The sequence below is a fragment of the Columba livia genome, chromosome 21, assembly GCF_036013475.1.
Source record: "Columba livia isolate bColLiv1 breed racing homer chromosome 21, bColLiv1.pat.W.v2, whole genome shotgun sequence".
In the NCBI taxonomy this organism is placed as follows: Eukaryota; Metazoa; Chordata; class Aves; order Columbiformes; family Columbidae; genus Columba; species Columba livia.
In genome coordinates this window covers 6833191-6975109 of record NC_088622.1, presented here as the reverse complement: position 1 = coordinate 6975109, position 141919 = coordinate 6833191, and the positions used below count along the sequence as shown (strand labels likewise).

The 141919-nt window shown below is 53.0% G+C and overlaps 2 protein-coding genes across 2 annotated transcripts in view; both read right to left on the bottom strand.

The window, feature by feature from the left end:
- Positions 1–1587, bottom strand: part of C1QA (complement C1q A chain) — a 2209-nt gene extending 622 nt beyond the window's left edge. The window contains exons 1-3 of the mRNA XM_005512398.4: positions 1464–1587; positions 535–705; positions 1–398 (exon numbers count right to left, since the gene is read on the bottom strand). The exon at positions 1–398 is cut by the window's left edge and continues 622 nt beyond it. Of these exons, the coding sequence (XP_005512455.1) occupies positions 1–398; positions 535–697 (561 nt within the window). The 5' untranslated portion in view covers positions 698–705; positions 1464–1587. The remainder of the gene's footprint in view (positions 399–534; positions 706–1463) is intronic.
- Positions 1588–46889: 45302 nt separating this feature from the next.
- On the bottom strand, positions 46890–101258 carry EPHA8 (EPH receptor A8). The gene is made up of 17 exons (XM_021301078.2): positions 101021–101258; positions 88228–88292; positions 78259–78922; positions 64004–64159; positions 62669–63004; positions 59645–59769; positions 59309–59471; positions 58736–58832; positions 58038–58105; positions 57368–57493; positions 56279–56464; positions 55596–55657; positions 54998–55207; positions 52562–52711; positions 51205–51395; positions 50648–50803; positions 46890–49212 (listed from the first exon to the last, which is right to left on the bottom strand). The coding sequence occupies exons 1-17, from the start codon at positions 101148–101150 to the stop codon at positions 49098–49100; spliced, it is 3000 nt and encodes a 999-aa protein (XP_021156753.2). The 5' UTR covers positions 101151–101258; the 3' UTR covers positions 46890–49097.
- Positions 101259–141919: the final 40661 nt, after the last annotated feature.

Genomic DNA, 141919 nt, shown 5'->3' with positions numbered 1-141919 from the left:
GTCGCAGAATTTGACCACGTTCTCCCTGTTTTTGGTGATGCTCAGGCAGAGGTCCCCAGTGGAGACCACCTGAAAGGCAAAGTAGTAGAGCCCGGGGACGTGGCAAGTGAACAGCCCGGTCTGGGGACTGTAGGAGCTCTCCTGGTTGGTGATGATGTTGTCAAACACCACTGTCCTGCCCACAGATGGTGGGGACCTCCGTGAAGCAGAGAAGGCAGGACGTGGCTGCTCCAGGACGTTGGCAGCCTTGCCCTGGACCCCTTTCGGCCCTGGCTGGCCTGGGATCCCCGGGGGGCCGTGCGGGCCCTGGTAGCCCTGTTTCCCTGGTAGACCAGGAATCCCTGGTTCACCTTGATCCCCTTTGAATCCTCGGATGCCTGTCCTCGGTGTTGATTTCCCTGGGGAGAGAGGGTGAGGAGGAGAAGTTCATGTACGTCTGGCATCAACCAAGCTGCTACCACAGCTTGTGATGCTCCTACCAAGAGCTGGAGGCTCCCAGGCCACCCGCACTGCACATCCTTGGCTCCCACTTACCTGGTTCTCCCACGTCACCCTTCTGCCCCGGCCTCCCATCAAGGCCAGGGACTCCCGGGAAGCCTTCCCGGCCGTTGGGTGCCAAACACACGCTCTCCTCCAGCTGCGCTGTGCCCAGCACCGCTGCCAGGGCGCTGGTCACCAGCCAAAGCACGGGCTGCATCCTGCTCCCTGCAAGCACAGGGATGAGGGAACTGAGAGGAGGCAAACACACAGCTACACCTTGGGCACAGACACGCCAGTGCTCTCACCAGATGCACACACTGATCTACCACAGCACCCATGTTTTGTCCAATGCAGACAGACATACACCACATGCAATGGTGAAAACAACTTCACAGAAGGATTTTGAGGTTGTTTCATTGCATGAGCTGAAATCATTGCTGTTGCTGAAAACCTCTGATGTGCATCCGTGGCAGGACTGTGGGGTGGGAGAGCCCAGGATGTGGAGCGTGAGATAAATCACTCGGTGCGTGTTCTGGATATGGGTGGTCACACATCAGATGCACACAGAGGATGCTTGGGGGAGCAAGCACTGATGAACAGGCAGTGGCCCCACGGAATGGAGAGCACAAGTGAGGAAGGGGTGCGAAAGAGACACAACAGAGGAGGGATAGAGAGGAAAGGAATAAACAGGCAAAAGGGATGCAGATCTCCAGTACACAGAGCTGGGAAAGAGAAGGGGAGGTCCTGAGCACACAGACTTACCCCAAAACCTGGGGCACTGAGCCCACGACAAGCCTGCAGAGCCCAGTGGTGTTCACAGCCAGCAAGGACAGATTCCTGAAGCCCCCTCCTCCCGCCCATCATCTTCTTCCCCTTTCCCTGCTTTAAGCCCATGAGGGGTGAGAAAGGAGAGGGACGGGGAGGGAGGGCTGGGGAGCAGTGGCAGAGGACACACGTGTCCCCAGATATTTGGGGTGACTTACCTTCTTGCTGGAGGTGAAGACAGATGGGTCTGAGCAGTAGTTCTGTTTGCTGGAAACACTTTCCTGGGAGCAGGGAGGAAGAGGAGCAGGGTAGGGGGCATGTACTTGCTTGCACAGTGGTTTGCCTGGTTGGAAAAGAGAAGTTCTAAGTTTTACTTTCTCTCTCTGAGGGAGAAACTTGTTCCCCTTTCCATGCTGGACCCAGCCTGGCCATAGCTGCTGTGGGGCACTGACCCCTCCAGATGCCCACCTTGGTGCTGCACCCTGATGGAGCAGAGCTCCAGCAAAGGGACCATTAGTGTCTGTGTGGCTCAACAGGGTCTCAAGCATCCTTGATGAGACATCTTCCCACTGGCCTCTCTTCAGTGGTCTGAGGACCTCGTTTCTGGGGTAGAGCAGGAGAAGATGGGGGTCTCTGACACCTAGGTTGTTCCTGATCCTTTTTGGGTGGCTTTGCCTTGTACCAGGCAGTTCTCGGCAAACCCAGGAGCTGTGTGTGGCCTGACCCAGACCTGCAGAAAGAAAAAGCCAATGCCTCACAGCACAGAGACCAGAGCATGTGCCAAGGGATGCACATTCAGCTCTGCCACAAAGAGCCCAAAACCGCCACCATTATCCAAGCCCCACTACAGCAGGGAGCAGAGGGACGAGATGTGTCACAATGATACCAGCAGGTGAACATCCTTGGGACCCTGGGCACCAGCTGGGCCACCCAATGGAGGAGCGCAGTGGGTGGACTGGAGGGGCTTTCTGGTCCACAACCACCTGGAATCTCCTTTCAGGAGTCCTGTGGCGGCTGCGCTGACCTGCATGGGAGAGCAGTGCTGGGGTGCCCGGAGCAAAGGCAGCAGCAGCTGGAGCTCGGGGGAGGATGTTCAGGGAAAGAGGACAATGTGCAGGCCTGGGCTCAGGCTGGTCCCCAGGCTGGGGGGCTGGCAAAGCCTCTGTTCCCCCCACCCGCTGCCTCCAGTGCTCCCATGGAAGCTGTTGCATTGCTTCCAAAACAGCTGAAGAAGGGAACAACTAGTGTGAAGCCAAAAATCAGCCCCAGAGATCCTTGCCAGACAAAACTTCATTCATCAGTGCATCTCCATTAATAATTACCTTCGGAGATCTGTCACGGACCTGATCTTTAATTCATCGAATATGTGCCCTCTTAATGCAATATAACACACATTTTTAATCAAAATGTCACCCCATAATAAATCAGATGGCCAAAAGGAATGCAATTTCATTCTATCGGCAGAGTTCCTCTGTCAACCAGACCTGTAATAATGTCAAGAAAAGATGACAAGTAAGTTTGAAAAGACCTACCTTCCACAAAACAGTGTTTCTGGACATGAATTGTATTTCTGCCCTTTCTTAATATACAGTCAAAATGAGACCACTCCATCATTCCGTTCAGGATTGATTGATGGCTGTGTCCTGGTGCTCCTGTGTCCTTTGTCCCTGACCGTCCCCTTAACCCCATTTAAATGCTGAATTACAGGGGGCTGTTGATAGTTTTCCAGCATCTCCTGGAAGCTGGTGTTGGTCCAGCAGCACTTCCTCCAGGTCCTGGAGACTCCTAAGTGGTATTTAGCCCCAGTCACTTGACTTTCAGTGTTGCTGCATTCAAGCCAAGCCTTCCTCTCCCATCCTCTGAGCATCTCCTCCTCCTGCCCTGCAGCCGGGTCATGGTGGCTTTGGAGCACGGCTGGCTGTGGGGAGCCGTGGGTGAGCATCACACAGCCTCACAAAAGCACCCCCAGCCTGGCACTGTCCTCCCTCCCCTTCCCCTCGGAGTGTCTCTGGAGCAGGTGGCACCGGTAGCGAGGTGACATGTGACGAGGTGACACGCCACGAGGTGGCGGTGCTGCCTCAGCCATGCCTGGTGGCACCTGCCCGTCAGGGCTCCTCCAAAACCTGAGTAGGGGGGGAGCCCCGGGGCACCCCTGTGTCCCCAGAGGCCACACCGCAGGATGTCCAGCTGCAGAGCAAGCACAGGAGCATCGCTGCCTCAGCACCCAGCAGCCACGCACTGGGGACCAGAACAACCCAGCTCCCTCCCGCAAACAGCCCGGCTGGGGCCACAGCCACCAAAGCCCCACGCTGGGAGTCACTCGGCACCCCCTGCAACAAGGGGAGAAGTGATTTTCCCTCGGTGAGGGCCAAACCGTGGTGGAAGAACAGAGGTTTGCGATGCCCTGGCAGGTTATCCCTGCTGATGTAAGTCCAGCACCATCACCTGCAGGGTCCAGAATGAAGAAGGAGCAAGGACAATGGAGGGGACCCACAGACGACATGAAATGGGGCCGAGCCCAAGGCAGAGGAGAAGGGGGGTGTATGCTGGAGTCACCAGAGAATGTAGATGTTTTGCAGAGCTCCAGACAGCCCCAAATCCAGCCCCAAACAGGACAGCCCTGGGTCTGGGGTAACCCTACCACTCTGGTGAGAATCCACATCATTTAGGGCACTCATCATGACCTCCTGGCTCTGCTGCAGACCCAGGACCAGCCTTGCTCCAGATGGATTTACACTGAGCAACCCTCCTCCTCCTCCTTTCAGGATGGGCCATGGGGCAGCTCCTTCACCTCCTTGCTGCCCTCCCAGCTAGTGGTGCTGGGCGAGATAGGTCGGTGCCAGCCCAGCCTTGCAGCCCTTCATGGAAGAAAAGTGGCTCCTGCAAAACCTCCTCCTTGCGTCCCCAGTGCCTGCAGGCACAGCCGAGCTGCCTGACAGCAGACAACAGGGAGTGATGCTTCCCCGCTGGGATCCCCCAGGGTGCGGAGCACTGACAGGCAGGAGCTGCCAGAGGAGGATAACTCAGGTAGCTGGCACTCACTTGTCACTGTCCAGGTGACAGCAACAAAGGCAGGTGGTGGGAGATCGGCAGTACTGGCGGGTACTGCACGCACCTCTGCATCCCAGACTGCCGCCCGCACCCACCGGGAGGTCAGGACAGCTCAGAGAGTCCCCGCTCTGCAGTCACTGGTGGCTTAATGGTGCACAAATAACTGAGCCTGTTTCACTGGCAAGTTTTGCTGCTGTTGAGCTGTCCTGTTCAAAAATGTGCAACACTTGATAAACTTCCTGCACGATGAGGCAGTGTTTGCATGAACTCTGAAGTCTCCCGTGTTTCAATCAATGAAACAAGGAGCTTGGATGGTCCAGGTGCCCTGGGAGTATTTCCTGATATGTCAGCTGAAAATCAGGCTGCAAGGCCATTTGCCACTTATGTCTAAAGTGTTTTAATTGCTGTCCCAGAGGATGTGTTATTCCTATGACAGATGCTTACACAGAACAGGTGGGAGCTGCACAGACAGGTATGATGTTTAAAAGCCAGGATTTCACACTCCAGCCCTTGCTTAGTGTCTCCTGGCATTGATGAACATCACTGCTGGCTCATGGGGTGAGAGGAGATATACGAGTGCTTAGCAGCCCTGGGCAATGCTGGAAAAGCTTGTCCCATCCCTCCGCTTTTTGTTCTCTGTTAGGGATGTCAGGGCTTGTCATTATTCAACATCTATTGGTTAATTTGGCTGATTGTTTTCCATTCTTTAATGTATCCGTTATTTATTTATTCACTTGTGTAACGAGCAGTTCCGGACTGATCACTCTGGCATGTAAATGAGCTGCTTTAGCGCTTGTCACTGAAATCTGTAGATTGGGAGAGTTTGCAATCAAACACAGCCGGAATCTAAATTACAACATTTCAGGCAATAATAGCAGGGAAAAGACAGGAAGGATGTGCCATAAATAAGATGGGATCAGAGCAGGGTGCCCAGAGCTATGCTGACAACACGCCAGGAGCCCCGAGGCATCAGGAGTCCCTGCTCTGCGGCACCGGGGTGCACCAGGCAGGGCTGGCACCACTCTGCAGATGGTTTCACCGTGGAGAGAATCATAGAATCACAGAATGATTGGGGAGCGAAGGTATCTCTGGATATCATCCAGTCCAGCCCATCTGCTAAAGGAGGATCACCCAGAGCAGATCACACAGGTGGGTCCAGGGGGTTTGAATGTCTCAGAGCAGGAGACTCCACACCTGCTCTGGGCAGCCTGGGCCAGGCTCTGGCACCTCCCAGCAAACAAGTTTCTGCTCATGTCCAGATGGAGCCTCCTGTGTTTCAGTCTGTGCCCGTTGCCCCTCACCCTGGCGTTGGGCACCACTGAACAGAGTCTGGTCCATCCCACCCTGAGATATTGATCCATCGATCAGATCCCTCTCAGCTTCTCTTCTCAGCTGAACAGCCCCAGCTCTCTCAATGTGTCCTCATCACAAAGATGCTCCAGACCCCTCATTATCCTCATAGCCCTAGAGAAGGGCAAACAGAGAAAGCAAAAGACTTTTGAAGAGTAGCAGGATCTGGCCCATGGCTGAGGACCACTTGCACCAGTCTCTGAAGATGGCTGGTTAAGCTAGCATGGTGAAAAGTGTGCAGACACAGGACTATGGGCTGCAAGGAGCATCTGGCCCATTGTGCAGGATACTGATTTGCTTCTCACCGTGGCTCATGTTTGGCCTCTTTCCACCACTCCGAGCTGCATCAGAAGTCAGTGGATGCATCCAGGACACAATTCTCTCCATCTCAAGGTCAGTAAGAGGGGTCACTCAAGATAAATAAAAGAGATCAAAGTGCCATAAGCCCTCCTGCATGCAACAGACACTGCAGCTGGGCTGAGGAGAAGGGAATAACCAGCATCTCTGCAAAGCTAGGGAGAAGTGCCTGTATCATCCCGTGACAGGGCATCCCTGGGCTGAAGTCCAGCCAGGAAAAAGTGACATTCAGCAGGCACAGCACCGTGAATCCCAGCAGGGCTGGTGGAAGGACCTCTGGGATCTCCTGTCCAGATTCTTGCTCACGCAGGGCTCTTCCCAACACTACATCAGGCTGGCTGTGGCTTTACCCACCTTATGTCTTGAAACCCCCCAGGGACAGAGATCTCTTACTGTTCTGAGGACCTGCCTCAGGACTGCACCACACTCGGGTGAAGAAGCATTTCATCCTGAAAGTGTCCATCCTGAATCTCTGGAGGTCTAATGTGTGGCTGCTGCTCCTTGTCAACATCATTTGCCACTAGCGAGATGTGTTTGGCTCTATCTTCCTTGCAATTGCTCCAAGCAGCTGCACTCTTCATCTGGCTAATCACAACCCAGCAGGATGGCCTCCCCACTGCTGATTGTAAGGATGAATAATTTCCCTTGACCTTGGCCGCAATGCCCCTAACGTAGCCCAAGGTGCAGTTTACCTTATCTATGGTTTGCTCACATTCAGCCTGGTGTCCACCACTCCCCACCCCAAACATTTCCCTACTCCAGGCAGTGAGTCCACAGCCTCTTCACCCATGTGTCAAAGTTGGTGCTTCTGGTAGGCTGAGAGGAGAGATTGCACAATATCTCCAAAACATCCTCAAGGGTTTAAAAGATGGCTTGAAATCTGCAAGTGAAGTGAAAAATAGACAAATCCTGGTCCTTCTTTCACCTGTTGACTTTATGCTATGGTCTCAGGAGATGGGGCTCTGAGAGGAACCCTGAGCAGCATGAGATTCCCTTCCAGATCCAAAGTGATGGTCATATTGGGGGGCAGGCACAAAGTCTTTGCCTTTGGGCTTTGTGTTTTGACTTCTCAGTCCTGGGTATGCAAAGTTTGAACTCCTTAGGGCCGTGAGGCTGTGGCAAGACCATCACGAATCACTCTACCAGACAGGGATGTGCTCATCCCAGCGGGGTGGGGACCACTGTGCACTCATCTGTAGTAATGCTGTGTTTTCCGCTGGGCTGAGACGACCAGCACAGACCTTTCCTGTGCCCTGTGCACTGCCAGGTCCTGACAGCTGCCAGAGCATTGTGTGCCCTTCCCAGGCTGCTCTCCATGCCATGGTCTGGTTTCCCTGACATAACATCTTGAAAATGGAGTAGAGGTTTCCTGCAGGCGAGAGTTAGTGTTAACTGGGTCAGCGACAGCTGGAGGTCCATGCTGGCTGGAGACTATTACAACCTATTTCTATTACAACTCGCTTTCCGCAGGGGCTTCTCCGGGAACTTGGCTTCCCTCTAACTGACCTTGGCTGCCAGATCGATCCCAAGTTGCAAACTCATTTCTCACGTCTGCTCAATTTGGAGGGCGCCTGATTGCTGCTTCAGAGGCTCTGATTGCCTTTGCTTCTGGCCGATGGGACCCTGGCGAATGCCTTGCAGGCACCATCAGCCAAGCCTGGCTGAGTGGATCTACCCAGGAATGACCCCACCAAGCTGCAGCGGTGCTGTGCAGGACCAGCCCTGACTTTTTCAAGGTGGGGATGTATTCAGCCTGCAGTAGGCTGGAGGTCATGATGCCTCCTTGTCCCTTCTGGCCTGTACTTGAGCTCTTCAGCAGCACAAAGCTTTGATTTCAGTGGCTCTCGGGGCTCTGGTTCCCTGAGCAGGCAGAGGGCAGCAGCACCCATATCCTCTGCAGTCCGTGGTCCACACACATGCAACATCCTTTCAGGTGCTTTCATTAGCTCAACAGCTTGTTACCCTTCATGGGCAGATCCCAATCTCTCTGCTTCTGCTATGCTTCCCCTGAGTTCACCCTCCTCAGCCACCTCCATCGTTTTCCACCAGGAGTCAGCCCTTCATCCGCTCCAGCAGACACTTTTCCACTTGCAACAGCATTAACTGCTCGGGATCCTCTCCCACAGGCGCCACCTGAGCTGCTTCCTCTCCCTCCTCTCCCTCTTCTCCCTCCTCTCCACAGGCAGAGGTCAAACCCATGTCCTTGTTGCCAACTCAAAAGCAAATCGATCAACATCTAAGAGGCAACTGCTGTCCTCAGCGAGTTTCTGTGTGGGGGGCAATCGTGTGGCAGCCCCAGCACCAACTCCCTGCCCTGGAAGTTATTCTTCATTTGGACTCTTAATTTCAGAGCTGCACTGAGGGACGGGAAGATTCCCAGCTTCTAATTAATTCCTGAGTTCCATGTAATTGATGCAATTTACTGCCAATGTATCTGTTTTATTGCACTGTGGAGAAGGTAATTCTGTAACACCATTTTCTCAAACACTCTAGTGAGTGGCCATAAGTCATGCCCTGAAATTTATCTCCAAACTCCAAATCCAGGGGCAAGTTTACTCTGGGGCGCAGAAGAGGACTGTGGTCCTGTGCCCTGTGCCTGTCACCAGAGACGTTCACCCAGGAGGTCCCTGGAGGACCACACGTGGCATGGGAGGAACACAACATGGTGAGCGACTGCCTCTGGACAGCGAGCCCTGGTCCTCTGAGTCTGGTGAACACAGATGTCCTACATGAGGATGAGCACAAGATGGCACATGAAGGGTTTTACAGCAGAGCGTCATGTGGCATTTCATGTTACACAGGCTGCAGGTTTTGATTTCCAGTTCCAAGTCATACTGTAATGGGACAGATGTGTCCACATTAGTCTTCAAGAGGAGGTTTCAGGAGCCTCGGAATGGGCAGAGCAGGCAGTGGGATTTCTAGGGAGCTCTAATCCTTCCACCAATGGCTGAGCTTTTCAAACTAATTTATCTGGGGAAGCTAAATGGGGCCGCTCATTTGTCACAGCTGTACGAGAAGATTAGCAGGTACTGTCTCTGACTCTCAGTCCTGAGCTGGACAGACCCTCCAAAAGCCCTAAAAGCCCACATTGATGGGACTGTGCATCTGTGTCTCTTCTCAAGTATCATCTATCCTGTTCAGGTGTAGCATCTGCTGAGTAGGGCTGTATCCTTCCACTTGGAGATGTGCTGATGTGCCTCACTGGAGCTTAAGAGGGGATTTCACTGAGCCCTCCAAATTGTCTTACTCACTAATTAATGACCAGGTTTCAGTTTCAGAACATGCACTTAGATAAACTGCAAAAGCACATTTCATTAATCCTAATTAATGATTTAAATACTCAGAAGCCTCTGCTGAGGCCCTGTGATTGATGGCAGCTGTCTGTCTGTGTCACCGTGCTTTGGTCCCTTGGCATCCCTGACTGCGCAGCGGGGACATGGGCACTGACCCTCCCTGCTTCCCCTCTGCCTGCTGCCTTCAGATCCAGGGTGGTCACCTTTCTGGAAGGTTTAACTAGGTGCTTGATCAGAGAGCGAGTGACAATTCATACCTTGTGCTAGACAGGACATCCTCCCTGAATTTAAACTCTGTGTGTACCCGTGTGCGCAGCCAGAGCAGCAGTGACTGCCAATACCTGGGACTGGTGGGAAACAGGCTTTGCAGACCACAGAATCACAGAGTCACAGAATCGACTGGGTTGGAAAAGACGTCAGAGATCATCCAGTCCAACCCTTGGTCCAACTCCAGTCCATTGACTAGATCATGGCACTAAGTGCCATGTCCAATCTCAGTTTAAACACCTCCAGGGCCGGTGAGTCCCCCACCTCCCTGGGCAGCCATTCCAATGCCTGACCACTCTCTCTGCAGAGAATTGCTTTCTAATCTCCAGCCTCAGTTTCCCCTGGCAGAGTTGAAGCCCATGGCCCCTTGTCCTATTGCTGATGCCTGGGAGAAGAGCCCAATCCCCACCTGGCTAGAACTGCCCTTCAGGTAGTTCTAGAGAGTGCTGAGCTCACCTCTAAGCCTCCTCTTCTCCAGACTAAACAAGCCCAGCTCCCTCAGCCTCTCCCCATAGGGCTTGTGTTCAAGTCCCTTCACCAGTCTTGTTGCTTCCCCTCAGTTCACCCTCCTCAGCCACCTCCATCGTTTTCCACCCAGGAGTCAGCTCAGGGAAGAGCTGGGCAAGTAATTGGCCTTCAGGCCCCTGCAAAGCACCATCCACACCCACACAGGGCTTAGACAGCCCATGGGGCACAAAGCATGTTGCCTTCCATCCTGCTGGATGTGGCACCAAGAGCATTTCCCAGTGCTGAGACACTGAGGAAAGACCTCCCAGTAGATGTACACACACAGCTGTGCAACTGCTCATGGAAACATGAATTAAAGAGAGGAAAGGACCCTCCTGCACTGCCAAAACCCTGCTGCTGAGCCTGGACTTGGAGATGTCACCTGTGTGCACCCCGGACCTGGGTCCCGCCTGCACCCTGCCTGCTGGAAGGGCTCTGCCCAAGGTGGTCCCTCCTACACTCCTGGCTACCAGCCGGGTTAAGATAGAGGTATCTGTCACACTCCAAGATAAGAGTACATGATAAAAGCTCATCTGCACACCCACAAAGGAGTACAAAGAGACAATGGCAGGAGAGGGAGCCCAAACAACACCCTGGGGCTACTCCCAGACTCATAACAGAAGAACCATCAACCCATCAAAGGCCAATCTCCACAAGCCCAGAGGATCAGAGACACATGGGGGCAGGTGGGAACTCAGATTACAGATCCCTGAAGAACAACCACTTTGTCCAGGCCCCCCAGGGCTGTCCCAGCAGAGCTATGAGCCCCAGTGGGAGGTGTGGGGCTCACTACGAGGAGTCACTGGGAGCAGCTCCCCAGGTCACCTTTTGGACCAAGGGGGTTGCTACCTAGGGGAGTGAGACCCATCATGCAGGGAAAGAGCTTTTTTGTAGTTACTGTGGGCAAACTGGGTGTCTGAGCCTAGTTACTGGAGGGATCCACATTGTATGTATGTGTATATACATATATGGAGAACACATACATATGTTCTCCCTAGTGGACCTCCACCCTGCTCAGCCAGAGAGGGGAGCAGGATGAGGCTTTTGGTGCTGTCAGTGTTCATGTGGGTGCTCTGACTGTTTCACAGAATCCCACAATCCCAGAATGTCAGGGGTTGGAAGAGACCTGGAAAGCTCATCCAGTGCAATCCCCCCATGGAGCAGGAACACCCAGATGAGGTTACACAGGAAGGTGTCCAGGCGGGTTGGAATGTCTGCAGAGAAGGAGACTCCACAACCCCCTGGGCAGCCTGGGCCAGGCTCTGCCACCCTCACCCCAAACAAGTTTCTTCTCATTTTTCAGTGGAACCTCCTGTGTTCCAGTTTGCACCCATTGCCCCTTGTCCTGTCACTGGTTGTCACCAGAAGAGCCTGGCTCCATCCTCCTGACACTCCCCCTTTCCATCTTGATCCCCAGGAATGAGTCCCCCCTCAGTCTCCTCTTGTCCAGCTCCAGAGCCCCAGCTCCCTCAGCCTTTCCTCACACGGGAGATGCTCCACTCCCTCCAGCATCTTGGTGGCTGCGCTGGACTCTCTCCAGCAGTTCCCTGTCCTGCTGGAACTGAGGGGCCACAACTGGACACATTATTCCAGGTGTGGTCTCCCCAGGGCAGAGCAGAGGGGCAGGAGAACCTCTCTGACCTACTGACCAGCCCCTTCTAACCCACCCCAGGTACCATTGGCTTCCTGGCCACAAGGGCCCAGTGCTGGCTCATGGTCACCCTGCTGTCCCCAGGACCCCCAGGTCCCTTTCCCCTACGCTGCTCTCTAACATGTCATTCAATAGGTTTGTCTGTGACCTGTGTGGCTGGCCAGGTATATAGGTATATAAATATATAGACATATAATGTGAAGTACATGTGTGCTTTGCGTGTGTGTGCCTGCTGGGAACACACATCTTCAGCCTTATCGCTGGTTGGACCTGAAGACATGGAGCTACAGAAGCCTCACCGCTCCCAACTGTTGCATAGAGCATAACATACTTCCCACTAACAATAAATACCGAAACCAGCAATTTTATGATGAAGATTTTGGGAATGAGCATAGGAACCACCTGCATTTGTGTCTGCTGTGGTTACAGATTCTGCTGCAGACCTTGAGTGTCGCATCTGCTGGATATACAGACAGGGAGAGAAAAATCCCCTTTTTCGAGAGAAAACCAGGAGAGGCAGCCTATGATGTTGTTCTTCCAGGAGCTGAGCATCCTCCTGCTCCTCTGGGATCTCGCTAGCGCAGTGCGTGACACGCAAAGCCTCTCCTGCAGCATCCCAGTTACTTTGTGGTTTGGATCTAGAGGTGAGAGACGGCTGTCTGCAGCCTTGTGATGATATCTGCTTGACTTTCCACTGACACCTGGCTACTCAACAGCAAAATCATAGTTCCCTGTCTGGTCATGCCCTTCTCTTGGAGGGGGATCGGGAAGCAATATTCTCTTTATTTCAGGTCCTCTGATAAAGCTGTATACTTTAAAGCCCCACTTCCTCAAGTCATGAGATTAAGTGTAAAACTCAGTTTCCACCTAAAAAAGTATATTTTTCCCCATCTGTTGATGGAAGAGCCCAAAAATATCAAAAGGTTGCTGTTAGTTTGGACATCAAAAGGAGAGGATGTGAATAAAAAATCCGTAGTGTATTTTAAGCCACGCCTGATTTGGAGGTCTGGAATCGGTTTGGGGCAGAACAGGGACCCCACCAGCACCCCCAGGGTGACACTGAGGAGCATTTCTAAATTTCCGGAAAACTCGGGGACATGGAACATAGATGTCACTCATTTCCCCTGTGTCTCTGAGGTTCAGACATAGGCTGAGAGGCAGCTACGACCTTCTGTATGTCCTGTGTGCCCAGGGCTGTGCTCAGGGACGGGGACCCCTCCTCGTGCCACCCCTCAGGTCTCAGGGCTGCAGAGCTGTCAGCCTGGCCCTTGGATGCGCTGCATGTCCTCACCCTTTATTAAACACACTTTGCTTTGGATGCTGCTCAATTCCTAATCAAACCTGCTTGGCAATGTTTATCTCCAAGCCCCTAGAGCTGTACTGTCAAGGTCTCCTGTGTTTCTGGTATCTCGGGGGCAGCATTTCTCCTGTGTCCCTCTGCCTCAGAGGACTCACAGCAAAGCTGATCCTGCTCCTTTCTTATCCAACTCCACAGAGTCCTTGCAGGGGAGGAACAGAGGGGAACCACCGCCAGGACACCCATCCTGAGGGAAAGCTGGCAGGACTGCAGGCTGGAGAGAAGCACTCCAGGGCATCCATCTTAACGTGGCATCTCCCTCTTCTCAAGCGCTGCTGATATATTTGCATCAGAGCACTTCGCTGTGCCCTGTGATGGCTCAGCCCTGCTGTCTGGACAACCCCAGAGCCCAGCAGCGAGGCTGAGGTTTCCTACATGCATAAGCAGATTTGCAGCTGTCTGCAACCGATCCTAAAAGGTTCTTCATGGGATGACCTCTGTGAGTGCAAACTGTTGCTCCACTGTCCTAAAAACAGACTCTGGAAGGAGGAGCTGTTGCTGTCTGATTGTGCTTAGGGGGATGTCACTTGGATCAGAGTGAGGACAGATAAATAATCTGCATGCAAAGCGCTTTCCTCTTGCACAGCTGGCTCACATGACAGATACAGGAATCAGGGAGCTGGGGAAGGTTTATTATACCTGGGATTATAGAAGTGTCTGACAACTGCTTACGGTAAGTCGGCCAGAAGTAAAGGATGCTCTGCATTTTGATGAGACCCCTGCGTGAGTGAGCAGTAGAAGTAGCTGGGGAACGGCACTGCTGGGACTTGTTTTCTTTGTGGACCCCAGAGCCTGACAGCATCAAAGGTCCAGCCTGGGCTGTGCAGCCAGCGCAGAGTGCAGGAGGGCACTGGAGGATGGGGATGGTGCCCGCACACACCTTCCAGCCTGGCTGGGCTGGGTGCGGGATGCCCTTTGGAGACATGGTTGACATGGTTGTGTCTTCTCTCCTCGCCTGGTGGGTGGACACTGAGGCATCTGGCTGCAGCCCCTTTTCCCACAGTCCTCCCTGCCTCCTTTCGCTGTGCAGCAACCCTCCTGCTACAGACGCAGATGCATCCTCTGCAATGACAACAGGCGGGGAGGAGAGCCAGCTCCAGCTGAGTGGAGGAGCTGAAAATAGCCTTTTGTGAACCTTTTTTAGCAGTTCATTTGGAGTTGTGTTTTGCCAGCAAAACTTCCTCACGCTGTCTATCTCTCTTAGTAGAAGGCTGTTATTATTGCAAAATGAAGCCACATGCGCGTGGTTCCTCAGCAGCACAGAGCCGGTCGTGCAGCAGGAGGGATGCAGGCAAGCACAGAGAGAGGCATCAAAGTGCCATTATTAATTCACGCTCACATTCATTCTAATAACACCTTGAATCGTGGCAAATTCAGCTGGTGTTAACTGCTCGTTGCAAGCAAGGGGCTTTCCAGGGGAAGAGGCTTGTGTGAAGGAGCACACTGGCTTTGCAAGTGCAGCTCCGGGCTTGCTCAGTAAAACAAGAGAGAAGCAGTACTGGTCTGACTGGGTCCCTGGCAGTGATGGTGGCTTTGCATGTCACCAGCAGCCTTCACATCCCACAAAGAGCTTCCAGTTAGGGAGCACAGACACAGAGTCACTACGATCCTGTAGACAAGGATGACACGTGGACATGGATCTTTACTGAACATCTCAGATCATCCCTTGCAGCCTCTGACCCTGCCCCAGCACTCAGTTCAGGGGTTGCATGAGAGGCACAGTTTTCTTTTTGGGCAAGGAAGGGGTTATTTAACACACCAGTGTTCTTCATCCCTGCTCCTTGTCCTGCTGTGCAGAGATTTGCACTCCCTTGGTAGGGTGATCTCAGTTATGTGGTTTGCAGGGCAGTGTGGGGAAAGATGGATCGGTCCTGGTCCTGGTCCTGGTCCAGCGCAGACCCCAAGCCCCTTGTGTCTTGACTAAGGGATTATAAGGCACTGGCAATTTGAAAAGCGGGGGAAGCGGGAAAGCAGTGTTGGTTTACAACCTTTTAACAGACTTTTAAGTTTAACTCCCTGCTCTGGGTCAGGTGGGAGGGCTGGTGCAGGAGCGTGGGCTGCGGTGGGAAGAGCTGCCTGCAGGGCACACGCGTGTGCATTGCACACACAGGCGCAGGGTGCAGCCTGCACTGTCACGCATGGCGCACGTACAGGCACTGGCAAACACAGAGGGATAAAACGTCCCACCCTAGCAGAAAGGTTTATATACGCTGTAAAACAGGTGCTGTCACCCACACTTGTGCACGGGCGCTGTTCACACACCCGTGGTGCAGGGCACAGCAGGAAGGGCTGCACACGTGTGCACCGTGTGCGGGATGGAAACACGAAGCGTGGCAGGAGTTGTGGCACACAGACACACAGGGATGTGCAAACAAGGACAGTCACACTCCCACACATACATCCACACACTTTTCTCTGATCTATTTCACCGAGGCTTATAACTCAAAATAGGGTTGTGGGTGTTTTACGTTTTGTTTTGTTTGAGGTTTTTTCCTTTCGTTTTTGGTGTTTTTTTAATGTGGTTTGGTCCGTTGTTTGGTTCTTGTTTGTTAGTTTGTTTTTTGGTTGGTTGGTTGGTTGTTTTTTTTGGGGGGGGGCGGTTTGTTTGTTTGTGTCCTTTTGCTTTGGTTTGATTTTTAAGTGTTATATGGGGGAAAATGCACCAGTGACGGTGAGTGTGTTCAGCACAGGTATTTCTGCAGCCAACCCACAGCTCGCGCTCCTGCCTGATTTCTGGCTGCTCTGCCAACAGGACAGGCTGAGGAGAGCAAGTCTCGATGGCTGCTGACAAGTCTTGGAGAGAAAATTTGATGGCAGCCTGGGAGCCAGGGTCGCTGGCATTGGGAGCATTTTTTGCCTGCTGCTGGGACAGGATTGTGAGTAGCACAGGACTGTGGATGGTAGCAGCATCTCCCACGCATGCTTTGCTCCTTTTGCCTGGAGCATCACCCCGACAGCACGAGGGATGGCCTGGACTTTTCTCATTTTATCAGCACTGCAAATAGAAAGGGGGAAGTTTCTGGAAGGAGGTTTTTCCAAACTGGTGGTGCCCAACAGGACCAGGATTAGCAATCTGACCAGAGCTGTCACAGGGGAGGGACAGGAGGTCCCAGCCAGGAGAAGACAGATGCAGCTTAGGAAGGGTGGTGCAGGAGAAGGAGGGAGCGGGAAGCATCATGCAGTCCCTGAGGGGTTAAACCTGCAGCACAAAGGACAAGCAGATTGGGACCATCCATGAGCGGATTAGGGGAGTTTCAAAGGCAGGTGGAGCTGGAAAGTCCCCCTGAAAGGCCCAGACATGAGGCTGCAGCGGAGCAGGGTGCAGGGCGGTGATCTAGAGCTGGCACAGCCAGGCAGGGACAGTAAATCTTTCCAAAAGCACCGGCTGATCAGAATATTTGCATTGTTTTTCTGGCCTTTTCTGATGTACTAATGAAGTGCTTTGAGGCATAGCAGGAGCAAATGCGCTTCCTCAGCATGGCAATGTCTGTTGAAGGAAGCCCGCTCTGCATGCTTTATTATTAAAATACATTATTTACAGGGAGACAGAGAGAAAGCAAGACGTGTGATCAGTAATGACGGTGTAACGCTGCTAAGCTGGGCTCATTTCAGAAACATGCATTTTAACAAGGCCAGAGGCAAGGTCGCACATCCAAGGCTGAGGTGGGCAGGTCACACGTCGGATGGGGACGCATCCTGGAGAGCTGTGCCCTTGAAAGGGGATCGCGGGTTGCAGCAGGCAAAGGCCCTGTTTGCTGTGCCTAATGGGGCAAATGCAGAGCCTGTGTGAGCAAGGGGTGCCATGGAGGGAGGTGACCTCCCTGTCCACATGTCCATGCCCTTGCATAGATTGGATGTGGCCACCGCCACACCCAGGCAGTTGCCTTGCATCGCCTGAAGTGTCACTTAGACACCAAGTCGGCAGCAGTATGATCTGAGACCCACTGCTCCAGCACAGTCCCATCACCACTGTCACTTCGTCCCAGAGCACATTCTGTGTCAGGCAAAACAGATGCTCGTGGATCAAATCTTGTAGCAAAAGGCAGACAGAAAGAGTCGGGAGGACCAGGAACTAAAACGTACCCAGGGAAACAAAACATACAGTGCAAATGTGGATATACCTATCTGTAGATACCTTTGCTCATGCAAACCACTGTCTGCTAGTCACCCACTGTCACAGGTGCTCTCCTTCTGCTCATCCCACCACTCCTGCTCCATGCGCTGCCACCATAACAGCTCAGCTTCCTGCTCCAGGGTGGACAGGACAGTTGAGGGAGGGCAAAGAGGCAGGAGCAAGGACAGGGAATGAGGGCAGGGGACAGCATCACTTGATCCCCATGGCCAGATGCATGCAGGGATGCAGAACATGCAGAGAAACCCTTCCTAATCCTTCATCTTCACTGTAAACACAGAGGCCACGTGCTGTGTGAGGTGAAAGGGAAACCATCTATACGGCCATTTGAGCACAGAGCCATCACTGAGCATCAGGACAGGTGACACTGATCAGTGTCCATGAAGCTCTGGCTTGGATTGAACGCTGGTTTGAGGCACTTGGAGCTGAAAGCACCTCTTCCTACAGAGGTTCTTTGCTGTGGCACAGTCCTTCCTTTGACACCAATGAGGTTCTGCTCCCTACTCTCGTGTGGCACCCGTGTGCAGGTCACTCCTCTCTCAGACCTCAGTTTCTTGCTACATGAACTCTGCAGAGGGCCAGGTCTCACTGTACGGTGACAGGGCAGAGCTCCGCTGCTGCACAAGTGCTGGCTTTCATGGTGAGCTAATTCCGGAGTCACTAATTTAATGATGATTAATGACAGGTACACCACCCTTTCCTTCCTCCTTTTATCGACTGGGAAAAAAAGCTGGAGCAGCGCCGGAGATTAATTAATTCCCCCAAGTGGAGGGGAAAGTAATCAGACTGAAATCAGATTGAATTTAGGACTAGCAGGAGAGCGGGAGGATGTACCAAGCGACAGGTAAATGGGAGATGCCCCGGCCCGTGTTGGGTTGGGAGGGACACAGCCGCTGAGCAGATTCCCCAGGAAGGGCTGGGAAGGGTTTGGGGATGTAGCAGGCAGGGCTGCAAGGACCTGGCATCCCAGCCAGACCTTCTTGCCTGGGGCACACGGCCAGGACACCACAGCAGACCAGAGATGGCAGCAATTCTGTGCAAAGCCTGGCCACATGTGCCAGGATGTTCCAGGATGTTCCAAGTTTACCCTCTCCTCTGTCTCTACCCGACTCCACAGTTGGCGTTTCTCTTTGCTACAGACTCTTGCAGCATCACCAGACCGGTTAAGAGCTGCCACGGAATGTTGCGTTTCTGCAAATTACTCTACATAGTTTTATTTGTGATTTTCATGTTTACTTCACCTGGGAAATCCCAATGTAAGGCTGATCAAGGATATGTGGGTTAATCTGCCAGGTATCTAACTGTGTTAAAATAGCATATCCTTCAAGAACATCTATTTCACCTTGAGAAAATATCTCCTCCCCTCTTTTCCTGCAAGTCAGTTCACAAGCAGGGCAGAATTGAGTCTTATAGCTCTGGGGCTCGGGGCTCCAGCAATACCCCAAGTATTTAAACATGACTAACTGGCTTGTGCCGACCATACCGGGGATTTAAAACCTGTATCCTGTTCAAGTACTGGTCAGGCCCACAACGGCTTCATTTCTAACAGCATGCACACCCAGCCATCAGCAAGTGAGATGTTCCAGGGTGCCCTTCCCTTCTCAGCGTCACCTCATATTAAGAAAGGGACAATGAATCCTAAACCTGTGACCTCAGTGAAGCAGTCAGTGACACCGTGTCAAAATCTTTTGACATGACGCTTCAAAAAAGAATCATAAAGAAACTGAACTGTCTTAAACAAATGCAAATAAACAGTCATCTTTCATCACAAAGCGAGGTTACCAACTGGGTCTATTCTGGTATGTGAGCAATCGATGTGTTCAGAAAGGACTGTTTTATGGAGAAGACCTTTAAGGAGCAAGTTTTCTGGTGACACAGAAATCTCCGGTCTGGTCAAGGATGTGTGGGTCAGGTCAGGTCAGCCTGAGCCAGCAATGGGCCCTTCGTGATGGGGCTGTCCTCTGACAGGCTGCGTTAGAAAAAACATGCCCAACACACCCAGGAAAATCATCCTTCCCTCTCCTCAGTACTCAAGGAGCCACAACAGAGCCCTGTGCCCAGTTTTGGCCACTGTACTGCGTGAGAGATGCCAAGTCCAATGGAGGCCACAAACATGGCCAGGGATTAGAGCACAGGACATGTAAAAAGAGACCAGAGGAACTACATCTACCTGGCCTCAAGAAGGGAGACTTGGGTGAGATCCAACTGCATCTTTCACTGCCTTAACTGGACACTTTAAAGGAAACAGAACCAGAGGTGCAGGGTGAAAGAGGAGGAGGACACAAGGGCAGCATCCAGCTCAATGGGACACAATACAAAATTTCTTCCCTATGAGAGTGCTGCAGCCCTAGGAGAGGTGCTCAGGGAGCTTCTGGGATCTCTATTCTTTGAGGTTTTCAACATTTGGCTGGACAGGACCCTCGGCAATGTGATCATTGACAATGGAGGCATAAACATCAACCACACAGCCCCAGTGACTCTTGCAGTTGACTGTTAGTGGGACATAGGTGAGGTCTTAAGGACAACAACTGGACAACTCCAGCTCTGTAGGGAAGCGCAGGGGCAAACATTGTCTTTGGAAGGGTTGGAGAGAGAGGCAAGAGCAAAGCAGCAACCTAATTACTGCTCCTGCACAATCAGCAGAGACTCATTACACACTCACTGCCTTAAATGCCCTGGAGACAAAGGTATGGGAGTTCACTGGGAAGTCTGTGGGGAGACACTGAGGGCAGAACAGGGAGGAGACAGCAGACAGGTAGGAACACTTTCACCAGGCAAGAGAGGGCATGAAGATGGGGAGCGAGGCACCGCATTTTGTAGGCTGGTACAGCTGAAAACAGGCCCAAGCCAGATCCCTTCTGTCACATCATTTGGTCTACCACCCTCAGAGAAGTGTGCAATATTTCACAAATCATTTTGTCCCATGTTTCATGGAAAGAGCAGAGAGAGCTCAGCCTGAGTCAGATGCTGCTCTCCAGTGCCCAGCCTGGCTCGGGGGGATGTTCAGCCCTGGGTGCCACAGGGACAGTGAATGACAGAGGTTGTCATAGGTCTCTGAGCCACCGCTAGCACATCGGCTGCCAACACGGCAGCAGGAGCCAACTTTGAATTACTGTGCTCTCTGAGAAGCCTCACCAAGGTTGTGCTGTCTGCTGGGTGACTCCAGCTGCAGCAGTGCAGTGGGTATCTCAAGGGGATGTGGACTGGCAATTACCAAGCAGAGGGAAGGGTGGCATGAAGCTGTGCAGGTGGAGAGGATGGAGGATCATCCTTGGTCCTTGTCTGACACCCAAGCCCCCCGTCAAGGAAAGGAGGTGAGCGGAGCTGTGGTGCTGAGGAGCAGGAGTACCAGCCCTCCTGACTGCCTCCTGCAGCCCTGCCCTGACCACAGGCAACACACATCTGGGCAAGACAGGCAGGGGGATGTGTCCCTGGGGCTACTTGAAATAACCTCTGAGAGCTAGTCAAAGCCCAGCCATGTCCTGTGAGGTTCTCTGAGCTGGACCAGCTCCTCCTGAACCAGCCTGAGCTGCATCCTCTGCCCGCAGCATCCATTCTGGAGTGCCACTCCATGCCTGTGCCGTGGGCAGGCAGGGCTGCCTTCCACCCAGGGTTCAGGACAGGAATGGTGATGAGTTGTCCCCACACTCGCACAGCAGCAGGGCTGAGCAGCCGCCCCCAGGCTCCCACCAGGCAGCCCAGATGCTCTGCTCCAGGGGCTCGGTTCTGGGGGGGTCGGCATGGGAGCCTTGGCCCTGTGCAGAAGGAGGGTGAGTTTATCATTTATTATTGATTGTCAAGAGTGGGGAGTGCCCTGCATGGCACGGAGGGCTCGGGGAGGCACACCGTCTCTCCCAGTGCTTCTGCAGCAGGGCTGCTTTGTGATAAAAGTTTAATAAATTGAAAGACACAGTTTCCATTCCATTGGTAATTAACTTCTGCTGCTGTGTTCCCTCCTAATTGTCTCTATTACTCCAGATAAAACTGAGATCAATAGAAAACAAAGTCTGGAGGCTGGGAAAGTCACAATTAATTAATTATCCCTCTCTTGCGTGCATCCTCCGTCTGCTGGTAATCAAACAAGACTGGCTGGTCCTCATGCAGGCCCGGGCCCTCCGTGGCTGCTGACCTCTGTGGGGGTTTTGCAGAAGGCTGAGCAGTGTGTCTCAGAGCGGAGGAGGCAAAGGGACAGCCCTTCCTGTGCCACCACATTCCTCCCAGGCACTTTGCCTCTCCAGGATGATCCAGGATGGATTCCGTAATGGACCACTTCTCCCAGGGTGGTGGCTGCACATCCATCTCTCAGACTGCAGTTTGTGCTGGGACAAAAGCACGAGGAAACACCTGGGAGGCAACAGAGCTGACACATCTCCTGTCAAGGTGCATCACTGTCTCTGGGCTATGACAGTGAACAAGGCTGGGAAGGGGATACAGAGCCAGAAGGTCTCTCTGCACATAGTATCTGAGATCCTCCATCAGTGTTTAGCATGCTCCATGTCACATGTAGTAAAACCACCTTGCTGCCAGTCCCTGGAGTGAGCTCATCTCTGGATCCTCTAAAATCTGGAGTATTTCTCCCACTCCTCTACTGCATGCAGAAGGTGCTTCTCCTGGATGCAGACAGCCCCACACATTTCACGTCTGATCAACTCTCCCAGCCAAAGCTGTGTCTGCTCAGCAATCCCCTGCTGTCAGCGGGGCCAGCAGCAAGGCAGATGTGCAGCCTGCGCAGCCCTCACCCAGTGACCACACTGCCGTGTCCTGTGTCCTCTGTCTCTTGAGGCTCTTGCAGGAAGCAGCCTTGGAGACAGCCTGGCATTGAGAGCGGACACTTGGTGAGGATTTATGATAATTTATACCAACATTCAGAGAAACTAATAGCTTCCCCTTGAAGAGGTGAACACAACAAACCTATAGAAGAGCCAAGCCATGGACATGATCCACCAGCGTGTGGCTAGTCACAAACAGCTTGTGTGTCTCCATGGCTGTCCCCAGGTCCCAGGTCCTGGGTTCTGCTAAATCCTTGAAGGCTGGAGTGTTTCTTCCCCTTGTGCACTAGCAGATACTGGTATATTTACAGTTATGCAAGTGAACCTGATCATCTTTCTCCATGCTTTGAATTGCTTGTGGTTCAGCATCTAAGGACAAGCTCTGTGGGAGGAGTGGCGCATGGTTCCTTACCCCCACATCCCATCTATATTCTCCTTGTATAACTGCTCTCTGTGGTTTTGATATCATTTTCTAGGATGTGGGTGCTGCTAAATTGAGAATTTAAAATGGAACACTCAGGTGTGCTGTGCTGAATTTCAACATATCCTTCCCCTATGTGCCAAGGACCTGCTTCAGCTCCCTCTCAGGACTTCTCCATCAGAAGCCTTTGCAGGATATGGCTGGCACAAAGCTGCTTCAGGTCAGCTCCACATGTCCTATGGGACCCTTCCCAGCACAGTGGCTCCATGCCTGGACCATACCCATGGGTGAGGATAAAGTTCAGGACTTCCCTGGCTTCTAGCAATCTCCATGGGTACAATTCATGGTCTTGTCCTGTGGTGCAGACCCTTTTAGACAAAGCGAGTCTTAGAGTCACCCTGACTACGTCTTTTTCCCTTGGCAAGGCTTCCCCAGCAGTATCAAGGTGACCCTTTCCAGTCTTGTGTGCTTATTTTGGTGTCTAATGAAGGCAGGGGATGCAGACAGGAGCTGGCTGGAGTTTCAGTGTGCCCAGCCAAGTTCTGCACTTTTCAGGCTTCCATGGCAACTTTCCTCTTCTTTATCCCTTGAACACCTTCAGCATCTTGGCCTGCAGAAACCACCCCCAAGGACCTGTCCCATCTTGTTGGCCCCCTATTCACCCCTGATTGCTCCATCCAGGTCCCTTAAAATCATCCTGTGCCCTCAGAGGTTCCTACATCAAAAACTACCCTGTCAGAAGAAAACAACATAATTTTGCAACGCTAGACAGGTATCAAAGAAGAGAAGTGACAGTAGACAACCTCTCTGGGGAAAATTCCAGCTAATCATAGGAGAAAGTGGACAAAATCTATAGTATAGAGGGAAAACAGCAGCACGTCTGCCTCGCCGGCTGGGGGACATTATTTTCTGACCTTGGTTATCATGACAGATGTGTCAGGCCTGGCTGGTCTTATCCTGTACATTATTCCAGATGTTTCAGTGCTCCTGCAGGGAAGAGAACCAAGAGACGGAGTTATGGGCAGAAAATAAAAAATTACTAAAGAGAAAAATGTTTTCTGGCCCTGCAGGTGGTCAGCGGGTCTGACAAAGAGATGCGGGCAGGCAGTGATGGACCATCCTTTTCAGCCTCTCTGGGGGACGCTGTTATTCTGGCAGACCTGCATTTCCAACACCAGGCTCGCTCCTGCCCAGACCCTTTGCTACGGTATAAATCCCAAACCTCTTTGTCTCCTTCTCCCTGCTTGGGAAACCGTTCCCCTTTGTGTGTTTATGAATCTCTTAATTTTCCGTGTCAACGTGGTCACAGGCAGTTTATGCAGATTTTATGTGCTAACAGAATTGTCACTGAAATCGGATAATCCCTTTCAATATTTAAAAGATGGCAATCTCCTTTCTCGACCCTGGTTGCGTCAGGCCATGGTCTCTGTGCTCCTCCACTCCCCAAATCCTCCCAGCACCGCTGGCAACTGCCGTGGTTGTAGATAATAATGTAAGTAAGATCTTAACACCGCCTTGTACGTCCCTGTCTCTCCTGCAAATGCTCTGTCTGGTGCATTGTGTGCCCGCATTAGCCACAGACTATTGGGAATCAAATTAGATTAGAGGAAAAAAGAGATATCAACTACCCTTGATCTCTGAGGTTTGAGACCAATTGTTTGTGACTAAGATCTTCACTAAGCCTGATTTGAGAGGCACATATAATTTGCCTGGAGTGAAACAAATTAATGGAAAAGCCTCTCAAATGAGGTAAATCCATTTTGGGGTCTTGGTCACGCTTGTTAGTCCATAACTGCCTATGCTATCTTCCAATAAGATAAACCACACTTTTAGGACAGTATTAGACTACTTTGCAAAAACCTAAAAATGTAAGTAGTGTTTAAAAATCTATAAAACTTCTGCAATGCCATCAGCTGTATGTTAAGTGGGAGACATGCTCTTTTAAACACTGTTCATCAACAGTGTGATGTTAAACTGCAAAATGAATCAGTTTCTTAGAAACAAAAAAAGAGTAGTGTCCAAATGCATAAAACAGAAATGTGTCCAGACCCTGGCAAATGAAGTGCCAAACCATAATTAAGATTAAATATCATTAAGAGCAACTTGCTAGCAGCTTAAAATCTAAGAATGCGTCTTTTCCCACACTTTAGGAGGACAGATCATCAGGAGCTGTCATCTCCCATAGATGACAATGTATTAAATAGAACAGGAGGAGCACATAGCTCCATCGAAAAATAAAAGTAAACCTTTTCAGCAGTGTTTTGCGCATCTGTGATTAAGGAGGCTCCCATACCACAAGGGTTTTTCCATGGGAAAACCTGAGAAATTGTCTCAAAGGGAGGTGTCAGAGGAGGTGTTAGAGCAAAGCAAGTGCCCGAGGAGTCTCAAATATCCAGGACTATACAGGACTCAGACAAAGCTTCCAGAACAATCAGATCAGCTACAAACTCCATGTAACCTTCAATCGGTATGGAAGGTGACATTTGTGACACCAATTCACACAAAAATCCCTGTGGCCATCCAGACAACAAATGGCCAGCGGGTCTGAATGCCACACCAAGCAATTGGTGCAGATTACAGTGAGGAACAGACTTAAAAGACACCTGGATAAACATAATTTATTAACAAAGGGCCCTGACATTTTCTGTAAAGCAGAGTCCAAGCTGTACATGACAATAGGCTCCAAATTACCACACAGAAAGGATTGTGCAGCCACATGGAGCTCCCTGATAGCACCTTGAAACTATGCCTAGCAGCAAAGAGAAAGGCAAAGTTACTGAGAAAAGTACTGAGAACAACACAGAAACTTTGGTACAGCTCCTGTGAGTTGAACAGCATGGGCAGCTCTGGTCTTTGAACCCAAAAAATGGCATCTTACAAGCAGAAGCAGGGCCAAAGGAGAGAGGTTGGATGACGGAAGAGACAGAACAGCTATACAAAGACAGACTGTATGGGTTAGGGCTGTTCAAAGCGGGTAGATGAGGGTGAGGGGGATGTGGTGGAGATCTGTGCAGTCCTGCCAGGTGTGGGGCGGCTAAGGGCTGGGAGCTGGAAATGGGAAAGGCCGCGTTTCTGGAGGACAGCTCTGCCAAAGGTGGCGGGCTGGCTCCAGCTGTCCTTGTCCTGTGGATTGCCATGCTGTACCCACAGTGCCATTGCCAGTCCCCACGCCGTGCAGAGCCCAGCTGGGCTCCATCTGCACCACTCTTCCCTGTGAGACCGGTTGAGCAGGCAGATACAGCCCCTCGGATGCCCATCACGAGTCAGAAAAGACTGGGAACACACATGCCATGAGAAGGCAGCAGTCCAGGACAAATCCATCCACACGGTTTGCTTGAAAATTGTTTCCCTGAACTGCTTATTTGCTGTCGATAATGAAAATTAGAGGGAGTTGTAAATTGCTAACAAGACAGGAGAGAAGGTCTGATTTCTTCTGCATTTGATTTGATGGAGCTTTCCAAACCCAGACTGCCAGCCCCCACTCCCCTCTGGGTGACTTTGGGGGTGCATGACACCACTCTGGACTGGCGAATGTGTTTGCAGGACCCCACATGAGAGCAGTTTGATCCAAGCTGAGCCACTGCTGTCACAAGATAACTTCTGGCAGGCTGGAAATAGGTCCCTCCAGGGTGTCCTTCAGCACGTGGATCATGATCTCCACCGAGATGGAAGCACAGATCCCCCAGGCCAGGAGCAGAAGACATGTCCTGTCACTGTTGTGCCCCCAGACTCTGGATTTCTCAGGGCAAGGTGCAAGTGTGGCACAGGATGTGCTCCCAACTTGGGAAGCTCCAATGGGTTCAGCATGGTCTGTACAGACGTGCCCTCATCCTGCCCCCACCTCTGGCTCACGCAGCCACATGGGCAGCAGCACAGCTATCAAAATGGAAACTGCACATTCAAGGCACAATTGCCAGCATTATTTTTGTTCCTAATTTGAATACTCCTATCTTTTGTGCTCCTCAAATCCATCAGTTCTGCCAGCTGTAGCCCATCACCACCCAGCCCCTCCACTCTCCTAAACAGGACGCAGGTGACAGGGATGCTGCTGTGACTGGCTGTGCCTCTGAACCCTGGTTTGCATCATCTAACACCCCATCTCATCCCCACTGGCTTTGCCAGGTACTGTCAGCGCATGGTCCTCACCTCTGCTGAGACTGCGTCTGCTCCAAGGAAGACAATGCAGAAATCTACCATCGCAGCCAGTTGCAAGCCTGGCGTTCCATAGCTGTGTCCTCCTTTGCTGCTCCTCTAGCTCTTCTCTCCCTGCATTTGCACTAATTCCCTTGTTCCTGTCTGCTGCCAGACTCTGAATTCCTCCTTGTTCTCTGTTCCCTCTCCCCTCATGGTTGCTCCTCTCCTTTTGTCTCACACCTGAATCACAAGCCCTTAATTACTCCCACTGTGTCCCTGTCTCTGATTGCTCTGTCAAATGCCCTACCCATGTCTTCTTCTCTTTCTTCCTAACACTTTCTCCTTCTCTTCTTATACTCTTCCTCCACATTACTCCTGACAAATAGTCCCTGCAGACCCTGGAGGTGCTGAAGGCTGCTTGGCCTTGACTCTCCCATCTTCTCCAGCTCCTGGCTGTGTACCTCGCTTTGGGGTTGCCCCATCAGTAATGGGACTTATGTAAGAAACAGAACCACAGCTCTGTCAGTAAATACTGTGTAAAGTATGGGCCAAGCTCTCAGCAGCTGATCTGCTGGCAAACACACAGTGGATTTCGGAAACAGCAAAGCCCTTTGTTTTGTTCCAATGCCATAAGTCGATTCCAGCCAGGGGCCTCATGCTCTGTTCTCCCTTCTCCACCACCCATCCAGCGTCTCCCACCATGCTCGTGGCACTGATGCCTGAAGTCCTGAAGAGTAACGTGGCCACCGACTTGCATGGAGATGCCACAGCATCCCATGAGGACACTAGGCCATGGGACTTAGCACTAGCTTAAAATGAAGTGATGAATTTTCACAGCTGAAAACCTTGCACATTTCATCTCATTTTGCAAAAAAACGCTGATAAAGCCACAAATTCCACAAGGAAAAAGGTGACACTCAGCCTTATTCACTCTCATCCCAAGCAAACCTCCTGGTCTCTGACAGAGCAGAGCTGCACCTCCCCTGGCACAAACATCTCCAGCAGAGCAGTTGCTGTGAACACGTCTGTGGGAAGCAGGGACTGTTCCAACTGTGCCACTGACACCGCGATGACATTTTCCCTCAGTGCTGGGCAAAGCTGGAGAACTGCGGCTGCACCCAGCCCAACCCTCCTGTGCTGACAGGGAACGTGAAACCTCTGCAGCAAAACCGGGGTTGTTTGTTCACAAATATCCTAACAGCCTCCTATTTTGCAAAGGAGCTGAGCAAGGGGTGGGGATGGGAGTACTTGAAAAGCAAATGAACTTATGTTTTATGCTTTTTAAGATGTCTAACAGAGTACAAAAGTTCATCTTTAATAGGAGGGCAACACAGAGTGCTTAGAGCTGCGGTTTGACACAGATACAGAGCTCAAATGCCTTTGAAGTATCTTCTGATTCCTCATTCTGCCTGAAGTAACTTTAGATTTATGCAGCAGATGGGAAATAGTCCCTCGTTACGTGGCTCTCTACTCCAGCGCTGACTCCGAGATAAGGCAGCCTCATTGCATCTGCACGCCTTAGAAGAGCTCTTAGACAGTGCTTTAGTCTTCAGGGGCCTGAGTCTGTAGTTTGCATATTTTTTTTCTGTTTTTCTCTAAAATTAGTCTTGATAAGTCCAACATGTTGTGAGCATCTTCAAAGGAGAACGAGGGGGAGAAAAGTTTGTCTGCGGAGTAGAGGTGATCCATTTAAATTCGTTTGAAAACAGCTTTGTGTGTTTTGCTGGAAGAGCTCACAGAGAAGCGACAGGGAACGGCCTCGCCGTGACCCCAGCCTCAAACACTCTGGCTTTGAAGAAGTTGCTAAAAAAGCTTTCCTGCAACTCTCACAACCGCAAACCACACCCTGAGCCGTGCTGAGGTCCCTCCGAGGGGTGCGAGGTGGGGGACGCTCCCCGAGGGGGCTGCAGGGAGAGGCCAGTGTGTGCCGCACGTGCCGGCGCCGGGGATGCTCGAGCAGCCGGGGGAGATGGTGCTTCCAGCTCCGATCGGCCACGTGCCCGGCGCCAGCGGGCAGAGCTGCCCTGCCTGCACACAGGGGCTGCCTGCACGGTAACGCGCACTCAGCAGTGCCAAATCCATCTTTATCCTCTCCAAGGGTGGGTGGGGAGAAACCGACATAAATCAAACTGTGGGCTTGATTTCTCCACCTGGACCTGACTCCAGCCTTTCCTTCAGGGGCTTCAACCCCCCCAGCCCTGCGTCTCTTCACTGAGAGATGAGATGAAGCCCCTCGCTCCCCACTGAACGTGCTTGTCTCACCTGTTCGAACTGAGCCCCTGCAATGTTTTCATGCACTGAAGCACTCCTTGTTTCATCCAAGGCAAGTCCCAGGGGCTGGTCCATCCCCTGGCAACTGGTCCCAGCAAAGCACAAACCAGCCTGACTCTGTGTGCCTCCATAGGGTGCCGGCTGCTCCCAGGGGTCATCTGGGCCACTCCTGTGTTTCCCCAGAGGTCAGATCAGATGATGGTTGGTGGGTGTTGGATGGGGCAGAGCGATGCTGCCGTGCCACTTGTCACCAGGAACATTGTATATTATATCACAAATTAACTGAAGTAATTGAGGTTGTGCAAACACAATTTATCCTAGCAGGATTCGCAGCTGTGACTGAATTGGCTTTGTTTTCAGCTTTGAAGTTTTCCCCACTGACCAGATGCCGAGGGTTGTGTTGTTTACCCTCCTGCAGAACGGCATCACTTTACAGACAGCTTGGTATTTCTTTTTCTCGCTGTTTCCCTGGAATACACCATGCTAGAGCATCACTCTCTTCAGATCCTGCCCAACAACTTCAGAAGGCTCTGAGCCCCTTGCCCCTGCGGGCACCCATCCAGGTACGTGAGTCTTGCTCCCTGGATGGCGCTGCAGGAGCTGCTCAGCCTGGCCAGCTGAAGCTGCCTCACACCCTCCTGAGTTCAGGGCTGTTACCTCTGCAGAAGGCAACTGGTGATGTTTGGGAGGATGTGCTGCACCCGCTGGCAGCCCCCTCTCCTGGGCTGCCCTGCAAAGCTCCAGTACTTACGACATGACATCGTGCTCAGCTGCATCCCCAGGGCTGCAGGGTGGTCACTCTGCCTATTGGTTGCCACCCTGTTCCTGCCAGACTGCCCCTGCCTTCTGCTCTTGAGCCTCACGCTGGAGAGCTGCTCAGAACAGATACCCCACAGGAATACCCAAAATTGCTTGTGTGAGTGGGGAGAAGATGGGGGGGTTCATATAATTGAAACAGTTCTTCTCTCAATCCATCTTCTGTGAGTTTATGCCTCATGCTTTGTCTCTGATGCTTGGAGCAAGCTGATAGTCACAGTATTAATAACTTGTTTGCAGAATAATTGCTGCTTAAGATAAATGATTCATAAAGTCCTACCAAAGTCTTGGAAATGGCGTAAACAAGGAAAGCAGCTGGAGGACAGCAGTGGGAAGCTAATGAGAGACCATCATGGGGAAATAAATGTATAAGGTCTGGGGAGGAGAGGGATTAATCAGCCCCCAGCCCTGACGAGCATCTCACTCCCTGTGCTCACCTGCAGCACAGGGACAGAGCCCAAGCTGCCCAGGCAAGCAGGGTATCAGCTCTGAAATAAGAGATCTGCAGGAGAGTCACTAGAAACCACGAAGGGCAGGAAGGATATGAGAGCTAGAGCCAGGAGACAACATGAGCAGCTCTGAGATCTAAGAAATGAGGAAGGAGACAGAGGGGCTGGGGCTGGACAGTCACCCCCAAGTAGTGGGAGGCAAGCTGGCAGGTGGGACTTGCAACATGTGGCATGGGGGATCACCAACCTTCACTTGAGACCTGGAGCAGGTAAGGAGGTGTCCTGCTGCTGATGGGAGCACACAGACCGTGTGCTCCATCAGCTCTGTGTGGCTGTCTCCAGCTCCATAGTTCCAGGTTTAACCCTCCGCATTGACAGAATACAACAGATCACGGTGGAGGGGCAAAAAGTAGTAACAGCCCTGGCTTCGAGGTGACCAGAAAGAATCTTTGGGAGTGGGAAACTGCTATTCCACACACCAGTACACATACTCCCAGTATGTCTACTAACAGCATGAGGTGTGGTGGATGCTGGATGAGAAGTGCTCTGCTCCAGACATGGCACCAGTCTGAGGACAGGCTGCAGCCTTCTGGTGTTGTGTTCATTGTGCGGGAGGCAAGACCAGCATGAGGATGAGCTTCTGACCTGCTTCTGCTTCACCGCTCTCCCTGAGTGCCCAGGCAGCACAGACACTCCTGGATGGTCTCCAAGCACTTTCTTCTGAGCACAATTTCGACGAGACCAGCTGCAGGGCAGCACCTGAAAGCAGACACTGGAAATGGCTTTGCAGGACATTGCATGTGCTGAACATCTCCTGTGCTCCCCATCAGCTCCAATACAGCACCAAGGAGAGGCCCAGGGCTTTCTCTGCCCACTGTTCCCCAGGGACCTGTTTACTAATAAAGCTGCAGGGAAGAGCGAACCCAGGTGTGGTATTATTCAGCCTCTCATTGAAATTAAAAGAGCTGAAACTGTTCACCCTTGGTCTCCCATAAGAACATCACCAGAAATACATTCCTTTCTGCGTGACAACTGAACAAGGGCTGAAGCAGCTAAGCACAGTGCTCTGCCAGCATCCATCACTCAGCTGCTGGATGTTGATGGAATGACAATGCAATGTTAGTATTACAGTGTCTTTTTAAGGCAAAATGTTGTTAAATAGCAGAAGTTATTGCTTGAGATCACCTGGGAAGAGCAGCGAGGAAGTGAGACAGAAGGATGAAAATGTCAATTTGGGGGAGTCTCTGTCTTGGGCTCTGTGGGGTCCCTCTGGAAGGGTCCCTGTAGAGTGTGAGTAGGGTGCTGTACCCAAACACAACCAAAAATCCCCTCAGCGCTCACCCCCCTTCAGGCTAGCCCCCAGGCTGGGTCACCAAAGGTGCAAATCCAAGACATGTAAAGAGCAAACTGACTATAAATAATAAGCTCCTTGGGACACAGAGATCAGCAACACAGGGTAGCAAGCCTGTCCTTCTACAGCAAAGGACTTTCCCACCTTGTGCTTCTGACGTGGTGCTCCAAGAACGTGATTTTAGGCAGTATCCCAATAGGAGACCACATGCACATCCCTGCAGCACTGCCCTCTGATTGCATCGCATCCAGGAAGCTTTCAGCACCCAAAACCTCAGTGCTATGGCCCTTTGTAGAGCAGCTGACACCACCATTCCCATTTTTAAGAGCTCATGTTGTTGGGCAAACATGTGCACGGGAGCTCCAAGGCAGAGGAGAGGGGTGAAGCATGGGGCTGTGCCCCTGAACTGCGCTGTGACCAGGGCTGGTAGAGGCTGAGGCAAAGGCTTTTGGTTTGGGGGTGCTCTGCCCCATGCCAAGGCCCCCAAAAGCACTACTGCTCACTGCAGGCTTCTTCCTCCCACCAACACCAGCCCTCCACTCCACCAGATGTAGCATTAGGAGAGGACAAGAGGTGCCAGCAGCCCTCACCACTGCCAGCGTTCCTGTGGAAACACCAGGCAGCAGGTCCCAGTGTCTCCCAGCCCCGGGTAAAGGTGGACACAGCGCTGGGAGAGCCTGATGCAGGCACCGAGTCAGCTTCACGTCCCTTTGCCTGGTACAGGGTCTCCTTTTGAAGGATGCTGAGCTGGAGGAGCACCCATCACCCTGAGGCAGCTCTGGCCTGCAAGTCCAGAACCTGGGTGATTCGTCAGGGATCCAGAGAGCCAGGTGCCCAAACAGCCACTGGGATTTGGCCCAAGAAGAAGGGACTAAACATCATGCATAGCGCTGGCTCTGCTGAACACCAGGGGCCTTGGGACAAATGAAGAAAATGACAGACTAGAGGGAAATTAATAGAGCAGAAAATTTGAAATGATGTGGAAATAATTCCCCCAGCTTAAGGAGAGCTCCTTCTATGCTTAATTTCAGAACGCAACTGTTTTCGTGTTGCTAAATTACAGTATCAAAGCAAGGGGCCCCGACTGGAGCTTATGGGACATGGGGACATTTCCATGCATGCAGCGAGCTCTCCTACCTGCAGGAAGGTAAGGGCTGGGGTCACCTTGGCTTGCCACGGGGTTGGGGGCACAAGGTGGTGGTGGCTGTCTAGGAAATTCCAGTGTGCTGCTGGTCGCCTTCACGAGGAGTTGTCCTGTCAACCTTTCACCGTTAATTTGGGCCTGCCATAACCATCTTAACAGTTGAACTCAATGATCTTGAGGGTCTCTTCCAACCAAAATGATTCTATGGTTATGTCTGGGGGGAGAACAAGGAGATGGGGCATCTGTGAGGTGTCTGCTGTTCCCTCGCCTCACATCCCACCAAACTCTGCTCCCCCTGTCTTCACAGGGTTTTCTGTCCCCTCTGAGGTGCCTGGGAGCTGGGTGAGCTGGACGGGATGGAGGGAGCAGCCACCATGGGAAGGGAGGAGAGGGACACTCCTGCTTCATGGAAACCTCCTGAACCCTCTGGCTTGTGGGGCCTGGTCCCGGCTGCAGAGATGCTGCTGCTGTCCTGACCTGGCCCCCTGCCTTGGTGTTACTTGTCTGACACTTGGAGCAGGCGAGAGTTGAGCTGGCCCTGCAGACACGTCCCACCACTTGCAGCCATCTAGACGTAAACGATTGACGTTGTGCGGCTGAGCCAAACAGGGTGTGAGCCCCAGAGACCCAATTCTGCCCCTGTGCCAGGACTGGCAGGACTGGGATGAAACTCCCTCACCAGCACATTCTCTACCCAGGCACATGAGGCCTCTTGGGCAGCAGCCACAGAGAGCAGAGATTGCATCAATCCTGGGGAAAAACATCCAAATGGTGCCCCCTGAGCCCCATCCCTGCCCAGGGACCCCTCCCCAGGACTTGGTGTCAGCTCTGCTGGCAAGTGCCAGGGGAAGGGGCGGAGGAGAGCGAGGTGGGCATAGGGAAGATACTTTTTCAGACACTGGAAATGTGTTGGGAAGTCCCCAAGGAGCTCCAAGGAGGGAGAAATCAGCTTCTTTCCTGACAAAAGAAGTTTTCAAGGTGTCCTTTAGGCTTCACAGCGCACAGTGAGATTGATCTATGCTCAGCCCCCCAGAGAAAATCACCAGTCTGTATTTTCTCTTTCCTCGCACATAAATGGGCAGGAGCTGCCCACACGTCCCTGCCAGCAGAGCCGGAGCAGGCAGCCCCGGGCAGCCAGGAAAGGGGAGGCAGGGACCGCGTGGGTATCCGCACCGTGTCCAGCCCTGCCTCACCACCAGCGCTGCTTTCCACGTCTCTCTGCAGCAAACAGGGTTGGCTGCAGAGCCCTGGTGTGCGGAACATGAGGTGCATGGATGGGGAGAGACACAGCCCTGACACATGTGCAGGGGATCGGGGGCATCCCATGCAGAGACATGGCCCTAAACTCCCCTGGGGAGAGTGCCGGGAAGAGGAAAAGCAGCTTTTTGCTGCTAAAACACTGCAGACCTGTCCTGTGCATGCTCCAGTGTAGCCTCCACCGTGCATGAGTGACCACACAGACATGCATCCCTGATGGGACATTCCCATTAGGAAATCAGGGCAGCGGCTCCTCTGTTCCACAGTGCTGGGCATCCACACACAAAACTTTCACTTGTCACAGGGATCCTGCCAAAATCCCTTGCTCACTTGAATGGTGCTAGAAGGACCAGCTGGAGTGGCCTCTGTCCTCTTCCTGCTGAACTAGACCACTTCTGGCATCCTTGCTAATCAGAGTGGAGTTTCAGATTTCCTGGGAAACAACCGGGCTTCCCCAGGCTGCATCCACAGCCTAGTTCGTCCCTGCCTGCCCTAGTTTCCTCCTGCTCACTGCTGAGCACCAGCAGTGCTGCAGATTCCCTCAATACAGGCAGGTCTGCACAAACTGGGGAAATTTCACTTTTATTACAGCAGATGGAGTCCAAAGCCTGATGTCCAGGGGAAGAGGAGCGCGCCCATCGTCCTAGCAGCCACAGCTTCGGAGGGCTGGCCAGTCACCCCACCGGTCCAGGGCACAGAGCATTGCTGGGCAGGGGACCATCCTCTGCATCCTGCCAGGGTCAACATCTCTGCTCTGATAACTGTGATGTGGCCAGCCAGAGGTCATCCCCAGCCGTCCTCTTGCACACATCAGCTATTCACCCTTTGGTACACAAATCTCAGCAGTATGGGATAGTGCTGCCCCTTTGGTTAGGACATTTCCAGTTCCAAAACCCCTGAATTTCCCACATGAACTGGACCCTCTGGGGCAGCTCCTGTGCCTGAGTGGTCACAGCTGACATTGCCTCATTGCACCACTAATCTTGACCCGTGGGAGCGTCAACCACTATCAGCTGGATCTGGGAGAACAATGAGACAGCCTACAAAGCCTGACAGCAAGAGCTAAGAATGATAAATTCATTTTGAAAAAAAAAATATATATTAACCATACCGGGCTGGTGGGCTGGGTAATTGCTGGCTGTGGCTGGGACGGTCACCTTGCCCTGCACCTCCCACCAGTGACTCCAGTCCAGTGGATGCTGTAGGGGGAAAGCCATCCCCATCCCTGGCGGGGCTACAGCAGTGGGCTGGGGCAGCCAGGCAGGGAGGAGTGGGGTGGCCAAGGAAGGCAGAGCCAAGGGAGCGAAGGCAGCATGATGATCCTGCTCTGCTGCTGCTCCCCAGGCTCCCACAAGCACAGACCACTCACGCTGGCTTTGTTGTGATGGCTGGGAGAAGGATGAGCCCAGGGAGCTGCAAGAGAGAGTGTATGTGTCAGAGAAACCCCTGGCCGCTCGCTGTGTTGTGCCAGCAATAGCGTGTAAAGCGCTGTCTGCGAGAGAGGAATCGTGTGTCAAGTGCTCCCTGGGGCCGCGGGATCGCTGCCGCCTGCCCCATCCCTGCCCTCCCCACAACGGCAGAGCAGCAGAGCGCGGCTGGGAGCCGCATCCTGCAGGCAGCCCACCCGCCGGGCAGCGGGACCGCAAAGGCTGCTGCGGGGAAGGGCTGCATCCCTGCGCACAGCCAGGGCTCTCCCGAACCGGTGATGCGCTCCCAAAAACAGCCACCCCAGTGCAGGAGAGCTGGTGGGTTTGGGGTCAAGAGTTGGGTCAGTCCTTTGGAGCATGAAGACCTGAAGTCAGTGCGTTTAGGCTGCTTTACCATGTCCCAGCTCTTGGCCCGTTGCTACTCCAGTTGTTTCAGCAGACTGGCTTATACCTGTTGTGCGTTGGAGGCTGTTCCTGCTCCATCGCGTTGCTTCTCCTTGGAGCGTGGAAACCTCCATGCCCTTGGTGAAGGGGCAGCACAGGCACAGAGAGCTGGTGTGCGCGATCCACCCACATTAATGGTGCCACTAGTATTCCTCAAACTGCACCCAAGAAGTCACACCATGTGTGGGCTGACAGAAAAATCGGCTCTGGAGCTAAGTGCACCATCTTCTACATTCCACCTGTTGAAGGTCAATGAGTACCTGGGTGGGAACAGAGCTGGTGGTGTGTGGCTGTGATTGAAATCCACGTGTAAGAAAAGACACAGCTTTTCCCAGAGCAAAACAACACCAGGGAGGATGGGCTGGATCATTCCAGCAGGGAAACAGCAAAACCACACTGCCCAGAGAGCTCGCGTTGCCAGGGCTGCCATGAAATGAGGTTCAGACAGAGATTTAGGTTGGAAGGGCTCTGTGGTGGTCCACAGAGCCCCCTGCCCTGAGCATGGCTGACTCCAAAGTCAGATCAGGTTGCACTTGGCCAACTGAAAGCTGAAAATCTTCACAGATGGGGATTTTTTGGCCCCCACCAGTACTGTCTGGGAAATTTTACGCGTGCACATGATTCACAGCACGGATGCAATTCAGAGATGCAAAAGGCAAAGGGAAAGTTTTCAGCCACAAAATTACACAGCCCTCTCCAGATAGTCAAGCATTTAATTTTGTCCAAAGTCCTGGTGCCTCTGATGCCTCCTGCAGCTGCTTGTGCGGGAAAGAGACAACCAAGATCCTGCTGAGCATGAGCCGTGTGCTCATGTGTGGGGATGAAGCCAGGGAGGAATGGCTGTTCTTGTACAAAGAAAGCTGAGGCAATTTTGGATGCACAGAGTTTTAAAGCTGATGGTACATGTCAGCTTCAAGGTTAACTTACAAGAACCCAGGGACGGAGAGGCAGATGCAATACAATCTTTCCTGTGTCCCCTTCTCCCTGCCCCACAGACCAGCTCTGGGGAAGCCCATTAGCACTCGTGTTGTCCCAGATAACTGAAAAATTTGAACAGTAGGAACGTCCTTGCTAGGTACAATTAGCTGCCTGAAATAGCCCAGCTGAATTCTCAGGAGCCAGGCTTATTCTGCAGGCCTGGTCATTGGGAAAATCATCAAGATCTTGCTGAAAAGAGAGCATTTATCAGGCTGTTCAGGAGCATCTGAACCCGTGTCTCCAGAGCAGAAGCAGAAGCTGCATCCTTCACACAGGAGGTACCTGGTCACGCACCTTGACCCATGGCCTCTGCACCAGGCAGGGTCCGACCACCATTTCCCTCATCAGAGCCATTCTGTGTCTGGCTGTACCCAGACCCATCGCATTGTGACAATGGCTCTGCCTTTGGCGTAGGCAGTGCCAGTGGCAAATGCCAGCCTGGAACGGGGGAGACAGCCAGATGCAGCAGCGGCGAGAGCAGGCTGCGGGCAGCGGGGCCACTGCGGAGCGGCAGGAGGTGGCGGGGGACAGCGGTGGGCAGGGACAGGGACAGGAGGGAGGGAGTGGACGGCCAGCCCGCAGGAGATGCAGGCAGGAGCGGCGGCAGGCAGCGGGAGGTTAATCAGCCGTCTGCTTCCGTGACTGAGCTCAGAGTTTGCAGCAAAGAGCTCCGCAGAGGAGAAAGCCTCTCGCTCATGAAAGAAACATCAGTGCTAATCGAATCAGGGTCCGGCCCAGCAGCACGCGACAGGCCGCGGCGGCTCATTCATATTTCATGCTTTGCTCCACTTCAGTGAGATAAAACCCAGTGCTAAAGGTGCAGGAGTCCTGCTTGGCATGGGTGGGACCCCAGGGCTGTGGCAGGTGGCCAGGGAAGAGGAGAACCAAGCGCTGAGCTGGGCATGGGGTCGGGCTGTGGGACGGTGGCTGGGACTTACCGGCGAGTCAGTGATGTCTCAGGTAAGCTCAAGTCAGTGCTCCCCGGCTTTCAGATTCTGGCGTCTGAAAGTCAGCAAAGCAAGTGGGTTGTGTGGGGCTTTACTCCATCTCTTCTGTGACTGCTGGAGGTTTTTCTTGGCCCCTGGTTGAGAGGGAGTTACTGCTCAGTGCTGCCAGTGGTGGAAGAAGCCCAAGCTGCTCATGGCCAGCAAGATGAGGAGAAGACAGCACCCATGGCAGACAGTGATTAGGGCATGGGTGTCCCCAGAAAGAATCTCTTTAGGGATTTTGCCTCCAAAGCCCCTGCTGCTGCGGGATGGGGTGTGGGGTGCAGATCCCACCAGCAGGGTGCACGGGGCTGCTGCCGGTGTAGGAGAGGCAGGTTGTACACAGGCTCCTCAGCCCACGTCAGGAGATGAACCAAGGTCTCTGCTGCAAGAGCGAGGGGGTGTGAGCAGATGTGTGGGGTCCTTCGCTGCAGAGCTCCCTGCAGGGACGGTGAGGGAGGCATGCAGGGGAGGTAAGGCAGATGGAGCCAGTGATTAGAGCTGATAAGCAGGAAGAGATAAAAACAGGATTAAAGAACAGGCATGCTGGGAATTAGACAAATGGGTGGGCAGCCAACCACTCCTCTTGGAGATCTGGCAAGAGGGACAAAGGACCAAGACAGGAAACTCCCATTTTAGATCCAGAGACTTGGCCCTTACTGGTGCCCATCCCCAGCATGACCAGACCAGTACAGCAGCTGGCAGCCGCTGGTGAGCCTGTCACTGGGGAGAGTCTACTGCCTTTCCCTTCCTTGTGCCAGTGTTACACCTCCTAGTAGCACTCTCTGCTTTGGCCTTTCACAGGGCTCAGGGACCTCGCATGGAGAAGTAACTGGTTTTGGTGGGGATACCATTGGTGCTGGCTCAGAGCAACCTATGGGTGTCTGCAGGACACTCTCTCCCTCTCATCACCCCTCACTCCCTGCCTTACTTCCACCCGTTCTCTGAGCCCATCGGTTTTGTTAAGAGCACACAAAATAGCAGCAATTCAGAGATTCATGCAGGTTCAGTAGCAGTTGCTGGGTCTTGCCCTCCATGAAGAATCACTTGGCTGCGAGTCAGTTGTCCTGACCGCCCAGGCTGCACTCCAGGAGGGCACAGGCTGCCTGCTGCTGCCAGACCGGTGGTGCAGACTCCAGGACCAGAGTGTAGGCAGATAACAGTGAAAATATGGGGACCCCTGCACCCCGCTGCAGGCAGCAGACACTGTTGGCTCCCTGGGACTGCTCACACTGCATCCTGCTTTCAGCCAGAAGTAATCTCCTGGAGAGCAGTGTAGGGGAGAGGGATCTGAGGGTCCTGGGGGACAGCAGGGTGACCATGAGCCAGCACTGGGCCCTTGTAACCAGGAAGGCAAATGGTACCTGGGGTGGGTTAGAAGGGGGTGGTCAGTAGGTCAGAGAGGTTCTCCTGCCCCTCTGCTCTGCCCTGGGGAGACCACACCTGGAATATTGTGTCCAGCTGTGGCCCCTCAGTTCCAGCAGGACAGGGAACTGCTGGAGAGAGTCCAGCGCAGCCACCAAGATGCTGGAGGGAGTGGAGCATCTCCCGTGTGAGGAAAGGCTGAGGGAGCTGGGGCTCTGGAGCTGGACAAGAGGAGACTGAGGGGGGACTCATTCCTGGGGATCAAGATGGAAAGGGAGAGTGTCAGGAGGATGGAGCCAGGCTCTTCTCGGTGACAATCAGTGACAGGACAAGGGGCAATGGGTACAAACTGAACTGGAACACAGGAGGTTCCACTCAAATGTGAGAAGAAACTTGTTCCCGGTGAGGGTGGCAGAGCCTGGCCCAGGCTGCCCGGGGAGGTTGTGGAGTCTACTTCTCTGCAGACATCCCAACCCACCTGGACATCTTCCTGTGTAACCTCATCTGGGTGTTCCTGCTCCATGGGGGGATTGCACTGGATGAACTTTCCAGGTCTCTTCCAACCCCTGACACTCTGGGATTCTGTGATCTCCTGGGCCCCCAAAACTTTTCACCTAAACCTGGTGAGGCACTTCAGCATCAAATAAAGAGGTCTGGAGGCATTGTCAAGCAGCTCCCCAAAGGCCTGTGGTGCCAGCAGGGTCACTCACAGAGAAGATGCCTCATCCCCAAGCAGACCTGTTCTGTACCAGGAAGATGTGGAGGCAGGGACATGGCTAACCCAGGCTCAGGGGCAGAAGCAGAGCAATGCACCATGGAAGAGTAAAGGAAAGACTGGCAGCTGAAGTTGCTGGGTCTGGGACTGGTCAGGGTTGTTACAAGGCTGTGACACCCTTCACCTCCTCCCAGGGCCACAGGGAACCTAAAACGTCCTGGTCTAATGACAGACAGGGTGAGACACAGACTGAACCCATCAGTCTCCAGGTATCCTGCAGGGCTGGTGTGTGCGGTGACATCTCGCACCACTCAGCCTGCACGGCCGTGTGCAGCCAGCAGGTCCCACGGTGGAACCTGTGCCTGAAGGTGGGTCTGGACCCAGGGGCCACATGTAGCCTATGGCAGCAAGGGGCTCACTTGAAGTCAAACCCAACCTCCTGGATATGACCTCGGTGAGGATGTACCTGTCTTGGCCACCGCATCCCTGCCTCTGCACACAAGGGAAGATGTTGAAACTGCAACAGGGAAAAGAGAGGTTTGGGGTAGACAAGCATAAATATTGGCTATTTCCTGCACAGACCTTCCAGATGGAGATTTGCCTGTCTCTTCTCACCGTCAGGTCTGTAAACTCATGACACGTCTACTTGGATCTGGTCTCTTGTCCTGCACTCTAACTCCCAGCACAGAGGCTCAGTGAGAGACAGCCACTTGGTAGAAGTGAGAGCTATGGGCAGCATCACAAATGCCTCCCATGGACACCAAATATCCTTAAAAAACTGGGGAATCTCACCCCAGATGTAATGGTGGGCCTTGAAAACCAGTCCCAGGTGACAACTCTGTGTACCCCAAGTGACATGTGCTGATGAGTCCCTTTCATTAACTACTCTTAAATCGCCCACTTTGCAAGTGCACTGGGATTTGAAAAGTAAATGTGAATATAGGCATGGTACTAGGCTTGGAAAATAGAGTGAGAACAAGAGGATGTGGGACGCTGGAGAGATACAGCTGGCACAGACCCACTCGTCTTCTCAAGGGAGTTTCACCAGGATGGTGGAGAACTGGGGGTGGCTCAGGCACAGCTCATCCTTGAGCCACTTCATTTTGCCACTAACAGCTTGCTCACCACCCTCAGCCCTTCTCTCACAGTTATAGGATGAGAGAATAATGTTTTTGCCAGGCTGCACGGGAGCAGGACCAGCAGCCTGGGGATGCCCAACAAGAGCTGGGTGACAGGGACAACTCTGCCCCGAGGGCAGGACTGAGCCCCCATGCCCAAGGAGCAGCACTGGGGGCTTGGATGATAAAAAGAGGATGTGCAAGAGCTGAGGATTTTGTCAGTGGTGGGAGAAGTCCTGGGAGAGGATCAAATTGAAGGCACTGCTTTGTGAGGGCAGAGTTGGCAGCCATGGCTGTCAGCACTGAGCCCAGGGGAATTATCAAAGCACAGGGAGCTCCCCACAGCCCACTACAAGCATTGCTCAGCCCAGCCACGTCCATCTGTCCATCCTGTCCTCCTGGAGGTGGATGCAAGATGCCCACCCCCAGGAGGACAGGGTGGACGTCTCTGACAGGCACTCTGCAGAGACAAAACAAAACCCAGGCTCCCCCAGCAGTTCCCCCTGCTCAGCGTCCCTCCCCGCTCCCCAGGATGTGTGTGCCGGGAATTTCAACGAGGCTGCTACTCTGCTCTTCCCAGGAAGGAGCTCTGTGTTGCCACCCTCTTGCAGACAACACATTGTCCCCATCACAGCTATCCTCCCTACACAAAGGACATAGACAGGGAAGTGAAACTCAGTGTAACCCGCAGCTATGAGCACCACAGGATCCTCTTGCCACCGAGGATGCTTCACCACCCTGCCCATTGTCCTCACAGGCTGTGGGACCAGCCCCGGCGGGCCTGGAGGAAGCTGAAGGAGTGGTGATGGAATGATTTCAGGGAGCAGCTGAAGACAGTGGCAGGAGAGCAGGGGACAAGGCTTGTTTGGAAAACAAGATCACGTGAACTACAAGGAGCCTCGGAGGCACTTCCTTTCCTCAAGGCTCATTGCAAGCTGGAAGCAAAGCTTTGCCTGCAGTGGTCTGTCACAGGTCCCTCTTTCGTGCCATCTCCCAGACACGTGTAGGCACAAGCTGAGGCTGCCACCGTCTTGTCTGTGGGGGCACTGCCACATCACATGCTCCTTCTCCATCTGTCATCTATTTCCACAAAGCCAGTGGAAACACAAGCTCTTCTGTGCTTATTGTCCTCTGTCACATCTGATTGAAACCCATCTCTGCTCAGTGGGGGGGAAAGAGATGCAGGACAGGTGCAGGCTGTAGGGGGGATGCTGCCCATGACTGCATCACCACATCCTTGTTGGTAGGAGGTTCAAGGCCTGGAAATGTTTTGTGAAGCTGTATCATAACATTTCAGTGCTTTATGTACAGCATTTACTGAGGAGATCCGCTGCTTAGAGATATTTCATTATCTGGAAATTCCACAGGATCCACCAGGGCTGGTGGAAGGGACCTCTGGGTTGTCCTGTCCAGCGTCTTGTTCACAGCAGGGCTGTGACCTGTCACAGATCAGCTTGTCCCACAGCATCACATTCCCCTCAGACTCCTCCGGGGATGTGGTGTCTTTGCTGTGTGTGACTGGGGTCCTGACAGCCTCGCCTGCTCGCAGGACCTTCTGCTCCCTCCCTGCACCAGCACCAGCCACCGGGGCTCTCTGAACAGCTAATCCAGGCCACTGTACGCACAGACGTCTGGTGGCACCTGCACAGACACAGTGCGGGCAAAGGACCCGCAGGCTGGAGATCTGAGCTTCTGGATCAGGCATGGGAGCAGGACTCTGAAAGGACAAGGGAAACTGAGGCAGGCAACAGCACTGAGGAGACACTTCACTTCAGGCTGGATGTCTCTTATTCCAGCAAAACCTGGGAGAGGCTCTGCTGGGAACCACAAGCCATGTATGTGCCTATTTCCTTAAGTATCATACGGTTGATGAAGAAGTGAACTGAAGTCAAACTGCCTGCAAAAGTGAGGATGTAGGGAAGAAGGTATCGAGAGGAGCAAGGGATGAGAACGTGCACAGAGCTGTGCCCATGGTCACAGAAGGGGCCACACACCAGCAACTCCAATTCTGGTTTCAGGTCTCTGAGCAGAGAAGCCAAAGCTGCAAGTATTTGGTTCAAGATTTTTATTTTCGTTGCAAAGTTTAAGAAGTCATTGCCTCTAGTTTCAAAAAAACATTTTCCACACCAGGCAGGGCTTGTCCTGGCCTCCTATTTCAGCTCCTCACTCAGACATACCTTGGCTCCCCCCTGCTCTCAGCTCATCCCTGATACTCCTCCTGCTTCAGCTCTTCCCAAGTGTCTCAGTTCACCCAAATCTGCCGTAGTCTCCTTTTCCCACCACCCATCCCTCCGTCTTCTCTAGAAGATCTCCACGCCCTGCACAAGATGCTCCGGTAGGATGCTAACGCATCGCGGCAAGGCTGAGCCATGGAAGAGCATTGATGGAGCTGGAAGGACCCATCTCTCCTCTGGAGCATCTGGAGTCAAGGAGGCTGTTGCTCTTCTCCCCAAGACCCTGAAGAACCCAGAGGCTTCCAGGTCCCCAGGTTCATTCCTCCCTGCACCCCAGCAGAGTCACATCAAAGAGCACACCCTTTTGTTTAGGGCCTGTTAGAAGTTTGCTGCTAATTTTTGGTATGCATGCAATAGTGTTTTGGCTCATGCTCATTCCCAGAATAAATGCTCATTGCATTGCTCTTAAATGATTGGAGACCTCCAATTTTAATCTTTTATTCATAATCCTTTTTCCAGCTCAGACACAGAAAAAAAACATGTAAATTCAAAACCTGCGAGAATTGAAAATTTCATAAGTGCTGCTGACCCTTTGCTGGCAACTCTGAATGTGAGAGAAATGAAGGAATTGTAATGAGGAGCTTCAACTTTTGACAACAGGTTTAGAGGAGCCCAGCACTAAACAGGCTTCACCCCTCCTGCTGTGTGTCCGTGTGGGACGGGGTCAGTCCTGCCGGGCACAGCGGTGCGAGCTGCTGCTCCGGCGTCTCCATCTCCTCTGCTCGCCATCTCCTCTGCATGAGGTGTGGGCTCACACGCTGCCGCTGGAGCACACCCAGCCCGCGCTGCCGCACACGCCATCCCCGAGCTCCTGCCCCGTCAGTGCACCAAAGCACAAGCACCCGCGCTGCCTCCATCAGCCGTGCTCCCTCGGCTCCTGTCCACAACACCGCTCACCATCCTCTGCAGCGTGTGCCCTCACCTCTCCTGCTCGACACACCCGTTTAATTTATACCCGCCTCTGTGTTTGGGAAGGACACAGATTGCTCCTTGTTGTCTTCCACACCCACACTCTCTGTCCCACTGCCCACTCCTGACAAGGGTCACTTTTCAGGACAACTTTGTGAGGGGAAGATGGGAAGGTGGGGAGAAAATGAAATGTAATAAGAAATCTATGTGAATGAAGGACTATGGGGTTGGGAAGACATCAGTGAGTGCCTGGGAAAAATCTCACCTTCTTTTCAGCATCAGCACAATGAAAATCTCTGACATGCCACAGATGTGATTCTAGATCAATTGTTTTCAATGAGTTTGCCCTTTTCACAAGTTTCCTAAGTGTTGTGCAACTCCTTAGTCTTTAACTCAGTAAAAAAAGTCTTACGTTTCTTTACTTCCAAGAATAAGCAGCATGGTGTGTGAGGGAAGAGTTGCCAGCTTTGCATGCAGAAATCTTTCTGGCACCTGCAGGTGATCTGCAATTCCCTTTCAGAAGGACCAGCATAAGCAGGAGATGCAACAACTGTGCACTGGGATTTCCCAAGACACAACTGCCAGGAGTTTTCATCCAAGATATTTGAAAAGCTCTGTTGTTTGTCTGAATATTGTGGGTATTTGACAGCCTGCTCACAAGCACAGGTGTGACTGTGCCTGGGTTGCTGGATGAGGGACCCATAAACTGATGATAGTGCAGTGAGCCGAGGATCCTGCTGATGGGCCGCACAGCAAAACCAACACCCCGGGTGGTGTGGGGTGGGTGGCGGGTCCCTGGAGAGCTGGGCTGCGTGTGTCTGGGGATCCCCTGGTGCTCCCCTTGCGTGAGAAGCTTTAGGTTACACCCCACGGGTGGTGGGACCGCCCTGAGTGCAGGGGTGGGACACCTGTTGTGTCACCTGAGGTTAAGTCAGACTGCTCAGTCCAGGTTCTCCTTTACAGCCAGTGGAGAGAAGGAGGCACCTGCACAAAGCAGGTGGTGAAGTGCCATTCTTTTCCTCCCTTTCCCACTCACCACATCAGACAACTGCTTGGGAGGAAACCTCGCAATCCGAGACTGTTTCTGCTCTGGAGCCTCTCCTGTGCTCCCAGCCCTGCGGCAGACGTCGGGGTTGCTGTGATCCTGACTCATCCCTCCCCAAGCCCGGCTTGCTCGAGGCACGGAGACCCTGCCCTGACCGCAGAGCAGGACTTCTGTCAGCCTCTCTTCATCCTGGGACAAACTGTGCTGCTGTCTCGCTCCCGGATGGTGTTTTCCAGGATGTGACCTATGGGATGCGCATGCAGATCGTAACTCATAACCCTTACAAGGGTTAAAACCGCAACTGTGGATGATATTTCTATCTTACATCAGATTATCCTGAGTAATTTGCTTGGACATGATGCACTTAGCATGACTGTGCTAAAAGCAGAGAGAGAAGGTGGTTTGGGAATACAGCCTTCCTTGGCAGACTGAGCTGGTATGTGATCAGACAGGAATCATATCAGTAAACACGAGGCAGAGTTCACCATCTGTTAACACCATCCACGGAGTGCGTCTGACCCCCACAATCCTGCGCAAAGTTGGCACGACTTGCGCGTAGGTGCAGAGCTGAGACGGGGGCTCCACGCAGGGCTCTGCAGGTGCTCTGCAAGTCCAGACTGCCACCTCCAGGCACACAAAGCTCGCAGAACCTCATTCGCTAATGACACAGCCAAATCTGGCCTGGACAGCTGTAAATGAAATGCTTCGGAGATGACTTATTGGTATCTTGGGATAATATTGAGTGTGACTAGAAAAGGAAAGCTGTTTTACTGAGGAAAGACCAGCTCCCAAAGGTGCAAGTTGGAATGAAAGTCTCTTGGGGGGCATTTAGGAAGGTGTGAAAATCCTGATAGCTATTTTGTTACATGAAGGGGTACATAAAGGGGGGTGCAGAGTGCAGGGCTTGTGAGCTCAGTCCTCAAGGCTGGGGAAGCTGCAGCTTGTCCAGCCTGGGGGCTCGTGCTGAGCACCATGGAGAACAGTGAAAGGGATGGGGAGAAAGGATGCTCTGGGTGGGGCTGGCAGGATAACTCAGTAGCACATAAGCAGCTGGTGCAAGTAGGGCTGGGCTGCCTGGGAGAACGGGGCTGCACAGCACCGGGGCAGCCAGGATGGCCTTTCCCCACAGCTGGGATGCAGAGCAGGGCTGCACTATCTGGGGACCAGCATCTCCATCCCTGATGGGCTCCAAAGGCTGCAGGTGTGCGAGCAGGCTGTGATCCCACCCTGTGGGGTTTATATGGCAAGAAAAATATGCTTTGTTCCTATAAATGCTTGTGTTGTCTTTGTCCCTGCAACTCATATGCTGGCAAATTCTTCACTGGAGGGAAGCTGAAACCACAGCTAAAAGCCTACAAGAAGGGTGTTGCAAGCTCACCTACAAGAATCTTCAGCTCAGACTTCAGGCGATGAGAGTCGAGGTTTTACTGGAGGGGTTTATTGCCTTTTTGGTTTTTTTAAACTGAATTTCCAAGATAGGACAAATGTGGATCTGGGAAAACCTGCAGTAGACCCCCGAGGTTCAGAGGAGCTTCTGCACACATGATCTCCTGTGCTTGCATGATCTGTTACCCTGTGTAGACCCAAACAGACTTGGTGTTTTGGGGGTGGCTTTTCCTGGCCCACAGCATCCCCACACTGGGACTTTAAGAACTATCAGCATCTTGGCCTCCCCCTGCACACAAAGGTCCATCCTTCACCTGCGGGAGGCTTTCTGGAGCAGAGGTGGCTAGCTGGCTATCCCTTGCTGCCTCCCTATGCCTGTGGAGCAGCCATGGAGGCCCCTGCACTCTCTGCAAGTGAACAGTTTGCAGCTCAGGGACAAGAACAGGCAAGGAGACGGCTCACGGGAAGAAGGAGTTTTATTGTGAGGTGCACACTCTGAACATAAAAGGGAAACCCTGCCCCTCCATCTTCACATCTGGGAGCAGCCCAGTGACCTCATGCTGCAGGATCTGACCCATGAACCACCTGGAAAGGGGCCATCTGGCAGCTCCCAACCTCAGATCCTGCAGACCACGTTACCAGGGTTGCCCAGCAAACCCCAAGGTCTGTGGCACCAGGCTGACCTTTACTGTCCCTAGTTTGTCCATAATGGATTCACCCTCTTGGGAGACGCAAGTGTTGGGAAGAGAGGACACGGCCAGAACTCACCATCCTGTGCTGCAGGGCTTGGACTGACCTCCATCCTGACACTGGCTGCAGGGTGGGTGTGTGACAGGTGTGAGTGCAGAGCGCAGGGTGCAATACAAATTTAACAACACATTGCATCTGTCCCCCATTACAAAGAGCTTCCATAGGAAGAAGTAAAGTGCCCGCCACAGTCAGAGAATACATCAGGACATGAATGCCCCGGATGGAATGCTAAGCCGGCCCCAGAAAGGCAAGTTTAGCCAGGATTATTGCAGCTGAGAAATGGCTTTAACCCTCCCCCCACCCGCGGTGTGCCCAAACGGCACTGACAGGAACAGACCTCAGGCCAGATCCCACCAGTACCTTCATTTGAGTGATGCTGGATTTACCGTGCCAGTGCTCAGGAGAGGATGCGCGGGCCAGGCTGGTCCCTCCAGCAGCCCGCCTCCCCAGCCATGTGCCCAGCAGAGTTTTTTGCAGTGAGTTCAACCTCATGACTGAGGTTTCTGTGCTTGAGACCACTTTTGTGTACTTAACATCACATTTCAGTAAAACACTTCCCAATCCCATAGAAAATTGTATTTACACTCAAAAGAAACCTTCCCACCCCACAGCCTGCCCCTCCCTGCCACATCTGCATCTCTGCATCCGGCTCAGCCTCTCAGACCAGCTTCCACAAGGCTTTGGAGGCCAGTGCTCTGCACCAGGCAAGGTCGCCAGAAGAGATGCTTCTGTGGAGGAGAGGAGAGCTGTGGAGGGAAGGCCAACCTCCCAGTCACCGGGCTCGTCATCTGGATAGTGCGGAAAATCCTCTTTGCCCAGAGCCCCTGTCTCCAGCTATACACTGTGTGACTGCAGCTGAAGGTGTTGCTCAGGACCGCTCTTCTGCAGATGACATGGCAGCCCTGGCATGGGCAGGTAACGTGGTGATGAGAAAGCTCTTGGGTTTCTCTCAGGCAACTTCAGAACAAAGTACAGTTTGGCAGAAGCCCCTCTGTCCCACCATTATGTGAGGTGGGAATAAACTCTCCCACCACTCTCTGCTCTGGTACAGCTTTGGTGGAGGCCAGGATGGTTGTTCTGCTGGGGGAGAAACCTGAGCTTGTGGTCCTAGAAAATGTGCCTGTACTGCCCTGGGATGCCTATTCTGGGTCTGGAGAGGAGCAGTGCTGGTGGGTTCAAGAGGTGGAGAGCCTCCTGCAGCACCCTGAGACTTCTTGAGGCTCCAGACAGCAGATCCTGGCCACCCCTTCTCCATGCTGAGGAAGTCTCTGTACACAGAGCCAGATGTTCCTGGCACTGCTGGCTTGTACTCTGTCCCCTGGTCTCCTGGGTTTGGTAGAGGTGACCACGAAGTCACCTGCGGGCTGGTGCAGTTCAGGAGGTCCAGGCTGGAGTACACTGAAGCTGGGAGGTACTGGGAGCACGGTTGTCTCTGCTGTGTGTCAGCCTGTGGGGGCCGCCTCAGCGCAGAGGTGCAACAAACTCCCCAGCTGTCAGGTCCAAAGGAGCCGTGTGCCATGGCAAGGCCAGTCCCACTGCTCCTGGTATTGCTGTTGTGTCTGATACCCCTCCACCTGCAGGTGCAGCTGGGGCCATCCCGCTGTGTGAAGGGGTTACCACCTGTCCTGCATAGTTGTGTGGGGACCCCCAGTCCCACAGGGACACAGTAGAGGATGGAGAGAGGCAAGATGTGTTCCCAGCCTGCTTGGAAAGCTGCTCCCCCCTTCAGATGGGGGAAGGAGGTAGCAGGACCATCAAGGTGTTTGGAAGGCAACGTTTCCACTGACACTGAAATCAAAGAGATGCTGGTGGAGCTCCAGGTCCTGGTCTGGTGCCCCTTTTCCTGCTCACCACCCTGCTGCCCCTTTGCCAGGGTAAGTGTTAAGGAATGCCTGATGCTGGTCTGCAAAGCTGGTGATCAGAGATGCCTCTTAGGGCCATTTGTGTTCAGTAGCTGGGATCTCATGGCCTGGATGCTGCTCAAGATCTTCTTCTGGTGGCCCATCATGGTGATGCCCAGACTCCGAACATCCCTGGAGAACAAGGACACTGTCAGACACCCCATGGTCTGGACCTGTGCTGAGCCCCAGAGAGACACTTGTCCTTTGTGTGTGTGCACCCCATGGACCAGCCCAGGACCCCACACCCACCTCCTCTCTGCTTGCCCATGGCCACAAGGCTGCTGCTGCTGAAGGTCCCTGCGCATCCTGCCAGGGACAGAGAGGCTGCCATTCACTTGGGCACATCCTCCTGACAGGGCTGCTGTGACAGCCCCAGGGGAAGCAGGAGGGGGATCGCTCCTGACAGATGAGTAGGTGACAAGATCGATGCTCTGAAATTGGATTCAGTTTTAGCGAGATGCTCTCAGATAACCCAGTCAGAAAGACAGATGGATGATGAGCCTTCCCCACTCAAAAGCTTTTACAATATACATGAGAAACAAGGATCAGTATCAGCTCAGTCCCAAGTACAGCCCCCAATCAATGCACATGACAATGCTCTGCCTGCGTCTCTCCACCTTCCCTTTCACCGGCTACTTCTCTACCTGCCCCATCTCCACCAGGGTGTGCAGTGCCACATCCTTCCCGAGCCATCAGAACTAATGCCTGGCAGCCTCATGGCTTTGAAAGAAAATGAGTCTTCTCAGAGGCTGAAGAGTTTGTTGCCAGCCCCGGCACTAATGCTAGTACAAAGGGAGGGGGATGTAAGCCCAGGGTAGGAGTGGGTATAGTTGCTGTCCTTTCTGGTTACACTTGGAGCATCAGCCACCTCAGAGAACCCTGAGGCAGGTGACAGAGCAAGCTCCCTACAGCAGGAGGATGAGGATGGGTGGTGGGACACATCTTCCCAAGCCCTCCTTAATCCAGCCTTGGTCACTTCACTATGATGTGTTATTCTCGCCAAGGCCCTGGATGGTGCCTCCCTGCCCAGCTGCACTGAGCAGGGAGTCAGTCCCCTGCACGAGGTCTGAAGAAGCTCTGAGATGCCTCCTAGCTCCTTTTGTTTCAAGGTGATCCCAGAGAAGTATGATGAGCAGTATGGCCCAGCCGCACTCTGGTCCAGACATGCCTTTTGCAGGGGACACAAAACTAAGGGGAGACAGCAACATCATATCTGATCTTGCTTTGAGCAGGAGTTTGGATTAGGTGACCTTACAAGGACCTTACAACTCTAATTATCTGTGACCCTGTGGTGATGTTGGAGAGACACCACAGAGCACCAGAGGTGACTCAACACTCACACCCTCTCACTATGACTCCCACACCAAATTTCAAAGGTTAGCGCACCCTTGGGCATCACCCCAGGTCTCAGCATGAACCTGTTACGGACCAAACACTGTTTCTTTAGGGGTCTGTCTCTGCCATGGGGGCCAACTAGGTTGAGTGAGGCAAGGCAGGATGACCACTGCCTGGGGCTTGTGGGATGGTGCAGGCAACCCCATCAGTGCTGTTTGTTCTCTGTACTCACTCGATGTTCATGCGCATCACCATGCCCAAGGAGGAGTACCCTGCCATGGCAAAGTTGTCCCGGTAGTGCCCCAGCCGGATGGACTCCAGCCAGTCCTCCACTGTCAGACAGCTGGACAGGTCAAGGAGACTCCTGTCGAAGCGTGTTTGGGTGAACCTGGGAGCAGGATAGAACGGGTTAGCCCGGGAGGTGCTGGTCCTAGGTGGCCAGGCTGTGAGGTCCATCTCAAAGAGCCTGTGATCCCGCAGGTGAGGCCAGGACAGAAAGACACCTCACAGGCTGGTGAAGGCAGACATGTTGCTGCCTGGGCACTGCTGCACGTGTTTCACCAGACGCTGGCGTGAGGATACTGTAGTGGGAGCAAGGCAGTGAAGTGCAGGATGGTCCCCACTGCCCACCACAACGTGTGCCCATGGGCCCTGTGCATGTCCATGGTTGCAGGGAAGCCACTGCTGCTGGAGCTGGACAGAAATATCCCTCATTCACTGCAGACCACATGCTCTGCCCAGCATCACCTGTCAACTCCTGCTCATTGCAGCAGCTTTGGAAGCTCTTACCGGTTCACGGTGGCCGTGCACTTCAGGTTGTCAGGGTTGCGGATGAGCTTGTCCAGGATGCCCACGATCTGGGAGAAACGTGGTCTCTCACTGCGGTCCTTCTGCCAGCAATCCAGCATGAGCTGGTGCAGGGCGGTGGGGCAGCCCATGGGGGCGGGCAGCCGGTAGCCTTCCTCCACCGAGTTGATGACCTGCAAGGAAGCCACAGGCCGCACTGAGTGGCATTCCCACCCAGCCCCTAGCACCCCGGGTGGCAGCACATGGCGAAGATCCCTGGTGTGTGAGCTGCTGGGGCCATCAGATGGGGAAGCAGGGGTTGTGCACAAGATCCATGCTGAACGACACGTGAATTGCCAGTGAGCTGTGCACAGTCTCTGTGGAGAGCTGGAAGCAGGCTGGACACCATACACATACAAGAAATCACTGCTATGTCAGCAGGTTTATTAAGTGGTCCAGCAGGCCTAAAATATTGCAGCTTTCCTCCAACAGACAAGCTACGAGAGCTGCACTCGTGCTCAGGTGTTCTACAACCAGGGCTTGCAAGGCTGGAGGAAACCCTGCTCAAAGCAACTGTGTGAAGGAGGTAGCGTAACCCCTTCATCCATGCCCTGCTGTCACCAAAGCCACCTTTTAAAATAATAAAAATGACAGGGAGAGAGGGGATTCTTAGGACTCAGAGGAGGGAGAAGGCAGATAGATTTGTAGTGCCTGTAGTTAAAAAAAATGATTCCTGTGGTTCTGCAAAGTCAAAATATTCATTTTTTTGCCTCCTCTTGGAAATTCTGTTCTCAGGTTATAGTCAGGAACATAACCTACGTTTTCCTACAGTGTTTATGTTATTCTTGAGGTAAGAATGGCTCCACAAAACTCTGACAAGCCCAAAGCTTCCTGCCAAGTGGTGCAAGCCTGGGGCTCTCAGCAGCCTCACGAGGGCAGTGGAAGGGATGAACACCTAGCACAGGGTGCAGGAGGGGTGGACAGGTGAATGCAGGGGGTGCAGTGATCCCGGGGAAGCCCTGACCCCTTCCAGGGAATGGGAAAAGTGACATAACACATGCTGAAGCTCTCCGGCCAGCAGAAAGGCTTGTGCAGGGCAGCAGAAAGGGATGGGGAGACACACAGTGCCCATAGCCAGGCACAGCCACGAGTCACCGGGCTGCAAAAGGCAGGCTGCCTGGCGCAATGATGGGCAACACACTGATGTCCCCTCTGAAGGGACAAACATGCTGTGCACAGCCCTGCAGGGATGTGAGGAGAGGCAAGGGCTGCTCTTTGGGTCCCTATTCCCCAGATCCCCTGGCTAGGCTGGCTTGGGTGAGGCCAGGAGAGGCCACCGCACTGCTCCACGTCCACTCACGTCCCGGTTGGTCATGTTCCAGTACGGGCGCTCGCCGTAGGCCAGCACCTCCCACATGACAATGCCGTAGCTCCACACATCACTGGCCGAGGAGAACTTGCGATATGCGATGGCCTCCGGAGCCGTCCAGCGAATGGGGATCTTCCCCCCCTGAAAAAGTGAACAACAGTGGAGGCTCAGAGCATGCAGGGCTCAAGCACCCCTAACCCTCTGCATCTGGGACAGCAGATCACCCCTAACCCTCTGCATCTGGGACAGCAGATCACCCCTAACCCTCTGCATCTGGGACAGCAGATCAGAGAAGCGATATGCTGGAATGGCATCTTCTGGTGGAAAGGACTGAAGTGGCACAAGGTAAGCCTAGAGGTGTAACTGAAGGATGACTTTAAAGTATTTCCCGTAGAGAAAGAAGAAAGCTGTGCTGTTTTACGAGGTCTCCTTCATGCACAATTCTGGCCCTCAGCGTTCAAGAGAGAGGAATTCAAAGTCATGAAGCAGAGCCAAGGGTCACCAGAGCAAAAAGCAGGGAGCTGACCCTGGGTGCAGGCAGAGATCAGGACTTGAGCAGACAAGAACAATGGCACGTGCTCCCTCTCCATTAGTGCTTTGGTAGAGAAACATTGAAGAGGAGAACTTGGTGAGTTAAAGGACCATTCTGACAAAAATCAGCAATATACATGCTAAGAATACACTTAAGGTAAAATTGTGATGGCCAGCCATGGGAAGAGGAAAGTCATGGCACACGAAATGTGGGATGAGTTCCCCAGAGCAGCTGGGCAGGTATGTTGTGTCTGGGAGAGTTGCTTCCACCCAACTGAGTCCTGCCTGCTCTGCCCCACTCCTTGATGGGGACCGAAGATGAATGATGTGTCCTTTGGGAGAGCCCATTTGGGGAAGTAATGTCCTGAGCAGGTCAAGAACAACAGTGGAGGAACACAGGATACCACCTTGTCACAAGTTTCTGAACAAGAAAGCATCATCATTTTCAGGATAACCCAACCAAGGTCTCACCATAGACCTCGTGCTCCTGATCCTGTCACTGCATCCTCACAGTTCAGCTCTGTCCAGACTCTGCACCTCCTCTTCCTCCAGACCAAACATCTCTGGTGGGTTTCACTGTGCCAAGATGCCTCAAAGCCTCTGCTTGTGACACTCCTGGTGGCTGCTCCATCCTCTGGTGACATCCCTGCTTGCATTCATACTGTGTGGTTACTGACACACTGTTTCTGGAAATTTATTCACAAAGATCAAAAGCACTGGGGAAAATCTCAGAGACTGGCTTGGTGGGAGGAAGGCCAGGCTGTATGTGTGTCTGTAGACCTGGCTTATGTTGGGCCCCTTGTTACTGTTCCTCTGAGAACCCCAAAGCCAAGATGCAGAAGAAGCTGTACCTGAACCAAGCAGCAAGAACCTTACCCAAAATTCAGGGATCTGAAATAACAACTTATTCCTTGAAAAATCAAAGGAGCGTCTGAACACAAAGATACACATGGGATACATTCTGGCTCACTTCTCCACTTGACTGAACCCAAGCCAAGAGCATGAAGGCCATGTGGCTGGGCCACTGTGCACTCATGCCTCGGAACTGCAACTACTTTGGACCCTGCTCTTCAGTGCCATGAGCTATCCCAAACTAGCCTGAAGCTCCTTCTGCTTCTTTAGTCCTGGTCCTTCTGAAAAGTGGTGCTCAAACTCCTCAGCTGCAGCTCCAAACTGGCCACCATAGAGAACTGCCTATCAACCATGTTTGCCCTGCCAGAGATGTGTCTGGGGAACACACTAATTCCCTTCATGGCCAGAGAAGTGCAAGAAGAGCATGTTCCCTCAATGCATTTCAATTGCCCTCTGATGACCTCCAGTGGAGGAGCACATCAAGCTCCAGACCTGTCAGGTTGGCCAGAAAACCTTAAAAAGACTTCACAGAGAGAAGTGTCCCAGCTTAAAACATAATCATCTAGGTTGCAAAGCCAATTCCCACCCTGAATGAGGCACCGTCACATGGAAAAGCGAGTGTGTGGTCACTGAAGAGTGTACTGTAACACTAACTGATGGCTCTAGGACAACCAACAGACTGGAAAGAGCTATGCAGTCTAGGGAAGGACTCTAACAGGGACATGGGAGTGTCCCTGTGTGGTGGGCCACACGTGCCCACGGGAACTGTTGGCTGTGGAGGTTTGATGACCTCCCTGCCCTCCTACCCTGCTTCTCTTTGTTCAATGCACACTTCCATTCTGGGATGGTTCTGTATGAAGGTCAATACATTAAGGCTCAGAAGCATTTTGGATTCATGCTCTTAGTCCAGATATCAGCAGTGACGTGACTGTCTCCACCCCTGACCTGCCTATCTTGACTTGCAAGTGTCTAACATCTGTCAATGGCCTGAGGCAATCACCATCAGTAAGGATCAACAAGACTGCGAGGCTAGGAGCCACGCACCGTGGTGGTGTACGCAGCATCGGGGTCATCCTCCAGGATGCGGGAGAGGCCGAAGTCGGACACTTTGCAGACCAGGTTGCTGTTCACCAGGATGTTGCGGGCAGCCAGGTCCCGGTGCACGTAGCCCAGGTCAGACAGATACCTCATGCCTGCTCCAATGCCACGCAACATGCCCACCAGTTGGATGATGGTGAACTGCCCGTCGTGTTTCTGGAGAGGAAATAACTCAGAGTTCATTCATGATTTTCACCAACAGTCTGTTGATGCTGCACTTGTCAAATTAACCCCGTAGTACCTCTCATCTTTGGCTTAGTGCCTCCTCTAACCCCAGTGGCTCTCTCTGGTCTGCCCAGCCCACCTCCTGCTCTCCCAGTGCCTCTGATATCACTCACACAGGTATCCCCACCTTTGCAGTGCCACTGTGGGACCACAATGCCCTGGAGCAGGTGTGTGCTGCAGAGGTGAGAGCCTGGAGTGCACACACCACCGTCGTGCAGTGGTCACAGCAGCCGTGAGGCTGAGGAGCAGAAACCAGCCTCTCCTCCAGTTGCAGCCCAGGGGGATGTGCAGTGAATAAAAATACAAAAGAACTCCTTACCCTGAGGAAGGTGTCTAGCGAGCCGTTCTCCATGTATTCAGTAACAATCATTACCAATTTGCCTGCAGAAGACAAGGGAGGTCAAGTTAGCAGAGAAGTCACCTTCCTCCGAGAAGCCCAGTACCACACTTTTACTGGGAGAGACATGAATCCAGGCCCGTGGATCTTCTGCAGCCCTGCGGAGCCCTCTCACCCCTGCACCGCACGGGACGGGCATGACAGTGGGGATGTAGCAAGAACCCTGACACTCACCCCTCCCTCCAGGTGCTATTGATGTGGCTAGGTCAGCTTCCTTATCCTGCTGAAATTTGCATGCCATTAGCATAACGCTTTGCATCAGAATGTGCATTTTGAAGGAAGACTTCAAATTATGATTCAATACAGGCAGCCTTTAAAATAAACACTAATGGACAGGGCATCTCCTTAACCAATAACCTTGACTTGGAGTGCACTGTGGAGCAGGGTAGGGAACTGCAGCATGGGAAGTTTGTTCTGCAAGAGAAGGCAAGGGGGTGGGACAGAGGGGACCCAGGTAAATGGACAAGCGACAAGCGAGCAATTGGGGCAGCCAAAGGATGGAGTGCACCCAAAGTGATTCCTGACCCCCATCTCCCAGGGTGCCCACAGGGAGATACATCCCAGCTCTGCCCCAAAATAGGTTCCTGTCCCCACCGGCCACATACTCCTGGTCACCACCCCCTCCAGGTGGATGACGTTGGGGTGGTCGAACTGTGCCATGATGCTGGCTTCGCTCAGGAAGTCCCGTCTCTGCTTCTCCGTGTAGCCTGCTTTCAGAGCCTTGATGGCCACGGGAATCTCCCTCTTCCCTGGCAGCTTCAGGCGGCCGTAGCACACCTCTCCAGACTCCCCTGCAAGGCAAGGGAAGGTGAGGGCACAAGGAGTTCCTCAGCTTCTTCCACTGACCCACCAGCATTATGGATCACCCAGCCTGCTGGCACACTCACAGCATGCTCCAGCTCTCAGGAGCTTGCTCACTGCAGGAGAGTTGGACTAGATGACTTTTGAAGGTCTGTTCCAACCCAAACTGCTCTATGATTCTATTATACTAACTCTGAGCTCTTTGTGCATCACTGCCTGTGAGTACAGAAAGGATTGCCCATTTCTGGCTTCCAGTGCCACCTCTGGGAACTGGGCAGGAACATCAGAAACCAACTCCCTCTGATGCCTTTTACTAAAGGCACTGGGCCAAGAGTAGTGATTAGTGGCACTTGCTTTACAGTTTTTAATGAACAAATTTGGGAGTCTCTTACAGCAGCAGGGGTGTCTCTCAGTCAGGTTTCCTAATGCTGCTCTGGGGGTAAACCCTTGGGGTGCTACTGGTGAAGTTCTAGCTCCATCTCTGCCCCCTGCTCTCCTGCAAGCCCCTGTTCCTATGCAAAAATCCTTTTTGTTCTGAAAATTTGCAATTTTGTTTGCAATTTCATTTGCATCCTGGCACCTCAGACACTTGCACCAAGGTTTGAAAGCAGGGTGGCCACCCACAGGGGACAGGCTGAGCCATCTGCTGTACCAGCCTGAGCCATCAGTGCCACAGCAACACTGTGCACCAGGCTGCCTCAAAGAGTTTATTTCATGCACCAAAAATACCCCACTCTAGCCATTATTTTGATCTTGAAAGGATAAGGAGTAGATGAAGCCCTGGCTGAGGACAGTGTCGGTGCTGTTGTGGTCACACAGGGATGGCACAATCTCAGACCATGAATTTCCCTGAGCAGACGCGATGCAAAGAAACAGCTGGCCTGAGGACTCACCAGATCCAATGACCTTCTCAATCTTGATCCGGGAGGCCTCGATTTCGCGGGTGAACTCATGCACAGCTTGGCAAGGGTCCTCATATGTATGGGGGTCCACGTAGAACTTGGACTCAGGGAACTTCACTGTCAGGTTTCAAAGGGGAGAGAGGAGATAAGCTCTTTCAGGCAGCCCTGCTGAGAAGTAGGGGGACCCAGCAGACAGGCATAGTACGGGCAGGGACAGCGCTTCTTGGGCTGACGCGCTGAGGAGCCACAGAGGTTGCAGCCCCAAGAAAACCGAAGGCACTCTGGCGTAGCAGTGTCCTCAGAGCAGTCCAGGACCTGGCTGCCCAGGTCTCCTCCATGTGATTATCCCACTTCGTCATCCCCCCAACTCCCACCCGTCCCCTGTGATGAATTTTCCACTCTCCTAGGTTTGCTGCTGTCAGGGATGAACCTGCCGCAGTCCCATCTCACACTGTGCAACCCTGCAACCCCATTACCAGGATGTCCCTGGGATCAGAGTCCCCGCTCAGCAATCCTAGAAGACTTCTCCCCAGAGCAGGCAGTGGTCAAAACCCTTCACCCCAGAAACAACAGCAGTGCTGGAGGGCACGGTCCAGCTCCCTGCCCATCCACAGGCTTTAAGTCCTTTACACCCCAGGGGCAGCAGTGGGGTAGGTCCTACCTTGACCATTCTGATAATGCATCTTCTCCTCGTCAGAGTCCTGGAAAGCCTTGCTGTACCCGCAGTGCCTGCCACAGGGACACAAGTGTCAGTGGAGGTGCTCCTGTCCCACAAGCAGTCCAAAGAGAGGGTGGAAGGCAGCGTGTGCCAGGGCTGCAGGCAGCCCAGGAGGAGCTGGAGATGGCACTTGGCCCTCCACCCGCTGCATCCCTGCATCTTGCTGGATTGACACTGTGGCCTGGAGCAAGGCACTTTCCAGGTGCTCTCCAAGGCTTGGCAGTGCTAAAAGCCGCAGTTCTCCTGTCTCCTATGGGCAGTGGCATTTATGCTCCATGAGCCTGGCCCAGTCATGCTGAGATGTGGCAGACACAGCCTCCCTCAGACCCTTCTGTTGGAGAAGAGTTCTCTCCACTCCTAACCTATACCCCAGCCTACCCAGTCAGCCCTCGTACTGGTATTGCTATGGCTATTGCTATTGCTACTGCTGTTCAACCTGATGGCATGAGAGGAAGGTCTGGAAACAGGTTCTGCCTCAGGGAAAGTGGAGGTGGGGTGACCCCTAAATCTCTTGGTTGCTTATTAACCCCTGACCTATGAATACTCTGGACAAACTGAGAGCAGAAAAGTTGCATCCAGGTTCTCCCATTCCTTCTGCCCCACCTGGTGACAAGTCACACTGACCTCCAGAAAACACTCACCTCTTCTTGCAAATTAGGACCACCAGCAACGCGACAAGGCCAGTGATGAGTGTCAGGCAGATCCAGACAATTGTCATTGTGTCATACCGGAGAGAGACTGGAAGAAGCAGGGTAGGGAGGAGGCGAGCTGGAGCGGGGAGCGCTCTGCTGTGCTCAGGAACTTCCCTACCCCAATAGGGTCACGATCTACAAAGATATAGCACCATCTCCCACCCAGCCCCCCAGCTTTGGGGATCTCCTAGTGTACAGGGATCATTTACACATGGGGAAACCAAGGACAGGTCTGGGAAAGCCGTGGTGATACAGCAAACCAGCACAGAGAGGGGTCTGGAGCCTCAGGACTTCACCAGATCTTCCCTGCCCTATCTGCTACGTCCTTCCTCCCTCTTTCTAATGTATAAGAACATCTCAGGAGGGCAACATCAAACAAGGCCTGCAGGCTGAAACCTCAGGAGATGTTCCTCCAGCCTCCCTCCCTGTGTGGCAGAGGAACAATGGCCATGAAGAAGGGCATCACCATCCCCCACGCTCCCTGCCCTGCACTTCCCGCGTCCCACGGCTGCACACACTCACCTGGCTTCCCCGTTTCCACCTCCACGGTCTGACTGAACCTTCCACAGCCAGCAGAGGTGCGAGCCCGAACCTGGAAAATGTAGCGGGTTGCAGGCTTGAGCCCAGAGATGGTGGCAGTGGTGGCCTTGGATTTCAAAGTCGAATAGCTCTGCATTTCCTTGTCCTGGGGAAAAACAGTACCAAAAACCTTGCTGCATCAGCACAGTGACCACAAAGTCTTCCAAAATACTCCTTTATGCAAGGCTGGGTGATACCAGCAATGGATTTAAGCTGAGCCATGCTCCTGTCTAAGTCTGGCACCCTGGGATGGGTTTGCAGCAGCAAGCTCAGCGTTACCTTCTCGTAGTACTTGATCTCATACTCCAGGATGATGCCGTTGGGCTGGTCTGGCTCCTGCCACAGCAAGGTGACGCTGTTCTGGCCTGTGCTCTCCTGACGGACGACCACCACCTGGGACGGGGCTGGGGACGCAGAGCACAGGGTGTTACATACCTGCTGGTGGGGGTCCTGCACGGGTGGGGGCAGCAGGACACAGCAGCATGGAAGGGTGGAACTGGAGCCCCATGCAGGACCCCGGTTTAAACCGTGGTTTTGTTTTAATTAAAGCCATTTGGAGTAGACTGCTGTGAAGGGGCTGGCAAAGAGGCTTTTGTTCACTTCAGTTGCCTCAGTCTCTTTGCCATGGAGTGAGCACGTTCTGAGGAGATGAAAGAGGAGGACATAGTCCCAGCATGGGTAGGAGGGGACATTGGTGCTTTGCTGTGATCTGGAGCCAGAAAGGAGAAGGGGCTGCAGGGCTGGAGGTTGGGGAGACCCCTACCAGGACCCTGACCCCTCCTGCCCCACCTCTGTAAGGGGAAGAGAGACAGGCGAAGAGGGAAAGGGGGGATAATAAATGCCCAGAGGGGTGATCAGGGGCTGAGCATCAGTCTAAAGGTGCCCTGGGTGTGTTCTCCTGCCCTGTGGTACTTGTCATCTGCCTGGTCCTGAGTTGGGAGCCTGTGAATCAGTCCTTGTACCTGCCATGCCCAAACTGGAGCTGTCACAGCCGGAGGAGCCAACTCACCAACCTCTTTCCCCACTAAGAAAATCCCCCCTGGAAGGACCCCAGAGAGTGTGGTGGGTGCTGCAATGACCATGGGCAGCCACTGGATTAATCTCATGGGAAGGTTCAGGCACTGCTTGTGACCTCAGCTGCCAGATGAAAAGTGGGATGTGGCATCTCTGAGGCAGATGGAGCTTCTGTCTGCTGTGGCTGCAGCACAGGGGTGTCCTTTGGAGCAGCACAGAGACCAAAAGAGCCTGCAGGGGCTGCGACAGAAGTGGGGCTCCCAGGGACTGAAAGGTACCAGTTTTAGCTCAGTTCATCTTCAGGCTGGCTCCTCTGAGAAGCAGAAATAACTGTTGGGACACAGGAACCCAGGGAGTTGGGACAGGGTGGGATAGTGCAAATCTGCTAAACCCCACAGGCACGTGTAACGCCATCTCTCCAAACAGCCCCAGGCACCTCTGCTGCACCAGTGCCTGCCCTGCTCAGCTGACCGGGGCCAGGGGGACAGGAGTGACCAGCACCCAGTGTGAACAAGCCACCCAGCAGAGCAGCAAGGGTCCCTCGGCCCCTCCTGGCACAGAGGGATGCTCCGTGATGTGCAGCAGATAGAGCACCATGCAGGCACGGCAGCTAAGCTTCAATCACTACCACATTCCCAACCCTTCTGATTTTGCAGCACCTGCTCCATATCCACTTTCCAGCAGAGAGGCTGAAATGGGAACACACAGCACATCCCAAGAACATCCCCCAATGCATCAGGACAATGCTGCTCGTTGGCACTTGGAGGCATCACGCAGTAGCGAGCCGGCAGGACTGAGCCATCTCCACGTGGGCTCAGCAGAGTGCTGAAGAAGTGCTATGGGCAGGTGTTATAACAAAACCCCTTGTTCTTGTGCCAGTCATGAGCTAACCCCATGAGGGCCCCCAGGTTTCCCCTGCTGGCACCACCACCATTAGAGCAGAAGGGGCTCAGCACCAGGAAAGTTCTGCAGGTTTGTTTCCAACAGGGGGGATTAACAAGAAGGGTCAGTTCCTGCCCTGTCCTCTCTGCCTGCAGCGTGGTCCATGGAAAGGGGCTCAGCTGGGCTCTGCTTTGCTCTGGGTAAATGCCCAGGTAAGCCTGGAGCAAGATCCCGGCCCACCTGGGCTAGACCATTGCTCAGAAGGGTTTCCTGGGGAAAGAGTATTTCACAGTAAGGGATTTGCAAAGATGAGACATGCATGACAGAGACTTTTCCCAGCAAAAGTTGCTGTTACCTGCCAGGGCCTGGCCTTGGTGTGAACTAAAAGCACAACATGAACTGCTGCTTGGCCCTTTGGGAAGAGAGAGGAGGCTGGAGGAACAGCCTGAAAGATTCATGCTCTACTTAGTGTTCCTGTCAACAAACAACTGTTCTCCGTGCCCTCTGTCTCCTGCAGAAAAGGAGCCTCCACCAGCAGCTGCAGGCTGAAGTGAGGGGAGAGGAAGGTCAACAGGGATACCCTGAACTAGAGAAGGGTAAGAGCAGCCTTGAGCAGCAGCTTGTCTCCAGCCCACCCCAGGTCCCTGTACCCATCTCCAGCAGCAGAGAGGATAGGGGTCACACCTCCTGGGGGTCCCATGCCCATAATCAAGCCAGTCACAGAATCCCAGCCTGGCTGGGGTTGGAAGGGACCTCTGGAGGTCATCTAGTCCAACCCACCTGCTAAACCAGGTTCACCTGGAGCAGATGGCACAGCAATGCATTCAGGCAGGTTTTGAGTGTCTCCAGAGAAGGAGACTCCACAACCTCTCTGGGCAGCCTGTTCCAGGGCTCTGGCACCCTCAAAGTAAAGAAGTTTCTCCTCATAATCATTACGTATGAAACAAGTTTGTATTATAAAAGAAAAACCAGACTTAATGGGTCCAAGCCCCCTTATGCACACACACCCCACAAATAGTTACTCTGAATACAAGAAATTAATTTAGGATAGAAATATTTTGTGCAGATACACCGGCATGTCAATATTCAAACTCAAGTTATCTACTAGTGGCATTGAAGGTGAAATCACAGAATCACGCCTATTTACTTCTCACGTCTTGGCCTATAGAGGGACTTCTTGTTTTGAAGCTTCAAAACCACATGGGAAGCAGAGACGTTGACTCTTTTTGACTTGACCCAGGCATCTTGTCACTGGGACCCTGCCTCCCTTCCCTCGTCCCTGACCGCAGGGGATCTCCTGCCAACACTCGGGGTTTGCACCCAGAGGCTCACACCCGTGGTACACGGCCTGACGCCTGTTGCTGCAGCCCACACAGGCAAAGCCTGGGGCACGTCTGCTCCTCCTACCTGCCTGGTTTGTCGTGATGTTGGCGACTGCAGCTCTCCTGGACTCCAGGCTGAGGTCGGAGACACCATTGACGGCCTCCACCCAAAAGGAGTAGTTGGTGTGGGCCAGGAGGTTGGTCACTGTCAGCGCTCCCTGCACCAGGCTCATCTGCTGGGGCACGAAGCGGATCCCGCTGCCGCACGCCTCGCACGGGCCAGCGTCCCCCGCGCAGCGTCTGCAGACCACGTTGTACACGATGTCAGCGCGTCCCCCCTTGTCCAGAGGTGGCCCCCACTCCAGTGTCACCGAGGTGCCATTTACACTGGAGATCAGGTTCACAGGAGCAGAGGGGGGACCTGGAGAAGAAGCAGAGGTTCAGGTAGAGCCAGGACTGCTGATGTGTGTTGGAACTGTCAGATCATGGGACCAACAGAGAGATGCACCTCGGGCAGAAAGTACCTGCACATACAAACGATGCTACCGAGACGAAGGAGCTGACCAGTAGGGTAAACGCTCCAAAAAGAAGACAGCTAAGACACAGACAGGTGAAATGCCATGAAATGCTCTGGATGTGGATGCCAAGTGCCAGGCAGACAGGAGCTGACGTTTGCTCTGGGGAAAGCAGGAAGCAATGGGGATGCATGAAGCTTTTGCGGAAAGAGCCAAGGTGTCAGTGGGCTGGAGGGTGGAGAGCAGGACCTACTCGTCTAAAGGGAAGGGTGAACTCACATTTCCTGGGGAGGTTAACAGTCCTGGGTGGACGGATAGGCAAACACAAGCCAGATGTTGCTGACCTGCCTTTCACCCTGGCTGCAGCAAGCAGCCACACATCTCTGCCCTCCTGGACCAACTGCAGAGACGAGAGCCCTCCTGGGATGATTTTGTCCCCTTTTAATAGCACCAGACCCCTCAAAGCAGCCTGTTGTAGAGAGCTGAGCAGTAACCATGTAACAAACCTGGTGCCACCACCCACCCCAGCAAGGGAGAGTGTAGCAAACCGTGCTGATGCACGGCCTCCCAGGGGCTGATCACCCCACACGTGTGCACAGGAGTGTGCAAGTGCTGGGCACACAGGTGTGAGAGCGGGCGAGCCTGCCGGCAGAGCCGTGGTCTGACCCTGCCCAATGGCGGGAGCAGCCCTGGGACGGGAGCAGACTCTGGGCAGGGATGTCTGGAGCGCAGCAGGATGAGACAGCGGGCAGTGAGGGAGCACAGCTCATGGGGTCTGAACTCATGTGCCAAAGGGAAACGTAGGGTTGAAAGGCTGCTACAGCACTGTGGGCAGCACGCACAGAGACACGGGTGCATGATGAGCTCAGCCTGGAGCATCTGCTGTGTACAGCTGGGGTACTCACGTGTGCAGGCAGCCGAGGGGGGGTCCTGCACCGCCCTGTAGAAGCTGCTGTCGCAGCGGCACACGCGGGCCGCCCGACTCTCCGAGTGGCTGTGCAAGGGGCACTTCGCACACAGCTGGTCCCCGGGGGCTGACTTGTAGAACCCCAGCTGACAGGCTGCAGAGGAGGGAAGGGCGGAGCTCAGAGGGATGCACCTGGACGAGGAGCACCCCATGGCTTGGTGCATCCCACCAGCGCAGAGCTGGACCCCACTCTCACCCCCATCCCAGTGCACGGGAAACCCACCCTTCTCCCCAGCGCCCTCGTGAGTCCGCCTCCAGCTGCCCAGCTGGAAACTGGGCTCTGTGAAAACTGCTTTTGTCTCTCCCCCCAGTCAGTACTTACTACCGTCCTGGTGCCCGTTCCCCACTGTTTCACAAGCAGACGTGTGTGCCTCTGCTTTTCGTGAGCTGCCTGCAAAGCTTGAGGTGCTCTCCTTGCCCCCGTGCCCGCTGCCCAGAGCTCCCCCTGATGCAGACACCCCCTGAGCCACCGCCTGGCCCCAGGGCAGGGTGTGCTGCAAAGATCAAACAAACCAGGCAGATCTGGAAACCACCTCATCAACTATTCTAAGAACTGTCATTTATGGGACAAATTTACAGCACAGTCCTCACTTCACAGTGGTCTCCACACCACTCATGCTGCGTGTGCCCAGGTGACCAAGAGCATCCATGTGCGTGGTTTCAAGAATTACAAGCTTGGGACATAGTGCACGTCCCTCTGCAAGCCCCTGTTGTGCTGCTATACAACGCAACAAGTTTTCTTGCACAAAACAAAGGGAAAACACCCTCTCTGGTTTCATGTGGCAGCAAACCAGCACAGCATGCAGGCTGCCTGCTCTCCACAGAGGGACAGCAAGGCCAAGTGAGCCAGCCCGCGTTTATCCTCACAATACAATCGCCTTCAGCTGTTGTGCCTCCTCCCGGTGCCGGGGCTGTGCGGCGGGAGCACACGCTCATCCCGCGCAGGGGCTGCCGTCAGTCCATTCCGTCCCACCCCCACCTCTGCCGGCAGCCCCTCGGGTGAATCATTTGTCACACAAACAAACAACTCATCTCTCGTTAGAAAAATCGATTAGCTCAAGAGTGACATGTGGCACGTCAGGTATCTGTCTCGGGTGGAAGGATTTGTCCTCTCTTGCAGATTTCGATTCCAAGTAAGGAAAAACAGGGTCTATCTGCGTCCCCGTATTCTTCTAGAACCACTTCCAGTGATTCAAGCATTATTCCTGGCTCTGACTCATTCCTTTTTTTCCCTACTGAGGTAGTAATACCTTAATTTTCCCATCTTTACCCCCAGTGGTCAGCTCTGCATACAGCCTCAATTTTTGCTTCCAAGCATGTAGAAGGGTTTTGTTTGTGATCCAGCATCCCCGGTGGTCTCGGTCCCTCCCTGCTGTCTGTTTGTTCAGCTTCTAGGTGCTGATTTGTTTTCTTATTAACAACACTCCTTTCCTTTCCACAGATCTCCCTGGGCTGATACATACCACGTATCACACCTGCATGGTGATAAAACGGCCTCTTTATAACTGAGCTACTTCCAGCAATGGCAGCTGAAGGCAGCGCCCCAGCTGCACACTGCATCCCTCGCGGCTTTCTGGTCCTTCTTCAGACTACATCACCAGCTTCTGGGGCAGTTTTGCACTGAATGCTGCTTTAAAGACAGGGGAGCAATACCACCAGCAGGATGTACACATGCTGCACATGCCACAGATGTTGGTATTGCAGGTTGGTACCACAGCTTGGTACAGCAGGCTGGAAAAAACAAAGCTCCAGAGTTTGTTCCTAAGCTCCTGCTCCTCCACTCCCCAAAGGGCATCAGAACAAGGAGCAGAAATGCCCAAACTCAGAGATGCAAGGGAAGGCAGATGTGACTCACGAGCAAATGGTAGCAGCTCACAGCTGGCTTCGTTCCTCGGCACTCTCGACACCTGTCACCTCTTCAAGGGCATCAGAAGAGAAAGAAGGGGAGGCAGAAACAGGAGCATAGGTTTGCTGCCCCCAGGCATCCACACTAAGGGCAGCCCGGGACATTTACCAAGCTCTGGTGCTGACTGGTCCTCGTGGTGCTGCACGCCCAGAGAGCCAGGGACTCTCTGCCTGATGCTGCAACACCCTCCAGGCTGCAACACCTTGGTTTTGGGTGTCAGACAGACAACTGCTGTTACACCCTGTTCCCAGGTGGGGACAAATTTGTGAGATAGCCAGCTGAAGGGGAGGGAGAATCTCTAAGAATGAAAAGTTCCCAGTTTTTCCATGTGGGAAAGGATGAAGGCAGGGCACGAGCATGGCCTACCAGATGGGAGCTGAGCAATGGGTCCCTGCTGGCCAGTGTGCATTCCAGGATTTGCTGCCTTCATCTTGTTGTGCGAACCCTCCCTTAGACCTGCAAACCACCCTCATCTCTACTGATGCAGGAACCAGGTACCAGGGACACTTGATTCGAGAGGCACTGGAGTGATTCCCCTCACCAATATTTAATTAAGGACAGAGAAATCGGTGCTATATCAGGTGTGGAGAGACATGCCAGTGGGAAGGATGAGAACACGAAGCACAGCAGATTTGCACCAAGCAATTGCAATTACTTAGCATTAAATGCTGTAAAAAAAATCCTGTTAATTACCTATAGCAATGATTCACGATCATTTTAGATGCATTCAGGGGGAAAATTATCCTAAATGACAAATTACAGGTGAATTAGTGCACAGTGCCGAGCCGTTAGGAGCCACGTCCCAGCACCTGGACAGCACAAGTATATGAGGAGACCTGGAGAGCAACTGGGGCTGGGGCAGGCACTGCTCTGGGTGGCATCACACTCCTCCGTGTGCCTCGGTGCTTGCTTGGATGCAAGCAGGACTCACACGCAAAGCCTTTCACAGGTACGGGAGGCAGGGCACCGGCTTGGAACCTGCACAAGATCTGAAATCCCTACAGTACAGGGTGACAGGCATGTCCTGCTCTGTATTCAGCTCTCTCATTCCACACCAATGATGTGTGTAAGGGCAAACCAGCGGAGAAGGGGCCAATGAGAAAAATTAAGTCAAGCACAGCGGTATAAAATCTACAGGGCTCCACAACCATGGTTGTATCACACATTGAAGCCGCTGAAAATCTGAAGGCACCCACCAGGAAGGTGCAGAAGTGTCCTGCTGTCTTCACTGCAACCAGCTACTGCCACGTGCCCCAAGTTCCCTCCCAGGAGCCCTGCAAAAAGTGGGGATTTCCTTTTTTCTTATTATTTTATGTAGCTGGTACCTCCGTGTCTGAGGATCTTGGATCCCGCCTCTTTGTGGACCTGCTACCAGAAGTGCCGTTCCCCTTGCGAAGCCCATCCAGGGCTGCCTGTCCTTGCAGTTTCGTCTCGCAGTGTGGTTTTGCCGTGCACGTGGGACAGCAGAAGACCTTCACCATCAGCCTCGCTCAGGCCTTGCACATCTACACTGAACTTGCAGCCCTGACACTTGGCTGGTCCCAGTGTCACAAGCAGAGCCCACACAAACCAGCACTAAACCTGTGCTTGGCAGAGCGGATCTCCAGACCTCTATTTCATAAGTGATTCCTTAACTATCACCCCAGCCTGTCGGAGTCAATTCCATGTGGCTGCAACTGATCCCACCCCTGCACAGCACATCTTGTGGGTTTTTCCCAGCCCACTGCCCCACTCTCATATGCATCACCTGCCCACAGGGCCCCGGAGCATCAGGCTTGTCTCAGAAAATGCGCGTATAGGGAGGGCTCTGTCAGCCATCTGTACCTCAGTCCATTTGTTTCCCTCCCTCTCCATCCTCTGGGAACAGGACAACATCTGCTAATAAGCTGGCAGAGCTCAGGAGATGATAGATGAACCTGTCGAGGATATGTTAGCCAGGAATGAGCCGTTCTTCTGAGTCCAAAGTCACCATCTGGGACTAGTGTTCTGCAGGTGGCCCCAGAGGGACCACCAAGGTCTGCTCTGGTGGGGCTGCAAATGTGGGTGTTGACTCTGTGTTGCACCCTCTCAGCTTCATCCTCGGCCCATGAGGTTTGGGCAGGGTGAGAGTGCAGTTGGGAGGGTGCATGGGGCAGCTCCGTGGTACCAGTGCCACCAATTACCCCCACCCCTGACCCTGCAACAAAGCTGGGCATCAGCAAGAACAAGAACAGCAGCTGTTTGTCTTCATTTTAGTGGTGCTGGGAAGAGATAGAGCTGGAAATAAGGGTGTCAAGCCACTGTGACAGACAGGGACAGGGACCAGTCCCAGAGCCCTGCAGGCTGTGGGAGAAGCTAAAGCACAAAATCCCAGCTTCTTTCAATCTTGTTTCAGCATGATGCCTCCAATCTCAGCTCCCACGTGACAGACATGGAAACAGAAGCATCTTGTTCAGTTATGTCTTCAAAAAAATGCGTCTGCCTCATTGCCCCAAACCCTGTGTTTTTGCAAGGCTGTGCTCCCCTTTTTGTGCAGTCCCAGGTCAGCGCAGGCTCTGTCCCCAGGTTGGCTGGTGATCTGGAGGGGGTTTTGGGGGCTGGCTGGGCTGGATCTCTCAGATAAACCCTTATTCCCCAAATCATGCATTGCCTCACAGCTGATGCTCTGCCCACCCTTTGCGTGCTGTTGGCCCCTGCACTATCTTGCACCCCGGATTCCTGCCTTACCTCCTGCACCAGAGCACCACCTTACATCCCTTCACACAGCCCAGTTCCCACATTGCACCCCCTTCTCACAGCTCACAACCCTTCCCACGCCCAGTACTACCTACAACCCATCCCACTGCTCTACCCACTTGAACTTGTCTCATATCACCCCGGACTCCCCCTCACCTCACTGCTTGGCCCTTCTTCCCTCAATTCACATCATCTCACACTCCTTCACACCCCTGGGTATTACAGAGAGGGGAACACGGGGAATTTTCACCCATGAAGATTGTGCAAATCCAGCAAAACCCTGCACATCAGTCTGTGAGCAAATGGCACATGCAGCAAAAGGCGACGTGCACAGCTTCTTGCTCCACACACCGATTTCACAGCCACCAGGACAGTTATGTAAGGAGGACGTTGCTCTTCCAAGTGGAGTAATCCCACTTGTAGTGCTGGGCAAACTGAAACCATGGTGGTCCAGACTGGCTGCATCCCAAACTGGGCTTCTGCTTGGTGCTGCCATAGAAAAATCAGCAGGACTTGCCTCTTGGCTTGGAATCAGTTCTGCTGAAAGCACCCCTGACTCTGCCCTGCTCTTCCTCCCTACATCCTTAAAGAAAGGTGCAGATGTCCTTCTGTGGGAGGGATATCGAGGTGACACTGTGCAGCCTTATATATGTGAGACAGCCTGGCACGTTCTCGGAGTGAAGAGTTTTTTATAAAGCTTATCTGGGGAAATGCTACAGCTTTCAGGAGTCAGATGGAAACAGGTGGCCCAATTCTAGAATTAGAAAAAAGCTGTTTCCAAAACTCAGATTTGTCAGAGGGTTTTAGATAGAACTATCCAAAGCTTGTGAAAAAAACCTGCAGCTTTCACCAGACCAAAAACAAACCCAGAAAACAATGTGTTCAGGAAGGAGCAGGGCTGAGCGGGAGCCACCCTTGCAGGTATCCTTGCTGCAAGGCTTCAGGGATCAAAGATACATAAATGAAGAAAGGACATAAAAAACACCTTGGCTCAGCCCCTGTGGGAACCAGCATTCAGTTTTGGGGGGTTTGTGAGCTGTCTCACCATGTGCATATAGCTATGGATATATCCAGGGGCTGAGCTCTAGCATAAGGGTGCCCAGCACTCCAGCAGAAGCAAGAGAAGAGCATCGCAGGGGCCAGCACAGCCCTCGCCCCCACACAGCTGAGCACCACCAGCTTTTGGATCCCTTCCTCCTGCACAGACAAGTGTCAGCAGCAGCATCTTGTTTCCAGAAAGGGAAAGAAGTCATCACACAAGAAGCAGTGACATGGATGGGATGTTTATCTCATGCCAAGTGCAGAAAAATTTTGGGCACAGACCTACTGCTCTGTGGGAATGAGGAGCATCTTCCCCATGCAAGGCGATCACACCAAGCCTCTGAATATGCTGGTAGAGAATTTAAGGTCCCCATCCTGCCATTGCATGGCACCATCCCCTTTGTGAGTACAGGTGAAGAATGCCAGGTCTTTCTTGCAGACTTCTTCTAAATTCCCCAGCAACAGCTTCCCGAGCACCTGCACACTGGTCATCCAGTGTTCATGATGTGAACGTGGCCAAATTCTGCAGAAGAGTTCAAACAAAATAACCCAACAAAACAACTTTCCAGAACTGGTGGAGGTGTTTGAGTGCTGCCAGATCCATCCATTACATTCCAGCTGCTCTTTGGTAGTTCTTACAGGGACTATAGAGACCTACCAAGAAAAAACAGAACTTGTTTCATCCCCATCAATACCCTGAACTCCAGCCTGGCGTTGTTTTCACCCTCCTTCTGTGTCAGTGGCTAAACACAGCAAACTCAGAGGAAAAGTGCCAAACAATAAAATATTATGGCAGGCACAAAAATGTCCTGTTGGTGAAGAAATGGCAGCTCTGCAGTCATCTCTGTCCTTTTTCTTTGCTTCTAACCAGGAAAAAAAAATATGGTTTTAGGTCTTGGGAAAAGCTGCCTTCCCCTCTGTCCTGGGTTTGTTAAAAAGCAAGTTTCTCTTTTACTGAATTTGCCTGTCAGCTAAAGCCTTCATATTAGCTGCATTTTCCTGGAGAACCAGATACATGTTTTGGTAAGCATAGCAATGGAATGCAAACTTATTGATAAGCACGGATGGACATCTCGCGGGAGGGGCGACGAGAAACAGGTGACCAAGAAACTGACCAACTGTGTATAACATTCCATTCACATAAATACTTCATATAAAAGTGGGAGATCATGAGGATCTCATCCCTTTTCCTTTTCCCTTTCCCTATGACCGACATTAGGAGAGGATTTTGTGAGTCTTCCCTGCGAACTGAGGCCCAGTGACAGACTGAATCCAGCTCCGGTTGGCTGCAGAGTCCAGTCCAGGACTTCAGCTGCCGGCTCTGCAGTTGCTGAGACTTTCAAGATTGGTTTTGTATATTTTGTATTAGTTTCTCTATTCTTATCAGTAGCATTAGTAAAATATTTTTAATTCTTCCAGCTCTCTTCTCTCTATCCTTCTGTCCCTCCCGATCGCCTGTCCTGAGTGGGGAGAGGGGAGAGGGAGGAGCTGAAGGGGGGAAGGGGTGAGAGGAGGTTAACAATACATCTGCCAGGGTTTTATTGTCACCCTGCAATCTAAACCCGACACCTTCTTCCCGCCCCTCCCCCCCCTTTTTTTTCTTTTCTTTATTTTCTTTTTTTTTCCCTAGGAAATTCAATTGGGCCTCTTTCTTAGAGGTAGTGGAGGTGCTGGCAGTACCGAGATCACCTTGTCCTACACACTGCCGTCTCCAGCGTGCTCGCAGAGCTGAGTTAGTCCTGCGCAGGCAGCCCAGTGGACCTGGGATACAAACAGATTAATTAGCAGCTTGGTCTGGGACTATAAAATGGAAGCGCTGGCATGAGGTAAGTGTGAATCCAAGGATTCCTTCCCAGGGCTGGATATTCCTCTAGGGAAACAAGTTTTTCCTAAAGTCCAGCCCAAACCTTGCAAACAATTAGTGGCTCTGACACATCTTCTTTGCAGTTTGTTCCCATCTGAAGTCTAGTATCTGGATCCTGAACAGTCCTAGCTTATGCGGTTTGGAAAACAAACTGTTTTCTTTCTTATTTTTTAGGGTGTGGGGCTTCACATTGGATAAACTGAAGGCGATATAATCTTGCCAGTGGTATTGCCTGTATTTTACAAAGCGGCTGACTGGCTTGCAGAGCAATAATGAAAATCTCGTGAGTCACTACTTTTCTTTGATTTTCTTGCCTGGCGTCACTGAAAGCACATTTGCGCAACTCCTATAGCGCATCTTCAAAACTATCGCTGCTCCTGCCCTTCAGAGGTTTGTTTTGGTGACTCCTGGCAGAAGCCCTGAGTGGTGGGCGCCCAGGGCACTGGTGCGTGTGGCGGTGTGACAGCCTGGTGTCCTGCCAGCGACACGGGACACTGAGCAGGTGTCACTGGGGGGCAACACGGCCACCAAGCCTGCGGCTCAGAGCTGGCATGTGTGTGCTGGGACTTGCTTAGAAAGTCTCCTTGAAATCTGCACCAGTCTGCAAAGAAATGTGAAATGTATTCCAACGTGTTCGTCTGGAGTTGCAGTGGCAGAGTGTTTTAACATATATTTATCTGTCACCTTGATGTATAGGACAAATGCTTCCAGGCAGCAACTGAGGGAGGTGGAGCCCAGCCTGATAATGGGTGCACTGAAATCCCAGGTTTGCTGACTGACAGAGGCAAGTGTGACACTCAGGCACATTTTTAGGGGTCCCATGTAACTCAGAGCCCGGAAAAAGGGTTTTTTCTTAGAGTCAGCAAGACCAGTGTCCTGTTTCCAACTGAGCGGTATGTAATGGCTGTTTCGGGTGAAGACACAACATAAGGAGCTCGTGGTTGCTCTGTGGTATTCTTACATGTGTTGGAAAATACCTGTTAGCTGAAAAAAGGGGAGAGAAGCCTGAGGCTTCTCAGAGCATCTCTGACCTAGAAAGGGATAAGGAGTTTGGGGAGAGAAGGGAATGGAGCAAGGCCCTCATGGGCTCCCTTAACCCTGCAGCACACCTCTCCTCCTCCCTGATGCTCCTCCACCCCTCCAGCACCAGAGGAAGGGAGCACAGGCTGGGGTCTTCTTGAGCAGAGACCCAGGGACAAGTAGCATCCCCACCTGCAGTGCGGGTCTGTCCCCTCGCACCCCAGCCCAAGGAGACCAGGTCTCGTGCCTCCACCTTTCCTCCCCTTCACAGAATCACAGAATCACAAACTGCTTGAGGCTGAAGGGACCTCTGGAGACCATCCAGTCCAACTCACCTGCCAACGCAGGGTCACAGAGCAGATCACACAGGTGGGTCCAGGGGGTTTGAATGTCTCAGAGCAGGAGACTCCACACCCGCTCTGGGCAGCCTGGGCCAGGCTCTGGCACCTCCCAGCAAACAAGTTTCTGCTCATGTCCAGATGGAGCCTCCTGTGCTTCAGTCTGTGCCCGTTGCCCCTCACCCTGGCGCTGGGCACCACTGAACAGAGTCTGGTCCATCCCCTGACACCCACCCTGAGCTATTGATCCACTGATCACATCCCTCTCAGCTTCTCTTCTCCAGCTCAACAGCCCCAGCTCTCTCAGTGTCTCCTCATCACAAAGATGCTCCAGAGCCCTCAGCATCTCTGTAGCTCTCGCTGGACTCTCTCCAGTAATTCCTTGTCCTTCTGAAACTGGGGAGCCCAGACCTGGACCCAGTTGTGCAGATGGGGCCTCCCTAGGGCAGAGCAGAGGGGGAGGAACAACCTCCCTCGACCTCCCTCTGATATGAGCATCTGGACCACATCTGTTCACAGAGTTGAAAAGGTTTGCCACTGAAGCTGCAGGTCATTGCCCAGCACCACTGGTGTCTGTGTCTCTGACCTGTCCTGCCCTGCCAACGGCTTCTCCTGTGTCATTTTGTCCCCTGGTGATGTTAGGGCTCACCCTGACCCTGTGTGGCTAGAGTTGTGCCCACCAGATGGTACATGGTGATGTGGCACAGCTGGATGGAGTTTTCCTCTCTCTCACATCTATAGCTCTGCTCCCGCCTTGCCCTGCCAGCTAGGACGCCAGTCTCCACTGACTTTCTTCATAAAGGTCCATGCATGCAAAACTGTATTCACAAGCATATAATTACCAAGCTGGGTGTTTTCTCCTCTTAATTAACAATGCCGTGGTGCTTTAATTGCTCAATTAAAGTTGCCCATGAGGAAGGTTTAAGGTACATTAAATTTGCTTATTGGTCCATCAGCACGAATCCCACCAACTGGAAAAAAAATAACCGGCTTCCAGATTGCCAACCAGACTCTCCAGATCCGTTTCCATCAGCTGTGTGCCACGGGAGGCACGAGAGAGCCCAGTACCACAGGGACTCATCCAGGAGGGGCCAGCAGTCCTCCTCCGCTACCCATCTTTCCTTAGTTTGGTAGCTGGATGGGAAAGGGTCCGGGCAGTGACAGGTTCCCTCTCTTCTGTTTGTCCACAGGACACAGGCCATGTTCTTGTCTTAAGCAGAGCTGGTTAAAGTCTATCCCGGGGCCAGATCCTTGTTCAGCTACACACATCAGACCCCTGTTTGGTAGCTGTTCTCACTCAGCCCTGGCAAGCCACAAACACCTCTCCTCATGTGCAAATGGGCTGGTGGAGCAGTAATTGCTTAACTGTTGCTCCTTCATCACTGTTTTCCAGCCAAAGACAACAGCCAAGCTGAAACCCCAAAGCATGACAGAGGGAAAGCGGCCAGAGCAATCAGGACACTCGGAGGCTAAGATGCCTGGTACCAAACTTTATACAAAAATGTCTAAACAGTGAGTCCCGGTCCTGAAACCCACAGATATACCACTAAAATGCTCTTTGGGAGCTGCATCTCTGCCAAAGGCTCATCACCCGCTCTGACAGCAGGGAAAGGGGCCTGTCCCTTCTGTTTTACCCTTTTTCATTTGTTCACTAAAGAAAATGCTTCCTGGGAGATTCCATGCTTCCGGACATCTCCGTGGCTGGTGGCTGGATGGGTTTATGTCGGCTCCCAAAGAGCATCACCATGATCCATAACCATGGCACTGCTACCAACAGCCCAAACCAACTCAGTGCATGTACAACCTGCAGTCAGCTAAACAGATTTTACCCCAGGTTTCTATTTTTTCTCACTGACAGCTGGTGACAGGCATAGCACAAAGAATAATTCGGATCCACTCTAAAAGGCTGACCCCAATGCAAGGCTCACGGCCCCAAAGCTTTGGTGGCTCAGGAGCCCAGCAGCCATCCCCAAAGAGCGGCTGTCCAGGGCTGGTGGGAAGGCTGTGGGTGAAGAGCCCCTGTCCTCCCTGCCTGAGCCTCTCTGTCCGCTCTCCGTCCATCCACAGGACGCGGTTCACATGTCCCAGCTCTCAGCCTCCTGTTTGAGGAGGCGGCTTGTGGGTTTCCTCCTTTCCCACAGAAGCAGACCCAGGATTAAAGTGCTTCCCTTTCTCATTTCCCTAATTGCACTGACCTTATTGAAATTGGTCTCTATTTGTCCTGGACAGCAGCTGCATATAAATAAGGTGAATTATGCTGATTGTCTTCTTATCAGACAAATTGCTGGGACAGATCCTTTTCACTTACGCTATGGCTTATTCTGCTATTTAGACAGAGCAGTTCCCATTTGCTGTGTGTAAGAGATACTAACGTGTCTTCCCGTGGACTGATGCATTGTGAGAAGGAAGGAGCAGCACATCCAAGGCTAGCTGTGGATGATGTGGGTGAGGGAAGCAAAGTCCTTCAGAACCTTGAAAATGGAGGGGACAAATAAGCGGGACAGCAGGGCTGTGCTGTCCTAGGAGAAACCCTGAGGGGTTTCATCCGTGGGGCAGCTGTGACAGGAGGTGCCACGGGACTAGAAGCTGGGAATATGAGGAGCTGGCAGACCCCAGGACCCCAGCACCAGCAGTGGTAACTCACACTCAAACCTGGTTTCTGCCCAGTAAGGCACTGCAGCACTCGCGCCCAGCTACAGCTGGAAAACGCGTCTTGTGCCTCTGAAAATAAATGTGGTGGCACAGATACAGGGGCCAAATGTCTGTGCAATGCAGGGCTGTGACACATCTGATGCCAGGCTAGCTGGCATCCTTAGCATGGTCCTGATTCGGTGCCCCTGGGTTGAGATTTGAGCCCCCTGATCCCAAGGAAAGTGCCCCTCATTACAGCAAACACCAGGACATCGCAAGATCAAACGTGTGGGTCCCATGGGGGTAAGTGCAAGGGGTCAGAGATCCCAGGCGCCCTGCTCCTGCTCAAACAAAGAGACATCCAAGATGACGTCTGAGAGGAAAGGGGACAAGAGGCAGAGAAGTTCCTCAGGTTCCTACACATCCTACACCATGTCCCACCTCATTCTGTGCTTCTCAGCTCTCTGGCACAGCTGTCCTTCTCCAAAGGGCTGGGAGCAGCTCTGGCCATGATCTGGTTTCCTGAACTGTCTTCCATCACTCTGGCAGCTCCTTAGAAAAATGAACATTAAAGAGGAGGGGGAGAAACCTCCACTGTTCAAACATCTTTAGCTTTGACAAATAAGGCGTCCGGCTGTGAAAGGCGAAAGGAAATTAATTTAGAATCACATTTTAAAGACTGCTATAAAGGCAAAGTATCTTCTCTCTAATTTTTTTCCCCCCAAGCAAAAAATGAATTTCCCTGATATTTATAGAAAGATTATTAGGGCCACAAGGAGTGATTTATATCATCTCATTCCTGTAATGGAGAATGAAAAATTGCTGGGGCAGCAGCCACTGGAATCCTGGTTTTGTCTGTCTGACAATTAAAACGGCTAATTTCCAACTCCGACAGATCCGCTGGGGTTATAAATCATTCCAGAAAGGCACTTTTCATCATGAAAAATGAACTCTGCACCAATCAACCACGAGAAGTTTAGATCAGAGATTTGTATCTGTTTGGTTTTGTGTGTAAATACATGTACTCTGGCTCCACACCCACCAAAGGAGATGCCAGAATGGAGGTGCTGCCCTTGCTCATTGACACTGGGCTATCGAACTCCCTCTGCTATGAAAGCAGCTGCTGAGGATAAGTGGGACAGGGAAGGCAGAAGGGCAAGAGGACACTGAACCTTTCCCTCCGAGGCTGGGCAAAGCCCAGTGACACTTCTGTCCTATTTCTGATGCCACAAGCCCTGGAGAGCTTCACCCAAGAGCATTGCTGGTTGAGCAGTGTAGGTCTGAGTCCATCTGCCTGTGCCCACCCCATGCAGGGGCGCAGGTTGGAACACATTTCCTCCTGTGCTGTGCCCATGGGTAGGGACAATCCCACCAGAAAAAGGCAGGAGGGCAGAGAATCAGCTCTCAGGAGAGAGACAGATGTGTCCAAGGAAACAGGCAAAGAGGTGAGCTGAGCGCAGTGCTGATGCCAGGGTGTCCTTCTGCCTCCGAGTTTTGGGCTGGCGATCTCCCGGGCAGACCACATCTCCAGCTCACAGCTCCCTGCAGCGGTGGGGCTGCAACCCAGCCGTCCAGGTGGCCTGTGTCACTGCCCCCTCCCACAACAGCACATGACTGGTCCCACGCACATTTCACCCCCACTCTTTAACCTGGGAGAAGAAGACGACCCTTTCTGAATTATCAGATCTACCCCAAGATGACTTTCAAATCAATTGTTTGAGGGCAGAGGGAGTTTCTGATAGAAGCATTTATTCTGCTCGTCCTTCCCACTCTGCATAGCTTGGGACCCCCGGGGCTGGCGCAGTCCCCACAGCACCTGGATCCGTTCCAGCCTGGCGTCAGACGTCCTAACCTTGCGTCAAGTGTCCCTAAGACAAATGTTCCACTTGACATTTCTATGAAACTCAAACAAAAGCCCTGTACTCTTATTTGTGCTGCTCCCCTCAACACCTCCCATAATGAAACCAAGAGCAAACAAATCTGTGCGGTGGGCTCTCATGGGGGACCCGAGCACCGTGCTCTGTACACACACATCCCCGTGCCTGGTGCACGGCTGCTGCTGGTCACCCTGTTTCCTTATCGCAGTTTGTACAGTCGACAGCCTGACGCCTGCCCAACGGCACCAGAGGCCCCCGGGAAGGCTCCCGGCACCCCCAGACGGCAGGTCTCTGCAGCAGCCCCTGGATGGGTGATGGATGGATGCGATAACCTTGTTTCATAAAAGCTCGATGTTTTCCTTTTTGATTTCCTCTTTTTCAAACCCTCTGGCAAAGGGAAGTGAGTGGTGGGGCACTTTGGAGAGGCCAAGTTGTGGTTTGCTGGAGTGTGACAGAAGAGATCTGCTGGGGGCACCGGGCTGGGGTCACTGCGCCATGCACTTCATAGTAGGGGAAGACGGAGCCAGGGCAGCCCCCATCCCAAAGCCATGACCTGTGCACCAAGACCTGCCACTGTCAAGCTCATAGAAGCTTCCAAGGAGCTCCCCAGTTCTACCAGCAACACATTTTGGAAGCACAGAGCAGACCAGCAAAGGCTTGACAGTGCTTGGCCTCCACAGAGGCTGGCTTTCAAAGTTTTTGTGAACAGCTGTCTGTCCTCAGCCCTTCCCCCGAGAGGAAAGAGCCCCTTGCAGCCATCACTCCCCTTGCAGGCACCGTGAATGAGAGGCAGGGACTCACCTGTGCAGGAATCCCGCTGCTCTTCGTAGCCAGCACTGCACACGCACTTCCCAATGGGCACCAACCATTCTCCCTCAGCACTGCAGTACATTTTGGGGGTGTCCCTCTCCTCCGAGTGGCCTACACACTCTCCCCGCACTTCCACCAGGGAGGACGAGTCTGCCCCAGTCACAGCCTCAGAGAAGGACGCCAGGTTCCTCACCATTGCTGGGCACTTCTTGTAGTACACCCTCACCGAAACGATGGCGATGCAAGCACCTATGTCCTGGAAGGCCAAGTAGAAACCCCTCTTGCTCAGCGGCCCCACGCCCCGCACCTCCGTGTTCAGCTTCAGGCGCCTCACCCCCAGGTCCACGTTGGTGAAGCTCTCGTCAGCTGCGATGGTGTCGATCTTCGTGAACTGGCTCTCCCGGGTGCTGGTGCCCAGGTCTCGGTCAGATTCCAGGTAGTACAGGTTGAAAGTCTCCTTGCAGGTGCCCAGCACGCCTGGCATGCTGTTACAGTCCCGCAGAGTGAATTTGATCTCTGCGTAGACCCGCCGCGCACCGTCCCGTTGAACCCAGTTGGTCCGTAGCCAGTTGTTCTGGTTGGGGGTCATGACATTACAGACCTGGTAGGTGTGGATGGGGCTAAAAAATTCATCCATTTCATTGATTGAATCCCACTGCAGGACAGAGAGAGAACAGGTCATCCTGAACACCAGCTGAGCACAGGGCAAGCAGGAGTCTGTGCCATCACCCACCCCATGAAAAACTCTCTCCATCTGGAAGAGAGATCACTGCCACCATAGGCCAAAGGAAAATGCTGATGAGCAGAGTTTACTCAGTGCTAATCTGGGCAGCAACTCTCACACCCCACCCTGATGAAGGTGAATGAAGTGCACCCCTGTTCACAGGTGAGAATGCTTGCAAGAGGCTGATCTGAGGGCAGAAACTGATGGCAGCGAGTGTTTTGAAGGGCTCCAAACCCCCCAGACCGTGTCTGCAAATCCCTTTTCCCGGTGCTCAACCTGCTGGTCACAGCAGCAGGAGGAAGGCACCTGCATGATGTTCACCTGGATCTCTTCTGGCTTATGCTATCTCCATGCACAAACTAAATTGACTGTTTTCCAGCTCGAGAATAAATTTTGGTATGCATACCATGGAGTGAAGAGGAATCATGCGGCAAACACAGGACTTCCAGCAAGAAACGGGGGTCCATGGGGCACAGACCCCCCTTCAGCCCAGGGAAGACGAGGTCAGCATTGGTCTTCAATGCGAGCCCACAGTTGTCAGTCCAGCATAGAAGCTGAACTGGGGGCTGGATCTGGGAACCTAAGGCTTAGAGCTTGGTAGCTCTGGATTTAAAATTCAGTGTAGCAGGAGCATCAGGGTGAGCTTGTGGAGGGTGTGCTGGGCAAAAGTAGGTGGAAGCAAGAAGGACTGTGGTTGAGGGGTGGTCTGAGGAGTCACTGGGTGAGTTAGGAGGGAACAGGGACATTTGTGTCACACAAGGGAGGGATACTAAGTGGTTTTGACCAATGCAAAGTGAGAAGGCATAGTGAGATTTTGGATACAAATGAGCTCAGTAGTTGAGGGACAAGTTGAACTTAGTTGTCGGGACCTACAGGACACTTCCGGGGGTTCACTCTTGCCTCATGTGTCTTCCCTTCCACCCTCTTCAGCCCTACCAGCCCCTCACTGGGACACACAGGCCTTCCCTTCTCTGGGAGTTTCAGCCCATGTCCCTGTCCAAACCAGGCATCCCCATCACTTGGAGGGGTCTGGGACACCTGAATTCTTCTTGGAGGAGGATGAAGAGAAGCAGAGGAGGACTTCAGACCTTCTGACTTTTCCCTGGTCTCAGCAACAGCCTTTGAAGATGCCTGAGTCCAGTGGTGAGGGGCAGCCCCAGCTGCAGCCCTGCAGAAGCTGGGGAAGGACCTGGCCCCCCCTGCTGCACTCCATGTCCTGCCTGCCAAACCATCACCCCCACAGCCCCACCACCCCCGTTCCTCAGGCTGCCGGCAGCTGATGGGGAGCAGCCCCCATCCTGGAGGTCTGTGCATTGGCCGGGGAGCCAAGCGAAGCTCCAGCAGTGGTGCACAGGGCAGGAAAACGGATCTTTTAAGTAGCCTTGAAAATAGTTTAAAATAAACCTCTGGGCTTGTTCTGATGGGTGAAACTGGCATTTTTGTCTGCAAGTGGTGACCCATTCTCCATTGCAGATGCAAAACCAATGGCAGACCAGAGAGGAGTCTGATGCTCAGCTGTGAAAGACTAAGGGTGCAGATCTGCTGGGACCAGCACCCAACAGCATCTCTGTGCGGCCACCAGCGCTGCAGGGACAGGACACAGCTGGGGGAAGGCATCGTACCTCCAGAGAGTAAAGGATAGTGGGAAGAGATTTATCAGTGATACCTGTAAGACAGCCTGCTCCCCTCTCCTCTCTCCGATGAGAAAGTGTTTCCTCATTTAACCTCCTTGACCTGGGAAAAAGGACCCTTACCCTAAGGTTAGAAGGACCCCAACCTGTGCCTTCTGCTAGTGATCAGAGCAGCTGTTTCAGTGATGTACCTCTTCAAAATTCACCCAGAATCCCACCTTTAGGAGAAAACTCTGCTTCTAACTCCTAAAGAGCTGAAAGCAACCTGGGGAAGGCAGCAGTTTCAGGTGCAGACTTCAATGAAAGGGGAACATGGTGGCAAAGGGTGTGAAAGTCAAGTCACTGCCAGGAGAGAAAAATATTTCTGGTTCTTTTAAAAAATCACCCTCCGAATTCCAGAAATACCCAGGGTCATCCTGGGTCCTGGGACCACTGGGAACCTGCTCTGCACCCCAGCACTCAGCTAGACAACATGGGAAGCGGTCAGGCTGCCTGTGTGCTCTGCTGGAGGGGTGAGCGGCAGCACTGTTCTTGTTATGCCTCAGCTTCCACTGAGATGAGCCTATAGAAAGTGCTGTGACACCCAGGACACACTCCTGCCACTTGGCCAAGGGTACGGGGGTGCCCTGAAGCTTGAGCATGGCAGGTACAGCACCGGGGCCAGCGGGACCCAGCCAGCTCCCTGCTCTCGCACCGATGTGTGTGCGCAACACAGCGCTGCAGAGGGTGTGGAAGTCGTCACAATTAATTGAGCACAAATTAACACAACATCTGTTTCCTGTCTTTTTCCTGCTGGGTTCCTGGGGGAAGCGAGGCAGAGATGCACACGGGAGGAGGCACATGGGGCACGGGCAGAGCTGAGCAGGGTGAGCTGGGATCTCCCGCAGTGCAGAGTCAGCTCCCTCTGCAATGCCTGGGGGGCTCAGGGCTCTCCAGTGTCCAGCAAGAGAAACAGGAGGCCACTGTGTGCACCAAAAGGCCTTGGTCTCCAGCTGATGTGGTTGCTTTGGGTCTCCAGCACCACCAGACATTCACTTCTCTCCCAAATCTGGCTGAGGAGATGGTGCTCATGACCACAATATCCCCACATCCCTGTGGCACTGCCAGAGCTGGCAGCGTCCTCATTGCTGGCAGAGAGCAGGGAGCTAAATATCTATCGCAGGTCAGCAGCCACCACAGGGGAGAACTTCAAGGGTTTCCATTTACAGCATTGTTCTTTCAAACCTGGTGCTTTCTGTGCAGCAGTTGGACTGTCAGGTCTTTCCTTGGGTTGTACCCAGCATCGTGGGATCCCAGTTCAAGACTGGTCCAAAATTCCATGCTCGTACCACTGGCCAAAAGGGCAAGTGTTCTGCCATCAGTGGAAATGTGCAGAGGGAAGCTGGGCCACCTGAATGGGTGCCACTTGAATGGGTGCCACAAGGCATCACAAATCCCATGAGTTCTACCAGGTCTGAGGGGCTGCCAGGCATTTGGAATGGAAGAACCTGCTTCAGGGATCCCCAAGACATGAAGGGTTTTTCAGTTTCGTTATAATTACAAGATCCTATGGCCAGGGAGAGGAGCCTCTGGCCATCCGCAGCTTTGATGCTGGGTACCATCGGTTCACTGTGCATGTACCCGGCCTCCCGGCATCGCCTGCTCTCAGCTGACAGTTTGAAGTAGCTTTTATTAAATGAAGCTCAGCCCGGCCCCCGCCATTGTGATAAGATCCCCTAGTGAGACGGAAATGAGGACATCATAATTAACGTGGCGAGCGCACGCACTGGGGGGGGACATGATTGCATCTGTATTCAGGGGTTTGCCTAATAGTTTAAATTAAAGTCAACACCAGTTATAAAAAAAATTTCCAGATTATGAAAGGCAAAAGATGCAAACACCAGATATCTGGGCGGCTGAGCAGGTCCTAGAAATCTCCCAGGGCCTGTGCAGTGCAGCAGAGTGGGGCGGAGGAGGAAGAACAGGGCGATGAATGCACAAGGAGAGACCACGTCCCTCTGGAGAGGCAGCTCAGGCTCCCACCACCCTTGCAGTGCCCACAGAGGGACACAAGGGACAAGGTCTCCCCAGCCCTGGGACAGCTCCCAGGTCTGCCTGACATCACAAAACTGCTGCTGCCACCAGGACATCCAGAACTCTCCTTCCTCCTGAGGGCGAGCACTGAGCTACAGCTCCTGTCCAGGAGCTGCCGGGTCCCTCACTCCATGTTACAGGGAGAGAAAAAACAGAGAGGAATGTTATTGCAGCTATAAATCTTCAGATGGGAGGGGTTAATGGAGATAATCTCCATGAAATCAGTCACTGCTGTGGCTAAGGAGGGATTTGTCAGGCAGTTAACTACCCTGAGCTTCACTGCAGGTGATTAACTCCTTGTAGTGACCAGCGTCTGGGGAATTAGCAATAACCCAGCATTTACTGAACAAGCACTGGGAGATGAGCTTTTATCTCAATTACTAGTCTAAATCTTTATTTTCCAGTCTTCCCTTCCTACTGATCTTCTTTTTTCAAAGAAAATGAGTTTCACCACAGTTTGCCCTGTAACTTGCTGGTATTCCTGGATCTAGGCAGAGATTTCAAACTGGAAGAGAAATCCAAGAAATGGCACAAGGACATTGAAGTGACAAAGGGCAGAAGACATGGCCCAGGCAGATGGGAGAGATCCAATATCTTTTGGTGCTCTGATTAGAAAGGCAGGACCCTGCAGGGGGGTGAAATGGTGAACACACAGCACAGCTCAGATGAGGACAAGGCAACCCTGCCCTGTATCGGGGTGGGCATGTCAGATGGGGCTCATCTGAGTCCTGAACTTGTTGACTGCAGGACCAGAGCCAGGCAATAAATAAATAAATGAATAAGTGAAGTCACCTGCTGTGTAGGGTTTGCTCTGCAAATAGTTCAGTCCTGGGGTGTTTACAGGAGCACCATACACCAGCATGAAATACCCACCACTGATGCACAAACATCGCTGGGGGACCATCCTACAGGCAAAAATTGTCGTCTGTGGTCTCAGCTGGTTGTTCAAGCGAATCTGGTGCCTTTCTGCCAGTTTTCTCTCTGAGCTACGTGTAGACATGAGGGAAAAGCACCTCTGGCTAATTGTGCCCAGGGGCCTCAGGAAATGTCCCTTTACCAAGAGCAGAGGAGCAGAGATGGGGAGGTGCAAACCACCTCTGAAGGGTCTTTCTAGGTGCTCCCACCAGCAAAGCCAACAAGCAGTGTGCCTGGTGCTGTCAGGGCTGAGTCCAGCCCGTGCAGCAAAGGGGATGCTGTGGAGAGAGACCATGAAGGTGTAGGCAGACGGGGAGGGTGTGGGCAGCATGGGGGGCCTTTCTCCCACACTCAAGGTGCTCCCATTATAATTAGCTTTTGCAAGGCATCATTCAAGTTCCTTAGATAGGCTGTGTCTGAACAAAATCATTTCCTGTTTGACTTTGTAAATCAAAGTAGACGATACAATAATTATTAATAATATGTTGACTTATCTCATCAGCGTTTTAATTAGTCAGTAGAAAAGCAATTTGCAAAGGGGCCTATCAGGGTCCCTCTGATCCAGCAGGTCACGTGCGGAGCAAGGAGAGGGGAGAGAAGGGCAGTGGGGCACTGGGGCATTTTGCTGGGGAAGAGCTGGGAAACTGGAGGCACAGAAGGGGAAGGGGCAGCCTCTTTGACGGCACTGATAAGAGTTTAATTTTCAATGCAAAGGGAATTGTTCTGGGGATGCAGCGAGCTGCAAAGCTCCTGGGAGCCCTTTGAAGTTATAATTGAGAGGAGCCACAGCCTGCGGGACAGGGATGCTCCCGGTGACCCTTCCGCTTCTTGCACGTGTCTCCGGGGTGGAGCTGAGAGAGGGACACAATTAAACCCCTGAGCAGCAATTACAGCCAATTACCCCTCAGTTAATTGTCTGGCAAGAGGAAATGTCAAAACAGGCCACACATGCCTCCCTGATGGCTTGACACTCCCCAGGCCCGATGGTGCTGCTGACCCCCGCTGTGCCCACTGCTCCCTGCTCCACTGCTCTTGCTGGGCACAGCAAACCCAGAGACATAAAAATACCTTCCTGTGAGGTAAGTTCACCTTGCCCACAGGTGTGATGAAAACATCAGGACTTTGCAAGTGGTACCCTGCCAGTTTTGCACTGCTGATGCTTCAGACCATTGTCCAGGCTGTGCCAGCAGCTCTGGGATCTCCCAGCCCAGAAGAGGAAACCCCTGAGACTCTTGCCCTTCCTCTTGGCATCCCCAGGAGCCCCAGAGAGGTGGGACAGGACCAGGTGCTGAAAAAGCAAGGCATAGGGACCGAGACAGTGGACACAAGTCCCCTTCTTAAGCACCTCAGGCTGCGGCCTGGGGCTTTGTGCTGTTTGTGCAAAGATCCAACCAGAGCGACGCACCTCCCCATTGTCACCAGTGCAGTGGCCCTGGGATCACACAGGGCATGGAGATGGAGAAGTGGGTAAAGCAAAAACAATCATGACTTCAGCTGGGGAGGCAGGGTCCGCAACGCTGCCCCTTGGCAGGAGGATGTGTGGTGGATGTTTCTGTCCTTGGAGGGAGCAGAGAGACAGGAGAAATCCTGCACCCTCCAGCACCCATTGCACACTGCAGCCGTGGCTCAGGCAGGACAGCCAGTAGGCAGCAAGGGAGAACAGCAATGGGGAGCGTTGCCAGCTTTTCTCCAGCAGGAGTATCTGAATTAAGGAAATGGCAGCAAAAAATAAGGGAGCTCAAACAAAATCTGGCTGCACAGTCAACCACCACCTCCATACTACACCAGCAGTTGGGGTCTACCCAGCCCAGGGCTGCCAGACCTGCAGCACACTGCAGTGGGCAGGGACAGTCCCAGGGACAGCAGCAGTGCTCCTGAGATGGTGACCAGCAAACTCAGTCCCTCTCCTGGAGCAGCGATCACATCAGGCTTGGAGCCATGTGGACCCAAGCTACCAAGCCTGTGAGTCACTCAGCATCTCTCCCACTTGAATCTGAACCCTGCTGTAGGGGCTGCTCAGGAGGCATCTGCTCAGTGCCAAATCACTGAGAGCAAGTTTCCTACAGCAGCTTCTCTGAGATACCAGCACCCCATCTCACCTCCTTTTTGGTGATAGCAACTGGATCCAAGTGCAAATATACTACTCAAAAAGCACCTGGAGCTGAAGGACCAGCAAGCGGGTAAAGGAATGCTCTTTCAGGGTGATACAATGTGATGGCCCATGGGGGAAGAACCACAGTCAAGAAAAATATTTAGAGGAGCCATAAAAATATCCAGCTGGAAAAGATATGCAAAGTTGTTTGTGAAAGAACATTGCACTGAAATGCAGACACCCTCCCAGACAATGTCCAAGCCAGTTTTCACACAGCTGTATGGTTTTACAAGGCCATGAGTTGGGCAAAAGCACAGGGTAAGTGAAGGGTGCTGTTACCCCATAGCTAAGACTTGCAGGAGGACACAGCAGCATGTCCAAGAGCTGGGTTTTCCTTTTTTTTCTTTTTTTTTGGCATCCAGTATTAACTCTTCTTAATAAAAATCACTAATCAGGTAGAGACTTCACACAAGCACTAGGGTTCTGGAGCTGCTTGGCTGCTGTGCATCTGCTGCAGTGCAAGAGTGCTCAGCGGTGACCGCCCCGCGAGGAGCCCTGGCACCCTGTTGTCATGTAACGCATTACACCTGGCAGCCCTGATGGGTCAGGACCTGGGGTTCACCGGCCGGATTTGCAGATGTACAATACAAGATGCTGCATCTTAACCAGTCGTGGAAGTCCCTGATGTGGTGAGAAAGGGGCACCTGTAGGCTCTGGGTCTGCTTTGAGAGTGCAAGGTCCTGCCCAGTGATGCCTGTGTGTCCCCAGGACAGCGAGCTCAGGTGGATTCATCTTCATCCAAGACATCTAGGTGATGTGATGGATCCCATACATGTCTGACAGCTAGCGGTGGGCCTGAGAATGTGGTCAAAACAGGTGTCTGGAGAGCTGGACTCATGGTGGAAGATTCAGAAGGAGGATGGTCTTGGGCAGTCTGCGAGGAGTGGGGGGCCTGACTATGGGGAGGAATTGGTTAGGATGTAGTCAAGGACAGAGCAGTGGAAGTGGACAAAGGAAAACAGCCCTCGCTCTCAGAAATATCCTCACTCCCAGGGGAGCAGAGGAATCCCTGGTCCCCTTCAGGATGCCAGGATTTGAAGTAAGGGCTGGGATGAGATGCAGCAGCAGGGTGACAGGACAGGGGTACACACAACCAAGGGCACCCTGAGAATGACCATGAAAAGGACAACATCACCTTCACCAGGCAATGGCAGAAGAGAGCTCAGTGGCTGGAAAGTTAAGCAAGTCAAACCCACATAGTGATAGGGTTTTACCTGTTAACAACGTCAGGACAGGACCCAGAGAATTTACCACCACTGACAATTTTGTAACCGAGGATGTTTTTTTTCTAAAAACAGGGATTTTCTGAGTTGCAAGTGAAACGCCAGGTCTGAAGGCCTGTATTTATGCAAGAGATCACATCACATTAGCTCTGCAGTCCCCTCTGACCTTGTACCTCTGAATCTATTACATTTCCAGGATAGTCATCATTGCAACAGCTAACTGCTAAAATTAGAGCTGAGTTAATGATTTAATATATTTACACATGTGATAATATGTGATATAAATCTGGTCATCGTTATTATGAATTCACGGTTCTGATCCCTCCTGCTCAAACAGTGCAGGGACTGAAAGTCTCAAGCAACAGATCAATGAAAATTATGAGAGGCCTGGGAAGATTTCTGTAGGAGGCGGAATTGAAAAGATTAGGACCATTTAGTTCAGAGAGGGGATGAAAAAGAGTGGACATGAAAAATCAACACAGCAGCGAAAGCCAGGTAGGCACCCCTAATTTTGTACATCTAGCAAGCCCCACTGTGCCTTGCAGTTGGTCCTGTGTGCATTTATGGGATTGTTTCTCTTCACTAAATGAATGAGCAAAATCCTTACAGCCAGGTCACCGCTGCCATCTGAAACTCACAATTTCCAGAAAGCTGCTGCGGCAGCAAAACCTGGACATGGAAATGCAAGTGAAGAGAGCATGTGGCAGTAGAGATGTAGTAGGGATGGCAGGCTTACATGGGGGTCACCACCCCTGCATCCCTCCTGGCCACACTGCAGGGCTGTGCATTTACATCTCCATTGCCTGTAACAAACCCTCCGCAGGGGATGCTCGCCTGCCCCTCCTGCCCAGTTCCCACAACAAACTCCTCAGATTGCAGGCAGTTGAGAGTTTCCCAGTCCTTTTGGACTGTTGATCCTGACACTCCCCCAGTGCAATAAGGGATGAGTTGCTTCCCAGCATGGGTGTCCATGGGGCCACCCAGCACTTGAGTTCCCTCAAAGCTTAAGGACTTGGTGACAACCTGATCCCTACCAGGGAACACGGAGAGTTAAATGGCATTTCCAAACTGGCTACATCCCACTGCTCGTCTTTCAGGCTCATATTTCCTAGCAGACATGGTGTCTTTGGCCCATCAGCACTGACCAAGGCACCAGCCTGAGGCTGGGATGTCCATCCACCCTGCCCATGGGGACCTGTCCCACTGGGGTCCCCCATGTGCCAACAGCCACTTGATACTTACCCCGTGTGAGGGATAAGTCATCCAGCCCCAGTCCCCCTGGATTGTTGATGTGTCGAGCAAGTTCACTGGAAAAAAACAGGAGCAAAGTGCTGTGTTAGAAAGCTTTCTCCCCATCTCCAAGAGGTGAGGAACTGAGCCACCACAAACCACCCCTCCTTGCACCCCACTCACTTGATCATCCCCTGTGCCCATCGATCCATGGGGATGCTGCCAGGGACCTGCCTGGCTGCAGCTGAGGCAGATGTGGGGAGAGGGGAGACAGCAACAAATGATGCTCCCCAGAGCTGTTGGTTCAGGGTAGAGTTGGGTGGGTCTGTATCAGTCCTGGCCATAGTCCTGGCTCTCAATAGAGCAACATGACCTTTTGGAGGAGAAGGCACTGCAAATCATAGGTCAAAAGGGTTGCAGGGCAGGTCAGAAGGGATAGAAAGCAAGGAGGAGCTGGAGAAACAAACTCCAAGCATCAAGTTGTCCACCAGGCCCACCCTGGGCCAACACCAATACAACCAGAGCATCGTTCCTCACTTAGACACTTCTCCTACCGAGGCTCTGACAAGCCCTGTAGGATCACATCCCTCTCAGCATCACTGGTTTGAAGCCTGCGCTCCAGCAGCTGCTGTAATTACACACTGCAGTGCCTGGCTCCAGCACAAAGTGACCCCCCATGGTCCTGGCTGACACCCCACTGGAGAGGCCAGACCATGGAGGAAAGGCTGCGTGAAGAGGCCCATCAAAGCCAACCCTTCAAAAGCCCTGCCACCACCAGGAGCTCAGCTTAACGAGGAGGCACGGGCAAATCTGCAAGGAGAGGGGAGCAGCTTCTGTGTGGGGAGAGGCGAGGATGCCTTTGAACATGCTCAGGAGATTCCCATGGAAACCTGTGCAGTGTCAGCCGGGGGGCAGCGGGGTGCCATGGCACTGCTGTGTGCACAGGGTGAGCTGCCCCTGAGTGTCATCTGCTGCCCCACACCCGCATCTCTCAGCATCAGGCAGAGAACCTTGCCAGTGCTTGATAACCCTCTGATTTGCTCAGCACCTGGGAAAGGACCCCAAGCCCCAGCACCAGTGTACAGATCCAGAGGGATGGAGGTTGGGACAGGGGGCCAGCAAGGTGCCCTGACCTTTGGGAGTGAGTGCAGCAGGCACAGACACCAGCGTGCCCATGCCTCATCACCCTTCATCAGCACCAGGCTCCCCCAGGGACCTCCAGTGCCCTCAGCTTTCCCCAGCACTCTGACCTGCAGTTGCCCAGGAAGGTCAAGCCCTCTCTGGATGCTGTGCCCACTCTGGATGCTTTTCCTCACCCTCAAGCAGCACCAACGTGGACCTCGAGGCAACTTGGTGCAACGTCCCTGCAGCAGCGCGGGGTCTCAGCCAGTCCCCGTGCTCTGGAGGGACGAAGGTCTCAGTGCAAGGCACCAGCCTGTCATGACAGGGACAGGGCACGTCAGGACAGCGGCTCCAGCCCCAGCAGAGGCTGGCTCAGCGTGATGCTGGTCCCAGCAGCCGGAGGAGCGGGTGCCACTTTCATTTACTATTACCAGGCAGGGAAGGAGAAGGGGGAGAGAGGAGTAGAGACGTGAGCTGGCTGTGAAACGCCCGGACATCATGCTCCTGACAGAGCAGATTAGGAGCTTTTGAGGCATTTATTAATGTTAGCAGAACAATTTGAAAGAATTTCCAGGGTTTCTTGTGTGACTCCATTGGCCCAACAGCAGGCCAAGCCCCTCCACTCCCTGCACGGTGCTGCTCCCACTGCTAAAGAGGCCCCTTGCCCTCAGCACGGAGTAATTACCTCGGAGATCTCAAATCCATTTTTATTTGTTATTGTTAATCTGAAGATTTTCTGCCTATTTTCTCTGGGTAATTCACCCAGCAGGAGCCCGGGCTCGGGAGTTTCCCTGCTCGCAGTGCAGGAGCACAGTCCCGGTGACCCTCAGCGGGCAGGCTGCGGGGAGGGGACCGCTTTCGCAGACCCTCTCTCTCCCCCGCTGTGGTCTCTGCACCCTCTTTCCCACGCTGAGGTGCTCAGCAATGAATGCATCTGCCTCTTGCTGCTCTCCAGGCAGCATGAGAAGCCTCCATAGACTGGGGTCCAGCTGGAGCATTGCACCAGGGAAAAGACACTGAGATTGGAATAGGCATGGTCGGACACATGGTGTGTCTGCACAGCAGTGCGGGGGAACCTGGAGCCATCTTGGTACACCCCATCCCACCATGTGGACCATATGGTTACCACCAACCTCACATAGATGAGGAATCTGTCTCTTTTTTTGGGTTCTTTGGTTCACGAATAACTAGACAAGCATGCATTCCCCGCAGTACACTTGTGGAGCAGATTACTCGTGCCTCTTTGCAGGAAGAGGGCTAAGATATTTATTTTATTCCTGATCAAGCGTTTCAACCAAGTGCATAGGAGTTACATGCATTAAGCCCACTGCAGTGGGCATTGCATGAATGTAAAGGCGTTGCATGTCCAAGAGCTCATGTGTTAACTCATTGTATAGCACGCTTCTCTGTGGATATGAGCATCCATTGAGCAGCACTGTTACACGCTGTGCTTGGATACGGAGAGACCAATATTCACCCAAAACCTGATCGTCCATTTCAGGGAAAGGCTACAGACCCACACCGAAGGGAACCCACAGCATTGCATGCGACAAGTGCCCCGTCTGGCCCCATGGAGGTGACCTCCTGGCTGTGTCACTTCTCTGGGGGCGATGCTCGGGAAAAGCCCGCTCTGGATGCCGGAGGGTGAGCGAGATGGGCACAAAGGAGCCCTTTCAGACGAAATGTTTCTCAGAAAACGTGCCGGTTTGGGAGACCTCTCTCCTACAGCTGGGCAATTCTGTTTGATGTTATGGACTGTCTGCACATATCAGTCTCAAACTGCGAGCTCCATTTTGTTTTCCCGAGCACCATTTTGTATTTTCCCTATTCTGTGCCTTGGCCTTGGCTCGGCGTATTGAGCCAAAACACCAGGAGGTGTCAGGGGAAATTCTCGCACTGGTGGAAAAGCTGTCAAGGCTGATTGCCCATTCAAATGGAAGCACCTAGGAGTGAGCAGGTCGCTTCCCCAGCATCAACTGGGGTCCTGAGCCGGAGTCTCACGCAAGGCAGACCTACTCGCGCCTTCCTAAAGTTACATCATGTAATGTTGCGTGAGTAGTGCACATTGCAATCTCATACATGCAGATTATGCAAGAGTCAAAGACTGGGTGTATGTATACGATGTACATGCATAATTAAAACCTTTTATTTTATTTTATTTTATTTTATTTTATTTTATTTTATTTTATTTTATTTTATTTTATTTTATTTTATTTTATTTTATTTTATTTTATTTTATTTTATTTTATTTTTTTTAATCTATATCTGTAACTGTATCTCTACATGTACCCATATCTACCAAATTCCCAAACACTGCTTGGGATGACTGAGGAAACCAAGGTAGGGACTAGCATCTAACAGATGTACATTTTGCCTGGGTCCATATATCTCTTGTGCTGCAGAAAGAGTGAGTACTCAGAGACCCTTCCCAATACTTGTGCTGGTGACTGCAGCTTCTTCAGGGATATATTGCAACCCTACAAACAAAGGCACAGGCACCTTGGATCCCACATCCAAGCACCACAGGCTTGGGAATGGTGCCACGAGACCCAGGGCTGCCCAGCCCAGGGGAGCCCGTGGACCCTCAGCCCGCCCGAGGTGCGCAGTGGGGTGGTGGGACAAGCCCGGGGTTGTTAGCTGTGGGATGCGCTGAGCCCCAGCTTCTAGAAGAGCAGTGGGGGACCAAAGAGGGCTCTGAGCTCCCTCACTAATTGTTAACCCACTGCGGTCCTCACTCTAATTACTCTGCCATCTCCCTCCCAGGCAGGGGCTTTGTAGCGCAGGCGTGGGGAGGAAGGGTCAGTGGGAGCAGCCCTGTTCCCTTGGGCTTCAGTTCCTCTCTATCACAACTTCAAAGGCCTCCCAAGATTCACAGCAAGGCTCCCCCCCATGCAACAACGCCTTTTGCATCGATAATTAAACTCTTATCAGCCCGGTTAGGAGCTCCTGCTCCCTGCTACCCACAGACAAGCGGTTCAGCCCCCACAGCCCCGCGTGGGTCTGCACAGCCCACAGCAGCCCCACAGCCCCAGCCCCACTTGCTGGGGGAACTACATGGGGAGGGTTATCCGCAGCAGAAAGAGAGTGTCAAGCTCTGGGAAAGGGGAAGGGAGAGGCTCCCTGAGAGAAGGGAACAAGAGCCAGCGGCTTTCATTTCTCATAAGCTCAGGCAGGACTTTGAAGGGGCAGGTGGGGCCGGGGTGGGTCAGCTATTTGTGTCCCACCATTTAATCCAGGGACATGCTGAATAGGCAGCCACGACCTTTCCAACTTGGGAAGCAAAACTGAGCACAAAGCTGTGTCTTACTGGCCTCGGAGCATTGCAGGGGGACAGGATGGGATGCTTCGCTTTCAGTTTCCCCATCGCTGGGACAATATTTATATTTAAATAAAGAAAAATAGCCATTTATTCACCACCACATGAAGCCAGCTTTTGGGGCTTCGAGATAAAAGCAGCAGAGGGAAGGTCAGCTCTGCCCATTCGGGAGCCGTGCGCAGGGGCTGTGCCCCAGATGATCGGGGTCGGCACCGCGGCCGTGGGGTGATGCACCCCAGGAATCGGGGTCGGCACCACGGCCGTGGGGTGATGCGCCCCAGGGATCGGGGTCGGCACCGCGGCCGTGGAGTGATGCACCCCAGTGATCGGGGTCGGCACCGCGGCCATGGGGTGATGCACCCCAGGAATCGGGGTCGGCACCGCGGCCGTGGGGTGATGTGCCCCAGGGATCGGGGTCGGCACCGCGGCTGCAAGGTGATGTGCCCCAGGGATCGGGGTCGGCACCGCGGCTGCAAGGTGATGTGCCCCGGTGCTCTGCCGCATGAGGCCACATCCAGGTGGGCTTTGTCCAGCAGGTGCGGGTTCGCAGAGCTGCGCGAACTCCGTGCACAGCGCTGATGGTGCTCACATTGGCACCCGCTGGCCTCAGCTGCCCAGACACGAAACTTAGGAAAGCATTGCAGGCAGATACAAAGCATGTCACCAAATCTGACAGGAATGTGGGATTTCCACATTTCTGGAAATGCCAGAGTCAGGCTGAAAACAAAAATATTAAAAAGAAACATTTTCAGACAATTACTGCGAAAAAGCAGTGGCTGCTTTTTGGACGTGCCATAATTCCCATTTCAGGATTTCTTCTCAGACCTCTGGATTGTTGCTCTGAACTTTCTGTATTTAATTTTATATCATTTTGTAATGCATCAGGAGCGGTAATACCCGTAAGGACTGCCCAGAGGGTCACCCCTTTTCAGTATACCAGGAGCAGGAGATACTTTGATGTAGGAAGAAAGCTTGTTTGTTCAATCAGTGCTAACAAAAAGCTGCAGTTCAGGTTTTAAAAATAAAATGATCAACCTGATCCTTCCAGACCCTGCGTGATATCATGTAAGATAATGTGCAGCACGAGAGCATAACCTGTGCTAGGACTGAGGTGCCGTGCAATAATGTAAAAAAATGAAACAAACCAAAACAAAATAGCCTGAATAAAGTACTTCCAAGGCTGAAAACCTTGAAATTGCAAGGCAGCATTTTTTTCCCCTGAAAATCACCCGTATCAAAAGCCAAACAACAAAAAAATGTTCTCTCTCAGAAATATAGGTGAGAAAATACAGATGTAAAAACGCTCGTGTTTCCCACTTGGTTTGAGTAGGGAGAATTGAGCACGCTGGTTTAAGCAACCCAAATTAAAGCGCGCACCCTACCCGCCTCCGGGAGGGTGTTACAGTACCGGTGTGCACCCCGACATTGCGGCACACGCAGGTTTCGGTGTAAACAGTGCCGTGGTAAGCTTGGACATGAATAGCTGACTGGAAGTGTTAAAACACATGGGCTGTCCGAGGGCTTGAGAACGGGGTGTACGGGACCAGATCCGAGGCTCAAAGTGAGGGGTGAGCGCACGTTTCCATGTGCCCCGGTCCAGGAGCTTGTGCCGATGGGGAAGGAGTTATTTTGGGCTCAAGGGGCTGCTGGACTCGTTGTAATTCAGGGCAGAAGCCAGAAGAGGATGTGGGAAGGCTCTGGGGACGGTGGGGGGTGAGAAAGGTCAGGGAGGGAAGAAATTCCATGGAAACATCCGATGTGAGCAGGGGAAGGGGCAGGACTGCGGCAAAGCTGCGGAGGGGGAGTGCTGAGGGCACCTGGAAGGTCCCTGCAGACCCAGGGGACAGCTCTGCTGGCCTGGTATTCCCAGGTCTGGGTTTGGCCATTTGAGAGTCACGCGAGTCCTTTCCATCACAATGTCCCCAGCCTAAGGGATGGCAAGGCGACACGGGCTCGTCCATCTGCAGCGCGGAGCCCGCACCCTTCACAGCCACCCCTTGGCATCTCGTTTGGCTAAAGCCCCGTGTGAGCTGATCTGTTCAACTCACACGCTGTCAAAGGAAAGCTTCTAGCTTCTCTGGCCAGTGTCCCCAAACCCAGGAGCTCGAAGAACAGGTGAGGGACCTGCCCCTAGACCAGGACTTCCCACTTCACAACAAACTGCAGACCCAAGTTCAGGGGCAGGCTGAATATCTCATGCCACCATTAATGCAATATTGTGACAGTCTTTAAAAATCATTCTGGAGTATTTTCTAACACAAAATACACCTCTTCTGCTCTCAGTAAGCAAAACCTCTGTAGTACAGACTCAGGGAAATGCGAGCGCTCTTCAGAGAGGTTTGTGCCGTTGTCCTCGCGTCAGTCCTGACTCCCCTTTCTCTTTCTTCAAGGTTTTGGGGTATAAAAAAAAAAAGATCCCATTTTACTTTCATCTTTAGCTGCTGAGGTTTCTGGCTTCTGCTGTGTTTTTTGGGAGTTGAAGCTCATGCCAGGCAAGCCCCTAACACTGTCCCAGGTCCTTGTCCCAGTGCACCTCAGCACTTCCACTCCTCACCTGCACACCACACACCTGCTCGGTTATCTCCCGCCTGTTCGGAACATCATGGGTTTCTTACCCCAAATTGTTACTCCCTGGTGTCACTTCAGCCACTTCCCATGCCACCCAGTGACCCGGGTGGAGCTGGTGCTGGACACCCGCGCCTGTGGCAGAGCCCAAGGGTCCGTCAGCGGGACAAACCCTGCAGTGCCCCGAAAAAGACTCTGTGCCCTTCCCACTGAGTCCTGTGTCCGGCAGCCCTGGCAAAGATTCAAGTTTTATCCTCTCTGGAGGGTTCACTTGGGAAATGTGGATTTTTGCAAATGTGCTCACTTATCTGGATTATCTGAGGGGGCTTTGGATGGCAGTTTTTCAGGCTGTCAGATGCTTTTTCCCTAATTTCTCTGAGTACGTATTTTGCTCTCACACCGGTTAGCCACTCTAAACCATGCTTAGCCGTTTGAACCCCAGTGACATTTTTAAAGCGAGTTAATTTCTTTTAAAGGCAATTTCTTTGCTCTCTTAAAAATAGCTTTCTAAAATGGAACATTTTCACGGACAAAAATACCAATACTAAAAACATTTGAGAGGACAGGCTGAATATTTCTTGCCACCAGTAATGAAATATCATGAGAGCCCTTAAAAATTGTGTGGAAGAATTTCCTAACACAAGAAGTATTGCATCTGAGGAAGGATCTGGTGCCTTCTGTGTGCCCTTGATACTGGGGTGGACCTGGTCTACCCAGAGATGTTGCCACTCGCTGGCGTGGTTAAAGCATTTGAAATATGAGAAACTGGAGATAGAGGTGAAGATATCCCGGGCACAACCACGATACCGGGGCTGAAGGAAAGAACCACAGGAGGGGAACGTGCAGAGCTCGATCTGCTTGTGCCCAAAACGGGTGCACGGCACCTGATTACACTGAGTGTACTTTGACGGGAGAAAAACAGGGTTTTATAATCTAGCAAGAAAAGCCTAACAAGAACAAATGGCAGTAAGGTGAAGACAGGAAAATTTGTATGAGGGAAAAGAGTCTAAAGAGTCCATTTTTTTTTTAAGGCTGAGGCTGATGATCCATTAGCACAAATTATTAAAGGCAGTGATCACTCTTCCTTTGCTGATGTTTTCAGCTAAACATTGAATGCCTTTCTGGACAGCATCCTTGGGCCAAACACAGTTTGTTAGGCTTTATTGGTGTGGTTGGACCTGATCTATAACAGAGTTACGTCCTTTATGTGGTTATTTGTGACCTTACATCTGCGCAGGCAGGACGCGGGTGGCTTTTTGTTTCTTTTCGAAATAAATATGACTGCGTGATCCCGCCGCTCACTTTTGAACCGCCAGGGCCGAAGGGGTTAATTGTTTCTCTGTGATAGAAGAATAATTTTGAGAGTTGGTCATGCAAACACGCTGGGGTTAGGAGAATAAACTATCAAAACTGTCAGGGTATGAATAGAGTTATCATATGAATGGATTTGCCCCCGGAGATAAAGGCAGCACCGAAGGCTGCCAGCAAGGCAAGCAGGGACATACGGAACACAGAATCTGAACAAAACAAAGAGCGGAGGTGTCAGGATGCCTGGATGAAACCGGCAATCCCCGGAGTCCTGCCCGCCGGCACCGGCGTGCAGATATCCCAGCGGGATGCGCGGGATGCGCCGCGCTCCTCCCTCCCCAGCCGAGCACCTTCTGGGGCTGCCGCTCATTTGGGGGTTTTTGTTTTGTTTTGTTTTGTTTTTCTTTTGGCTGAAATATTTCTCTTAATCGTTTCTCATCATTTGGAAAAAATAGGGACTTTTTCGTTCCTGTAGCGATTCAATGTTTTTTCAGTTGTGCTTAAATTCGGATACATCAGATCTATTTCCACTGTCACCAAAATGAGTGCCCATTTATTTTCACTGTAAGTAAACCCCTCATGAATTCAGGAAACTAGAATTCAAGGAGAATGGAAAAAAAATCTCACAGAATAAGCACATTTCGTGCATCGTTGTGTTATTTTTCTGCAAATTTGGGGGTTTGATTCTCTGGAAGTTTTATAAGCTATTAATATAAGAAGGATGGAAACGAAGATTAGACCAAAAACATAGCCCATGAGTCTGCCTAAAATCATGGAAGTATTTGCTTTATGTCAGCATTTTGTGAGCGATCAAAAAATTACACACCTCAAAAATGATTTATTTTTTTTCAAACATAACCCAAATCGACTCCCTGTTTTAAACTAATACTTCTCCATCCGCCTGTCACCAGAAAGTCTGTGTACAAAAAACCTCTTGTTGTTCTTACGGGGGAACACGGTATCCTCACAGCCTCTTTACAACTGAAAACGCTATTTCCTCTCCCTTCCAGAGCTTTGCTTCTCCCGCAGCCCCGACTTCAGCATTGCCGCAGAAAGGGTAGAAAAGTAGTATTGAACAAATGCGCAGATGAGTTTTTACCTCTTTTTCTGTTTGTGCTCAGGGACAATTAATGAGATTACAACCGAGAGATTAGCAGGGGAGATTGCCACAAACCCTTCCCCTGGCCCCCGATTTCGGCAGCGCGGCAACCCCGCTGCTCGCCCGTGCATCCCTATTGCAGAGAGGAACAAAACATCTCCATCACCAACCCCATGGTGCGGGGAAAGTGAGAGCATCCCTGTGCCACCAGCTCTGCATCCTCCCCAGTATGGTCCCTGCACATCACACTGTCCCCGTCACCCATTGCTTGCCTCAGCCATTCCTACGTGCCCTGAAATGCTGGGGTGATGTCCCCACGTCCCACTGCCTCGCTGCACCATGTTTCCCACCGAGGTACCACTCAAGCTCACCCGCGGGCCACGGGGTCTGTGCTGTGATGGGGATGAAGGTCGCCCACCTCACGGACGGAGGGCAGAGCTGAGGCCGAGGCGTCACCTGGGAGGCTGCAGACTCCAGCAGCAGCATTTGAAGTGCCATTTTCTGGCAGAAAGCACAATTTTGTCACCCCCTGCCCAAGCCCCAAATGTGGTAATTTCTGCTTGTCTGATTTTCGCTCAATACAGAAAAGATATTTCATATTTTACTATTTAACTTTAATTTGTGGTGTCATGTAAAATATCCGTTTTAGTATTTTTGCCTGTGCAACTCGGTGTGATTTTAGTCTATCACGCTGTCTTCATATTATTGAAAATAATTTTTGTTCCTCCCTGCTCTAAAGCAATTTAACGATTTCAGACAAAATTTTTTCAGTGCTACAAATGAAAATCTTCCGCATCCAGCACATTTTCACTCATTTTGAAAAAAATATGAATTTTGGCTTTCAAGGCATTTTGCAATGGCTGCCGCGCTGAAATGTGGGGATTTCCCAAGGAACAGCGATTCCCTTTTCCTCCCATTTCCAGAGCACTCACTGCACACTAGACTGAAAGGAATAAAAAATATAAGCTCAAAACTTCTTGGAACAAATCTTTCAGGAAAGAAAAAGGCATTGGGAGCTCTTAGATGGGGAAGAAAATCAGTTTGAAGCCATTTCTTCAGGTTAACATACATCTTTATACACCAATTGCTTCCCAATACGCACACGCGGAGTGCAAAACACGCCGGCCTTAAATTTGCTTTGTGGCTGTAATTTTCTACTCTGCAGCTCCTAAATGAGCATTGCGCTTGCTGGGTAGCGTGGCCAGAGATGCAGGGCCAGGCGCGGGCCGTGGTTGCGGGACAGCGTTGGTCCCGGTCAGCACCTGTGCGCACCACGGCTGCACCCTCGCGCCCGGCCCGCACGTGCCGCGGGGCAGCAAAGCCCAGCACAACCGGTGCACAGGGGACACCAGGGCTGTGCTTGACATTGTGCATCTCTCCACATTTCTAGTCACATCCCCATGCCTGGCTGCTCAGCGACCGGCACCACAATCGCCGCGGAACGGACACTGCCATCAGCCCATCCCTGCGCCCCAAGACACCGGGCGCTGGCAGGAGCCCGCAGCCACATCCCTGTCTCCGGGATCCATGTTGTGGGGCACAGCTGGCACTGAGCTGCCCTGTGCCATCCTAGAGCTGTGTCCCAATACCTGTGGAGGCAAGAGCATCCTTGGGCCAGCGGACAGAGCACCACCAGCTTTCTGCAGGGTCCCACACTTTGTCCCGATGCCATCCAGCACCTTCCACCCAGTACAACCCAGACCCATCCCTCTTGGTCTTCCCCAAAGCCCAACTCATCCCAAGCCCCACGCATCCCCCCAACCAAGGTTGTTATTGAGACTAGCTTTCCTTTCCAAAGTCTTGGGGGAAACCTGGGTCTTTCCCAAGTGGGGACAGACAGACAGCAGTCCAGGGCCTGACTGTCCACACAGACACCACAAAACCCACCCCAGCAGCCAGCGATCTCCTCCTCAGAGGAAAACAGAGAGGCCCCAACATGGCTTGTCAATGCCCAGGGTTGGCTGAGTTCAGACAGGGCTGCTTGGCTTTGCAGGGCTGCAGCACCAGGAGCCCGGGGCAGCGCAGGCAGCAGCCTCACCACACTCTGCCCAGGACTCGGGGCACAGGGGAGTTACTGCACCATGGAGCAGAGGGTGAGCAAGGGCTGGGGATGTCGGGGTACTGGGGTCCCATCCTGCACCCACACAGCCTGTCCTCAGCAGTGAGAGTCCAACACATCCCCCACAAGGGCAGGAAACACGATGAGGAAAGGAGCAGAGGAGTGCCAGGAAGTGAATGGCTGGCAGAAAACAGGGTTAGGATCCGCAAATAGCTGGAAATGGGTAATACAGATGAGGAAGACTGTTTGAGTGGGAGAGGACGTGTGGGTGGGTGTTGGAAGATGGCAGTAGCCGCAAGGACCCGGCCTGGTGAGGTGCCACAAAGTGCACCAGGCATCGTGCTGCCAGCCTATGGGCCCAGCATGCCAGAAGGGTGGCAGGGATACAGGGACAGGAGAAGGGAGGGATGCCACTGCTGTCACTGGGTAGGGACACCAGCACCAGGGCTCGCTGCAGAGTGCTGTGCTGTGCTGGTCGTGGCTCTCAGGCATAGCAGAAGGGAGGAAAGATGCTGCTGCCAGTGCCAAGGACATGCTCAGGAGTGGGAACGGCACATCTCCGGGTGATGAAGATCAGCAGACCTGGGAAGCAGCTGTGCCGCCGCTGCCAGCGCGGATGGAGGCAGGCGAGCAGGTGGGTGGCAGGCAGCAGGAGCAGCTCTCCTGAAGCCGAGGGGGACCCAAGATGCCGGAGCAGCACTGCGCTGCTGACAAGGGCCAAGGATGACCGCAACCGGCAACAAAGTGGAGTGTCAGGGTGGCAGGAGCAGGCCTGACGTGGCTGACACCGAGATGTTGGGAGATGGTCCCTGGCTGAATCCCTGCTTCCCACTTTGGAAGTTTCCGGCCTTTCTCCTCATGACAAGTTCCCCACCTGAGTGCCCTTTCAGCCCCCTGCACCCTCCGCACACCCTCCTGTGCCCACCCGCTCGCCCCCTTGCAGCCACACCACGGGCCAGCCTGCACGGCCCTGCGCTGCCGCCGGCTCTGGTGACGGGGATCGCCATGGCTGAGCTGGTGCCTGCGTCCCTGTCCCCTCTGCAGCCACCCCTGCATGCTGCAGCAGAGCCCTTGCAGGGGAGTCCAAGCAGAGCTGGCAGCATTGCTGCAGAAATCAAGTCCCACAGCCCAGCTCTGAAGTTTAGCCTCCGATGCAAAAGCTCTGGGATCAGTAAACTCACGCAGGCAGGATCCTGGAGCTGCACTCCCCTGGGAGAAGGGAGAAGCTGAGCCCGGCAGAACGAGCAAACCCATGCAGGTGCATCCAAACAGCCACAGTGATCCTGTGGGTCCCCCCAACACTGGCTCATTGTGCCAGGGCCACCCCGTTTCCTACCTTCACTGGTGGTGGCGGAGAGGCAGGCAGCCAAAGCGATGACGATGGAGAGCGAGGATGTCAGATCTCTCTGTGCCCATGCCATGGTCTGGTGGGGCCACCAGTCGTGGGACAGAGCCACCTTGCTCATCCCAGCACCTCTGCGAGCAAGTGCCTGGAGCTACGGCACACGCCGGCTCATGCAAAGGCACTTTGCGCACATTGCTCACATCCACACAGGAAAGCGGCTCGGCAGGGAGGGAGCAGCCTGCCCGTCACCGCTCGCAAGCCAATGGGGTGGGTGGGCTCTGCAGCGAGCCCCCCTTCCCACGCCACACACACACGCTGTACCCAGCCCGAGCATCGGGACAGCGGGCTCCCGCTCCCCCCACCATCCATCCTCCCTCCCTCCTGATGCTCCAGCAGCCCCCGCTGCCTCTCACTCTCCTCATCCCTCTTTGCTGCTCTCGTCCAGCTGCTGCCAGAGTCAAACTTGCAGCCTGAGCTGTGGTCCGGTGGGGAGCTCCATGCTCAGTCAGGATCAGGTGTAAAGGGAACAGTGTTGCCCTCCAGTCCTGGGATGCATGGAGAGGAAAACCCCTTGCATGTGCTCCCCTTGCAGGTCTAGGGCCGGGGAAGACAGGCAGAATCCCTCTTCTTGATGTTTTTCATGCCACATTGTCCTGGGACAGACACCCTCTGCTTACCCTTGAGCGGAGGCAGTGGGACCAAGGAACAACACAGCCAGGACTGACAAGACCCAGCCTGTTTGAAGCTGCACTGGCCACCTGAGACAGGGCTAAGCCCTTCAAAAGCGGAGTTTACGAGGATGCAGCTTGTCCTGGTGGGGGGGGAATGCCAGTTGCTGGGCAAGGGCTGCCCTGCGATAGGGGTCCGGGCTGCCTTGGGAGCACAGAGCATCCTCCCCACTGCCCTGCTGAGGAAGCCTCTGCATCCTTCTTGCTTGGAGCCACCAGAATTGCCGAGCTGTGCGAGTACCTTGCTCAGCATTAAACAGTCGGCATCTGTCAACAGACCCCCTAGAGCAGCCACGACTGTTTCCCCATCTAAATGCTGAATGATCACTAATAACTGCCCATGGTAACCACAGATGCTGACTCCCACCTGTGCCACAAGTGGTAGGGTTGTTCACTCATGGCCAGGGGACTGATGTGTGACTGCAGCCCTCTCCTGTCCCCAGCACCTCACCCCAGGAAAAGGCACATGCAGGAGGACAGGCAAACCTCTCTGTTGAGTGTCAGGCCACCCCTTGGATAAAGCTCACCCTAGACTTGCTCAGTGGGCTTGGGGAGGGAGGCAGGGTGTTGCACACCTTCCATCCTGCCCTTGATCCCAGTGTGTTCCCCACAGATGCTGGACCCCATGCTGGGGCACCTCACAGCACTGTCAGCAGCTTCCTATGTGCTGGGGTGAGAGGGGGTCCCTGCCTGTCTTGTAGCACATGGTGGCAACAATTCCCCATTCAGAGCAGATGAGGATTGTGCCTGCAGGGACATGTCTGCACCACTCATCACCAGGACCTGGGAACAGCCCAGGGTGTCAGGTCCCTCTAGGTTTTTTGCTCTGTCTGTCTGGGAAGCCGTCCGTCCAGACACAGTACTGGAGAGATCCTGTCATCAGTGGTATTGTGGGATGGGCTTGCAGAGCAGCTTAAACAGGGATACAACCACGGCTCAGGGGGGACTCCAGCAGTTCCCAAGGCAGCTGGCAAAGGCTGAGTGGTGCTGTCAGGTCAGAGGTGCAGCCGGGCAGTGGTCTTTAAAATGGGCCTCGGAGCAAAGGGGTTGGTGCTGGTGGTTTCCTGAATAACACCAAACCACCAGGAAGCCCAGTGCAGCACCAATGCCATGGTGGTTGCACCCCTGCAGTACAACCCCAGCATTCACACAGGTTCCCAAGTTCCCTGGTCCCCAGCCCCGGGAATGTGTATCCTCCAGATCTTGCAGAGGCACCCAGGGCAACCTGATATTGCACCTCCCTAAGGATTTTGCCTTTGCTGTGACCAAGGATCCTACAGAAGCTGCAGTTGTAGGGCAGAGTGTAAAGTGGCTTTGCAGGAGCCAGGACACAGTGACTCCAGAATAGTGTGCCCCACATCCCTCCCAGGGAATGTGAGGCCTCTCATATACACTGACAGCTTTGGAGAGGGGGGATGGGGTGTGCTGGGGTGCCTGCAGGCAGTGGTGTGCACAGGAGGGTGCTGAGCCTTGGTGGAGGATGGTGTTGGCTCAGTGTGAACTGCATGTCACAACGCAGTGCCTGCACACAGAGCATCAAAGGTCTGTGGGGGTAGGGACAGGCATCCAGGTTTCACTGGACACTTGGTTTTGTGTTCAGGATGTGCCACGTGTGCATAATTATTGCACGTGCACTAGTACGGTATGTGAGTACTTGTTCAAAGGGTCTGGGATGCTCCTGTCTGGAAACATGGATCCTTTCTGAACCGGGATCCACGTGCCGCCACAGACCCAGTCACAAGGCATCCCAGGAACCCCGAACAGCCCAGGAAAGTTGACACATGGAGGACATCATGCCAGGTTCCCCAACCCTTCCCCACACCTGCATCCCGTGCTCCCCACCACCTGTCCCTGGCCTGAGCTGGATGGGGCACGCCATGCGCCCACCGCTGCCTCCCCCGTCTCACTGCGTTCTGCTGCCTCCTCAGTGAGTCTCCTGCCATCGCCACGTCCCTCAGACGTGGTCCTGCACCTGGCTGTCACCGAGATGGGGAGGATATTTATAGATGCTGCGGAGAGAGGAAAGCGCATCTCAGACAGGGAGTGGAGACGAATCCAGCTATACCACCTTTTACCACAACCCAGGCTATTGTGCATTTTACCGGGGAGACCGCAGCCTCCTCGCTAACTCAGCAGCTCAGACCTGAGTGGCTATTGCCCTTTCCACTCAGCTTTATGCCCAGGGATTGCCCATCACAGCCCTGCAAGGGTGAATCTGTGCCTGGGCTAGTGGGGAGGGCAGCCCCGCCTGTCCCCGTGTCCCTGCTCCTCCAGGTCAGGAAAGCAATGCCCGGGCACTTCTGCTCTCCTGCAGCATTTGCAGGGCCAGGTGCCTCTGGGTCAGGGCTGGTGCGGGCAGCACGGGTGGCAGTCATTAAGGGAATGGCACCATCTCCAGGACCCATGTCACTCCGTGTTGGGACACCAGCAGACCCAGGAAGCCCCTCCCACCCCCGCAAAGAAGAAGATGCTCAAGGCAGGGAGCAGAGTTGTGCTGCAGGTTTCTGTAACCCTCTGGTGCCTGACAATCTATCTGTCCCTTGCTATACAGCCATTCCCCAGGGAAAGGACTACTGAGAGCTGACAGGAAATAGGTGCCCTCTTGCAAGCCCAAGTGCATCCCTGTCCCATTCACGAGGTGCCTGCATGAGAAGAAGGAGGATGAGCTGAGCGGGTGCCCAAGCACAGGCAACACTGTGCAGAAATCTGGGGTCTTCCTGGCAAAGCTGTGCCCTCCTGTGTGTGGGGGAACAGAAGTCCTGGGGGGGGCTTTCCCCACACAGATGGTCATGCACAATGACCCTTCCACCTCTGGCACAGGCAACAGCCCTGAATCTGAGAACCTTTTAAAAAAGGGATTGATTAAACAATTCGGGGTCTTCCTGCCTTCCCCTTCCCCTCTGCCCTGGCCTCCTCAGCAGAGCCCTGGGTTAGCAGGACAGGAGGTGGGTGCAGGACCCGTGTGAGTAGTGCATCCTCTCTCTGCACTTTCACATGGCTTGGCATCCACCAGCAAAACTTGCATTTGGTGCCTTAGCCTGAGCTGTTAGCAGTACCTCCCAGTGAACTCCAGCATACCTCATGTAACAATGCATGTGGAAAGTCCTTTAAACTGGCATCTGTTACATAAACATGCTGACAAGTTATCTATATCGATACAACAATTCATCTGGAGCAATACCTGTGTTACCTCAATGTGACTGCAGGTCCTCGTGCTGTGTTGGGTCTGGGACAGATTGCTCAGCAGCCAGGTCGAACATTGATGGACCACATCTTCCCTCTTCCCTGCCTCCTGGGGCAGCCTGAACCCAGCTCTTTACCCTCTCCAGTGCCCTGAGGTTTTCCCTTTCCTAATGTGTTTGGCCTCTTTTTTGGCAAGGTGCCTGCCCTGGGGAGCAGCCGGACTGGTGCAGTCCCTGCTTGTCCAGCACTCCCTGGGGCTCAACAGTACCCCCATCATGGCCTGGCTGTGGAGCCAGCATCCTCCATGAGATGCTATGGTCGTTCATCCCTCACCGAGGCCAGGCAGAGGATGCTGCATCCCTCCCCATCACTGCAGGCGGGTCCCTGGTTTCTTCCATTAACACTGGAGAGGGTCAGCCCTTGGCATCATTCATGATGAGGTATGACTGTGGGAGGCCCCTGGCCAGCTGAGCAATCAGTGCCCGATTAATTCAGGTCAAAGCTGGGGAGGCCTGGCATGCCTTTCTTCCTTGTCATTATCAGAAATGCTGTGTATTAATATCCTTTATATTAAAAAAAAAATAATCTTATCATAATTTTTCCTTGTTGAAGGAGATGGTTTGGAATTGGAATTGAGACAAACACAAGCCAGGAGGACTGGCTGCAGAAGGGGAGAGTTTAAGAAAGGCCTTTTGGTAATATCCATCGTCCCCTTATCAGTGAGGATATTAAACGTATTGAAATGCTAAGCAGCTCTTTAATGGCTGTCTCTGATTTTCATTAAACAAGCAGAGGATGAGCAGGAGGGAAGGGGATGCAGCACTGTTCTCTCGCTAAGAAATTCTGATTGCTGGATATTAACGGCATTAATGTTCTTTTATCCAAGAGTGCCAGGGTTGTGCTTGCCTTCTTGCCTATTTTCTGTCTTGCTGAAGTGGAACTAAGTCCCTGCTCCCTAAGGTGGGTGTACAGTTGCTATGAAGCTGTTAGGGACTAGGGTTATATAGAGATGCAAAGCAGGGGCCTCTCAGGGACCATTAGTTTGATACCAACATCTCCAAGCCCCACCATGTCCATGTTTCCCAAAAGGAGATGTATGCTCATGCTTTGATGGGGCAGCCTGGCCCTGAGAAGAAGAGGGGATGAGGGTCAGAAGTAGTTTAGCACAAGTGAAATCACCACAAAACCCCCAGGCACAGGCTGCAAACATCACCTGCACTGGCAATAGTGCAGCCCTTATCCCAAAGGATAAGGGATGGGATGCCCATTGGAAATGGATGTGTCAGGAAGTCCTGATGATCCTCAAGCATCTCCAAGCATGGAGAAAAATGTATCTGTGGCCTGTCTCAAGGGAGGTCTGGGAAATGTCTGTTCCTCTTTCTGAAGTTTCTCTCTGCATTCAGAGATCAGACCTCAGACACCATCTCTCATGGTGCTGTGGGGAGCACTGGAGGGAAGTCATCACAGCAGGTAATGCCACAGCAGGGCTGGGGCCACGCAGGGTGCAGAGCAGAGGTTTTGGGGTGCTCTGCACAGGCTCTCAAGCCTGGCCGCAGTCTTGATGTGGCCAGTTGAACACTTGCAGGAGCTCCAGCCCACACTTGCAGCTCTGACACCCAGATAAGGATGTGGCAGCCTCTGGATTTCTCTGAAGACATCCCAAATAGTGATGCTTTGCTGGCTGAAGGAGCAGAGATGCAACACAGTCCAGTCCAAACACTTTCAAGCCACATCAGGAAACAAAACACATGAATCAGGCACTAAAATGGCACAAAAGCCACAAGTGTACCTCATAGCTCTTAATATCACTCCCTTGTCTTCCAGTTTCTAACCTTGCCATGTATGTGGTTCCATTCTGCACAGTCACATGGGCCAAAGGCTTTACTGTCATCATCATATGCCTCCAGGAGCCGGGGCTTGAAAGCGTCTGAAAACAACACAAGGCTGCCCATGGTACTGTGAGAGTCAGAAACTGTGGAGGAAGGCAGTGGAGCAGCCGGCTGAACTCTCCTATCCCCGTCCAGGGTACACGTGTTTAGAAAAGAAAGGGACACAGGGACATCCCCACTGCTCTCTCAGGAAAGCTGGTGCAAACAAACAAATATTAGCTGGAGCTAATAAAACAGGAGCTGCCACTAGTCCAGGCAGCACTGCGTGTATTTAATCCCAGTCTCCAGAGCACAGCAGTTCTGGTATTGCAGGAGGGAATGGCTTTGAGGTCTGAGCAGGTGGTTTGAAACACTCAGACTTTGGGAAAACAAAGGCTCCCTGCAGGACAGCTGGGCGTGCAGCCCAATTCAGTGCCCCTCCACCACACGGGACCCGGGCACCATCCTGCTCCAGAGCATCCCTTGCATTTCTTGAATCCAAGGGTTCTACACCTTTTTCTTCACTCCCCTCTGTCCTTGCTCTTTCTTTTCATGTGCATGACTTGGTCTCTCCTGCCTCCAGGGCTTTATCCCTCATGGACAGATGAACTGCTCCGTGTCTGTCAGATGGCGGTGGCACTTCCATCCCCATGCCCTGCTACCCACCGCCACCTCCTCTTTTTGCACAGACGGTCACTGTCTTGCTCCCTGGTACCAGCTTTGTCTTTACCCTGCCCTGCACCTTCAGGCTTCTCCAGCAGCAAGCAGTCAAGTGCTGTCCAAGGCACTCAAACCCAAAACAAGTGCTAAGGAACACAAATCCTCCATAGGATTAGAGGATGCATTTCCATGGTTGTCTCTTCTCAGGACTCCCAGACCAGAGGTCAAGCCTGTCTGTGGACACTGGCAATGACACAGAAACCAAAATGGAACAACCCACACTAGTCACCTCCATGTCCTGCAGCCTCTGGAACCATGTTACAGCAAGTCTTAACATCCCCAGCCTCTGCCATCCCATCAAGAGGTATCTGCTTGATCCCAAACCCCCAGTGCTGATGGCAGAGCCACAAGATGGGCAGAAAAGACCCATTGCAGGCATTCCTTGCACCGCCAACAAAATGCACCGATAGCTGCCTAACTGCCGGCTTTATTTCAAGAGCTTTGTTTCTGCTGGAAGTGGAAATCTCAAAGAGACTTAATTATAGAGCTGGGCAGACACAGGCATAATCCTTTTGAAAGCTGACAATGAGAGGCTCTTCAAAATTAATTTTGACACTGCAAAAATAACCAAACAAAGCTTTGTTCAAAATGGGGTGAGTGATCAGGGAACAATAGCAAAACAAATGGGAACAGCCGCAGACACTTCAGAGCTCAGGCAGGGTTGCCCCTTTGCAGAGAGGGGCACCGCTCGGGCACCAGCTGCCAGCACATCGGCTCCAGGCCAGTGAGACCCAGGTCCTGCTTGCCTGGGCTGGGCTTTCACAGAGCTGGGCTCTGCCCTTGTCTTCTGTCACCTCAGGAATTTGTGAACAGGCCATCTGCATGCAAAAGTGGGGCTGGCAACAGCAAAGACCAGTGCCAAGCCAAGATTTCTCCTTCAGTTTGGGCTGCACGTCCCAGGATCCCCAGATGCAGTTTCAGGTTTAAAATTTGTTTTTTCTGATAAGTCTAGCTGCGTCAGGGACCTTGCCACCAGCTGGGACTATTTATTACCCCGTGTAGGTGTCTGTCCTGCAGTGTGGAGCCTGTGTCTTGCCCAGAAGCCATGTTCCTTCATGTGAGATCATAAAATCATAGAACGTCCTGAGTTGGAAGAGACCCCCAGGATCATGGGTTCCATCTCCTGTCCCTGCACAGGGCACCCCACAGGTCACCCCGTGTGTCTGTGGACGTTGTCCAGTCTCTTCTTGAACACTGTCAGGTTGGGCCGTGACACCTCCCTGGGGAGCCTGTTCAGTGTCCAGCACCTCTGGGGGAAGAACCTTTTCCTCATGTCCCACTGACCCTCCCTGGCACATCTTCTGCCGTTCCCTGGGCTCTGTCACTGTCACAGAGCAGAGCTCAGCCCTGCCCCTCCTGCTCCTGCTGAACCTGCAGCCCATGAGCTCTGCCCTCAGTCTGCTCTGCTCCAGCTGAACAAACCCAGGGACTGCAGCCGCTGCTCACACGGATTCCCCTCCAAACCCTGCACCAACTTGGATGTTGGATGTAGGACTATTTAGGAAGAACTGGAGCTACCCACCCAGTCCTGGCTATTGTACAAAGTTATAAATAACTTGGTTACCTTGGATAACCTTGTGGAATTGCAGCCTAATTTCTTCAACCATCCACTCTATTTCACTGAGATTTAACTCCCTGTGGGGCATGAGGGGTCAGTGAAAAGCCCTTCGTTAGTTCAAGGGTCAACAGAAGATGAACAAACAAATTGAAATTTTGTGAAGAGCGTGTATTTAATTAATACTGTCTCAGGAACTAATTAACAGTTTCACTTGGAAATTGTCAGGAATATAATCTATGTTTCAAGGGCAGATGGTGAAGGGTTAGGGAGGATACGCAATGTGTTTCACCTGGAGAGAAGGACTCACATCTGGGAATCTGATGTAGACAAAACTGAGCCTTTGGTTGGGAGCTGGGGCATCACTGCTGGGACGACCACGCATGACCGCACCACCCCTGCAGCTGGAGGCAGAGGAGAAGTCACATCTCTCTTCCAGAGCCTCTCTTGCTTGGGGTCAGCAGGAGGCTGTTTGCTGCTCCCGAAAGCCAACACAGGCAAATCCAAGCTGCAGAGGGGAGGAAGGAGCTGTTCAACACAGTCACTGTGCTTTACAGAAGCCAAGGCTGGCAGCACACAGCATCACTGGACGGCTCTGGCTGCCAGCCCACAGCCTCTTGACAGCTAAACCAGCCACAATGCGGCTCTGTCATCTCAGCTCCGGGTTTTGATCTCAACTTTGCCCCTGAATGGTCTTCAAGAGCTTGACCAAAATGTGTCACGCTGCTGCCTGCTCATCTGAAGACAGTGGCATCAGCAGGTCAAGGAGCAAGAGGTCATATTGCTAGCTTCTGGCATCACTTTTCCCCATGACATGTTTTCAAACATCATGAGATTTACTTAGCCCCCAGCATGGCTGACATTTATTTATCCTCTCGTCTGGGGAATTCGGGCTAAATTGAAGTCAAGCAGCTTCAGAAGGGAACTTCATCAAACCCAGATATTACAGGGCCTGAGACAGGTGACCAGGAACTGGCAGGACATTCACCCAGCAGTCATCTTCCTCTTGTTCTGACAGACAAAACACTGCCTCTAATTTTTAAATATATATAATTTTTCCCATTCTGTCTTTGGAAACAGTCTCTCCATAAGGCAAAATAAAAAGACCCTCAAGCAGAGCTGATTTAATCACTTTCGATTCCCCATGACTTGTTGAACAGGTTGCCCAGGGGAGTGGTGGAATCACCATCCCTGGAGGGGTATAAAAGATGTGGAGATGAGGTTCTTAGGGAGACGGTTTTTTGATGGCATTGGGTTAATGGTTGGACTTGATGATCTCGAGGGTCTTTTCCAACTGAAATGATTCTATGATTCTCTCCAGTATGTGATCCTGAGGACACTGCAGCTAAGCTCCTCACCCATTGCTGGCAGCCACTGCAGAGGCCCTGCTGTGTTGTCTGAGGTCCCACAGGATACCAGCCTTTGGCAAGAGACCATCCAAAGCTTTGGTCTGCCTTCAAGGACATCTCAGCCCAACAAGGCACCACCCCAAGGTCCATATCGTCTTTCCAAATTATCTTTAGAAATCCTTCTCAACAAGCTAGTCATTCACCTTCGTAACAGCATGGCCAGGGTCTCAAGGTGTCCTACGAGAGTATTTGGGCAATAGGCTGCCCTTGAAGGCAGCTCTGCTGCCAGTTGCTCTTGTACTGACTGTGCCGTGCCCTGAGGCCCTCTCATCCCCATCTGGCCACTGAAACCTTTGAGGCAGACTCCATGCCCCTTGGTCCTCTCATCTGGCTGTACAGGAGGACATTCCCAAACATCTTCCATTCCTTTGGTTCTCCAGTTACAGCCCTTGGGTCTTGGGACACTTGACTGGGTGATGACGCTAGCAGAAATAGGTTCCTGTGGCCCAGTTAGATGATGTCCACATGTAGCAGAGAGAAGACTTTCACCACTGACAGAGGCAGCTCCTTTTGTAGAGATACTTTCTGGCTTGCTCTCAAATATATGTATTTAAAGTGAAGCAAGTTGCCTTGGCCTGAAGATTTAGAGACTGTTTGACTTCTCTTGCAGTGCTGCCCTTTGCTCCTTTGAAGAAATCATCTGAGCTAATAGCCTGGTCACTTTCTTCTTTATCCTTCCTGTGCATCTGCTGGTGCCTGCAGACTCCTGCATTTGCCGCCCCTCTCCAAAATGCAGAGCACTCTGCTTTCCCTGCTTATCATGGTCCATGCAGCATCCAGGTGCTGTGCTGGCTTCATTCCTGCCTTCAGATCTGCTCTCATCTCTGCTGCGGGTCACTCTTGTGGTGTCAAGTGTTTTCAACCGTGTCTGTGAAGGCTACATGCTACTCACCCTTCAAAGTTGTCACTCTGGACAGGGTGACTTCTGCTGCCTGGCAAATTCTAATTGCACTGCCTGGAGTCAGCTCTGCAACAAGACCTCTCTCACTGCCTCTGTCTGCCAGTTCTCCAGTAGCAGATCAGTCACTAGCTCTTCTGAGATTTATCTTTCTTTCAGTTCTGATTAAACCATGTCTTTTATATGTTCCATTTTTTTCCATGGTGCTCCCGCGTGCCTCCGATTTCTGTGCCGCACTTCTGTAATTAGTGTCCTCGGCCTCAGTCAACTGAAAGCTACCAGAGAAATCAAATGCTTCAAAACCAGACAGTGTCAAAAACAGGGCTACTGCCTTGACACCTTCCTTTTTCCTGCAAACTATTGCTTGCGGCAGCAGTGAGCAAAGCTGCTTGAAGCTCCTTCACCACACTGAAGAAGTCCAGATCCAGAGGAGCTCTGGCATCTGCCCGTGGACCAGTTCACATCCAGCAGCCTGAGGAGCAGGGTGAGAGCAGAAACTCCTGTTACACTGCAGTGCAAGTGACCAGCAGACTCACCCGTGGCAGGGGACAGAAGTACCAACCTCCCTCTTCCCAAGAGGATTAAAATTCCACCTTTGCCTCTCCAGACTGTGCCCCAGCCTTTGGCAGGACATGACAGAATCACACAGAATCACAGAATGGTTGGGGTTGGAAGGTACCTCAGGAGATCCCCCAGTCCAACCCACTTGCTAAAGCAGGTACACCCAGACTAGATCACACAGGAATGTGTCCAGGTGAGTCTTGAATGTCTCACAGAAGGAGACTCCACACCCACTCTGGGCAGCCTTGGAAAATCATCTTAATATGCTCCCGAGGACTTTGGAAGTACTTTACATTCAGCAGAAGAGCTGAATCCACATCCACATCCAGACATCCTAAAGCCTGAGCTCCAGCCTGACTCAGGGGGAATTTCACCAGGATCTCCCATGCAGTTGACAACCTCCTGAATGGCCATGCTTGATGAGATGATAGGTTCTAAACCTAAGCAGGAACACTTATTCTGTCTAAATAATTGAGTGAATGTGAATAAGACATACACATCATAAAGGAAAAATATCAGAGAACAATGCACTGGGCCAGGAATGATCTGCATGGCCCTGATGGATCTACTGATCACATCTCCTTCTCTCCAGCAGAGCTGATGCCAGCATCCCCGCACGTTGTCATCCTGGGTCAGCATGAAGGCATTGCAGTCAGTGTTACTGTGCATGGAACAGCAACAGAAAGCAAACAGCTTTAGACTGAAGTCAGAATTGCAATTTGGGATCAGTATGAATATCCCTGTAGCTCTGGGATTATCCTCAGACTGTCCCACTTTGTCACAAATCCGTTGACCTTCCCACAAAGGCATTTCCTGATCCGGTGGGCAGAGGGAAGCAAGGACAGGGGCCGAGGGGGCTCTTTGGAGACACCCTGCCAGCTTTTCTGAGCCCCCAGGAAAGCAGAATAGCACTCCCACAGCTCAGAGAGAAGTGTTTCCAGAAACCTGAGGTCCCTGGTGAGTGGAGGAGGAGAAAGCAGCACACCAGGTGGGGTCCGTGGAGTCGTGCCATGGGTGCTGATCTCAGCTCACAGCATCCCCACCGCCCAGCAAGCCGGCGCGTCAGGGACCCAAGCAGGATGTGGACAAGCATTTCAAACACCACGTTGAGATGTTGTGGTCCCCCCGTATCCCCTTCCCCTGAAACAGACTGTCAGACCTCCACTGGAGAGACTTGTCAAAGGCAGTGGGCTCCAGCAGCGGGTTGGGGTGGAGAAGTCTCTCAGGGACAGCCTGATGGACAGGTGCTGGGGTGGATGTGGGGGTCGGACCTCACAGGGTGTATCCCAGGGCTGTGCCGGGCTGCAGCCTGCCCTTGCCAGCCCCATGGCTGGGGAGCACCTGCCCAGGACTCTCAGCAGCCCCTCAAGCCAGAGTGTGGGTTGAGGGCAATGCTATCTGCCCCTTCCAGACATGTCTGTGGTCATTGCAAGGCGAGCTCTGTTTGGTGCCACAGAGGGGATGGGATGTCCTGCACAGGGTGCCCAGGCATATGGGGTGCTCCCAACCCCATCCGTGGTGCAATGCCAGCTGCACCCCCTTGCTCTCTCACTGTCTTTCACCTCCCCACACACAGATGCTGAAAGTCCAGCCAGCTCAGCATCCACTCACCAATGGGCATTGCTGGTTGCCCACCCTTGGGCAGCCTGTGGGACGCTCCCTCAAAGATGACAGGCTTGCAGCTCAGGTTAGGAGGTGATTCCTTGTACTTTTTGCTGCTCCAGCCAGTACTGAAGAATATAATTACAAGTGATAATTCATTCATTATTGGTTAACCCATTTAGTCTGTCTAAGCCTGCTTCTAATTAGAAAGCAAGGACTAGGCTGCCTCTCCTAGGTGGTCTCTTTCCCCAAAGAGTCTTTTCCATTAGAGGTGCCCACTGCTGGATGGAAAGGGAGTTGGCAGGACCCCTGCCCCGAGATGTGGTGTTCATGAGCTGGGAAGGAGGGTCTGGCTGATTCAGGGACTGTGCCCTACATCAGAGGGGTGCACAGAAGGTACCAAATTTCATTGCAGAGGTATGTGCTGCTGCTTTGGGATTTGCAAACAGGAGAGGCTGGACAGGCCCATCCCATCACTGACATGGTGACCGGCAAGCATGGAATGGAGATCCCAAGCCCCGTGCCAGAGCAGCAAAGCCAGCATTACTGCAGCTGGCTTCTGCAACCAGAGCAGCGCAATGCATCCCATCCAAAAAAGCTCTGACCTCCTTCTCCAGGAACAGGGAGCCACCCTGGAGCCATGATGCTCAAGGGCAACAGCAAGAGCCCCTTTCCCTCCTCACCCCTCATTAGTGGGACAGCACGGCTGGATGCAGCAGGGCAGAGGGGCAGGGGAGGGAGGCAAGCTGCCTGCGCTCCTGCCTGCATGCAGGCAGCCCGCAGCTTCGCGTGAGGCCGCTGCAGCCTGGCCCACAGCAAGCTGCACACAGCTGCTCTGACTGCCAGGCTTCCCGCTGGGCACCAATCTTCATCTCTTTGAAATACACATTAAAATACATGAGCCACACTCTCTGGCCAGGGCTCCAAGCACTGGATAATTGCTTCTTAAGTGCTTTCTAAATGCAAACTGCATGTCATTCTTACCACCACTGCCACCTCCCCTGCACCCAGTCTTTGATCTTCTACATGTCATGACAATATTGCAATTACCCCGTCAGTGTCCGGACGTGGCCGTGCTCCTGGCTGGAAAGCACAGGGATGCCCCGCACCATGGAGTCCTGCCCTCCTGGCTGACACACATGAGAGACTGGCAAAGCCACGTGCTGGCCAAGCCCCAGCCTGTTGGTGGATGAAGAGCACCTTGGAGTCACCAGAGAGGAGCACCGGTGCAGATGTCCTCAGTTAAAGAGATGACGTGCAGCAGGATGTGGCTGGCAAGCAAATGCAGTGCATCCCCTCTCATCGTCTGCTGCGTGATACTTCCTAGGTTTTTTGCTCTCCTTCTCCCTGGCAAGGCATCTGTAAAGTCCAGAGCCTCTGTAAAGTCCACATCATTTTCAGACCTGGCAGAAAAGCTGAACTCTGATCCACTCAACTCATCCTGGGAAGATGCAGCTTTGACGGCAGCAGCAGCCGGTGACGCTTCCCGGCAGCTCGCCCTGAGCTCTCCGTGAGCGTCCCTTCTCGGAGCTGATGGGATGCTGGCAGGGACCTGCCCCAGCGACCTGCTGCAGCCACCCGCAGTGTTTGCAGTGAGGTGGGACAGTGTTGTCCAGTGGAGCATGGCTAGGAAAACTTTAGGGCATGCCACGGGGATGAAGTGAGGAGGAGCAGCCCCCAAGTCTTTTCTGTCCCCACCTGCTCCGTGTGGCCCAAGTGGGGACAGCAAGGTCGGAGCACAGGCGGTTCCCAGGACTGGGATGGAAACACCATGCGAGGCACCTCTCCATGGAGTGTCATGCCAGCAGCCCTATGGAAAAAAAAAGATCCTCATGAAGCTCTGCAGGAGCAACGTGCATCACACACGCACCACGGCACTGTCCACAGCATCACCACCCAGCGCTGCTGCCGCTGACACCGCGCGGGTTCAGGGGTGTGGGGCTGTGGACTGGCTCGTCCAGCAGCCTGACACCAGCTCCCAGTGTGCCCAGTGTGCCCAGCAGAGCAGCGCCTCCGGGAGAGAGCGCAGAGACCTGGCAGCTCCCCTGGCCCAGGGACAGGACAGAGCAACTCCCCCCTCCCACGGTGAAGCCCCAGGAGCCACCCTGTTTACTGACACTGGGGAAAGGTGACAGAAGGGACATGCAAAGATGTAGTATTAATATTAACACTGCTTTCCCCTCCTGCTTGCTCTGGGTGGGTAACTCCCTCCTGACCACTCCTAAATGCTATGGGAATCCTCTCGATACCTCTGACCGCAGCGTGCCCTTCTCTGAGCCTCCCTGCAGCACAGCTCCCCACAACTGGTTCCCCATCACCTGCTTTTAATTTGAGTAACAGACAGCAATTCAGGCAGTATTTTCCAATTCCAGAGTCCCTTGCCCAGTCACACATGCACTGAATGGCCAGGACTCAGCAGGGAACTGCCTTTGAACTCACCCTTAAACTTGCATTCACTGCCTTTAGGTGAGGTGGGAATGTGCAGCTGTGATGGGAGAACCCCATCCCTGTGGCTGTGTCCACCGTGCCTTGGGCATGCAGTCATTTTGGAAGGCATTTGGAGCGCCACACTGTCTGAGAGCTGTTGCCAGAGGGAAACCAGCCATTTCATACCCGGACAACTCATCAGCAATGTGGTAGAGCCCTGTAGCTATCACTATGGCCTTTGTACCCACAAGTAGCCACAGCCATAACCAGTTTGGTGGGACACCAGACAGAAACACCACACTAGTGAGCTGCTGGGGATCACTGCTGTTCTGGGGAGCAAACAGCAGATCCTGTCTTGCTCAGTGCTGGTGCTCAATGCAGGCGGCTCCGGCAGAAATGAGCTGGCAGTTCGTCCTCTGCTTCTGCCACCCTGGGTCCCACAGACAGATCACTTGAGCTCTGCCACAAAGCATTTTCCTGCATTCATTCGCAAGAAGGGCCCTTTCAGTTCTCCAGATGCCTCTTGCTTTGTCGAGGGTGACTGGTGGATGCATCTTCCCTGTCCCATTCATTATTATCTCCATCTCACCGTGTTCTCTCTCTTTCATCCCCTCTCAAACTAAATAGCTCCTTTCTTCTCTCTTCTCATGTGGAAATTGTTCTCCACCCATTATCATTTTCATGATTTCACTTTCTGCTGTATCCCCTGTGATGAGATACCAGGACGCAGTGCATTTCTGGGCACGTGGAACATCTTCCTTCACGCTGGCATGTCTTGTCTTAATGCATGTGGAAAAACTCATTTCCTCCCTTTTAGTGGCGATACCATCCCCTGTTGAGAGCTCATTGTTGCAGTTCCCAGGCCCTGTGTCAGAGCAGGGGCATTGAAAACACATTGTTAGGGTCTTGTTCCCAGCTTCAGATGATTCTCCTCTTAGTTGTTGCATTTCCCTCTTTAATTTCCTTCTCTTCATCCTCTCACACCAGTATAAGAAGATGTACCACATGTCTCTCCATGGTTCCCCACCAATTTATTCCTGGATATCAAAGTTCAGAGCATCAGCTCTGAAGCATTTCCACCTGTGGGTCATGCACAGCATGGTCCCGTCTCAGCCATCAGAAAACTTCCAGTGTCAGGCTAATAGAACTTTCTTCAGGCCAGGCTAATGCTACCTGGATCAGCCTTTCCATCACACTCAATGGAGCAGCCTTGGGACCCTTCGCTGCAGCACAGCAGCTCCCGGCTGCGATACCATGGGCAGCCTCCCCAGCCGCAGCCGGCCCGGCTGCTCCCACCGTCAGCTGCTGGCAGAGCTGAACAAACACTTGGGCTGCCACATTCCTGTTAAGGCTCTTTTTCACTCTGCAAAACAATGTCACACTTCTTATCTGACACAAATCCAAAGTGTTGCTCCAGTAGTTCTCCAAAGCAGTAATTTAACCCCGGACACATTGGTGTGAACTTGGGTATAGCCAGAGCTGTGTCTACCACTGTGAGGTCCTTAGGTGTTACAGGTGCTCTGTATCAGCAAGGTTAATGGGATTATATCCACCATTCTCCCATGAGATGGTTGCTCAGTCCTGGAATATAAATCAGCCTCTTCTCTAGGCTGATATGTCACATTTTTTGCATGACCCCCAGAGCATGGTGCGATGTTTTACATCGTGTTTCTCCTGTGACTAGCCAAAGCATGAGCGATTGATTTCAGCTGGTCTTTGGGGTCAAACAACCATTGAGTGTGGTCTCCAGGTCGTGACCACAAGTCACACCAAGCCTGGTCAGCACCACCAGCAGAGCCTGGAAATGGCAGGTCTCACGGTGGCTCTCCCACTGTCCCCCACTTTTCAGCAAAACTGAAGAATTAAAGCGCAGGATTAACCTTTTCCACCCCGTCCCTTCCCTGTAGAGTCTGGACAGGTAATAAAAATGCCACAGCTAGCTGGCCCAAGCAGAGAGAAAGTACCAGCCTTAAGGACAGTGCAGGGAGATGCTGCTCTGCTCGAATGCTTGCTGGGCTCTTTCTGGAGGGCAGAGCTTGTGGTGGGAACCATTATGGCACTTCACAGGTGATTAGTGCCCCACTTCTCCACATGGTGGAAACAACCTAGAGATCTGTGCTGCTGGCCCCAGTCAGTCCCCCAAGCCTAAGTCTAGAAGCATCATGGTCATGTACGTGGGCTGGGCACAGTGGAGAAGATAAACAGACTCGCACTGTGGTCCTTGGGGTGAGGGAAAGGGGCAGTGACATCTGCAGGAATGTTGCCCCACTTGGCTACCCCACTTGGGGCCATGGGCAGGGAAGCAGTGTGGGGACACACTGGCTCTGCCCACGGACACACGGACACTCGGGCACCAGCTCCTGGCAGGGGCAGAGCAGGACAGAACCAGGCTGGGGGAAAAGAAGGGATGACCATGGTCCTGTGCTCAACATTGGCAAGCAGGTCCCAGGAATGTTCTCAAATCCTGACATAGCCCCTGTCTGGTGGCAGGCTGGGGAGAAAACCCGCTCATGCCCCAGGCTGTGGTAGAGAAATGTGAATTTCCCAGAGTCGGGGACAAAAGGACGGATGAGGACCCTGAACACCAGCATTGTGCATAGGGCTGGGGCAAATTTCAGGTCTGATCTCTGCATGTCTAATGGAAAGAGATGCCTCCCTGCACAGGCTGTTCCACTGCAGCGGGGACAAACTCAAATGCACGCTGAGGGAGGCACGCAGATGCCAGCATAATTAGCCACAAAATAGACTTTTCAGTATCACACAATGACAAAGAAAAATAAAAAAGGCCTGCATGCTGCTAATTCCTCAGCGCGCCTCAGTGACAAGGAACTGGGACAGACCTGAGCTTCCACTGAGCTAGAGGAAAATGTATTTTTAAAAAGCAGATTATCTGGTTAAACAGAGGGCAGGGGGCTGAGCTGAGAGATAATGGGGGTGTCTGTGACAGCTTTATTAGGAAGTGCCTAATGTCGGTGCGATTTCACGGCGGATCTCAGAGCGGCGGCTGACTCGGGGAGCTGCAGTCTTGGCCACGGAGCCTCGACAGCATCGTCAGACAGGCTTAGACAGCAACTGACCCCGGCTCTTTGCTGCAGGGGGCAATGGAAGTGTCAGGGAGGCTGTGCAGGGGGTGGCCAGCCTGCAGGTACTCCTGGGGTACCACCCGAGGGGTGGGATGGGCAAGCTCGGGATTCATTAGCTGTTCTTAGTAGTAGAATTAGCTTTGCTAACCTGAAAAGAGGGGCATGCTTGGAAACACAGGGCACTGCCATCACCTCCACCATCAGTAGCAGCATCCCAGCCCTGGGAGCTTCTGTGCTCCGCAGTCGAAGGACACAGCCCTTCCTCTGCTCACCACTGCCTTCCAGGATGCTCTCACCTTCCTGTTCTCCTTGTCTTTTTGCTGCTTCTCTCTTGTTCCTTGCCGCATCACCTTCTCATATGGTGCAAAGACCCCTGCAAAGCTGGCAGGGCACCCATGCACCCAAGGATGGTCCTCACATCTCCAGCACCTTCTGCATCCAGGGTCTGGAGAGAGATCTCACCTGCAGCTCTGGCAACATGCCAGGCCTCCCGCGGGCACCTCCTGGTGCTGACCCCTGCAGTGACGGGCTCCCAGAGATCCGGGGGTGCACAGCTCCAGGGTGCACAGGCAGCACTCTGCTGGGATGGGTGCATGTGCATTCGGCACATGCGTTCCTTCTCCAGGCCCTTCTGCCAGGGCAGGTACCCAGCCTGGCATCAGCGTGCAGTGGAGCACTAGCAGGATTCTCACCACTAAGAAACCTGAAACAAGCGGATCCCATTCCCAGGGACCAGCAAGCAAAGCAGGGTACCAGAGAGCACACACGCAGCAAGGCTTTGCCAGCATGACTCCTGGCCCAGGTCTCTGGGAGCAGCTGTAATCAGGAACAGGGGCACTTGAACCAGTCTCTAATCCCAGATTTTACATGAGCTGAGCAGGTCCTGATCAGCTTGCCTGGGGTTTACGGTGGGATTGACAGCCGCTCCCACCCCACCGGATGCCCCGGCCAGCCAGGGCAGCCCCGAGTGGCTCCCGTCATCCGGGCCAGGGCTTCCCTGCAAGTGGAGGGCAAGCGCGGGTGCTGGGACTGGGCGGCTTTAACGCGCCTGGCCATGGCTCTGTCCACGGGCATCAGACAGAGGATGCAAATCCGGGTCTCCAGGAACAAAAGGCTGCGGCGCCTCTGCCCCCAAAGCTGCCAGCTCAGCGTGAGAGGACTCCCCAAGGCACAGGGCAGCCAGCAATGAAGCTGTCTCTGACAAGGGAAACTAAAGATGTAAGAGGGAGCATGAAATCACGGGTGACAACCATAACAGGAGCAGTCCCAGACATGAGAAGAGCTGTGCTGCATCCACCCAGGAGGCTCTGCTGCCTTTGTGGAGAGCAGTGCATGCAGTGGTGGGGTGGAGGAGACCCAACGTATGAGACGGAGACAGTCCCTGCATTGGCCCCACTGCCTGGTGGTGCTTTGTCCGTTGTCTTCCACTGGCACTGGGACTGGGTGACACGTTGCCCCCGCCCTGGCCATGCTGCACCTTGCAGACTGCAGCTGCTGGACTTTGCTGTTGATTGCTGCCAGACCCAACAAAGTGCTTTGAACCGTGAAGCAGCACCCAGGGTGCAGATTTGCAGGGGAGCAGTTGTTGACGGACGAGCCCAAAATCTGCCTGCCCTTTTCCTCTCCTGCAAGAGCTCATTTTCACTGGCCTGCCAGCCTGGCCAGCCAGCTCAGACAGAAAACACTTGCTAATTTCCCCGTGAAAGCATTTTCTGGGCTGTTATCAGTTTAACCTGGATTGCCTGAGCCATCACACTGCTTTATCAAAACCCCTGAGCTGCCAAACACGCTGCCTGTGCATGCAGAGATGCTAGTTGTGCAGGCAGAGATGCTGGTTGTGCAGGCAAGGATGCTGGTTGTGTGGGCAGAGATGCTGGTTGTGCGGGCAGAGATGCTGGTTGTGCAGGTAAGGATGCCGGTTGTGCAGGCAGGGATGCTGCCTGTGTGGGCAGGGATGCTGCCCAGCAGCCCCCATCGCCTCCTCCCACCTCCAGCTCCACATTTCCCCGTTGTGTGCCTCTGCACAAGGGCACCAGAATTTAGCCACCCTCTCTTTCAACTTTTCCCCTCTCTCCTTTCCCCCTCTCTGTAACAAATCAGTGAAAAGAGGGAAGAGAAGAGGCTCCAATGACAGATGGAGCTGGTGCTATCATCTCTCTTAACTGTCACTGAGAAAATCACACGGCAGCCACTGAAATTCAAATTAGAGTTTTGCTGAAGCTGCTAAAACTCATCAAAAGATATCTTTGAAGTCCACTGGCAGGCTGGTCATTTCTTTTAAATTAGTCCCTGTTGAAAATGAAATTGCAGGGAGTTGGTGTATTAGCATATTGGAGTGCGAGAGACAGCATAATACTGCCTTTCCAGGGAGCAGAGACAGTTCGCTCCTGCACAAAGCCAGCACTCAAACCGGGCTCTTATTGCATTAGGATAAATGAAGGAGTCATTCTGAACCTCCCTATTAAGGGGGACGGGCTGGCACTCGGAGAGAAGAAGGCAAAGACAGGTCAGTGCTGTCCCCGCGTCTGTGCCCTCGGCGCCAGCCTCTGGCCGCAGCATCGCCAGCCCATGCAAATGAGGAGCTGCCTCCTTAGCAGAGCCAGCTGGGTGAGGAGGGGAGAGGGGCCAACCCCACTTCCAACCCAGGGACGGGTCAATCCCAGAGCTGATGTGATGTTCAGGACGTGCAGCTCATCACAACCCTCTGGGGGTGATGCAGAGCTGGGATCAGTCCTGCAAAAGCAGGTCCGGTCCCCTGAACGGTGGCTTTTTCTACACTGTGCTTTCTTCCAGCACCTTCCAGACAGACCAGAGTCAGCACCCCACTGCCCAGAGGTAGCTGAGCTCCAAGGAAGGGTCCTGGAGACCCCCAGACCGCCCCTGGGGAGCTGCAGCAGTGGCAGTGGGAGCCCAGGACAGACCCCTCTGATCATTCAGCACTGGTCTGAAAAAGAGAGTCCGTACTGCTAGTGGCACCCGAGACCCACGTGCCTTGCACTTCAAAGGTGCGTGTTGGAGATGAGTGCAGGCATTCATGGTCTCCAAGGTCCTCCTGGGCCAAAGAGCATGGTGGGACTAAGGAAAGCACACTAAGACACTAGGAACCAGTGGCTGTCCACAGTGGGGTAGTGGCCAGTGGCCCCAAGATCAGCTGTAGCATCTCCCATTAGTGAATGTTTATCAACATGGACAGAATTGGGTTGACATCCAGCATCAGTTCAGTCCAACGCAGACATTCGCCCAGAAATAATGGCCCTCAGGATGAGTGCCAAGACTCTTCTCCCAGGCTTTGCACCACACCATCCTCCCCTCCCTGAGGGGCTGAGCACAGCATTGCTGCCTACCCATGAGGCCAACGGCCACTGTTGGCTCTTTCCCCAGCCTTACTAGCCCAGGGCATCCTGTTTCCTCTGCCTACCCTGTTCCCCTGTTGGCCCAAAACCTTGAGATGTCAGCTGCTTTTGGATAGAGCTGTTTCTTTCATTATCAAGCTGATGTGATGGGATTTTGAGTGGCACTAGTCACACTCCTGTGTCTTTACACATCATGTCTTTGAGCCAAGAGCTATCAGCTGCAGATTTTACATGTCTCTGAGAGGCGTTTGGAGCAGGTCAGAGGCAGGAAGCGTGGCCAGATCCCCCTGAACTGGCAGAGCAGAACTTGCCCTGGAGCATGTAACATGTAACCTGTGATATTTTCCTGGGCTAATGAAAATCACAGCAGGACAGACGGAGAGATGAGCTCCCACCATCGCGAGCACACATTGATGAGCAGAGGCTTTTGCTACAGGTTGTGTTAGAAAGATGTATACAGATCAGGGCTGGATGTCTCTTGCGAATTTTCAGCTGGTTACTACGGATTTGCTCTGGATTTCTGACAAAGGGGCATGAGAACACATGGATCCAATCTAACAGCTACACCATCGGGGTGCATCGGGGTTTTTCTCCACTGTCTTAGTTTGTGGCATTTGGCTGCATTTCGCAGCCAGGTCCAAAGTGTCTGGATGGAGTGGGGACTTTCTGGGGGTCATGCAGACTGTGTTGTGTGTAGCCCACCACCCCGATTTCCCAGGTGGGAGCAGCAAGCAGGGAAGCTGGTGCCAGGGTTATGAGAATGTGTTTCTGCCGTGCAACCCAAAATCCACTGGGCAGGCGAGTTTGAGGTAGCAACTGTAGTTTGCAGCTTGGAAGGAGAAGCAGTGCCCAGGGATCACTGGGCACATCCCACCACCGTTGCTTTTGGCAAGCTGGTGGCTGGCTGGTCTGCAACTGGTGGTATCACATCCTGGTCGCCTTGAGCAAGGTGCTGCCTGAGATGGAGGTTCAAACCTCCAACTCTGTTTTTTCGTACCTCACCTTGTCCCCTTCTATTCCTTCCAATACCCCATCACTTTGGCTGCCAACAGCCTGGATGGAAAAGCAGTAGGACAGCCAGGAAGTCATGCCAGAAACAAATTTCTTGCAGTTGTGGGCTGTTAATTACCCTCTCTCTAAGACGATGCTAGATGCTGGGATGCTGCAGGCTTTGCTTTTCTGGCAGCAGCTCACCATCCCTCTGCAGACACCGGCAGTGCCAGCGAGTGTGAGCCTGGGGCAAGGGCAGCAGCACCCTGCCCCAACCAGGGCAGACATCTCCATTGCTCACCCTGAGTGCCAAAACCCACCAGGCATCAATAACAGTACCTGCCATGCTCCTTGGTACTGCCATCGTAATGCTTGTCTCCCAAGACGCTGGCTGCAATGGGACAGGAGGGAACAGTGCAGGGGCCTCTGTTCCTACATCAAACACATGGAGGATTGTTCCTCTTGTCTGGCTTGTGTGACAAGAGGAGCAACTGGTGCCTCCTCTGACCCACTCCTGCCCCACTGCCTTGGCAAACATGCCCTGGCAGGGTGGCATTGGAGAGTGGAGAGGATAGCAGGGAAGGGGAGAGCCTGGGATCTGCAAGGCACAGCCACCGACCTTAACTTTTTGTTGCATCTGCTGCTTTCTCTTAGGGACAAAGGCCTTAAATGTCACTGTCTCCTGTTTAATGACTTAAGAAGCAGCCACATGCCAAGGGGTCCTCGGGTTCCAAGCCCAAGCCTGGGGAGGTTTCCAGCTCAGCCCTTGCACTTGGAGATTACAAGAATGCGCAGGGTCCCACTAGCCCAGGTGTCAGCTCCACAAATACCCTTTTTACTGAGCCCAGAGAGCCTCACACATTGTCCTTTTTTTCAGGACATTTCCTCAGTGATTACGCAAGCTCGTGAGAAAGAGGGGTTATTTTTCTGTGGGATCACACGGGGTCAAGAAGCGGGCTGGAGCAGGGAGTGGGGAATGTACATCCCAGGCATGGAGACGGCGTGAGTCCAGGAACCAGCAAGATGGTCAGAGCATCCCACAAGGCACTTATCAGGAACTGATCTTGAGACTTCGCCATTTAAACCTGCTTGTTTTTACCAGAAAAAGATGCTGTTTATAAGCTCTAAAAGCAGGAAATTGATGTGAAGCCTCAGTGGGAGATTGAGAATATTATTTAATTCCAAGATGACCTCATTCACTCACCCCCAGAACTCACAATTGTCCAACTGGTTTGGCCAGAATCACTTGTGTGCAATGGAGGGGACAGGGGATGTCAGTCCATAATCCCATCTCCAGCACTGGTGGTGACAAACTTGTTTTAACACCCTTTGGAGAGGCAACGGCGATTGCAGGGTGACATGTCACCTCAGGATCTTGCTTACTTCAGCCCCTGAAGACCGCGAGCCAGGCTGCTGCCCATCTCCTTGTGTTTCTTTGTGACCTCATTCTACAGCCTTCCATCTCGAGGTCTTTCCCAGGACTGGACACACCAGAGGCTGTGCTGCCATCAGAGACCTGGACAGGCTGGAGAGCTGGGCAGGGAGAAATTTAATGAAATATAACAAGGGCAAGTGTAGAGTCTTGAATCTGGGCAGGAACAACCCCAGGTTCCAGTGTAAGTTGGGGAATGACATGTTAGAGAGCAGTGTAGGGGAAAGGGACCTGGGGGTGCTGGGGACAGCAGGGTGACCATGAGCCAGCACTGGGCCCTTGTGGCCAGGAAGGCCAATGGTACCTGGGGTGGGTTAGAAGGGGGTGGTCAGTAGGTCAGAGAGGTTCTCCTGCCCCTCTGCTCTGCCCTGGGGAGACCACACCTGGAATATTGTGTCCAGTTGTGGCCCCTCAGTTCCAGCAGGACAGGGAACTGCTGGAGGGAGTCCAGCGCAGCCACCAAGATGCTGAAGGGAGTGGAGCATCTCCTGTGTGAGGAAAGGCTGAGGGAGCTGGGGCTCTGGAGCTGGACAAGAGGAGACTGAGGGGTGACCTCATTAATGTTCACAAATAAATAAAGGGTGAGTGTCATGGGGATGGAGCCAGGCTCTTCTCGGTGACAACCAATAGTAGGACAAGGGGTAATGGGTTCAAACTGGAACACAGGAGGTTCCACTTAAAGATGAGAAGAAACTTGTTGGGGGTGAGGGTGGCAGAGCCTGGCCCAGGCTGCCCAGGGGGTTGTGGAGTCTCCTTCTGTGCAGACATTCCAACCCGCCTGGACACCTTCCTGTGTAACCTCATCTGGGTGTTCCTGCTCCATGGGGGGATTGCACTGGATGAGCTTTCCAGGTCCCTTCAACCCCTGACACTCTGGGATTCTGTGATTCTGTGACTGGCTCAAACAGGAGCTTTTGTGCCATTGAAATCCTCCTTCCCCTGCCACAAACTGTTACCCAGGGCAGGGCAGAAGGGCTAGGTTCCAGGACTGGTGTGGAGGGAGATGCCCAGGTCATGAGTTATTTGCAGGGGGAGTTTGATCTGTGCCCTGTGGGGAAGGGAGAACTAGTAAGAGTTTCTGCAGACCAGTGAGGATTTACCATCTGCTGCTTCAAACCAGGACACACAACCTGTAGAAAGCATCCCTTCAATGTTCTGCTCAAAGAAAGGATTTGTCGGAGGCAAATATAGTTTCACAGTGGTCATGAAAAGCTTTATCATCCATTTGGGTTTGGCATCAATCAGCCTTGGTGTCTGGTGGTGAATAACACAGGGGCAGCTTGAGAGGCAGAAATTGGGTGACTGCACCATGAATGCAGATATTAATATGTAACTAGAAAACAAAGAACTCTTTAATGCTCCCCAAGGAAGGAGCACCTTTCTCCACAAGGATTAATGGCAAGAGCAGCTCAGCCTGTGCTGGGCGGGGGGAATCATGTGCTCGCCTCTCTCTGCTGGGGATCTGACATTTTGTCTGCATGGGGACAACTGGGTCTGGCTTGACGGATGGCCCTGCAGCAAGCTCCCAGAGCTGCACGTCTCTTTGGGCTGGATCCCTGTAATGAAGCCTGACAGCACCACTCAGATATGCTCTCCTGCTCAGCCTTAATGTTAATGAGGGCGCAGATGAAAAAGGAAACTACATATATCTTATTTGCCCATTCAAGAGATAAACAAACAACCCACTAACACGAGGAAGCAGAGTTTGGAAAGGCTGTGCAAGGCCTGAGGGCATATAGATATCACAACTCTTCTCACATCTACTGGGTCACTGTTTTCCTTCCAGAAGCAGAAATAACATTTGCCAATAGCACAGGCCCAGCAAACACGCTCTAGTCCCCATGAGCACATGAACGACTGTGAACAAGTTTTGCATCTCCAACCAGAAGAGGAATCACCTGTTGAAGCATAGACCAGTTCTGAATTAAGAGATCCTGAGTGGCTTCGATATGATGGCATCCAAAGGGGTTTCTTTAGAAATTCAGATACCCCTGAAACCTATATTTTCCAAAGATATGTTTTTGCCCAAGTCAGCCATTTCATATTAATGGCTTTGAGATCAGCAAATCAGGATTTTCTGTGGGAAAAAAAAAAAAAAAGAAAAATCACTGTCCAGCCCCACTTATCCCCCTGCACCCTTGATCCCGCTGAAGATGTTGAAGCCTATAAAACACATGAACTGGAAGGATCCACACCTCTACTGCCCGTGGTGGGGTCACCAGATGTGCTTATCAAGCATTTACTCATGTCCTGACTACCTGGACACAACATCATCTTGGTCTTCTCCTTCCCCCTCCCGCACTGTCATAACCCTCAGCCATCCTCATGGTCTGGCTCTCCAGGGCAAGAGCCGTGAGCCCCATCCCTGTCCCTGCTGCACCTGCTGGGGTTGGAGACCACCGTGGCCCTTGATGCAGCCAATATGCGAGCAGAGTGCTAATGCCAGATGCTGTTCAGCAGAACACATCCCTCAAGTGGTGACAGGGCAAATCAATACGGTGGCTGCTCTTTAGCAATCCCTGGCAGGGAGCAGCAGCCCTCCCAGCACTGTCTGCCAGGCATGCAGCCGCTCGTCTGCAGGATGGATTACAGGACAGACTGACAACGGGTGGCTCTTCCCCTGCCACTGCCACCCACACAGACAAATCACAGCCGCGCTGCCCGGACACAGTGGAGCAGCCTGGAATAGATGAGGATGAGGCACAGGGACCCGGTCACACGTCCCATGCACACAGCTTTACACCCACGTGTGCTGGAGGAAACATTTGCTTTCACAGATCCTGAGACCCCATGGAGCACCATGTGCTCCCTGGACACAGCACAGGACAGTGGGACAACCCACAGCCACAGCTGTGCTGGGCACATGGCAGAGGGCTCACAGCATGATGCCACCAGCATCCATCCACACAAGTCATGTACAATCCCACTGTCAGTGGGAGGCAGATGGACACCAGCAAGCAGGCATTGTGGCCAAGAGCAAGGGAAGGTTTTAGCTCACCACTCTGGGTTTAAATTGGTTTAACCTGTCTCTCTGCAGAGCCCAAACCAACAAACCCCTTAGAACAAACCAAAGCCACAGAGGTGCATTTAGCTGGGCCATACATTGATCCCAGAAAGTCCCACATCCGGCCCATTGTGCAATGGCTCTGGGTAACTCCAGCACTCTGGCTGCGCCCTGGTTCCCCCAAAGGCCCTTTGGGATCATGTCATCACTCCACAGTACTCTCAGTCTGCATGGAGCACACACCTCTCCTGCCCCTGGCTGCACCAGAGATTGGTACTCAGCTTTTTCCACCCAAAACCCCTGCATGCCACTGAGCCATGCTGATTTGGGGACACGGCTCATCCCTGGGTACTGTGCCCTGGGGCCAGCAGCAGCGTCCCGAGGGAACACACATGGCCACGGGGAGCCCAAGCAGCCCAGGAATCCTGCTGCTGCCCTCTCACTGAGGCTGCCATGGCCAAGATCCTCAAAGGGACAAGGGAAGAGGGGAGAGGGAAGATCTCCCACTGACACCACAAGTCCCGCTGAGGCAAAGGACCAAGGGCTTGACACAGAGTCCACAAGGCTGGCAGCGTGCTCAGACAGCCGCTCGTGGAGACAAGCCAGGGACAGCAGCCAAGCCCGTCCCAGGGGAGCCCGTCCCTGCTCAAGAGCAGCAGCACGTCGGAGCCTCTTTGTTGTCTGCCAATGGAGGGAGCATGGTGGCCCCATGGAGGTGCCACTGCCAGCGAGGAGCTTGCCGGGACACAATGCAGAGCTGCACCGCGAGGTCAGTGGGACCACATCAGCACAGTGCTGCAGGGCCAAGGTGACCGGGATGGTCAGGACAGTGGTGGGAGCTTGCAAGGATGCTGTTGTCACCATCGCAGTGCTCCCAGGACAAACATTGCAGCACTGAGGCAGAGCATCGGGAAGGTACAATCCCTGACCAAGTGAAAGCCTCTTCCTTGATGGAGAGATGGGGACAAGGTGGGGTAGAGGGTGAACCAAAGCAACAGGACCACCTCTGGAGACTGGGAGAAGTAGCTGCCGATGCTAAATGTTAACATGCATCCCTCAGTCCAAAGCAAACCCAAGCCAGCCAACTATAACAAAAAACACGCTCCTGCCGTCGCTGCTGCTGGGTGCAGGCAGGGAGCAGCAGTGACAGCACAGAGGTGCCCAGAGCAGGTCCTGCTGAGGACCAGCCTTCCAACTGATAAGAGACTGCAAAGAATGCCTGTGAGCACATCTGTGGTTCTTAGCAGTGATAAAATTGTTATTTACGAAGATCCCCAGCCTGGGAACAAAGCAGCTTTTCCATGTGCCACAGGGTGGCTAAGGCCAGCCCGCTGTTCATATGAGGGAGCTGCTGCTGCAGACTTGCTTCAGTGCAGAGGCATTAGGTGAATGCACTGTTAGATGGGACGGGTGAAACGCATCTACATGGAAAAAGAAACAAACAAGCTCCCTCCAGAATCTTTGAGCAGTCAGAAGCAAAAATGTGTTGATTCTCGTTAAAATGCGGAAAATAGTTTAAATGCAAGATAGGTCCCTTACACCACCTGAGCCAGGAGAGATGGGACACCAGGTTTTCAGGCCACCTTCTGCTATGGAAGCAGAAGCATCTTCCAGATCAGAGCTCTGGGGAAAGAGCACTGGGATCCCTGTGCTGCGATGCTGGATCTCAGCCCCGCTGGGCTGCCTGCGAAAGCCGGGAAGAGCAAGAGCAACATCTATTAAGCAGATTAACTTTGTGCCAGGGTAGAAAGGCCAATGAAGCAGCTGCTATGCCACATCTGGAGCGGGGAGCCTGCCCTGAGAAAGGCAGACCCTGCCACCATGCAGCAGGTATCATTTGACCCTCGCTAGCTGGGTACCATGTCTTTCCCCATCATTTCAAAGAGACAAAGAGAGGAGACTGTCTCTTCCTCCTGAAAGATAAATGCCTCCAGATTGTAGCCACTCGACAGGTCTACTGAAATTCATCAGTTCTGACTTGAAATGAAAGCTGTAATAAATCTCCCTGTTGAATAGGAGATCAAAGGCAGATCATTAGAGCTCTAGGATTACCCAGTGAGAGTGCACTTCCATCAGCTGCTGTGCTGCTGGTTCCCTCGTGTCCAGAATGACCCTTCAGCGGTGGAGCTTTGGCTCTAAAGACAAGGACAATTTCCCTCAGAGGAGGTTGGGGCTGTGCCCCTCTCCTCTGCCACCGCCTCCCTGGTTGCTCTCAGGCAGCTCTGCAAGGCTCATGGCCACTGGTACGAGCTGCTGCACAGGGGGGATGGGACGTTGCTCCACCGCAGAAGACAGAGCAGAAGATCTCGGTGTTGGCCCAGCCCTCAGGGGAAGCTCTGCTCCACACTACAAACCTCCTGTGCCTCCTTCCTAGGGAAGGAAAATCCTCCCCAAGTTCTGGAAATGATTTCAACTCAGTCACCCTCCTTTAATTAAAGACAGAGCTCAACTTGCAACACTTCAGTGGGACCGAGTGTCCATGTCACCCCTGGCTCTGGACAGATGTGTAAGGACGCCATGCTGATATTCCCCTCCACCCTGTGGCGAGCCTCAGTGCAGAGTTTGCTGACCTGTGCCCAACAGGGACAGGAGCAATCCCTTCCTCAGCCTCTCCAAACCCACTTGTTGGTGGCAGCCTACGATATGGCCATGGTCTTCATGGGCTGTGCTTTCCACGAATCTGTGTGGGCTAACCCCTCCTCTTTGTTCAGACCATGAGATCCAAAACTCAGCCAGTCCCTTGGGCTTCCTACTTCCCTCATTTTGACCTCAGTAACTGCCTTCTTGGTGCCACATCCAAGTTGGCATCTGCTTGTGGGTGCAGGGAAAGGCTGTGTAGCAGGAGCAGAAGGTAAAGGCAGCTTCAGACTGCAGGTGGTGACGCCCTATCAGCCACACAGATGCTTGTTCACCCTTCCTGGCTCCTTGGTCCTGCTGGGGATGATCCTCTCCCAGCCTAATGCTGATTTGGGGAGACAGCTGCATCTGAGCCAGCTGGAGGGATGCTGGACAGTAGATATAACAGAGTCAGCCCTGATTCTCTACATGGTTTTATTTCTCTAACAACTTAAGGCGAGTTGGTCTTTCCCAATGCCCTGGCCTGTGCACTGATGGGTTGTACCAGAACAAGCTGGCAAACATCATTTGAGGTCCCTTGCTCCTCGCAGGTGGGACCCACCACTGTGGTCCAGGTCTGGGTGCAGTGGGGCTGTGACCAGGCTCATGAGCTGCCCAGCAGCATCTGGAGAGCCAAGGAGATGAGGGACCGGTCCACGAAGAAGCCACACAGAGGAGCGCGGTTTATCTCCGTGTCGCACACAACAGAGTGAATTTCATTCCTGGAGAGATTTTATATATTTTTTTTCCCCACTGAGACCAGGTTTGCTGAGCTTAGCTCTGAAATGAGGGACCATAATAAGTCCATTAGCTTCAGAGGAGTTATCCTGAGCACAGAGTTTGACCTGTGATCCCTCATTTTACAAAGGGCTAAACGTAGAGAGGATGTAGCAGTGGAAGTAAGTAAGAGACCCTCTGCCATTTTACACACAGGAGGACGTGACTGTGATGTGAAAATCAGTACAGGGGTGAAAGCCAGGTTACATGGGACTTGTTTCACCGTTTGAAATGCGCGGTCCTGCCGGTCAAGCTCCTCACTATAAAGCTTCTGTTCTGCACTGCAGGATGGGGTATGGGGTGTCTCACACTGAGAGGTGCCTGAAGACATGGAGGTGTCCCACGACATGGGAAGGCTGGCAGTTTGGGTGCCCTGTGATATACCCAACAAGACAAGGTGCGTCAGATACAGGGTTCCCTGCAGCATGGGATGTCCTGAGGACGTCCGTGTTGACACGGGACACCCAGCTCCTTGAAAAGAGGCTCTTTGGCCTGATTTTCACGAGGTACCAGTCTGGCTGGCTGAAGGGAAAAGTCTGCAGCTGGGAAGGAAGAAACAAAAAAGGTCCCAGTGCTGTGGCTCCAATAATGAAAAAACAACCCTGCAATTTGTAGCTGAGCTCACAGTTTTGGAAGCCCATCTCCTGCCTTTTGAAGTGCGAACCTGCACGACACCCCACCACTGACCAGCTCATTGCCAAGAAAAGCCCACAGCCCTTTGTGTCACCTCCATTGCAGGATGTTTCCCAAACCCTCGAGCAAAGCTCTGAGACACCAGTGCAGACAAAACTGCTGAGCAAGATCAAACATGAACCATTCCCCAGGCTCCCCGCCCGCCTCCTCCAGCTGCCCGGATAATCCCCCAGACTGAAAGGGACCCTGAACCCTGAGTGGTTTTGTGCAACGGGAAGCAGAGCTGAGCCCCCGAACCCTCTTTGTGTCGGGATAATGGTCCCGGTGTCTGACATCCCCGCACTGTCCTGCTCCCTGCCAGCCCCGGCTGGAAGATGAGCTCTGGAGATGTCACCGCTCAGAGCCACAATCTGGCACAAACCAAACTTTTTGTTTAAGGTAGTAGTTAAAAAAAATAAAAAAGAAAGAGCACAGCATATGTCTTTGATCTTGAATAAAGCTTTTATCACAGAGCCTTCAGTCCCGGTGAGCAAAGGGGATTATCTTTCTCTCGCACAAAAGTTCACCTCCCAGTGCAGGTCACGGGAGGAAGATTTCACTGGAGTGGGAAGCATTTTCTCCGGGGCATTCACCCCAAGTCCGGCAGGCAGCCGCTCCCAGGAAAAGCTTTTTATGCGCTAACCTACTGCCTCGAATCCTTTCAGATGCAAAGGAAGATTAAAAAAAAAAAGCACCTCCAAAAGAAAGAAGCGGGTGCAAACTCCCTGACAATCGCTGCCGGCCTCATTTAGCAGGAGAGAGCTCAGCCCAGGAGAGACCTCAGCCCAGCCTCCCACCAGCAGTCCTGGCTCCCAGCAAACACTCAGGACTGGCAGAATTAACCCGGGGCTGTGGCACCCCGACCCAGCCTGTGTGCAGGCAGAGCGCGGGCTGGACCCGGTCCTGCTCAGGGAACGGTGTGGGTGCGGACACGGGCTGGGCAGGCTGGAGCCCAGGGTCAGCGCTTTCCCCAACCACAGGTTAATGCAAAAGGTGCTTGTTTCCCGCACCACGGGTAATGGCGCTGGTTACCGATACACTGGGCAGCCTCCTGCCTTCACCTGCCCTGCCCGTACATCGGGCAGGCCATGCTGTATAACAGCATTTATCGTCAGAGCCTGCAAGCTGCTGGTGCCCCCAGCGTCCAGCAAGAGGTGGCGGCAGGAGGTGGCATCACAGGCGTCCTGCAGCCCCAGGGGGTTACAGCACGGCTGGGCTATCCGGGGAGCAGCACCACCCCGGAGCTGCCGGCTGCCTCCACCGCTGCAGCCGGAGGAAGGGTGCAAGGGGGGCTGCGGAGTCCTCTGCTCCCGGGACATTAATCGAAGTGACAAATATGCCTTGACATCAATTATGTTGCTTTCTTGTTCAGCCAAGAAGTAATTAACTTAAGTGAAGCAATTAGGTAAACTTATCAAGTGAGGTTTAGAGTATCTTAAGCAAACAGCTAATTGGGCTGTGAAGGGAGTGAGGATAAAAGGGGATGGGGACGACACACCCAAAGGGGACCTGGGGGTCCCCAGGGCTGAGGCTGCCGCAGCCATCAGTTCAAGGGCCAGATCCTGCGATGGGAACATCTGGAGTGGAATATCCCCCTGAAACAGACTATAACAGAGATTATAACAGACACCGCAGGTCGTTCTCTCCTAAACCCCTCTTTTCAGGTGTTAACAACCTGGCATCCCGAGCAGTTCTGCTCCCAGCTGCACTGTCCATCCTGCTTGTCTCAGGACACAGGCAAGAGGAAAAGACACAGCGCCAGGAGTCTCCTGAGAGCAGACATAAGAAATAAAGCAATCGATGGGGAACCCCACCGTGTACAGGAGATTCAGACAAGCAGGTCTCAAAGTGTTTGCTGATAATAGCAGGTGAGGCAGAGGATGGAGATGGACGCTGAGTGGTGCTGGATTCCCCGCAGGGACAGCAAAGACACGGCTGTGTCTCATTCCCAGCCTGCACCAGAGGAGCAAGAGAAAGGGCTGGGATGGTCTGGGACATGGTCCCATGGGAGCTGGGACGGCAGCTTGGAAAGGGGTGCTGGGCCAGGAGCCCCCGTGGCCTAGAAATGCTGCTGGAACCCCCCTGTTCCCAGGACCCATCACACTATAAGAAACTTAACACTCTGTGAAAGCCATCTCAAGAAGAAGGACAGAGCAGCCGAGCACACGCCAGACTCCTGTCACACGTGGAGATGGATGGGACACCCCAGGCCAGCGCCGCCTCCTTCGGCTGCGTCCCTGTGCCAGGCTGGGTTATGGTCGCTTTGCAAGTCTTCTTTAAGGTTTCTCTCTCCGTGGTCCATCTAGCCCATTTTCCCATCTTTCAAACCAATGAACTACTAAATTTTCATATTTAATTTCCAGATTTCAGCAGAACCCATGGCACGAGCTGCTTTTAAAGTTTGCTAAGGTGTCGAATCAAAATGCAATACTATAAATCATTAATGCACCCCCGTGTTGCAACGAAGCTGGAATATTTTAATCACTGAATAATGTAGTCAATACTCACAAATCTCAGCTGTCATTAAAAGATCTGCACGCCTCTGTGTGCCCAGTGGGAGAGGAAATCTTGCAAGTGGACCAGATTTGCCCACGGGAGGTGCAGCCAGAGCCCCGCAGCGGTGGTGGGACACGAGGGGATGGTTTTGCAGCCCTGTTTTGTGATCGGCAGTGAATCAGCATCCTTTGTGGTACCTGCTCTTCAAGCAGCATGATTGGTAGAAGAAATAAAGCCAAGCCAACCGGGTACATGGTTCCTGGACAGGAAGAACGGTGACCTGAGCGCGTTACAGCTTGGATGAGTGAGGGGTGTTTCAAAGCAAACACCGCCAGGCTGCTTGCCTTGGTACCACGAGAGCTTTCTCCAGCCCCACTGAGGACAGACTGAAGTCAGCCCAGATCGGGGACATCCTGCACACGAGGCCAGAGACCATCCTAGAGCTGGAGAGGCCCCAGAGACAGCAGCGCAGAGAAAACCAGAAAGGGCAGATCTGGAAGACGGTGAACAGAAGGCAGAAGGGCAAAGTTAAAACAATTCTGAAAATGCTGGGACGTGCCTGCAGGCACCAGAGACACCATGTCCCTGGCACAGATGGAGCGTGTGGCTTGGAGCCGCAGCAAAGCGGGGGGAGGATGGTTGGCCCTGCCAGGGGAAAGCGGGGCAGGCGTCAAGCATTTCCAAGTAAGAGCAGCTTCCACAAAGAAAGGGAACCCCTGGAAGGGCAGCGTCAGGCTGGCAAACAGCCACGGCCAGCACGCGGGGCGGACACCAAGAAAGAGGGGCTGGTGACTCTGCCTGCCCCCGGTCCGGTGCCTGCTGTGTCGCTCAGCTGTGTGGTCCCACTGCTTGCAGGCCGTTGTGCCCTGTGACAACAAGCCTGAGGCCACAAAACCGCAACACCAGCAGGATGGGGTTGCCGTCCAGCCAGATGTCTGGGGGCTCCTGGAAACCGCAAGGTCAGGTCAGTGTCACTGGGACAAGAGAGCAGCCTGGGTCAGGGACCCACCGTGTTGGTACCTCCAGAACTGGATCACAATTCATTCATGGTAAGATACAGCTGGTGGGACCTGTGAGAAGTGGGAGAGAACAGAAATTGCCCTTTCATTTCTCCATGAAAGGGGGAGCAGCTGTAACAGTGCTACCACAGGGCCATTGCGGTGGGCACAGAGCTGCCAAATGGCCACAGGAAGCACAGGAAACCTCCCTGGATCTGGAAAGAGCAGGTCAAAGTACCACGCACCAGTCTTTCTGGATCCATGGCATAACTGAGCCAGATGTTCTCCCTCCAGGACCAGGTGAGACAAATCTTCCACCCTGAGTTGTCCTGCTCCATCCCAGTTTGGCACTAGGATGGCACTAAAGCCCACACCGAAGGTCTCTTGGGTTTGGTCCATTTTTTCGTGGCATGGAAACAGCAGCAGTGCTCTCGAGTTTTGGGTTTGCTTGATACTGCTCTGTGCTACAGTGGGGAAGTCCAGGCAAAGCCCCTTGGGGGAAAATTTGGAGAAGTCTGCAAAAAACTCGCAATCACAGAAATGCAGAGTAGTTGAGGTTGGACAGGACCTCTGGAGATCCTCTAGTTCAACCCCCTCCTGCTCAAATCCTTGTTGTGCCTTTTTCCTCCCAACATCACAAAGCACTTGGAGATGCAGCGCTGATCTAGAAGGTTCTCACCACAGGGTTTAACAGCACACAGAGGCACAGCAGGACATCTGCCAGCATTCTTCTATGGGTGACCGTCAGCAGCGCCCATCAGATGTGACTCCTGCTTCACTATGCTTGAGGCCACGATTTGGGAGCAACCTGGAGTACGTGTGTCCAGAACTGGTCTCCTGGACACAAGGGGCCCGGAGCAAGTCCTGCCACCCGACACCTAAATTAATTTCAACCTGGATGACCTGGGGAGCAGAAGGGCAAAAAGTTCGCTTGATCTTGATTTTCAGTACCAATACAGACCATGAAAGCAGGACCTCACGATCCTTCTGGCTTTTTGGGTTTTAAGCAGGAGGTGTCAGAAAAGCTACCACAGGGATAACTGGCTTGTGGCAGCCAAGCACTCATAGCGATGTCACTTTTTGATCCTTGGATGTCGGCTCTTCCTATCATCGTGAAGCAGAATTCACCAAGTGTTGGATCGTTCACCCACTAATAGGGAACATGAGCTGGGTTTAGACCGTCGTGAGACAGGTTAGTTTTGCCCTACTGATGATGTGTTGTTGCCAGCAGCGTAGCAGCAGTGTAACAGGGTTTGACCCTACAACGGAATGACCAGAACATTTACCAAAAAGCTAAGAGGGCTACAGCGCTCCAAAGGGATTTCTTTCCCCTTCAGGCTGCTGCAGAACTGTTTGTGTTGATGGCAGAGGATTTTCACCTTTGGAGCATGACACCGGTCACTTCTGAAGAGAGGACCCCGAGCAGGCTGGGCCAGCGTGGCAAATCCCGTTTCCTCATCGATTTTCTTGAAGGATGCTCCGGAGGAAGCTGGGTGTACATATTCGTGTAAGCAAGGGATATTAGAGACTGGTGCAGTGAGATTATAACAGACACCGAAGGTCGTTCTCTCCTAAACCCTCTTTTCAGGTGTTAACAACTTAAAAAAAATGAATTCTTTGTGCTGGAGATGTCTCCGGCTTCATCACAAACTACACTTTTTTTTTGGAAAACTGAGACGAAATCTCCGTGGATGTGTTCTGCATTATCTGAGCTTGGGAGAAAAAAAAGAGATGGGGAAGCGCTCTGTGGTAACAGCGTTTGTCATAATCCTCTTCTTCCATCATCCTGCCCAGCAACAGCCCTTGGCAATGCCACTGCTCCTTCTACAAGACCGGACACCGATGCAGCCTCATGTCAGCACCCCCTGCACCCCGTCCCGCTGGAGCCACCCAAAGCAGGTGGGTGTTGCAGGGCACCCATGTATCCCCGTGAGATGCCCGTCCGGAGCACCCCATGGGTGGCAGCTGGAGGACTCTGCACCTCCCTGTTGCCTCCAGGGAGAGTTTCCAGGCTGGTTCTCCTGCGCTCAGCACCAGCAAAGCCGGTGATGCCAGGACAAGGCGGGAGCTGCTCGGTCTCAGCAGATGATTCTTCTGACTGCACTGGCCAGGGTGAGCAGGGGAAGCTCGGTCCAGGTCTGCCCAGCCCACGCAGCCCCTGCACAGAGCATGGAGGGAGACCTGAGGTCCGCAAAGAGCTCACCGAAGACAGCGAGGGACACGGCACAGCGGGCAGGGCCAGGAGAAAATGGAGCAGCCCACCGATGGGCAGAGACCTGCCCCAAACCAGCAGGAACAGAGGATGGGGATGGCTCCAGCAGTGCGGGGAGGGAGATGCCCCCAGCCCCAGCACAGGGACCCCGAGCCACACGGCTCCTGGAGGGTGACCTGCCAAGGCTGCAGCCCCCAGAGGCCTCTTTAGGGTCTCCAAAGGGTCTTTGTCTGTTTACCCCCCAAAACATCACCCGTCGGCCCCGCAGCACAGTGCGGTGGGCTCAGGGAGGGCAATGGGCCAGGGCAGCAAAGGGGCTCTGGGAGATGGGGGGGGCACTGGAAATGTCAATATCCAGCCCTAAGGGTCCCGCCAGCGTCCTCAAGTGTGGAGCAGATCCCATAGACCCTGTTGGAGCCCATCACCAGCTCAGGGCTGCATCCATCCCCCCGCCCTGCAGCCACTGGTCCAGCTGTTTTCAGATTCTTTCTGCTTCCCATTGCGGGAGGTAGCCTGGCTTCTTTCATGTTTAAACCAGCAACAATTAGTCCCCCCCCAAATTATAGGTCTGAGTAACAGCTCCCCCAGCCCAGGGGAAGGGATTGTTCCCTTGTTCCCAACAGGAGACCTGTCCCTGTAAGCGCTTGGCGTGATCACAGCCCCAGGAGTGGGCTCATGACACAGAAAAAGGAAATTGTGTTCAATCACGTTGGCAAGGGGAGCTCCCGGCTCCCCAGAGGGGAAAAGGGATCTCGGGGTCCCTGGCAGGGCTGAAGAGCCTTGGCAGGGGACAAGGAGCCAGGCAGGGGCAGGCAGCAGTCACGTCCCACGTCTGCACAGGGACAGGGCTGACACACGGAGCACAGAGACCTTGACCACCCTGTCGCTTCCCAGAGCTGCTCCAAGACACTCAAAATAATCTCTCAGGTGTTCGCAATTCTCCACCAAGTGCTGAATCATCCTTCTGCAACATTTGCATTAGGCATGCAGGAGTGGTCGAGCCTTTTGCAGTGAGAAACAGGAAGGCTGGAGACAGGTACCAACACACACGCAACGAGAAGTATCAGCAGCAGCGCTCTCGGTGCCACCTGCGCTGCTGGCCCTCCTGAGACAAAGCGGAGCAGGGAACAGACCCTGCCGCAGCTCCGCACTTGCCTGTGCGTATCCCAGAGGGACACAGGCAAAGAGGGTTCGGGCACACAGCAGAACTGATGGTTTGGCTTCTCGAGCATGAAAGTCGGTCACTGTGAAGCCCTGAAACAATTCCTACCTGTCCTCATCCTCCACCACAGGAGATGGAGACCCAACCCCAACAGTGCAAAGCTGCTGGGATCCTGCATCCCATCATCTACCACAGGGTCCCACCAGCTGCATCACCTCCTGGTCAGCTGTATCACCGAAAACCTGGATGACCCATCTAGTGAACAGCAATGCCTCACCTCTGAAAAAGAAAAGCCCTCTTGAACCATTAAGAAACGGATGAGTAAAAGCGGTTTATTTATTGACTTTCAATAAAAGTTTGACAGTATCTTGCACTGAAGGATTTAAAATCTTGCAACCTACCCTGGTTACACACAAGGACACCAGAACTTTTGTGTGTTTAATAGATCTACTGAGATGTGGCAGATAGCAGAGGATTATCTGGGTTAGTCGATGAGAGAGGCTGTAGGGAGCTGCAGAGGGAATTCACTGCTAACAGAGACCAGTTTCGCTGCAAGGGAAGAGTAGTGTTGATAAATGGAAGTTCCTACACACCACAGGGATCATCTGACCTACTCCTGCGTATCGCCAAACTCACTATCATCTATAAGCACACTGGAAAAAGCCCTGTGTGTCACTGGACAGCTCAATAACAACAGCTGTTAAATGCTCAGAGAGAAAAGAAACAACTTAAGGTTTGAAGTGCAATGGGCTAAACAAACGTAATATCATTCTGTCCTTACGTATCAACTGGCAGGGTGGTCCTGCTCTAAATTGTCTCAATTGTAGCCTCTGGACTGGAACAAGCGAAAGCAACACAAGTTGGATCAAGACAACCACCCACGTGTTTGTAATTGCCAAGGGGTCCTTGCAGCCATCCCACCCGCCTTCCCCCGGCGCAGAGCCTTCGCTGCAACTCCTGCAGAGGCCAGAATGGGAGTTACTTACCAGCAACTGGAGACTCCCCAGATGTGCATCCACTTGCAGTCTCTACAAAGCCATGCATGGGGCTCAGCTCATGGCAAGTGTAGGTTGACACGGCCATCTCTGTAGGATGAGCTTCAGGGGATGCGCTGGGCACTGACAGACCAGGTGAAGGTGGGTGGACGGCTGGGTGAACCTGCAGAGACCTCATCCACGTGAAGCTCAGCGGAGCAGAGGGGCGAGGGTGGCTGGCAAAGACTGGAGCTCAACCCTTCCCTGTCAAAGTGCTGGCCAAGAAGGCCAACACGGAGGAGTAGGTGGCATATGGCCTTGGCCTCCGTGGACAGAGAAAGGCAGATTTGCACATCAAGGAAAGCCATCATCACGCCCATTAGCAGGTTCAGCACAGCTGGAGGGGCAGGGATTATCTCCACAGGCAGTGTGAAACTTGAGGCAGGGCTCTGCTCACCTCATACAGCCAAGAGGAGGAGAGAAAACTTCATCTCTGGCAGAAAACCTCCAGTGGCTGGAAGACCTGTGGGCTGAGACAATTTTGCATGGCACCAAGCTAGATCTAATCTATCTGGACAGACCCTTTAGTTGGCAGCTACTTGGTGCTGCAAGCAAGGATGTGCACAACAGACCCATCCTGGCCAGCCCTTCCCATCTGCAAGAGGCTCTGGGGCAGTGGGAGAAGGTCTGGCCAGCACAGAGAACATAAGCAGAGAGCCTGCCCAGACCAGGCTTCCCATATGCTGCAGGGCTCAAAGTACCCCTGATCCAGGGAATGAAGGAAATATCGGTCAGCAAACTTGACCCTGAGCTCCCTGGGAACAAGCCAGGGATCGACCGCTCCTGTTAGAAGTGAAAAGGTCACTGTCTGAACTGCCAACAGTGCTGGGCGTCTCAAGGCTGTCCGGGAGGGGAAGGGAAATAAGGCAAATCCAAGCGTTTGAGCTCTGTACAGATGGACCCTCACCAGCGCTGATGCCCTTCAGCACTCTGCCAGAGCACAGAGACAGGAGCGAACACGGTCCCCGGCACAGGGGGCTGACGGCTGCCACCAGGTCACTCCTCAGCCACGCTGAGCAACCAGAGTTCATCGTTCTCATGTAATAAGGTAGAGTTTCCTGCTTTTGGCTCATGCTGGTAGTTGCTGCCTGTGCAGCCACTGGTTTGCCATTTATCTGTTAGATGCTGCTGCAGGTGAGCAGCTGTATAGGAATGACATCCAGTCACAGCCATGCTCAGAACAGGGGACAGCTGTAAACACCTCCTGCCAAAAGCAGCCACTAAAGCCCCCAAATATCACTCATGGCTCCGTGTACCTTTGATTATGACCAGCAGACCCCAGGATGCTTCCAGACATCCCGACCAGAGTCTCCTCTTCTCTCCACATGGCCAGCATCACCTCTTTGCAGATACGCAGCCTGACATTTAGTGATCCTAAGGTGCTCACAGCTTAACTGCACTCACGTGCCCGCAGTGTGGATCCCCACGGCCCCGCGCTGCTCCTCCAGCCCCCTGCCCGCATGCTTTGCAAGCGAGGACCTTGTGTCACCTTGCAGGTCACAGGAACAGATGCCACGACCTGACTCATGGGTGCTCCTCAGCCCCACTCCTGTTTGTAGATGAGAGCTGTATACAGTGGGCGCTACACAGCATCCACCTGTCTTGTATTAAGTGCATGTAGAGCTAGATTATCAGGTTTGCTTAAATATTTTTAGGAAACTGCTTTGAATGATCATAAACAGTGCAGGGAAGGCAAAGTGAGAGCTGCTACTTGTGCTTTCATGCAAAAGTCTAGCTGGAGATCCAATAAAAGGAATTACTGTTTTAATGGGAATCGTGGTGACTTACTGCAAGGAGACACTGTACAGCTGGCTGTGCCGGGGGATCAGACACATTAACTGATGCTGGAAAGACACCCAAGCCCCCTCCACTACCCAGCCCACTCCTCCCCATTGCCCACAGAAGGCTACTGAGCCCACACCACCTGCAGCAAATCGCCGACATTCGGGAGAGGGAATTCCCTCTGGCTGCTGAAGCATCTCGTCTCTGCCCTGTGAAATGCTGCTCGGCGTTTGCTGAGCTGGAGGCCATAGAAAACATAGCTTCCCTTTTCCAGTGCTTGAATTTGCCAGGGATGTGCTGGCAGCCTGCCAGGCTGGTAACGAAATCT

Bases quoted from the DNA above. Each gene is read 5' to 3' on its own strand.
- EPHA8 (XM_021301078.2), bottom strand. From the start codon at position 101,150: ATGAGCAAGGTGGCTCTGTCCCACGACTGGTGGCCCCACCAGACCATG. The intron at 59,472-59,644 runs GTAACGCTGAGC...GTTTTTCCCCAG, and splicing joins AGATCAAGTACTACGAGAAG to GACAAGGAAATGCAGAGCTA. The intron at 51,396-52,561 runs GTGAGTGGACGT...GCTTCCTTGCAG, and splicing joins GGAACATGACCAACCGGGAC to GTCATCAACTCGGTGGAGGA.